Raw genomic sequence first — 137,159 nt, forward strand, 5'->3', positions numbered from 1 at the left:
CGAAGGCTGCGGCAAAGAAGGGTCCCCAGTTGTCCTGGTTTTCCATGCCACTGGACTCTGGCCTGCTCGTAGCCAAGGACCATGTGGTGGCTGGCCCTGCATCAGTCTGCCCACATTAAAAGTGTGAGTGGATTAGCTGCTACTGGACGCCTTTGCGATAGCATACAAGAAGCTTGGTCTGGCCCTTAACATTAAAAAGACTCAGATCCTCTACCAGCCTCCTCTCAGCACAACTACCCCTGTTTTACTTACAGATACCTCCATTGGCGCTACCAGACTTGAAAATGTGGACCACTTCACCTACATCGGAAGCCTTCTGTCTCCCATGCAATCAGTGATGAGGAAGTACACAACTGCCTCAGCTCTTCCAATGGGGCTTTCTCAAGATTGAGAAAAAGGATCTTTGAAAAGCATGACCTCCAAACCAGAACAAAGTCTCTGGTTTATAAAGCAGAAGCGCTGCCCACTCTAGTGTATGGCTCCAACTCAGACACTGCAAGTCCTATACTCCCAGTTCCTTACAGGACAGTGTACCCCGGGCTGACAAAAGAAAAGGTTTAAGGACAACATCAAAACAAAACTCAAAAAGTGCCACATAGTCCCTAAGTCCTGGGAGGCCACAATAACCCACAGGGTGGCCTGGAGACAACTTGTCTGAGATGGAGCTGAACAATATGATGACAACCTCCACAGTGCTGCAGAAAGGAGAGCGTTTCCACCAAGAATATTCCACTTAGACCCACAACCCTCACTACCCATTATTGCCCACGCAGGTCTGGGGTCGTGGTTAATTGGAAGAAAGATGAGTGAACCAAAATTCCTCAATAGTGCTGAAAAAGACTCATTATAAGTTATCACAAACACTCAATTGCAGTTACTGTTAAAGGTGACCCAACCAGTTTTAGTTTCAGTGTTCCCTTAATACTGAAAAACTTAATTTAAAAACTGCATTTTGTGTTTACTTGGGTTAACTTTGTTTAATAATTAAAGTTGATGAGCTGAAACATTTGCGGGGAAAAAAAACATGTTAAAAAAAATTTGAAATCAGGAAAGGAGCCAACACTTTTTCACACCACTGCATATGCCATCTAATTATTATTATATGTGTAAAATGTTTAAATGAATTGTTTTAAACTGGTTCAAATTAGTAGTTCTTTTGTACAGAGTTCAAGAACTATACCAGATTGCTTTAGAGTCTCCACAGTACTCAATCTATCCACTACGGAGAGCCACTGAGGCACAGGGGAAGTGGCAATGATGTCCACTGTGAGTCAACTTTCATTTGGTGTTTTTGTTGGTTGCCCTATATATAAAATTGTTATACATAGCCCACTGTCAGAAGACTACACGCAACTCTGCAGAAGACATTTGTCTTCGGTACAGCATGCAACGCTTGGAAATTGCTGTATGTATAACAGCATCTTAGCACTTCCTCTGGACTTTACTACTTTTTCTATTTTCATTTTACTTTGGCATTTTACCTCACAAATTTGTATGTTTTCTGAAACTGAAATATGGCAGGTAACAACTCAGTGGTTGTTTTCGCGCAGCGGCAGGTACACGACAGGGTTATTATTGTGCAGATCCTGGTGTTGTTTTTTCTTTGCACCAACCTGTTGCTCATTGTGATCTTTTTTAAAAAGGAGTGCTTCTACACAACTGCACGCTACATCTTATTTGCTGTTACATTGCTGTCGGATAGCCTGTTGTTACTCGTGGCTGACATCCTGCTGATCTTTGTCTATTTTCAATATTCAATACAAGTATGGTTATGTATTATTATAACAATTCCTCTGATTCTATACAGTACAGTCACACCTGTCACTCTGACAGCAATGACTCTGGAACGATATGTGGCTATTTGTATGCCGCTGCGTCATGCAGAGCTGTGCTCCACACGCAGCACTATGAACTGTATTCTCATCATTCACTGCATCAGCTTTGTGCCCTGCATTATTTCTCTCTCCTTGTTCTTTGCATCTGCTTCTCGCAGCTTCTACAAACAACAAATAGTATGCTCCGTGGAGGTGTTTATTCTTCACATAGGGCAGGAACACGTCCGGTCAGCTATCAGACAGTTTTACTTCTTGATCATGTGCAGCACCATCATTTTCTCCTATATTAAAATAATGAAAGTTGCCAAAGCTGCATCAGGAGAGAATAGAAAATCAACACAGAAAGGGCTTAAAACAGTGGTTCTTCATGGTTTCCAGCTGCTGCTCTGTCTCATCCAGCTGTGGTGTCCATTCATAGAATCTGCTGTACTTAAGATTGATTTCACATTATTTTTAAATGTCAGATACTTTAACTACATTGTGTTTTATATTGCTCCAAGATGTATGAGTCCTCTAATTTATGGCCTCAGAGATGAAACCTTTTTTCTAGCTTTTATTAGCTTGTTTAAAAGAAACCGTGTTTGATCAGTAATGAACTGTTGATGACTCTCAGGAGGAGAAATTCAGGTGGACACAGTCACATTAGTACAGTAATGTTCATACAAACATGTGATTAGGAAATAACAAGAATGATAAAAAGAAGAATAATCTGTGTATACACCTGGGATATTCATGCAAGGATCTGTATGTATCTGTGCATGCATCTTTAAATCACAACCATATGCAATCTGTTTACAATTAATATGTAGCATTTAAGGTAAAAAGACATACTTGTGATACTACTACTTTAATTACATTAGTGTCCAAGATGTGTGAGTCTTCTGATTTATGTAAAAATGTAACTTACGCCTATGTACTATATACTTTTTGCCTCAGTCAGATATCATAAAAACATAGCGGAAATGACTGTATGCATGTGTAAGAATAACTTGTATTTATAGTTATGTTACTAATAACATCACATAGTCTGGTCAGACAAGTAGTAACAAACATAGTAGCACAATGGCAATAATAACAAGTGGTTTTGTTACCAACATTAACCTGTATACCTGGTTTTATTTGTGTACATCAAATTACAACCATATGCAATCTGTATACAATAAACATGTGGTATCTATGGTAATAAAACAAAATTTCTCCACCTATTTTTTTTTTTAATTTAAAATTAAGTGAATTGACTTCAAGTCATCTCCAACTGACAGGATCTCCAAGTGCAAAAGGCCTCTCATTTTATACTGTAATATGTGTTCATTGTTGACTGTGAAGGAAGAAATACAAATGAAATTAACGTGTGGCATCTTTTTAAATTATTACAGGACACTCTATATATTTCAGACCATAATTTGTGATGCAGAGAAGGAAATATAATTGTTTTGTGTTCTATTTATGACTTTGCTTCGTGTTGTTTACTACGGGAATATAGCGAAACACTTCAGTCTGTTATCAAAAAACCATGGATTACATGATGTCACCCAAAGTTATCTGATCATCCCTTTGAGTAAAAACTAAATGCATCATGCTTGTGGTTAGGAAATAGGAGCTGAGCAGCTCACGTTGGAGTCGGAGTTGATAAATATTAAGCGGTCGCTTTTACTGAAATCAATGCAATATGGACGAGAGAGAAGACGCCTGAATAAATGGTGTAGATGCAACACAGATCATTAAATCTGTTTTAAGCGTGAAAACACCACTTCTTGGCACAATTAAGCAAGCTAATATCTAATTAACACTATTACAGCCTTGGAGGGGCCTTTGGGGTCTGTTTGCTGTGTGCTGGTTGTGGGCGTGTCTTTCTTTCAGGTAGTGATTCGTAATCAGGTGCACCATAGTTCTGAGAATAATCCCATAGTCAGACAAACAGGTTGCTCTAAGTATTTATATGGCAGAGCTTTAACCCTTACCATTGTTGCCACACAGACGTCATAGTACAATACAAACTGGCACTAGTGATTACATCAGAGCCCTGTCGGTGCCCACACGCCTGCAACTGGCAAAAAACTGAAACGTAACTCTCAGAGTCAAAGGAGATATAAAAACAGTGGTAAAGACTTTGCAGCTATACACACAGTTGACATTTTACATCAGTACCATCAAGAAAATGCTGCAAAGGTTATCTCTTCATGTAATACAGCTTCAGAAACATGTGTAGCCACGGAAGGACTTGTTTGTGTTGTGTGTATGTGCACACAGGGCGTGTGATGTGTCTAGTGCGTTAGTGTTGGAGTAGTGGTGCTTGTAGTTAACGCATGCTGCGTGCTGCTTCTGCCTGCCACTTCCTGCTATCAACTACAGGCTTGCCCTCTGTTTCTGAGGGCGAGAAGAGGGCAGTAGTGCTTAAGTTTCCTCAGTCAGGTACACAGCCTCTCCACTGCCAAGACTGCCATACACCTCATCGTGGTCCCACATGGAAATTGGCATCTTGTGTTTCCAAGCCAAGCTGTACGGGATCTTGGAGCAGCAGGCTGCCCCACAGACGTGGCATGCAGTCCTACCGGTGTGTGGACAGACCCTGCTGCCCGTCACTCTCTGCCCCAGCTATGAGTGAATAACCCCAGCTATTGGCAAATAGGGAAGACCTTAACGGTGAACTTGGCGGAAGATGGCAGCAGTGAGAAGCACCACAACTAGGAAGGCAGATGAAGGCTGCAGCAAAGACGAGTCTCCAGTTGTCCTGGTTTTCCATGCCAGTGAACTCTGGCCTGCTCATTGCCAAGGAAAATGTGGTGGCTGGCCATGCATCAGTCTCCCCACATTAAAAGATTCCACGTACAAGCGTCCTCCTGAATGGATTAGCTACTACTGGACGCCTTTGCCAAAGCATACAAGCAGCTTGGTCTGGCCCTTAACATTAAAAAGACTCTACCAGCCTCCTCTCAGCATAACTATGTAAGTAAGTTTTACTTACTTCCTACATCGGGAGCCTTCTGTCCTCCATGCAACCAGTGATGAGGAAGTACACCACTGCCTCAGCTCTTCCAATGGGGCTTTTTCAAGATTGAGAAAAAGGATCTTTGAAAAGCATGACCTCCAAACCAGAACAAAGACTCTGGTTTACAAAGCAGAAGCGCTGCCCACTCTAGTGTATGGCTCCAACTCAGACACTGCGAGTCCTTTACTCCCAGTTCCTTACAGGACAGTGTACCCCGGGCGGACAAAAGAAAAGGTTTAAGGACAACATCAAAACAAAACTCAGAAATTGCCAGATTGACCCTAAGACCTGGGAGGCCACAGTAACCCACAGGGGGCCTGGAGATAACTTGTCTGAGATGGAGCTGAACAATATGATGACAACCTCCACAGTGCTGCAGAAAGGAGAGCGTTTCCACCAAGAATATTCCACTTAGACCCACAACACTCACTACATATTCTTGCGCAAGCTGCACCAAAATTCGCAGGTCTGGGATTGGCTTCTTCACCCAATTTGAAGACACACAAGGACCTGGAAGGAGGGCAGGCAAACTGTCATGACGATGGTCTATACCCTTCATACACAGCTGACAGGCTAGCAACAGTAACTATGGAGAGTGGGCTTTTGCGAAAGGTCCTCTGTGTATGTATGATTGGATTGTTGCGAATGGTCAGTAATGGAGAAGTTTTAAAAAAAAAAAAAACAAAACATGAAAATGAGAGTGTTGCCAATCCCCCGACAAAGGCCAAACTTACATGCAAGTACAACCTTTGGGTTTTGTTAATGGAAATAGCGAGGAGGAGCCAAGAGCCCAGTGCTCTGTGTGGGTTAACGCTACCGAACGAAGCACTGAAGCCGTCAAAGTTGAGGGGGCATCTTGAAACGAAACATCCTAATAAAAGCAGCCTCTTGTCTTCTAAATGCAACTGAAAGTGAAGATGCTCTTACATTACACAGGTCCCGGCACATTTTAAGTTTCAGACTGACATTGTGTTTGACCAGTGTGTCGTGTTTTAGTTGTGTAGTGCCGGTATTATCAGCAAATTTTGTGTTCTCTGCATGTTCAACAGCAGACTTTGCAGTTCATTGAATTCGTCTCTCTGAAGTACCCCAGCCAGGTGAACCCGCGGAGCCACTCCTGCCCTTTTTTGCCACGGCCATTTACTCACAATTTGGGTCGGATTCATTATCAGGAACTGTCTCATCTGTCACTCTGGTACCCCTTTCACATCGAAAATCCCGACTTGGGTTGACTCGCTTTTGGTGCACGTTCACATCGCCAGAGGTCCCGCATTGGACCTCCCACTGTGAAAGCTGCGTGCCTATTTTTTCTTCTCTCATACGTCATCGCGTGCATTGCAGGTAAACAATGGACAGCATGGGTGTATTTTTTTTAAGGCTTTCAGTGTGTTGTTGTTCATGCTATTATCAAAATAAATCACTGTGTCCTGCACAGGGCCTGATATATGTCTGATATCTGCTACCAAATCTCCTCAGATGTGGCTCGCAGATTTCTAGTTGCCATAGTCATTGAAAAGTTTGCGATAAATACTCTATATAAACAACACTCGCACATGCATTCCCCAATTGGTGCAATTTCCCAAACATGAAGTAGGACCTATGCGCTTCCAATAACAACTGTGTAACAACACATTTGATTTTTTTGATTGAAAAAAACGGACAAAAATCTCTGCCCTCCAGAGATAAGTCTTTGTGGGAGTAGACCAAAACTTGTTTATGAGCTGAAGCTTCTACAATGATACAGTCTGTCAGGCAGTCGAGTGACAAAATCAGAATGTAATAGACACACATCGAAGCTGACAAAATCCCGGTCCGACTGCCATGACATCAATGTGAAAGGGGCTTAGGTTTGCTGGGGAGAAAGTAAGTAGCGATAGTCCTCTTCGCCATTGTTTACAAGATGTGAAACCTGTGGATTTGCATGATAACCCCATGACCTCACACATATTGGCCCGTTTCCTCCTATTGGATTTAATGGTGGTTCACTTGGTGCCTTACTGCCAACTACTGGGCTGAAGTGCAGAACAGAATTTTGTCGGCATCAAAAAATATTTAATAATTTTTAAGAAATCTGCAAATTTTACCAGTCACACATGCTCGGGTAGATGGAAAAGTTACTCATACTTTCTTAAATCATATTGGCAAAATGAGACCATTTAGGGGCAGTCTGAAGCCCTGTATTTACAGTTCATTTATATAATGTGAAACTTTTATTATTTTGAATGTGTCTATTTATTTCCACAAATGTTTATCAAAAATTCTCTTCTGTTTTTTTTTTACTTGAGCCCTGATCCTTTATGTTTGTTCTTAATTTGTTAGAATTGCTAGCCTTAGTGTTGTATGTGTAGGTTTACATAGACAGTGTAAATGAATGTCTTTGAGATAATAACAGTGTATTCCATCATTTATTTCATAAGGTTTTAACTGTTAAACCATAAGAGGATTTGATTTAGATATTGATTACGAATCAAGACTCAGATCAATTAAAATGAAAGTGTTAATGTTTGAATGGGCCCCGGGCCACTTTGTACTGGGAAAATTGGGTCCAGCAGGCAAAAAGGAATGAGAAACCCTGCCACATACGACCCAGTGGAACGTTAGAACCCCTCCTACTACCTGGATATAGCAAGCACTGATGTTCCCATCCAGGATATCATCAACACAGCTTTGAACTTGAGGAGGCTGGCTGTCTCTACATCACTTGTAAAATGTAAGGGAAGAAAATCCAAACCTGTATGGCACTGTGTAAAAATATGTGTGCCCCTCCTGTTAAAACATAACTTAAATGTGGTTTATCACACCTGAGTTCAATTCCTCTAGCCACACCCAGGCCTGATTACTGTCACACCTGTTCTCAATCAAGAAATCACTTAAATAGGACCTGCCTGACAAAGCGAAGACATAAACATCCTCAAAGACACCATGCCAAGATCCAAAGAAATTCAGGAACAAATGAGAAAGAAAATAATTGAGATCTATCAGTCTGGAGAAGTTATAAAGCCATTTCTAAAAACTTTGAGACTCCAGTGAACCACAGTGAGAGCCATTATCCACAAATAGTGAAAACATGACATCATGATGAACCTTCCTAGGAATGGCTTACCGACCAAAATTACCCCAACGAAGTGACAGCTCATTCAAGAGGTCACAAAAGACCCCACAACAACATCCAAAGAACTGGAGGCCTCACTTGGCTCAGTTAAGGTCAGTGTTCATGACTCATAAGAAAGAGACTGGGCAAAAATGGCCTCATGGTAGAGTTCAAGACAAAAAACCCCAAGACCTTTGGGAAAATACTGTGGACTGACGAGACAAAAGTTGAACTTTTTGGAAGGTGTGTGTCCCATTGTTTTGCTGCTCCAGGACCTGGAAGACTTGCTGTGATAAATGGAACCATGAATTCTGAGCTGAAACATTTGCCAAAAAAAAAATATTATTATATGTGTAAAATGTTTAAATGAATTGTTTTAAACTGGTTCAAATTAGTAGTTCTTTTGGACGGAGTTCAAGAACTATACCAGATTGCTTTCGAGCCTGCACAGTACTCAATCTATCCACTACGGAGAGCCGCTGAGACACAGGGGAAGTGGCAATGATGTCCACTGTGAGTCAACTTTCATTTGGTGTTTTTGTTGGTTGCCCTATATATAAAATTGTTGTACATAGACCACTGCCAGAAGACTGCACACAACTCTGCAGAAGACACTTGTCTTCGGTACAGCATGCAACGCTTGGAAATTGCTGTATGTATAACAGCATCTTAGCACTTCCTCTGGACTTTACTACTTTTTCTATTTTCATTTTACTTTGGCATTTTACCTCACAAATTTGTGTGTTTTCTGAAACTGAAATATGGCAGGTAACAACTCAGTAGTTGTTTTTACGCAGCGGCAGGTACACGACAGGGTTATTATTGTGCAGATCCTGTTGGTGTTTTTTCTTTGTATCAACCTGTTGCTCATTGTGATCTTTTTTAAAAAGGAGTGCTTCTACACAACTACACGCTACATCTTATTTGCTGTTACATTGCTGTCGGATAGCCTGTTGTTAGTCGTGGCTGACATCCTGCTGATCTTTATCTATTTTCAATATTCAATACAAGTATGGTTATGTATTATTATAACCATTCCTCTGATTCTGTATATTACAGTCACACCTGTCACTCTGACAGCAATGACTCTGGAACGATATGTGGCCATTTGTATGCCACTGCGTCATGCAGAGCTGTGCTCCACACGCAGCACTATGAACTGTATTCTCATCATTCACTGCATCAGCTTTGTGCCCTGCATTATTGTCTCCTTGTTCTTTGCATCTCTTTCTCGTAGCGTCTACAAACAACAAATAGTTTGCTCCGCGGAAGTGTTTATGCTTAACATATGGCAGGAACACGTCCGGTCAGCCATCGATCAGTTTTACTTCTTGATCATGTGCAGCACTATCATTTTCTCCTATATAAAAATAATGAAAGTGGCCAAAGCTGCATCAGGAGAGAATAGAAAGTCAACACAGAAAGGGCTCAAAACTGTGATTCTTCATGGTTTCCAGCTGCTGCTCTGTCTCATCCAGCTGTGGTGTCCATTCATAGAATCTGCTGTACTTAAGATTGATTTCACGCTATTTTACAATGTCAGATACTTTAACTACATTGTGTTTTATATTGCTCCAAGATGTCTGAGTCCTCTAATTTATGGCCTCAGAGATGAAACCTTTTTTATGGCTTTTATTAGCTTGTTTAAAAGAAACCCTGTTTGATCAATAATGAGCTGTTGATGACTCTCAGGAGGAGAAATTCAGGTGGACACAGTCACATTAGAGAAGACAGTAAGAAAGTACAGTAATGTGCATACATACATGTGCTTAGGAAATAACAATTTTCTCCAATTTCTTCTTAAAATTAAGCGCGTTGACTTTAAGTCATCTCCAACTGACTGAATCTCCAAGTGCAAAAGGCCTCTCATTTTATACTCTAATATGTGTTCATTGAGTTGATTGTGAAGGAAGAAATACAAATGAAATGTGTTGCATCTATTTTAATCATAAATAGGGCACTTTGTATATTTCAGACCATAATTTGTGATGCAGTGAAGGAAATATTATAATTGTTTTGGGTTCTATTTATGACTTTGCGCCGTGTTGTTTACTACGGGAATATAGTGAAACACCTCTGTTATGAAAGAACCATGGATTACATAATGTAACCCAAAGTTATGTCATCATCCCTTTCATTAAAAAATAAATGCTTTGAGCTTGTGGTTAGAAAATGGGAGCTGAGCAGATCACTGCAACATGGACAGGAGACAAGACGCCTGAATATATGGCTTGTAGGAGGTAGAGCGAGGAGGTAGATACATGTCAGGGTCGTGGTGTAGATGCAACACAGATCATTAAATCTTATTAAACACCACTTCTTGGCACATTAAGCAAGCTCACATCTAAGTAACACTATTACAGCCTTGGAGGGGCCTTTGGGGTCTGTTTGCTGTGTGCTGGTTGTGTGTGTGTCTTTCTTTCAGGTACTTGGTGATCAGGTGCACCTGCTCAGTGCGCAGGCTATTTAGGCCCACCTACCCTGACACCGGCCTCCTTCTCCGTTGGCCCCCACCAGAGCAGCCACTTTTTCCTTTTTGTTGTCGTTTGTGTTTTGTTTTTCACAGATAACTTGCACCACATCCACGACCCATCGCAGCCACACATTTACACACACCACTGATACTGACACTCACACTCCATATCCTTGACACTTGCTTTAATAAAACAGTTTTGTTAGCACTGACCCGACTGTTGGCATCTCCCTTTTTGTTGTGGCCTACAACGAAACGAAACGTAACGAAGACAAAGATAGACATAGTCAGACATACTTAATAGTTGGGTATGAAAGATATAAATTAATATTTATAATTGTTGCTGGAGGTGTCAAAGGGATGTAGGTACTTCCCTTCATTTACTGTGGGATTGTTCATATGTTTCTACTTCATGGAATCAAACTGCACAAACCACTGCCAGAATCTCCCTGGCTGTTTTTGCTAGGAGATTGCACTGGCAGGATTTATCGATGCTTCGAGTACTGAATGGTTAAAGTTGATGACGGACATTACCTATTTCAAATCATTGATAGCAAGAACTAATAACAATGTCAGTTTTTTGTAAGTGCCAAGTTATGATGTTTGTTTGAACTAATATTCAGAACCATAACTCAACCTCCATCATTGTCCATATATTGAGTTCCTGATAACACATTGCACCCTCATGTCAGCAGGAGTCCTTGTCCTTGTTGGTAGTCTGTTTATGTGTGGCCTGTCCCTGTCTGGACTTGGGTCCTCTTGAACTGAACTCTAAGAAAAAGTTTTAACACATTTCTTGTACATAAAGTTAACTTAAATTTTTTTTCAAAAATATCCTTTCTAGTCTTCATTGACTTTCTGAATGTAGTCCAACTGTATTCCCTCTTTCATGGATACGAAGGACAAGGGTCTTGGGACGTTTTGAATACACGTCAAATTTTTATTTGAGACTTTTGGTTGAAGGCTGCAGCCAATTTCTGAACTGCTTTGTGTTCGTGTATCTGAATGCTAGTCTCGCCTTCTCTAAGGGCATGTTCACACCAGGAAAGTCCGATAGTTCACTGGCTTTGGTCCAGAAGAGAAAAAAAAAAAAGGTGGTTTCAAAGGCGAGGTCAGTTTTTTTCGTAAGATATTAATTACATTAAAAGGTAGACTACTGTTGTCCTGAAAAGATCCCCCTTGTGTTTATGGTGAATTGATACAAACGGAAGACCGTTTAATCCAAAAAGGCGCTCAGATATTGCATTTGGTTCGGAAAAGGTTTCAATTGCATTCACAGGACAAATGCTTCGTTTGTCCTGTGAATGCAATCTGGAGGGCTTGTTTACGGACTCTGGTGCAGACCAAACAAGTAAACTGAGTCCCAGCTGCAGAGGTGATCTGAGTTCACTTGTTTGGTCCGCACCAGAGTCCGCTGATGTGTATTCACACCTACCCAAAAGCTCTGCACTAGAGAAAAGGTCGATTTCAAGCGAACTAAACGAGCCGGGTGTGAATACAACCCAAGATCAAACATGAGCAACAGGACACAACCTAAACTAAACTGTGTCATTTATGTAAGAAATTTGGACTGCAATGCATGTGTTTAGGCAAATACAAATAGATTTATTTTATTATTTGCACGGAAATAATTTTACATATATATATATATAAAAAAACGTACGACATACTTGTGATCCAGCGAGGTGGATAAGAACAATATATAGCAATGCACAGGATATCTATGATTTTTCTGACATTCACCAATCAAATAAATAGTTTTAAATAATGATTTAGTCAAAAGTAAATCTAAATTCTTATTCGATTCTTTACTGTTTGGTTTAAATACAAACGTGATCATCTCATAAAAGAAGCCATTCTAGGAAATCAAACACTGTAGAACGTTTTCAAAGGGGAATCCATGTCATTGTAAAATCAGTATCACACTGACAAGCATTTTTTTTTTGTTTTGAGTTTTCCAGTGTCTCTCTTTGTCTTAGTCCTCTCGTAGATAAGCCTCGTGCACCTCATGCTCTTCGCTGTCCTCCAGAAAGGACGTATACTCCGCCATTCTCTGGATCTCTTCTACTTTAGTCTCGGCCAGCTTCTTGTCTGCGCCTGCCGACAGTTTGCGCGCCTCTTCCACCTGCGACTGGGCCACTTGGAGGTTTGCTGTCACTGAGATGGACGCCTGCTCGGCTCCTGGAAAAACACAGATGCAAACGAATTTATGTCAAGTTCAGATGTGAAGAAAGAAAGCTCTCCTAAGTCCCTGCAAGCAGCATCTGATCTGCAAACTTTGCCGCGTATTTTACACACCTGAAGCGCAAGCTGCCTCGGCTGCCATTTTACACAGGTTGACAGCGTTGATCCAGGTCGATTCGCAACGTTTGCATTCATCCAGTCTCTCGCTGGCCTGTTGGGACAACGAGATTGTTTAATAAATGCACATTTTTGAAAATAGTAAAAGAAAGAGTAAATGCTGAGTTTGGTTTTCAGCAGGTTTTTTTTCCCACCCAAAGACTGACCTCTGCACGCCAGCTCTTGATAGCCTGCTGCAGTGACTCCTCTTCAGAGGGGCTCACTTTCCCCAGCGTGAGGAGATATTGTCTTTGGAAAGCAATGCGTGAGTGCACAGCCTGTTAGCAAACAAAGAGGACAGATAGTCAGGGACAGCACAGGGACACAATCTTTAAAACAAGAACTTTACGATGGGTTTAATCTGACCTGATGAACTGTTCTTGATAAACATTAGAACACATTTTGTTTTGGTTTTCTCCAATATTTGTGCATGTGAAATCATCTTATCTCTTATCGGTGGACTCTGAATTGTGTATCTGCCTCTCGCACTGCCGTGGAACGTGTTGTGATATTTGTTTCTTTCTAGTAATGTATTAACCCAAATTTGTAACCCTAGTCCTGTGAGTGATAAAAAATGTTTTGCATGGGATGAAAACATACCTTTGAGTAGTCAGTAAGAGCATCTATGAGAGCCAAGGTGGTCTGGGAGAGGAAGGTACTTGAACTGTCTGTGACCACGGTGGCGGCTCTTTTGATCAGGGAGCCATGAGAAAGATTTTCCACTTGCTGTAAACAATGAGAAGAACATGTTTTAATTCTTTCCTTAAATTTCCCAACGTGCAAAATATCCAGGAGAATTAGCATGCACTGAGCAAATGAATCACCCACCTGTGAAAAGGGGACAACACAGAGCCTATGGGCAACACTCAAAGATGCCATGCTCATGTGTGCAGCGTTCGTCCTCTCCCCCAACTTCTGCACTCCAGGCCTGCTGCTCTCAGAACCACTGCAGAAAAATTAGGACAGGACATGAGCAGGTTTTCCACAGAATGAATAATGATATTTCAGGTTGTGGTGAAGCGGATCATGACCTACCTCAGGAAGCGAGTGCATGCTGCTCCTCTCCTGAGCACGCTCTTGTTGGTCCGCAGCAGAGAAATGTCTTTCAGAAGTCCTCCAGCAGCGCGGCTGGCGCACACTGAACACTGACGTACGACTTGCATTTTTGCAGATTAATTCCTCTGCTGAACTTACAGTATCTATTTAATAAAATCTGCAAAAAATACCTTCTGACTGCAGGTTTTCTAAAAAGCAAACTTCTCAGCTGTCTACTCAATCCTTTCTTTTTGAAATCTGAGCAATAGTCTTGTTTGCTGCTAGAGAGCTTTCAATCTGCTCAATGAGTACCAGCTATCGGGTGCTGGGAGTATTTGTAAGGCCCCGGCACCACTTTGTTACGTAAAAGGTATTGATCTGTTGACTCTGCCTGTAAATGTACGTATTTGGTCTTATCTGCAAATCTGCACAGATACGTTAGAGAAGCTGATGTGTTTGAACAACACTTTCTTTATCTCCTCCTTTATTGTGAGGGAGAAATGGGGCAATTGTGGCTCAAGACAAAGCCAACCCTTCAGAGGAATTAAGAAAAATTTAGGGTTAAACACTTTTTCAATCGCTTTTTTTTAACTCAAACACTTCGTTTATGATAATAATAGTTTAAATCATGTAGGAATTGTTGATCCTTTTATGCCCATGCTGAAATTTTAGTAAATTTAACAATGCAAAATAAACGTAAATGGCCATGTTTGTTTGTCAGAGCTATCGCTGCCTGTACGAAGTCTACGGCCTGTAAACACCAGCAGACGCTTGTTATCTTCCCCGGTGTTGCTGTGCCAGACGTGCACTGCAGCTGCTTTCACCTGTTGCTTGTTTTGTTTGATCGTGGTTGTCATTGTGGTCTGGTATTGGCCGGTTGGTTGGTTTAGACAGAAACAGGACAAGATGTCTAGAGTTATGCACAATGTCAAATCAAATCAAATCAAATTTATAGGGCACTTGTGCTTTACATTAAAAACAAACACTCCTAACACCCCTACCCCAGACCCCCATTCAAGCACACAGATACAGTACACACACGCACATCCTTATGTAATTTCCCCCTGGGATCAATAAAGTAATTCTGATTCTGATCCTTGTACTACTGTTTTAGTGAGGACACTCATTGGCATAATGCATTCCCTAGCCCCTTACCCTTACCCTACCATCTCAACTAAATGGCTAACCATAACCATAACCTAATTGTAACCTTTATTTTAAAACTGCGTTTTTACCTTCAAAACTGCCAAAAGGTGAGGCCAGAAAAATGAGGACCTGCCAAAATGTCCTCACTTTCCAAAAACTCACACTGGCTCTCAATACGTAGCAAGTACAAGAACACACTGACTAATACATGCACTCGACACACAGCGTACTACACACATGCATACTCCCCGAGATAAAATACAGTATGGCTGAGTACCGAGGGACCAAGCGAGAAAACATCATTCTTTAGGAGCCGTCCACACCGAGAGGTGCCACCACAGAGACCACCCTGACCCAGACAAACAGGGGCCCACACCACGGCCTTAAAACCATGGAGTAGGTAACCCTCCAGGCCAAGACAACTCCAAAAACGACAGAGAAAAATATGAATAATACTAAAAGGAATGAAAAAAAAAAAATTTCAGAGCAATTAAAAACAGTAAAACTGTGAAATCAGCACACATAAAAGCGTACATGAATAGACAGAAAAATAACAAAAGCATAAATAAGTAATAATAAAAAGGTGTAGTGAATTATACCTAAAGCAGAGGACAGTGCTCAAGGAGTCATTAGGGGGCCTTAGATGAAGGCACAAACTTCCCTGTGCAGAAGTCCAGACAACATTAAGCCAACAATGAAAATTTCTCATGCAGTTCTCCATAGCACTGATGCATCAATACAATGAATGACAACATTCAATGTGCACATCTGCAGAAATATAACTAAGAGCCACAAAAACGCAGACTACAGGAGTTGTGGCAGGTCCGCTTGGTAGTGGCATATTACTACTCAAGTATTTCCAGCTGCTTCTCCATCTCCGCAATTTTCAAATCGATTGTTTTGGATAAAGATGGAACACACTGAGGAAAGGTTAACTGTATTTGGTAGAGGCGTTTTTACAGAGCGAGCCAGACTGACAAGTGGATAAGTATAAATGAATGAGAATGAGAAGTTTATTTTGAATATGTACATAAGGGAAATAAACGTTCACCAAGAAATAATAGAAAATGCAAATATATCAAAATTTAAATAAGACTATTATACAAGCACAGTTGAAGCAAATAATCAGGAAAATGCGAAAGAAATATTCTAACAATTTGTAATTTAATTTACAGTGTAGGTGTGCGTAGGTTACGGCATCTAGTGCCCTAAATGAGCCTTAACGGTTGATCAGCATTTATTAGCTCCAACTTTAAAATGAGCTGCAAACTCCCAATGATCATTGTATGAAGCTGCGCAAAAAACTAGCATTGTTACTCAGAGAGGGAAGAGTTATACAAATATTCACCTCATGCACAGTTTGCATGATTGAGGAAATTAGCTACTGGGGCCTAAACTGTGTTTTGTACCTTGTAAACGTCTATATTTCTACTGTTAGACATTTTAAGGTGGAAGTCACTAATAACTGACTCCCTTTTAGAGTCAGCCTCAAGTGGCCATTTGAGGAACTGCAGTTTTTAGCATTTCCATATTGGCCTCATTTTTCAGCCATCAATGTAGGTGTGTGGTTTGATCGCGGTGAAAGGCCGCAATGGTGAAATTCCCTTTACATACAGTCATTGACTCACTTTACTTTAATGTTTTCGAACACTTAGAAGAAATGTAAACCCATTTAAAATTTAACTTATTACTTTCTACAAAAGTATTTTCTTTTGGAGAATCATACATTCAAGTCAGTTCCGTACTGTGCTGTAAAAGAAACAAACTTTTTGTGTTAAATCTCAATTGTAATTTTGTCAAAGCCAACTTTTATTTTTGAATTTGATTGAAAACGGCACATTTGTCACGTCTCTCCATCAATTAATATTTCACTAAAAATCTTTTTTTGCCAAAAGTTTAGCAATGCCATTTATTCTGCCTGCCGTTGCTGACGTCCACCAGATTGCAGAAGGGTAGAGTTTGTTTTGGACACAGATTTTGGTGCAATCTCCCGCGGGCCCTGATCACTGACGCAGAATCTACGTAAAGAGCTGACGAGCCCCTATGAGCCGCTCTCCGCAGAGTCAACTTGTTTGCCAAACAAATGAAAACTTCAGGTTGCACAATTGGACTCGGGAGCTTTATGTTAATGATCAGCTAGCCTGTTAATTACTAAGCAGGGGAGATGGAACCCAGAGTCTTACTGTGCCCTGGAGATATCGCAGCTCTTCACTGCAGAAAACTAATTTAAACTGGAGAAACATCTCTTAATGGATTTCATCATGTTGTCTAAAAACAACTATGATGTTACACCTGCAACTCCCCATTGTGAAATTAAACTTTGGCGATGTTGCACAAGAGTGTGATGCAGGAACATGACCAAAACAGATAAGCCAGAACCACAAAAAATACCATCTGTTTTGTGTGAATTCAGCATTTATTAAGGTATCATTAGAGACATGGCCGCCATTATCATCCTGGTATTTGTCCAAAGCACGAACCAGTCATCCCAAATTAAACATAACAATATCAAGGCAGATTAAAACCTCTGGTTATTTTAATAAAGTAGAGAGGCTGCATTAGTTGATGGCCCAGTGCTCCAAGTAAACAGTATAAATTAATGGGTCCAGTACAGAAAATAGTTTCCCCATTTCATATTAGTACTGTATTAAAATAAAATAGATAGACACGTTGCTCTTGTTTATTTGACATTTCACATCATTTGCCGCCATGGCAATATATTTCTTTTTAATGCTTGTCGTCTTTGTCTCCTCTGGCCATTTGTCTTTTATCATTCACTGACTTTATTGAGTTGTTGTTCCACAATCTATCAATAGCTAACGGGCATGCACTTTCTGTGTTATAAATCATGTTTTTTTACACTCAGACATTTTGTACCTAGTGGCTGCCAGAAATACAACCTAAAAGCTTGGCTAATAGGAAATTAAACCCACATAGTGGCATAACTCTATAGGCATTATATTTTGCAACAAACATTTATTTTATATTGATGCATTACAGCAAAGAAAAGCAGAAGTTCTTTAATTAAGCACCTGCAGCTTCACTGTCTTTACTTAAACTCTCTCCACTTTGACTTCTACAATCCCATCAGATATGAAACTAAAGCAAAGACCACTTGAGAGCCGCTGCCAAATCACATTGCCCCACAGTTTACAATCTGCATCGTGCAAGATAGGGCTGGCCTGCTTGAGAGTGTCCACTCAGCAGAATCAGCACAGTGCCAACAATCAATAAAAGAGCTTCGCTTCCAGCTGAAAGGGGCCCAGTGAAGTGGCTGCATCAGCAGAACGCACAATTTAAAGGGAGTGTTTGTGGTTGTCTGGTCGGCGCTGGAGCCGTTTCTAGCGTCCCTGAAATTATAACCACTTCAGTGGTCTCCATTTTCACAGATGTTCTGTCTGGTGCACCATGTAGACGCGTGCTTTATCATTTGTACACGTAAGGTTTTCAGTGCAGCCAGATTAAACAGCTCTCCACCAAATATTGTGGGATGGAACTATTGGGCAAAAAATTACTGCACTGGTTTATGCTCATGTTTGTAATATTAAAGCATTTATCCTAACTTTAGATTTTAGAAAGAAGAAACACATTTTTTGGGGTTGCTACTTTTTTAAACAGCGGTAGATTCAGTATTTTTTATGCCATATCGTGTCAAATTGTATGATGTGGTATTGTTATGGAAAAATTTGTCCATTTGCTTTTGCTTTTCCCTACTATATTTCTGCTATCAGAAGACCTGGTTATAATTTTCTGGTTGCACACATTAGATTATGATATCAATAGTTTGTTTTTTTTACATTGTGAACTTATTTGTTCAACTTACTCCCATTAATGTGTAATAAAAGTTCTTCTCCCCACTGAAATCTGTTGCTAATGAATGGTGATGCTAAATGACGTTGCGTGCAATGAATTTACCTCTGGAGGAATGAAGGACATATGAACACATGAACACATCAGATAAGAGGAAGAACATCTCTGAGATGTTGCTCCCTGACGACAATGTTTTATAATGAATGGATAAATCTGAATTCTTCTGACAGATGAAGACATCTGTAGGTGAGTGGAGCTCTGTTTTATTTTGAAATGTATATTTAGTTTAAAGAGAGGGATTCACTGTTTGTCAAGTGTTTATGGATTACATTGTACAGTATTCTGGTCTTAAATTGTACTACATGGTGTGTTTTCTGATTCTTTAACAGGTGTGCTCCAGTCTACAGCTGCAAAATGCAGAATCTAACTGAATTTTCTCTCAATGCAACTTCCCTAAAAACCCTCTCTATAATCATCAAGGTGTGTGTGGTCATCCCCTCCTTCTTTTTCTTTCTCTGCTGTATTGTTGTCATGCTGCACATCTTTGCGTCGCATAGACAGTTCCTGGACACCTCACGTTACATCCTGTTTGCCTACATGCTTATCAACGACACCCTGCAGATTGTGTCCTCTGTGCTGCTCTTCCTCTTTGTTATGGGTAAGGTGAAATTTGCCATTGTCTACTGTATGCCTCTGCTCTTCATATCCACTGCCACGTTCCACAATACACCTTTAATCCTGGCCACAATGTCACTGGAGCGTTACGTGGCCATCTTCTACCCCCTACAGCGCCCGGCTGCCTGGCACTCGAACCGTATCTGGATCATTATTCTGTTTGTGTGGTTCATCAGCTGCATCCTCCCCGTTATTGAGTACAGCATCGGGGAAAGAGATCCCACAGTGGATGCCCTTTCCACTCCTGTGATTTGTAAAAATTCGGAGGTCAACCCATCCCCAATCCAGACCTTTTTCAAAGCTGTTGTAAGTGTGCTATTCTTTGCAGTAGTGGCTGTTATAATCATCTTCACCTATGTGAGAATCCTGCTGGAGACCAGGAAGATGAGGCAGGACAGGGTGTCTGTGAACAAAGCCATGCACACAGTGCTGCTGCACGGTTTTCAGCTGCTGCTCTGCATGTTGGCCTTCACTCACCCCATCACTGAAACTTTAGTACTGAACAGCAGCTGGTCTGCAGAAGACGTGGCCTTTTTCAATTACTTCTGTTTCATGCTGATCCCGCGCTTTCTCAGTCCGCTCATCTACGGCTTCAGAGATCAGAGTCTCAGGGGCTACATTGGAAAAGCATTCCTCTGCTGCTCGAACAAAGTCAAACCCCGTCTGCCTCTTTAAAAAGCTGATTTAGTTGTGACATACACAGTGCTCTAAAATCTAAATATCTTTTATGGTCAAATAGAGCAGTGGTCCCCAAACCCCAGGCCGCGGACTCGTACCGGTCTGTGGGTCAATTGGTACCGGGCCACACAGAAAGAATACATAATTTACATTATAAACGTTTTATTTAGTATCTGATGCTGAACAATGTGAACAGGAATTCCGCGTTGACCCGGGGTTTTTTCGCTCTGACGCTGATGTTAAATTCTGACTTGACGGCCTGCCAGACTATTATTGTAGAAGCTTCAGCTCATAAACAAGTTTTGGTCTACTCCCATAAAGACTTATCTCTGAAGGGCAGAGATTTTTTTTTTTTTTTTCCAATCAAACAAATCAAATGTGTTGTTCCACGATCAGAAATGCATAGGTGAACGGCGACTGTGTTTATATACAGTTTGTATAGCGATATCCCACTTTTTTTTTTAACGATCATGGCAACACTCTGTATCCGAGGAAAAGGGGAGATTTGGCAGTAGATATCGGCCACTGTGCAGGACATAGTGATTTATTCTAATATTAGCAGCCTTTTGAAGGAGCGGGAATTTGACCGATCCATTCTTCAGGTTATCAACAAACTGCAACATTATCTGCAATCTACGCGATGATGTATGAGGGAGGAAAAAACAGGCACGCAACTCTCACAGCGGGAGGGCCGACCAGGGACTCCTGCCGATGTCAAAGCACCTACGGCGAGTCTACGAGGGTCGTGAAAGCGTTAAAAAATAAGCATTGTCTCTGCTGACTCCGTTGAGTGCACACACACACACCGCATGTCGGGGCCGCGGATGAGTTTCCCTTGATCAATGAAGTCGGCGGTGATCAGAGTAATTTGTGGTTATTATCGGTACAGGCAGCGCGAATCACAACTTAAACGAGAGCGGTTCAGTTTGACATTATTGTCAGTCTGTATGATAAACACTGAATTTCATTAAAAGCGAAAATTAATATTTAGAGCCTGTGGGCTATAAAAAAAAAAAAAATTATTAAAGTAGCCGACTGCACTTAATTGTGTAGTGGGCTATATGGTCGTCAGCCGGCCCATGTGGAAAGCCCTGTATCGATCCGCCTCACCTTAAAGGCCGGACCGTGAAAATATTGTCTGACATAAAACCGGTCCGTGGCGCAAAAAAGGTTGGGGACCGCTGAAATAGAGCATCTGCAGGTCTCTGAGGAGGTTATTGTTTTGTGAAAGGTTGATGATTTACTTGCAAATGTTAACATTAATTGATGTAATTTTATTAGTGCTGTTTATTCATATTTTATTCATATTGGGTTTAGGGTCAACTTTAAGTTTTTATTTTAAGATATATTACACCATTTAAAACCCATCAAGGAACATTTTAGTGGCCAGTTTGAGCCAGAGGAATGAATTCAACAAGTACAGACAGTTTTAGTGTTTTTATGGACACCTAACTGATCATTAAAATGTCTGACTTTGCAGCAGAAATACAGATATTTACAAGGTCCAGAAAACTGTTTAGGTCCCAGTAGCTGATCTCCTCAACCATGACAACTGTGTATGAGGTGAATTTTTACATAATTCCCCTCTTCTCTTCTCTGAGTAACAATGCTAATTGGCAGTCATTCATGCAATGATCAGTGAGAGTGAGCAGCTCATTTTAAAGTTGGAGCTAATAGATGCAGATCAACCATTAAGGCCCACTTAGGGCACTAGCTTCATTTTCACAGATGTTCCATCCGGTGCATCATGTCCACGCATACTTTATCATTCGTGAATTTAAGGTTTTCAGTGCAGCCAGATTAAACAGCTCTCCACCAAATATTGTGGGATGGAACTGTTGGTCAGAAAATTACTGCACTGGTTTATGTTCATGTTTATGATATTAAAGTCTTTATCCTCAGTGTTAGATTATGAAGAAACACATTTTTGGAGGAGATTCATTAGATTCACCATTTCTATTTTATGTTTACTCTGTTCATTAAAGTGGCATTTATTCAAATTGTATGCTGTGGTATTGTTATGGAGAAATTTGTCCATTTGCTTTTGCTTTTCCCTACTATATTTCTGCTATCAAAAGGCCTGGATTTAATTTCTTGGTGGCATTAGATGATGATATCAACAAAGGCTTTATCTTTTTTTCATATTGTAAATTTATTTGTTCAACTTACTCCCATTAATCTTTAATAAAAGTTCTTCTCCCCACTGAAATCTGTTGCTAATGAATGGCGATGCTAAATGACGTTGCATGAAATGAATTTACCTCTGGAGGAATCGGGAACATATGAACACATGAACACAAGAACACATCAGATAAGAGGAAGAATATCTCTGAGATGTTGCTTCCTTACGACATGTTGTATAATGAGAAGATAAGTCTGAACTCTTCTGACAGATGAAGACATCTGTAGGTGAGTGGAGCTCTGTTTTGTTGTGAAATAAAAAAATTTAGTTAAACACATAGTTTAAAGAGATGAACTCACTCATGTTTGTCAAGCGTTTATAGATTACATTGTACAGTATTCTGGTCTTAAATTGTGCTACATGGTGTGTTTTCTGATTCTTTAACAGGTGTGCTCCAGTCTACAGCTGCAAAATGCAGAATGTAACTGAATTTCCTCTCAATGCAACTTCCCTAAAATCCCTCTCTATAATCATCAAGGTGTGTGTGGTCATCCCCTCCTTCTTTTTCTTTCTCTTCTGTGTTGTTGTCATGCTGCACATCTTTGCATCGCACAGACAGTTCCTGGACACCTCACGTTACATCCTGTTTGCTTACATGCTTGTCAACGACACCCTGCAGATTGTGTCCTCTGTGCTGCTCTTCCTCTTTGTTATGGGTAAGGTGAAATTTGCCATTGTCTACTGTATGCCTCTGCTCTTTTTATCCACTGCCACGTTCCACAATACACCTTTAATCTTGGCCATAATGTCACTGGAGCGTTACGTGGCCATCTTCTACCCCCTACAGCGCCCGGCTGCCTGGCACTCAAACCGTATCTGGATCAATATTCTGTTTGTGTGGTTCATCAGCTGCATCCTCCCCGTTATTGAGTACAGCCTTGGGGAAAGAGATCCCACAGTGGATGCCCTTTCCACTCCTGTGATTTGTAAACCTGATGTCAACTCATCCCCAATCCAGATTTTGTTCAATGCTGTTGTGAGTGTGCTATTCTTTGCAGTAGTGGCTGTTATAATCATCTTCACCTATGTGAGAATCCTGCTGGAGACCAGGAAGATGAGGCAGGACAGGGTGTCTGTGAACAAAGCCATGCACACGGTGCTGCTGCACGGCTTTCAGCTGCTGCTCTGCATGTTGGCCTTCACTCACCCCATCACTGAAACTTTAATACTGCACAGCAGCTTATCTGCAGAAGACTTGGCCTTTTTCAATTACTTCTGTTTCATGCTGATCCCGCGCTTTCTCAGCCCGCTCATCTACGGCTTCAGAGATCAGAGTTTCAGGGGCTACATTGGAAAAGCATTCCTCTGCTGCTCGAACAAAGTCAAACCCCGTCTGCCTCTTTAAAAAGCTGATTTAGTTTTGACATAAACACAATGTTCTAATGCCCAAGTATCTTTTATGGTCAAATAGAGCATCTGCAGGTCTCTGAGGAGGTTATTGTTTTGTAAAAGGTTGATGATTTACTTGCAAATGTTAACATTAAATATTGTAATTTTATTAGTGCTGTTTATTCATATTTTATTCATATTAGCTTTAGATCAACTTTAAGTTTTTATTTTAAGATATATTACACCATTTAACACCAAGCAAGAAATATTTCATTTGTCAGTTCAACCTGAGGAATGAGTTCAAAAAGGACAGACAGTTTTAGTGTTTTTATGGACACCTAATATTCACTGAAATGTCTGACTTTGCAGCAGAAATACAGATATTTACAAGGTCAAAAAAACTGTTTAGGTCCCAGTAGCTGATCTCCTCAAGCATGACAACTGTGTATGAGGTGAATTTTTACATAATTCCCTTCTTCTCTTCTCTGAGTAACAATGCTAACAATGCTAGTTGGCAGTCATTCATGCAATGATCAGTGAGAGTGAGCAGCTCATTTTAAAGTTGGAGCTAATAGATGCAGATCAACCATTAAGGCCCACTTAGGGCACTAGCTTCATTTTCACAGATGTTCCATCCGGTGCATCATGTCCACGCATACTTTATCATTCGTGAATTTAAGGTTTTCAGTGCAGCCAGATTAAACAGCTCTCCACCAAATATTGTGGGATGGAACTGTTGGTCAGAAAATGACTGCACTGGTTTATGTTCATGTTTATGATATTAAAGTGTTTATCCTCAGTGTTAGATTATGAAGAAACACATTTTTGGGGACGACTATTTTTAAAGGCGGTTAGATTCACTATTTCTATTTTATGTCTATTCTTTTCATTAAAGTGGCATTTATTTAAATTGTATGCTGTGGTATTGTTATGGAGAAATTTTGTCCATTTGCTTTTGCTTTTCCCTACTATATTTCTGCTCTCAAAAGGCCTGGATTTAATTTCTTGGTGGCATAGGATTATGATATCAATAAAGGCTTTATCTTTTTTTATACTGTGAATTTATTTGTTCAACTTACTCCCATTAATATGTAATAAAAGTTCTTCTCCCCACTGAAATCTGTTGCTAATGAATGGTGATGTTAAATGACGTTGCATGCAATGAATTTACCTCTGGAGGACTGAAGGACATATGAACACATGAACACATCAGATAAGAGGAAGAACATCTCTGAGATGTTGCTCCCTGACGACATGTTTTATAATAAGAGGACAAATTTGAACTCTTCTGACAGATGAAGACATCTGTAGGTGAGTGGAGCTCTGTTTTATTGTGAAATCTATATTCAGTTAAACAGTTTAAAGAGATGGACTCACTTATGTTTGTCAAGCGTTTATAGATTACATTGTACAGTATTCTGGTCTTAAACTGTACTACATGGTGTGTTTTCTGATTCTTTAACAGGTGTGCTCCAGTCTACAGCTGCAAAATGCAGAATGTAACTGAATTTCCTCTCAATGCAACTTCCCTAAAACCCTCTCTATAATCATCAAGGTGTGTGTGGTCATCCCCTCCTTCTTTTTCTTTCTCTGCTGTGTTGTTGTCATGCTGCACATCTTTGCGTCGCACAGACAGTTCCTGGACACCTCACGTTACATCCTGTTTGCTTACATGCTTGTCAACGACACCCTGCAGATTGTGTTGTCTGTGCTGCTCTTCCTCTTTGTTATGGGTAAGGTGAAATTTGCCATTGTCTACTGTATGCCTCTGCTCTTTTTATCCACTGCCACGTTCCACAATACACCTTTAATCCTGGCCACAATGTCACTGGAGCGTTACGTGGCCATCTTCTACCCCCTACAGCGCCCGGCTGCCTGGCACTCAAACCGTATCTGGATCATTATTCTGTTTGTGTGGTTCATCAGCTGCATCCTCCCCGTTATTGAGTACAGCCTTGGGGAAAGAGATCCCACAGTGGATGCCCTTTCCACTCCTGTGATGTGTAAATTCTGAGTCAACCCATCCCCAATCCAGACTTTTTTCAATGCTGTTGTAGTGTGCTATTCTTTGCAGTAGTGGCTGTTATAATCATCTTCACCTATGTGAGAATCCTGCTGGAGACCAGGAAGATGAGGCAGGACAGGGTGTCTGTGAACAAAGCCATGCACACGGTGCTGCTGCACGGCTTTCAGCTGCTGCTCTGCATGTTGGCCTTCACTCACCCCATCACTGAAACTTTAGTACTGAACAGCAGCTGTCTGCAGAAGACGTTGGCCTTTTTCAATTACTTCTGTTTCATGCTGATCCCGCGCTTTCTCAGCTCCGCTCATCTAGGCTTCAGAGATCAGAGTTTCAGGGGCTACATTGGAAAAGCATTCCTCTGCTGCTCGAACAAAGTCAAACCCCGTCTGCCTCTTTAAAAAGCTGATTTAGTTTGACATAAACACAATGTTCTAATGCCCAAGTATCTTTTATGGTCAAATAGAGCATCTGCAGGTCTCTGAGGAGGTTATTGTTTTGTAAAAGGTTGATGATTTACTTGCAAATGTTAACATTAAATATTGTAATTTTATTAGTGCTGTTTATTCATATTTTATTCATATTAGCTTTAGATCAACTTTAAGTTTTTATTTTAAGATATATTACACCATTTAACACCAAGCAAGAAATATTTCATTTGTCAGTTCAACCTGAGGAATGAGTTCAAAAAGGACAGACAGTTTTAGTGTTTTTATGGACACCTAACTATTCACTGAAATGTCTGACTTTGCAGCAGAAATACAGATATTTACAAGGTACAAAAAACTGTTTAGGTCCCAGTAGCTGATCTCCTCAAGCATGACAACTGTGTATGAGGTGAATTTTTACATAATTCCCTTCTTCTCTTCTCTGAGTAACAATGCTAACAATGCTAGTTGGCAGTCATTCATGCAATGATCAGTGAGAGTGAGCAGCTCATTTTAAAGTTGGAGCTAATAGATGCAGATCAACCATTAAGGCCCACTTAGGGCACTAGCTTCATTTTCACAGATGTTCCATCCGGTGCATCATGTCCACGCATACTTTATCATTCGTGAATTTAAGGTTTTCAGTGCAGCCAGATTAAACAGCTCTCCACCAAATATTGTGGGATGGAACTGTTGGTCAGAAAATGACTGCACTGGTTTATGTTCATGTTTATGATATTAAAGTGTTTATCCTCAGTGTTAGATTATGAAGAAACACATTTTTGGGGGACGACTAGTTTTTTAAAAGGCGGTAGATTCACTATTTCTATTTTATGTCTATTCTTTTCATTAAAGTGGCATTTATTTAAATTGTATGCTGTGGTATTGTTATGGAGAAATTTTGTCCATTTGCTTTTGCTTTTCCCTACTATATTTCTGCTATCAAAAGGCCTGGATTTAATTTCTTGGTGGCATAGGATTATGATATCAATAAAGGCTTTATCTTTTTTTATACTGTGAATTTATTTGTTCAACTTACTCCCATTAATATGTAATAAAAGTTCTTCTCCCCACTGAAATCTGTTGCTAATGAATGGTGATGTTAAATGACGTTGCATGCAATGAATTTACCTCTGGAGGACTGAAGGACATATGAACACATGAACACATCAGATAAGAGGAAGAACATCTCTGAGATGTTGCTCCCTGACGACAATGTTTTATAATGAATGGATAAATCTGAATTCTTCTGACAGATGAAGACATCTGTAGGTGAGTGGAGCTCTGTTTTATTGTGAAATCTATATTCAGTTAAACAGTTTAAAGAGATGGACTCACTTATGTTTGTCAAGCGTTTATAGATTACATTGTACAGTATTCTGGTCTTAAATTGTACTACATGGTGTGTTTTCTGATTCTTTAACAGGTGTGCTCCAGTCTACAGCTGCAAAATGCAGAATGTAACTGAATTTCCTCTCAATGCAACTTCCCTAAAAACCCTCTCTATAATCATCAAGGTGTGTGTGGTCATCCCCTCCTTCTTTTTCTTTCTCTGCTGTATTGTTGTCATGCTGCACATCTTTGCGTCGCACAGACAGTTCCTGGACACCTCACGTTACATCCTGTTTGCTTACATGCTTGTCAACGACACCCTGCAGATTGTGTTGTCTGTGCTGCTCTTCCTCTTTGTTATGGGTAAGGTGAAATTTGCCATTGTCTACTGTATGCCTCTGCTCTTTTTATCCACTGCCACGTTCCACAATACACCTTTAATCCTGGCCACAATGTCACTGGAGCGTTACGTGGCCATCTTCTACCCCCTACAGTGCCCGGCTGCCTGGCACTCAAACCGTATCTGGATCATTATTCTGTTTGTGTGGTTCATCAGCTGCATCCTCCCCGTTATTGAGTACAGCCTTGGGGAAAGAGATCCCACAGTGGATGCCCTTTCCACTCCTGTGATGTGTATATATTCTAAGGTCAACCCATCCCCAATCCAGACTTTTTTCAAAGCTGTTGTAAGTGTGCTATTCTTTGCAGTAGTGGCTGTTATAATCATCTTCACCTATGTGAGAATCCTGCTGGAGACCAGGAAGATGAGGCAGGACAGGGTGTCTGTGAACAAAGCCATGCACACGGTTCTGCTGCACGGCTTTCAGCTGCTGCTCTGCATGTTGGCCTTCACTCACCCCATCACTGAAACTTTAGTACTGAACAGCAGCTGGTCTGCAGAAGACGTGGCCTTTTTCAATTTCTTCTGTTTCATGCTGATCCCGCGCTTTCTCAGTCCGCTCATCTATGGCTTCAGAGATCAGAGTTTCAGGGGCTACATTAGAAAAGCATTCCTCTGCTGCTCGAACAAAGTCAAACCCCGTCTGCCTCTTTAAAAAGCTGATTTAGTTGTGACATTAACACAATGTTCTAATGCCCAAGTATCTTTTATGGTCAAATAGAGCATCTGCAGGTCTCTGAGGAGGTTATTGTTTTGTAAAAGGTTGATGATTGATGTTTTACAGTACATGCAAATGGTAACATTCATATTAGCTTTAGATCAACTTTAAGTTTTTATTTTAAGATATATTACACCACTTAAAACTGAACAAGGAATATTTTATTGGCCAGTTTGAGCCAGAGGAATGAATTCAATTTTCTTAATTTTCATGGACACCTAACTAATTATTAAAATGTCTGACTGTTCAGCAGAAATACAGATATTTACAAGGTCCAAAAAACTGTTTAGGTATCAGTAGCTGATCTCCTCAAGCATGATAACTGTGTATGAGGTGAATTTTTACATAATTCCCCTCTTCTCTCCTCTCCTCTCCTCTCCTTCTCCTCTCCTCTCCTCTCCTCTCCTCTCCTCTCCTCTTCTCTGAGTAACAATGCTAGTTGGCAGTCATTCATGCAATGATCAGTGAGAGTGAGCAGCTCATTTTAAAGTTGGAGCTAATAGATGCAGATCAACCATTAAGGCCCACTTAGGGCACTAGCTTCATTTTCACAGATGTTCCATCCGGTGCATCATGTCCACGCATACTTTATCATTCGTGAATTTAAGGTTTTCAGTGCAGCCAGATTAAACAGCTCTCCACCAAATATTGTGGGATGGAACTGTTGGTCAGAAAATGACTGCACTGGTTTATGTTCATGCTTATGATATTAAAGTGTTTATCCTCAATTTTAGATTAAGAAGAAACAAATTTTCGGCAGACTACTAATTTTTTAAAAGGTGGTAGATTCACTATTTCTATTTTAAGTTTACTCTGTTCATTTAAGTGGCATTTATTCAAATTGTATGCTGTGGTATTGTTATGGAGAAATTTGTCCATTTGCTTATGTTTTTCCCTACTATGTTTCTGCTATCAAAAGGCCTGGATTTAATTTCTCAGTGGCTTTTTAGATTATGATATCAATAAAGGCTTTATCTTTTTTTTATATTGTGAATTTATTTGTTCAACTTACTAATACTTATTAATCTATAATAAAAGTTCTTCTCCCCACTGAAATTTGTTGCTAATGAATGAAAATGATAAATGACATTGCATGAAATGAATTTACCTCTGGAGGAATGAAGAACATATTTGAACACATTAGATAATAGGGAGAACGTCTCTGAGATGTTGCTCCCTGACAACATGTTTCATAATAAGAGGATAAATCTGAACTCTTCTGACCAGGCCTGGAATTTCGTCATTTTAGGGGCAAGGCCACTTAGCCTTTTGTATTGTCAATTTTTTGAGGGCACCATGGCCATAAAATAAAACAATGATTTTAAGTTCACGTCTATAACGAATTTAATTTAAGAACTAATGACACTTCTGAGGAAGATTGGAGTCTCAGTTGAAACTAGCAAGCAGGTCAAGAAACATCTCCTACACTATGATGTCTGAAAATAAAATATTGAACATATCTAACCTTATATCCTCCCATAATTTTAGTTCAATTGATGCTGAATGCGCAAGAGCATCTTCAGACTGTACTACTACACAGATTTTTAATTAATCAAAATTGAGCCTGGAGTGCATCAAAATGTTTGACTCTAAACGGAACATACACTTGCATGCAGGCTACTGATTAACCCACAGAGCCCAGACTGATTTCTAAATCAAGGAAAATTATTGAGGAAGTAAAATGAACTAAATAGACGACAAAGAAAACATTTTCAGACCTTTTATTTCAAGATCTCAAGATCTGAAATATTAAATTACAAGCAAATTTGCAGAACAATGCAACACTGTCAGTAATAAAACAGTGCCAAATGCATATATTAAAAAAGTGGCTATGAACAGCCAGTGGCAGGAACAAGCAGTAGTAACATCCATGACCTTACGCTTAAAGCCTGACAAAGGAAAAACTTGACAGCAAGCTAATTAGCGTTTGTTACAGGCTACAGTCGGTACTCGGCACGTTAAAAGTGAGTCAACGTTGTAACGAGATAAAGATACTGTACAAGCAATTCTTATTTAGCAGTAACAAACTTAGGCCCTATATGTTGAAATTCCTATCTTATACTGCTTTCACATTGAAAATCTCGGGTCGACCTGCCTTTGGTGATTTCACATCGGCACAAGTCCCAGGTCAGACCTCCTGCTCTGAGAGCTGTGTATCTTTTTTTTTCTTCCCTCATACATCATCGTATACATTACAGATGATGTTGTAGTTTATTGATGACCTGAAGAATGGACCGGTCAAATCCCCACTCCAACAAAAGACTGCTGATATTTGATTAAATCACTGTGTCCCGCTCAGAGCCCAACATTTGCCGCCAAATCTCTTCTTCTCCTTGGATGCAACAAATGAAAAACAAATTGCAAAATTTGCAAAACAAATGAAGAAAAATCTCTGCCCTTCAGAGTCTGGTCTTTATGGGACCAGTCCAAAACTTGTTGTTGAGCTGAAGCTTCTACAATGATACAGTCCGTCAGGCCGTTGAGTGACAAAATCACCAACATCAGAGCGAAAAACCCGGGTGGCAGAGTCAGACATTTTTCAGTGGGGTGGCCAGGGTCAGACCATTACTCACATCAGGGTGGCAATAAGTAGATAGGCTAGCCAGACAACTGGCTAGGTTATCTAGCCATTTGTCTTAGATAACTGTTTTCATTCTTATAACTGTTACTGTAGTTGTTTTTGTTTATTGTTATAGTGTGACCTTATAACAAGTAGGCATATCACCATTCTTAAGAATTGAACTGTTAACAGAAAATCTCCACAAATGTAAATATTAATAAACCTGAACCTGAATGCAATGAAGAACGCGGCATTCTGTCGGAAGCCGCATCAAGCTTTCACATCTCTTCATTCGTTCGTTAAGTTATCACACAGTCTTACCTCAATGAACTTTTTCTCTGTCTCGTCAATGAAAATTGAAAAACGTCACAGACGCAGACACAAGTGGGTGGGGGGGGGTGCGTTTAATTAAGTCTCCTGGTTGGCTGGTGATAGATTGGTGTTAAACTGTTATTATAGCTCGTTCGAGCAGTTCACGCCAGGCTCGAATCAGATCCACCACTGATGAGTTGCCCAATAAGAATCCAGAATGTCATCAAAAGACGTATTTTTTTTCTCAGTAGACGCTGGGGTGTTAAAGCCGTGTTGACAGGCAAGAGGCAGACCACAAAACCGCAGGGCATCAAGGCCACTTTGGCCTTACGGCAGATATTTTTTTTCAAGGGAACAAGGCCGAATTGAGAGAAAATCCTGCTTCTGACAGAGTGAGTGGAGCTCTTTTATTTTGAAATATACATTTAGTTAAACACAAATAATTTAAAGAGATGGACTCACTCATGTTTGTCAAGCGTTTATGGATTACATTGTGCCATATTCTGGTCTTAAATTGTACTACATGGTATGTTTTCTGACTCTTTAACAGGTGTGCTCCAGTCTACAGCTGCAAAATGCAGAATCTAACTGAATTTTCTCTCAATGCAACTTCCCTAAAAACCCTCTCTATAATCATCAAGGTGTGTGTGGTCATCCCCTCCTTCTTTTTCTTTCTCTGCTGTGTTGTTGTCATGCTGCACATCTTTGCGTCGCACAGACAGTTCCTGGACACCTCACGTTACATCCTGTTTGCCTACATGCTTGTCAGCGACACCCTGCAGATTGTGTCCTCTGTGCTGCTCTTCCTCTTTGTTATGGGTAAGGTGAAATTTGCCATTGTCTACTGTATGCCTCTGCTCTTCATATCCACTGCCACGTTCCACAATACACCTTTAATCCTGGCCACAATGTCACTGGAGCGTTACGTGGCCATCTTCTACCCCCTACAGCGCCCGGCTGCCTGGCACTCAAACCGTATCTGGATTATTATTCTGTTTGTGTGGTTCATCAGCTGCATCTTCCCCATTATTGAGTACAGCATCGGGGAAAGAGATCCCACAGTGGATGCCCTTTCCACTCCTGTGATTTGTAAACCTGCTGTCAACTCATCCCCAATCCAGATTTTGTTCAAAGCTGCTATAAGTGTGCTATTCTTTGCAGTAGTGGCTGTTATAATCATCTTCACCTATGTGAGAATCCTGCTGGAGACCAGGAAGATGAGGCAGGACAGGGTGTCTGTGAACAAAGCCATGCACACGGTGCTGCTGCACGGCTTTCAGCTGCTGCTCTGCATGTTGGCCTTCACTCACCCCATCACTGAAACTTTAATACTGCACAGCAGCTTGTCTGCAGAAGACGTGGCCTTTTTCAATTACTTCTGTTTCATGCTGATCCCGCGCTTTCTCAGCCCTCTCATCTATGGCTTCAGAGATCAGAGTCTCAGGGGCTACATTGGAAAAGCATTCCTCTGCTGCTCGAACAAAGTCAAACCTCATCTGCCTCTTTAAAAAGCTGATTTATATAAGATAGATTAGATAGATAAACATAATGCTCTAATGCCCAAGTATCTTTTATGGTCAAATAGAGCATCTGCAGGTCTCTGAGGAGGTTATTGTTTTGTAAAAGGTTGATGATTTACTTGCAACTGTTAACATTAAATATTGTAATTTTATTACTGCTGTTTATTCATATTTTATTCATATTAGTTTTAGATCAACTTTAAGTTATTACATGACGTAAAAGCCTGCAAGGAATATTTGAATGGTCAGTTTGAGCCAGAAGAAACACTCAACTATTGATTTGGCACATTTAAAATGTCTTATTTGCAATTAACACAAGTCTTAAATGTTGTCTTGTGCGTGCCATAAATAGTTATATAACTGATTTTTATGTTTTTGTGTGTCTATATGAAGATGTATAGACAAATCATTCACAATAGTCAAATCGAACCCCTTGTACCCTCATTGGAAGCAATTGTGACGGATAAAATATTTCCTGAGACAAGATCAACAGGTTTATAGATCTGGCGCCGTTAAACATAAACCAGACAGACGCTGCAGATCTGGGCCAGAAGCTTCAGCAAAGTTTACTCAACTGAGTGGGTGCCTTTAAGGTAAATTAGGTCTGGCACCAGATCTGGGTCTCATCCTTGTCCTAGACTTTTATTTCAGATATTTTGTTGACACATTACAAAGCATTTTTTGCCGAATATATTTTGGATGCAGAAATCAGTATGTGCAAAAGTATGTTTCTTTTGATGGACACAAAAGATTTTAGTTTTATTTCTATTTTTTATTTTCTATCGTTCAACTGAGATATTTATGTGGAAAAAGGACTTTCTACCAAAATGCTGCTGTGAGTTTAAACCTCCTTTCTCTCTTTACTTATTTAAATGTCTCTTAAATGTTGCATAAAAATATAAGTTATATAAAATATCTATATGTTTTATATTAAATGAACAAGGTGTTGTACAGTTAGTAGAAAGGGCACCATAACACAAAATAAAACTGACTCTCTTCTGCCAACGAGTCCCAGCAGAAAGGGAATTATAAGTCTAACAATACCTAAATTTATTCTTTGAAAACAGAGATAGACAGATTTTTCTTGCCCTCATTGTAACTATTCAAATACTAACACTAAATATATATATAATATATATAAAATATATATATATATATATATATATTATATATATATATATATATTTATGTATAAAGAACTAGGTGCTGCTCTCTCCTTGGATCTCTAAATGATGTAAATGTATATTTGTAATGTATATACTCTCTGTATATGAGATAATAAGGAGCTTAAGCATGCACATAAAACACGCTTAAATCCAATCACTTTATACTTAGATTTTTTACCTATAACACAGAAACATAATGCAGAGGTGCCTTTTCCTTTATTGCATCGTGAATCTCAACAATATTCATTTAATTAAATCATTTAAAAATTAAAAAAAAAAGCTTCTTGCAGACTGATTATTTTTCTCGTTTTATTTGTTCTCGCACATCACAATGGAAAGTTTAATATAAAAACTCTTTACTGCAGCCCGATTGCTGTGATGACCTTTGACCAGCAGATGTCGCTCTGATTCCAAACTTATTTTTATTTATTTATTTATTTTATTCAATCCTACATTCAATTTATTTCTTTGTGAAAGCAAACGATTAACATTTATTCATACATTTTAAAAAGAGTTTATTCTGCCATTAAAAGGTAAAATAAAGCTGATAGATTAAACTGTGATGTATTTGCATCGCGGACTGAACAGCTCGTCTCATCTCAAACATCGAAAAAAAAACTTAAATTTCCTGTTATAAAAAAGAAGAAGAAAAAATGAGTAAAAACTAATTATCTTGAATGACTTCAGGCTGCAGGTCTGACTCATGAAAAGCTGGTAAAAGCTGATCTCGGATCAGATAAGACAGCCTGCAGCTCGTCCCGGAGATCCTCAGCGCAGTTCAGGAAAACTGAGAGGAACAATTAAAACCAGAGAAGCTGCGGCTGCAGCAGAGGAAGAAGAAGAAGAAGAAGTAGAAGGAGAAGGAAAAGTTTATTCTCAGAGCCGGAGATGAAGCATCCTGCACGGGTTTACTTTCTCCTGGTTGTCGGCGCCGCTTTGCTTCCAGGGGCTTCAGGAGAAATGTACACGTCGCTGCTGAACGTAAAACAGGCGATCAGCGTTGAACGGAAACTGATCGATTACTTGAGGACTTACATTGACCGCGAGCTGGAGTGGCTGGAGGACATCAGACGGTCAGTGATGAATGGACCCTTATAAGAGCTCTTTACTTTTAGGAAATGATATGAATTAGCCTACTGATGGATCTCCTCGAAGTTTTAATGGTGTTTGAATTAAGGGTTATAGAGTATCAGCCCATACATTTACAGCTCTGTTTTAATGTTTGTTTATTCTCTGGTGACATAATCCTGGATCTGCTCCACAGAAAGTACAGAAAGTAAATAATAATAATACTAACGAGACAAGCAGTTGGACGTGATGAAGAGAGGCGCACATGCCTTGATTTTACAAGGATTCGGTCACATTATCAGATCCACAGCAGCACGAAATTATAGGAAGAAAAAGGATTAATTGTGCATCTTCAACAAAGAAACAGGAAATTAAAGGGGAAAAAAAATATATTATATTTATTTTCTTACAGGTTTCAGTAAGAAATCTTTAAACCAGACTATTACTCCCATTTTCCCTGTGGGACTGCCTCTAATTTTGTGGCCACACAATTTCAAACAGGAGCTTTATTGTGGTGTATTTTAGTGGTGTGTCATAAGGCTTCGACTTTATGATAATTAGATGCAAGTTTCCATGAGTCAGTGTGAAACAATCAAGAGGATTTTGAATGAAAATACTTCATCGTGTTTTCACCCTCTACGAGCACTTTTTTTTTTTTCTTTTATGAACCACACTCAATCTCCCACACAGATTTTATGCCAAAGTGTCTGAGCTGCATACAGAACTCTACAAAGGCCCGGCGGCTACGATGGGGAACCCTCTGGTGGCTTTCACTCTCATCAAGCGTCTTCAGTCAGAGTGGCTGAACGTCGTCTACAGCAACGAAGCCCAGGAGAACGCCCAAGGTTGGTCCCCTACACGGACACATCTGGCGCTGATGACTAAACACACAACTCCCCCTCCTCCCTGCTGTCAACACCACACACGGCCCCCCCTCCCGGTTCACCTCTTGACCCCTCTGCTGTCCAGCCCTCAGGTCCAGTTACGAGGAGGAAGAGGCCGATCTTCCCAAGCTGGAAGACCTCCAGGGGGCCGCCAGGGGGCTGATGAGGCTGCAGGATGTGTACGCGCTCCAGGTGTCCAGTCTAGTGAGGGGTCGTTTTCAGAGAGTCACAAATGGGGAGCCCGTTGATGTCTGCATGCCTGCGGTGTCCATCCCACTGTCTGGTGACGACTGCTTCCTGGTTGGGAAGGTACATAGTCTATTGCCTTCATCTGCTGTTTCTTCTAATTGATTTTTTTTTTTTTTAAAAATATTAATAGTTGGTTTCTATGAGTGATTATTAGACTTTGATACATCTGTATGTAAAAATGTCTTTGCAGAGTCACGTGATAAGTCTTGCTGCACACATGTGCTTTACATTTAAATTTCACATTTACTTTTGCTCAAGTGGCTAAGGCGTTAATCCTCGGAGGCTCCAGCTGAACTATTTACATGGATGACAGCAGCTATCTGTGTTTACATTCCAAAAACACCAGTCACAAAACAACTTTTTTTTGTGAAAGTTGAGCCCTGTAATAACTGGTAGTAGAAGAAAATATGAGAAACTTTACTGACAACACTAAGTTCATCATATAAATTCAGGCTTCAAACACTTGGTTGAAGAACTTGCTAAAACATAGCAAAGGAAATGTGTTGAGACATGCTCAGAAGACGTGTCTGTAAAAATATCCTTCCCCGATTAATCATATATCTTGTGGCAAACAAGAGCAGAGCAGATCAAGTATTTGTAAGGTTATTAGACACTAACATTTTCCTATTGAACCACACCACCCCTCTAAATCTGAAATCTGAACACCTGGGAGTGTTTAAAAAAAAGAAAAGTGAATTAAATCAAATAAAAGTAGACGACTAAAATACTGTAAAGCAGATATATACAATTCCATAAAACAGAAACAAGTACCTCTGTATTTAAGTGCAGTACTTGAGTAAATGTAAATGCATTAAAAGATGTGGCTGTGAAACTCTCCCTCCCTGATTAACGTCTGGACCTTTCAATCACTGTGTGGTGGGAATCCAGACCGTCAGCCTGGAAAAAGTGGGATTCCTCCCATTGCGTCTGGGGAGTTGTTTTCATGTGAAGATGAGTATGCTTTTCTTCGAGGGGAAAGAAAAAAAAAAGCTTTCCGCTGTACAGTGGTGAAGTGTGAGGGAAGGGTTCTCTGTGGGAGAGTCATGCTCATGTATGGAAAATGCATTATGTGAGATAATGCGCTTTCAGCAGAAGTTAGGGGCGAGGAGCAGAGTTTCCCTTCACTTCAATCTCCACGCAGAGATGCTGAGTTTTGGTTCTGTGAAGGAGTTGCCTGCTTTTTATGTGTCTGTTAAACTGCTTTTTTTAAACCAGCAGCATTTTACTGACAGACGTTTGTTGCTTGTAACTTTCATTAGAGAGAATTTTAAATCCGTTTTAGAGACTGAAAACCTGCAAATTAAAGGGTGTAATGTTGTGAACTGGGTGTGAACCTGAGGTCTGATTGGCTGATTAGTTGGTGAGTTTCTGTGGGGGTGTGTGTGTGTGTGTGTGTGTGTGTGTGTGTGTGTGTGTGTGTGTGTGTGTGTGTGTGTGTGTGTGTGTGTGTTGGTACACAGGGATGTTTGTTAGGGTGACGTCTGGAGGGGGTTTGTGGACACAATCTGTGACGGGAGGAGCCACATCCAACCCTGTCTCTGTGTGGGTGTTGTCAGGCCTTTAGTCAGCACCTACTTAATCAAGTCAAGTCAGCTCCCAGACAGGTTTGAGACCAGATAAAGAAGACTGCAGCCAGTGTTTGTGATTTTGTAAACATAGAAATATTGCTTAAGGTGCTCTGACCTTCGGGCGTGAAACACTAACGCGTAGATTGGAGTTTTTTGAAGAGCTGCTTGAGGTTGACTCCAGAAACGAGTCAGATTACCTTCATGTTAAATCGTTACTGCAGAAATAAACATGTTTGGTTTTAGTCTCTGCAGCTAATTTCCTTAGTACATGAGTACAAGAGCATAAAAAGATGCAGTGACTGTGTGAACAGAGAACTTCACCATTGGAGCCTTATGATGCGTTGCATTTACACTCAGCGCTAGGAATGATGGACGATCCAGTTACAGAAGTCGGTAAACTAGATGGCTGCATCCACGAAAGGTCTTGGCTTGTCCGAATATAACTTGGTGGAAACTTGGTGTGTTCAATATTTCAATTTTTTGAGTGCAGAATTAAAGTTTTTAAATAATGCTTGATATGAACTAATATTATTGCTATAATGTTAAACTACATTTAGGCTATTTAAGTCACTCAAATTGTAAATCAAGCTTGAACCAACTCATGACCACATGAGGCAGAAATATATATAAAAAAATATTCAAAAGTTTTAATTGTTTAATTTAGACTTGTAGTTCCTATACAACACATGAACAACTTAAATTACATTCTAACAGTATTACAACACATGTATGTCAAAAAATACTGTCTGTACGACCGATTTAATGCAGCAAAAATATTCAGAAGTGCTAATTAACGGAATGTTACAGGAGTGTCTAATTACTCTTTACGCATGGGGTGGCCATCTTGGTAACTCAACTTGAGGGTACTGAGGCTTCAGTGACTTTTTGAGTATTACAACATGATCAAACCAGGCACAAATTCATGAATGAAAAATTAAGCCAATGCCCAAGTGTCAAAAACTGCAGTTCCTCAATTGGTCACTTGAGGCTGATTTCAAACGTGAGTCAATCCACGCAGACCACTGTGTTAAAAATGCCTAACTTTACAGCACAAATATACATGTTTACAGTCTGGTACATGCATAAGTTTGGTTGCTAATTTACTCAATTTTATATAAATTATGTCAGCTGCTTTGAGAGAGACATGTAGGTACCATTACAAGGTGTCTCCCACTCAACTACCATCTGGAAGTTGTGATCATGAACTTTTGGTAGTGACTGAAAAAATGACAAAGCCTCCTGGGTACCTCCAAAACCTAGGGGGCATCTGGAAGGAGAACCTGGGTTAGACCAACAATTCGCTGAGACATACAGTAGATCTCGACTAGCTTATAAAAAGTTTGGATTCATCATGAGGAACTATAATGGGCTTCTGGGAAGAGGGACATCTAAGATACTATCCCAGCCTGACTCCTCCACCACAACCCGACTTCGGATGAGCAAATATTAATGGATGGATGGCTGATAAAAGGTCCAAAAGGGCCTGATTGAACACGTTAAACTCATCCACGTGAAGTATTCTCAAGTGTTTAAGTCGGTCTGGTGCTGCAGATCCTGTTAGTCTCTGTTCTGATCCTGTCTGGTACGTCAAAGCTCCAGTCTTCCTCCAAATCCCCAGATATTACCGGTGTTGATTTTCTGCTATATTTCACTTCACATTTCTGTATTCCTCTCACATGCCAACGGTAGCAAATACAGCTTTCCTCTCATTCAGTTCCATATTAGTTCAGCCAACCACCACACTGCATTTAAAATACTGAGCCAGGTCAATGGATCCTGGCTGCTGATGTTGGCTCAAACCTGGGCCGCCGGCTGTTTACGTGATTCACACTAAAATGATCTCAGCAATCCCAAAACCTCACAAACTCTGGCAGACTCGCATTCAACTTTCTAAATCGTATTTAAACAAAGTGTTGTTGTAACAGGTGGCTTATGATCTAGAGGACTATTATCACTCAGTGCAGTGGATGGAGGAGTCGGTGCGTCTCTTCAAGGGAGCAAGAGGAGAGTGGAGCCCTGAGAATGAAGGGACTTTGGAGGACGCTTTGGATCATCTGGCGTTTTCTCACTTTAAGGTAGATTCACTGACATTTGGGAATTTTGGAGACTGTCCTTCCCTAAATTCCTCTCATTGTTTCAGACAGGAAACGTCTCCTACGCTCTGAGTTTATCTCAGGAGCTGCTGCATCACGGTAAATCTTTTCCCCTAACTGCCGTCACTTTCTCTTAACTTTCTTTTTTATTTTCATCCCAGAGTGACTCTTCCCTGCTCACGTGCATGTGTTTCCCCTCAGATCCAATGAATGGAAGAGTTTTGCAGAACGTTGAGAAATATGAGAAGCTGCTGGTTGCTGCAGGTCCACCCAGAGGCGACAGGCTGAGGAGACCCACCTCCTCTTATTTAAAGACCAGGGACACCTATGAGAGACTCTGTCAGACGCAAGGCTCCCAGGTATTCATCGCTGCACATTTGAGTCAATTTGAGTTATTTACCAAGTATTGGGTACTGTTTTTCCATTGGAGCATTTGCGTGACTTCCTGTAAAAGGGAGAATATGTTTTCCAGCTATGCTCAACTGAAGTGCTTGACTAATTGTCACTATTGTAGATGGTCCATGTGTCTGTAATTATGCTCCAATCAGCTTAGAAGTATGATGGTCTGGTGGTTTTAATGTGACTGACATCATTCTCATTTTTAGATCACCAGTGAGCTAGCGATTTAGACATTCTTGTGAAATGTAATGGACCATTAACATGTGAATTCACCGGCCATACTTTCTACAGTGTGGGAACTAGTCAATGAGATGGGAACTAATAATTCTGCTGCTTTGAAAGAAAAATCATAATGAGTAATTGAAGTTGCTTTAAAATCTAACAGAGGAAATTTCTCTGAAAAAAAGATCTCAAATTTCAGCTGCCAGCGTTCACAAAATTAAGTTTTTAATAAGGGGACTACGATTAGTTTTATATAAATTTCATTTAGACTGTTCCAAGTAGTTTGTCAAAAATTAAGTACCTCGTAACTTTAAACTGTTTCCTTGGCCATAAAAGCACCACAATTAGTCATATTTGCTTTGAAGCTAATGTGGGAAGAGAAAAACACTTAGGATGCGAGTAATGGCCTGTGGAAGAATAATCCATCCTTGTTCTGATCTTGTAATGGACCTCAGATGCTCGTTTCTCCAAACAGCCCATGCATTTTGAAAACCCCAAACTTTATTGCGACTACTTCACCAACGACAACCCTGCGCTGCGGCTGCTGCCCGTGAGACGGGAGGTGCTGAGTCTGCAGCCGTACGTTGTCCTTTTCCACGACTTCATCACCGACACAGAGGCTGAAGACATCAAGAGGACGGCCCAGCCCGGAGTAAGTGACACAGCCCAACATGTCTGCTCTTTATTCATGTGCATTTGTTTGCGTGTAATGTTTTGTAGAGTTGTGATAACAAATGGACGAGGTCGTCCTCATGGGTCTCACAAAGTGTTTTCTTGGCAACAGCAGGACTTCGAGTTGAAGTCTGTTTGGGTTTGTTCAATTGAACAAATACATGAACTGTGGAGAAAAATCTGTTGCTATTTTCATGTGAACTCCATGTTCCTCAATAAAATTACATTTAGGGTTTTTTGACCCTCATTCAGAAGAATTTAACAAATCGACCAAACCAATTGTGTTGTTTTTCACTCGTGAAGAATATAATGCGTCTTTGCTGCTTCCCACCAGGAAATTATTAGAATTCACTCGACTGATTGGACAAATTATAATTATTTAGGATTCCTTCTCTCTCCCTGGACATTTTCTCTTAGCTTTGCACAAAGTAGTCATTTATACACATTATTATTAGTATGATCATGTGCAATTAAAGGTATTGGTAAGGACTCTACACCGGATTCATGGCCCTGAGATGAGACCAGTAACTCTCAGTTACCATGTTTCAATACCGATGATCCATCGAATCGACATCCCCACTACTGTGTCTCAGGTTTTATTGCCCTTTGACTCTCAACGATCGATAACAAAGCTATGCATTTATGAGTTTGACTCAACTCTAGCACTAAGAGTTTATTCCCATTAGCATCTTAAATAAACATCAAAAGACACTCTCTGGGTTTGTTTACTCAAGTGCTATAATAAGAGTTTAACAGCTTCTTCTTATTGTCAGGCTTTAAAACACGTCTCTCAGCGCATTTTGCTGATTGTACTTTGAGGGGCCTGAAAAGGAAAACACAACATTGTGCTTAAACCCAGACTGACATAATTCATAGCATAAGAAATAGTGGTATGCTGAAAAGAATAAATATATTACTTGGGATTCTCTTTTCCTACGGGGATGATCCTGAAGCGTCGGTATGGAGGAAGAGTTGGTCAACTTCCAGACATTTCGCGAGGCTTAAAGGAATGAGGGATACATTACTATGAAAACTTGGCTGAGCGCCGCAGTCTGTCCAAATAACTCTGCCGGGCTCCAACGGCAAATATCCAGTCCGCGATCTATCTAAAGATGAAACTGAAATGCTCTGCTGAAGTCTGCTGAATCCGTCTCTTTAAGGAATATTTGGTGGGCTCGCTGAATCAGTGTCCTATAGCTTCTGTGAGGTTTTGGCTTTGTTCTGTGAGTTTTCCACGCTTTGCTTTGCTCTGATGGAAACCCCAGTACTTATTTCATCATTATGTCAGCTTGTGGGCTGATTGAAAACAGGCCCATGGTGCGGCATTAGTTTGGAGCAGCGAGCAGCGTTCATTAGAGTACTGTTTGCTCTTTGAAACGAGGCTCGGGGAAAACACAAGTGAATTAAACTGATGTCATAGGTTTTAATCAGGATTAAATTAACTGATTTCTGAAATACTTGGTGAAGTTTTGTCTCTTGGAAGTTTCATATGCAAAAACCAGTCGGAAATATTAATGATGCATCGCTAGTTGCCTGCATAGTTTATGTACCTGAAATGTGCAGAATTCAGTGTGATGATTCAAATAAATCCCAGATGCTTTAAGAAGGGCCAACTCAGTCCCAAACATCTGGACTTCTACAGAGATCCTGGTATCTACTGGGTAGACTCTCCTGTCTGCAGTTAAGAATAATTATGTTTTTACTCTTTCCAAAGCAAGAATGAAAAGATTAACATAAGTCTGTTCTGATGACTGTCTCTTATCTGCTCCCGGTTTTATTTATTTTAGCCATGTCTTTGAACCTGGACATCAAAGTTTAATGATGTTGTTGATGTTTTATGTCATTGCTAACCAGTTGAGGAGATCTGTGGTGGCGGACGGAGAGAAACAAGCAACAGCAGACTATCGCATCAGCAAGAGGTTCAAGTCTGATTATCGCTTCATTCATGAAAACATCTGTGGACGTTATGTTGATCATTATAACGTCTCATTTGCAGTGCATGGTTAAAGGACTCCGCACACTCCATCGTTGAGAAGCTGGACCGGAGGATCTCGATGCTCACGGGTCTGAACGTGATGCACCCATTTGCAGAATACCTCCAAGTAGTGAATTATGGAATTGGAGGCCATTATGAGCCTCATTTTGACCATGCGACGGTGAGTTGATCGCTTGCTGGTTAGTTTTAGTGTTTTAACTGTGCGTACATTTACTATGATTTATCAGTTATCACATTCTCGTGTCCGTTTCCATAAACACAGTCATCTTCGAGTCCTGTATACAAGCTGAAAACTGGGAATCGCGTGGCAACCTTCATGATATATGTGAGTGTTCTGACCCTGCCTGACCCTGATGGCAGCCAGAGGTTCTTGGGCAGGTTCCTGTTGGCGGATTCAAAGTCTAAAATTAAAAACAAAATAAATCTGGCCTTTGCCACAAGTGCTGTAAGACTTTGGAACAGCTGGCCTGAGAGACTCTGACTGGATCTGACCTCACTGGCTACATTAAAATTTTATTGCCGTTGTGTCAAAGTCAGTTTTTTTTCTCTCACTTCCGTTTGTACCTTCTATATGACTCTGAAAAAAAGAGCGATGAATTAAAACAGTGCAGCAGACAGAGTGGCTTTTCATAAACACAAGACACAGCTCTGAAGGAATGTCCTTTTCCACAGCTCAGCTCCGTGGAGGCAGGTGGGTCCACGGCCTTCATCTACGCCAACTTCAGCGTCCCTGTCGTGGAGGTAAACACACTCTGAGCGTCCCGGAGCAGCTAAAAGCAGCCGCTCTCCGTCTGCGTTTCATATCTGCCTCAGGCCACATTAATTACACCTCATTCACACTCTCCGGTTACGCTGTCAAAATGCTGAAAGGTCAGATCATAGCAGCACTATAGGCCAAGATTTTCATCATAATGCTACTTTTGTGTCATCAGTGGAGAGTTTTCTCTGTCTTGTTGGTTGATGAATGAGCTGCAGACAGTTTAACAGACAGACCCCGGGGCTTAACCCTTCACCTTTTTTATTAACGTCTCACATCCTGGATGTTTATACAGAAAACAAATGAACTCCATAAATCACAGATAAAGTAATAACTGCAACAAGAAGCTCTCTTTTTTGCAGCATACAGTATGAACGGACCAATTATAAAATTGAAAGAAAATAATTGTGAACTAATTCATAATTGAGTCTTTTTACTATATTTTCCGTCTTTTGAAGAAAGAAACTGCATATAGTCGGATATTTTAGTTCAAATAATTGTAGAGATCTGTAGATTCATTAATAAAATAAATAATGAAAGTAAATGTTAGCTAAAGTGATGTTGTTTGTTCCTTTTGTCACAGAAAGCTGCTATATTCTGGTGGAACCTGCACAGAAATGGTCAAGGAGACATGGACACGCTGCACGCCGGCTGTCCTGTACTTATTGGAGACAAGTGGGGTAAGAGAGAGAGAGAGCAAAAAAAAAAACACAACGTGTTGATTCATTGTCACTCTCTGTTTCTCACCACACGTATCCAGCATCCAGCTGATTTCCAGGAGTTAAGCGCATCTGTGCTACATTATGCGTTTAGAGATGTTACAGAGTGCAGCTCAGACACTTGAGAGCTCTTCTTGGAAGCTAAACATCTGCTGCCGGTTGGCCCAGAGCATCAAATGTGTGACGGGGACCCAGTTAAAATAACGGGAGGAAATTAATCATCACAAAGCAGCTGCACAGGCATTGGCTGGAGGTGTCATTTTTATCAACCATAGATAGAACCAGAAATTAACATCTGCGCTGCACAATTATTCAAAGATGAAAAATATGCAAAGGCAAGAACGCTTTGTGATTTATTTATTTATTTATTTTTTCATTTGTCAATTAGTTTGGATCTGTCTGTGTGTTTCAGTGGCAAACAAATGGATCCACGAGCACGGACAAGAGTTCCAACATCGCTGCAGCCTGAATCCCGAAGAGTGAGAGGGGCGGAGCGATCCCTGGGCCCCTCGGAGTACAAGCCTTTACAATTGTGAGGCACGCTTGCAGGCGGTGAGAAGGAGGCAGCCAGAAAGTGAGCACACAAGCAGAGGGGAGGTGGGGTGGGGTGCGGGGGGGGCGAGAGCTGTGAAGGGGAAGCGTGCATCTGTGATTGGAGCCCCGGGCCCCAGAGAGCACTGCTGCAGTGGACATGGAGGTGGAAGTGGAGAGGAGGAGCGGGGTAGTTGGCAATCAGTGCCCCAGAGGCCTAATGCTCCTTCTGGCCAGTTCCTACAGATGGAGAGAGGCCTCTGTGCTGGTTCAGTAAACTGCGCGAGGCTGTTTACCTCCTGCATGCTTGAAAACTGAAATCTTATACGACTCTTTTCTGCCGGGCTCTCTCAGGGGTCTGTCAGTACGAATCAACAACAGATCTCTCAACATTTCATAACTTCAAAAGATGGATTATATAGAGACTCATTGTGCCAGGAAAAAAAATCAGAAGACATATGTCTGTGTCGAGAAAACTAAATGTCTCTTCTAGTAACGTGCTCCTCAAGGTAGAGGACACTGTCTTGTTTCGTGACATTAAAATCTAAGTCATGGGTTTGTGATGTTCTCAGGCGGATTCAGTTCAGTCTGGTTAAATGAGTCAAAGGAACCAGTCATTGTGAGCGTGCTCGTTGTTTATTCCGAGCTGACTGAACGATGTGATCATCACTGTCTCTGGGAGACTCTGTCGGTGTAATGGAACAAATGAACCAGAACGTCTGCCTCTTATTGAGCCTCTGATGCTGTAAAACGTTCGCCATATTTGTCTGCGTGCCAAGTGATAGGAAACCTGTCTGGACTCACACCAACCAACCCTGCCTGCATATCTCAGATATCTGCGTCTAAGTAGGTCATCAGTCTTTTTGAAACAGGCTGTTGGGGGGGTGGGGGGGGATACGCATTATTAAAATCTGCAGCCTGAGTTGGATTGGACTTTCTGGTAACGTCCTGCTGCTTGAGTGACACGGATCTCTCAGTCATACATTTACTTGCACACAAAGGCGCATGTTTTCCTTTCCAGCTCTGCAAACACTCACTGACACAGAGGAAATACATGAACACGGCAGGTAGTGGATGTCTACTGCACATTCCTGCATGCACACTAAACAGCAGGACTCTCTTTTTCCACAGAGTAGGTGGATAGATAGATTGATCCTGTTGCATCTGTTTCATAGATTAATGAGATATATTTATAGTACTACAGACTAAAGGTCTGAGAATATTTATTTAATTTAAATACTGACTCTACACTAATATAAAATAACGGTTTACAACTGCTGTGACTATACTGATGGAAAAAAACATAGCCGCTAGTGGTTTTATGGATTCAAATGATAAATTTGACCTTTTGTATAGTTTATTTTTAAAAGCTTCCTTGAATTCAAACTCCTCTATTCTGCAATCTTCCCCTCCCATTTCAATGGCACTCACTGTAACCACAACAAACATGGCTGCAGAGGGATATGTTGCTATGTAAAAGCACAGTCCAGGCTACCTAAAGCACACATGACCAGATCATAGGTCGTCCTCAGCACATTGTCAAAAGCATACAGGATGTCTGCACACTTGACTTTTAAAACCTTAACTTGTTGCCAGTTGTCAACTTCTCACAGAGTCAAAAAACTTGAATATATTATTGTCTGATGTATAGTCTGCAGCAGAACACATTAAAGCTGAGAGACAAATGAGATTTTAATCTCAGGCAAAAAAAAAGAAAAGAAAAGAAAAAGAAAAAACAAATGAAGTGTCAGTGAGCAGCTTTGAAACAGAGATCAGTGCTTCCCTCTGCTGGTGATATAATATACAAATAAATGGAGTTTGTGCAATGTTAAGTTTTTAAAAAAAATGTTTTAACTTTGTTAAAATGTGTGTGCTGTGTTATTGTAAAGTAACTGAAGCATTATTTTAATTTAATGTTTTTTATTTATTTTTGTAAATATAACAGAATTTCTCAGACACAATGCTGTGTCTGGTGTTGTTCTTATTTTTACCAGGTCAATAAAAGTCTTTGAGCAAAAGAAAAAACAGTGACGGTGTTTCAGGGGTTAAGATGAAAAACATAAAAATAAAATAAAGAAAGCTATATTATGTTATACTGATTCATGCAACATACAGTATGCAATGACAAAGTTCCTCTTCTTCTCATTCTTCTTTTATTTAAATAAAGGTATATTAAACAATATAAATATCCCCATCTTGATACATGAAATAACCGAGTGTATACAATGGTAACTATGCCCACAGTGGTTATTTCCTATTAACTGTGTAATTTTATATTTAATTATGAAAGTTTGGATTTGTGAAGCGCATCAACCTGTATAAACTCAACTTCCCAGAATGCCTCTCTGCGTAAAAACAGCGGCAGCGGAAGCGGGACAAAAGTTGTAGTTCTAATCGGACTTTGTTGCCCGGCGACAGTTTTCCGCGCAACCGTTTGTGTGAGTGGGTGTATTTAGTGTATTTGGTTCGTGTGCTGCAGCGGCTCACACTCAGCTCTGGTAAAAGGAGCGATAGTAATCATGCCTCCTCACGGTTTGGACCAGGTTGTCGTTCACAGTCTTCATTTATTGAGGTGAAGGGATGAAAACCAGAAGACCGAGGTCCGTCAGATCTGGAAGCAGCAAGAGGAAAGGTAAACTTAGCTTAGCTAGCTGTTAGCAGCACTAACGCTAATGTCAAGTAACTGTCAACCTCACATTTACGAGCTAATTTATGTGTTAAGTTAACGTGCTCCTACTTTCTTTGTCTTTTTTTCTGTTGTTGTAGTTTTGTCAGTAGTCATTGGGATGTTGATGTGCGTCAATAATAAACATTTATTACACTTATTAACTTGTAACTCCACCGTAAACGTTTTGGACGCATTATTGTTTTGCTAGAAGATGCTAAAGCTAAAAGCAGAGTATAGCATCCTGTTTTCGGATTAAAGTCTATATCCGTTACTTTTCTAATGTGAAGCTGCCACATATTGTCTATTAGTTCCTACTGCTCCAAATGTTACCTGGGAAAAAGACTAAAGATTACTTAAAGCTTTTCTGGTTTTATGATAGGTTTTAGTTGTTAGGGTTTATCCCCTGTAGTAGTATGCTTCAAAGGGTTAGGCAGCAAAAGACGGATTTACCCAATATTAGGCAGTATGTAATGTTATTATGGACGATTGGATTATGTTAGAATATGTTTATACTTTAAAATTATTAAAGATAATCGTAAATTGTAATTATAATAACAGCCAATATAGAGTTAAAACCAGCCGCAAATATTATTGTATTTGTTAGTAACTAATCCAAACTAACCTTTGCAGTCCCCAGTGATGTGTCCCCCTCTACCAGCCTCCCTCCTCTGGTCGAGGGTCAGCTGAGGTGCTTCCTGCGGGTGACGATAAGCCGGGTGTTATGGACGGTTCACAAGCCGCCATCGCCAACGTTCATCAGGCTGCGCTGGTGGGGAGAGTCCTCCAACGGGACACACTTCTTTCCCAGAGATGGATCTCAGTTGTCACAGAAAATCATCAAGACAACCGCTCGCTTCCCGATCCGCTGTGGTCCGAAGCAGTTCACCTCATATCTTACAGGTAACTAAGAGGACGTTGATGTGTTTGAGTTTGCTAAGCTGCCATTTTTACATCTAAAACTCACCTGTCACTAACAGATATGGGCTCTTTGGTGCTGGAAGTCCTGACGAAACCAGATCATTTGCCCGTCGCTCGGGCTCAGGTCGCCGGCATCTCCTGTCTGTCCCTGTCACACCCAGTTAGTGGATTTTACACTCTTGTATCTCCGACATCTGAAAAGCTGGGAGAGATACAGGTGAGTAGAGGGATGATGTTGCATTTAATTACCTGCTTTTACATTACAGCAACTGTAAGTAATGTTTGGACTGACATCTAGCAATATATTCTGAATTCATGGCTACTGCATAGATTAGTACCTTTTGGCCTTACGGTGCGGGGGCAAAATAGTGGTACAAGTAATATGTGAATACTCGAAACAGTTCGTAAACGGTTTGTCAGCGATTATTTATTTGACATTTTTCTCTTCTCCTCCTTAGGTTTCTCTTAGTTTAGAGCCTCTCACAGAAGCCTACGACAGCAGCAGTTCAGGTCCCACCACAGATATCGGCGCTGAAGGACAGCGAGCCACCACACTGATGGTTCCCTCGCAGCACAAATCAGCTGGCAGTGGGAGGGAGTCAACTGGGAGCAGTGGTGGAAACACACCAAGGTTAGATACAGCCTTTAAAAGTCCAGTGGGAAGTTTAAGTCTGAACACGGTAATCTGACTGTTTGTGTTGCTCCAATGTTTTCAGAGGGAAAGACCACTTGTATTTCAAAAATGCAGAGAAAGACAAACAAGAGACGCTTGAGAATCAGATGCCTCTTACAAACAAACCTCAGGAAAGTCAGACTGCTGTGAATCCTTCAAGTCTGGACTCAGGGCAAACAAGCAATGATATCCTCTCAGGTCAGCTGCAGTATTACTTCACATCCACATAATCACATATTCACCACATATTTAAGTGTCTCAGATTAAATAAATAACATTTTCTTTTTGATCTCAGTTATTCTAGAGCGTGGAAACAAGCTTAGAAACGCCATGGTGGTCTCTGCTTTGAAATGTGATATGGATTGTGCTTCGGCTCTGAAAGACACTCCTCTGCCTCTCCCAAAAGACAACATCCAACCTCCATCCAGGTCAGTGTTTTAGACTGTTTTCTGTCACCTTTATACATAGAGCTTTTTAAAGTTTATTCTCTTTTTGTTTCAAACAGGCTGTTTCCCTCTTCCTCTGGGACGTTTCTAGAAAATATCCTTCAAGCTGGTTCAACTCTCAAACACTCTGATGACGTTGCTGTTGTCTCCGACACCTTGGACTGTCCGGCTGACATGGACAACAGAGCCGTTGAGCTGCTCCTTGGCAGGTACTTGAGTGTGCATTCACATCTAAGTTTGACAGAAAACGGAAGCAGCATCTACTCAGCTTTTCTTTTTTCTTTTTAGCTCAGTCACATCTCCTCTTCCTCTCTGGGATGGCTCGCCGCCTGAATCTCTGTCTGGCCATAGCAGCGTGTGTGAAGACAGTGAGCTCAATGATCCACAGTATGATCAGAGCTTACTGGAAAATTTGTTCTACAAAACTCCTGTAAGTAGTTGAATTTCACATTATTTTTTTTGTCAGATTTGTTTGTCACTTTATTTTCTCACAGCGAATTCATGGAAATCATTCTTTAGGTCTTAGATAGCAGACCAGACGACACTGAGGAGGAACTTCAACCGTCAGCCTCCTTGAGGAAAAATCAGCCAAAACAGCTGACGCAGTCTGGACCTAAGATCATTGAAGGGTAAGGGATTTTACTGACTCCTTCAACTGCTCCGCCTAATCAATAAACAATTAAAAACCTCCTTTCAGAAGCTCATACGGTCTAGCAGTAACCTAGATGTAGGCCTGTACCACACATTGGACAGTTATTAATGTCATTTTTATTGTGTCTAGTCTAAATTCACAGCCACAGCGTCCTGGAGATGCTGGTGGTATTTCTCCTCCCCTGAGTGTGGAGCAGTTGGCTTTGCTCCGTTCGATCCGGCTGGCGAGAGTGACCATCGACTCTCTGACTGTAGCTGCAGGCGGCTCAGCCACAACACCCAGAAAAGGCTTGAATAAAGGAAAACCTCCTCGACCACTAACCAGCAAGAAGTGGTAGGTAAAACATCTAATAATTACATTTGATCTTGTTAAAAAAATCTATTTGTTGAGGTTGATGCATGCGATGACATCTCTGTTTGGTCAGTACATATTTCGTGGAGTACGTGTTCCCGGTGACTTCAGCTTCAAGTCGTCACGATCGCAGTAAGAGTGGAGACGGGGAGGTGATCAGAGCCGCTTCCAGTAAAGTCACAGGAGGAGGTGAGACCTGTTTAAATTTGTTTTTATGAAACCTGCTTCGGTTGTTTTTGTTGTTTGAGACCGATGTATGTGTTTTTTTTTTAGCTGTGAGGTTCCAGCAACTCTCAGTGTTTCCCGTCCACTTCAGCACAGCTACAGTTCAACAGTGGTTGGGAACTGATCTGATTTTCAAGATTTACTCACGAAGAAGCGACCAAAAGAAAGTAGGTAGCTTCAAACTATACATTACTGACATGATTGGTTAAAATGTTGGTGTACACTTTACCTTTGAGTCATTTTTTTAATTTATTGGTTGTAGTTTTTGGATAATATTACAACATCTTTAACATACTCTTTAACCAAAACAAGTATTTTGCTTTTTCTCATCGTTATATGTAACTTATATATGAAGAGGGAAGTGGTTCTAATGACATTATCTTCTCATCTTGTAGCCTGTTGCCATCGGTAAGGCAGTCCATCCACTCCACTGTTTGCTGGAAAGCGATCAGCTGAGTCAGTCTGTCGTCCTGCCAGTAGAGAGCTTGCAAAGTAGCAGAGCAACTCAGGAGGTCGGACCTCTGAAGGTCAGGATATACTGTTTGTTTTTACCCAAGAAATAATTTTTGGAAGTGACCCAAATACCCATAGAAGTAATATTAATATTTCTACAGGTGTTACTAGAACTTGGAACGGGCAGTAAAGCTGAAAAAGGTAAAAGGAAGTTGACTTGGAGAGATACATCCCACATTTCACTCAGTCCGGGGAGAGAAACTAGATCCAGATCTCAACATGCCAACGCTGACAGGGAAGAGTTACCAGCTCGTCCTTTAGAAGACTCCCGGCAGAATGTTTGGAGTCCTCAGAAACCCTCAAAAGAACCCTCTCCTCATCCCGTCCTCCACACATCGCCTCCTAAATCGTGGCAGCAGGTGGAGGAGGAACCAGAGGTCCTGCTGCATGCCTTACTCATGGTACCTGATGGGAAGAACTTCAGCTGTGGGCCGCTGCAGGCTCCAAACGTGTACTTGAACTGTAAACTGTTTTGGTGTGATGAGACGGCGAGATCTGTCGTCAGCTGGGGTCAGACAAACCCTACGTTCAACTTTGTTCAGGTAAGTTGAGGAGATCCAGTTATTTAACTCTGTTGGACAAACAAAAATCCAGAGTTGGCTCAACATATCACTTTATTAAACATTGTTGTCTTTCTATTTCCTTCCAAATAGCAGACAGACAGAAATAGTTTAAAGGTCTCTCATGCCAGCTGCTTGAAATGTTTTTCGTTTTTTTAGAAGATTTTTTTTATTATTTTTCTAATTTCAAACCTTCACACATTGTCACCTGAAATGAGTATTGTTTCGTTTGCTCTAACCTTACCTGGTAAAATGAATGTTGAAATAAATTTAAATTACGGCTGCAGCTAACATTTATGTTTTCAATTCATGAATCTGTTGATTAATCGATTGATCCTTTGGTTAGCTGCTAAGTTATTAGGAGATCTTCCCTTGTTAAACTTTTATTAAAACATTTTCTCATAGTAACACTTTTTTATTAGTAATGCTATAAATGCAGAACCTATTTGAATCTTTAAGTTTCACCTGATGGATATTGTTCAACAAAAGTTTAGATTTTTTTTGTATTGATCTAATTTGGAAATGTGTGTTTAATTTCTTAATTCTAATTAACAATATTCAATGACTTGTCCTGGTTTTATTTTTTTTGTAAGCATTGCTTCCACCCACACAAATTGTAACATTAATAGAAAAAACGAATTAATTTAATTTTATAGGTCGATATGTTCAGAAACAAACCCCTTACCATTTGCATCATGTTGAAATCTTATGAATTGAGATACAGACTGTTTTCTTTCTCATCGTGTCTTAGGTGACACCTGTGGCTTTAACTAATAAGCTGCTGGAGCGGATGAAGAATAATATGATGGTGATTGAAGTTTGGCAGAAAACAGGAAGCTCGGGTCAAGATCGACTCCTCGGTCTCGTTAAATTACCTCTTCATCAGTTCTACATGTCGTTTAGGTGAGTCACTGTTAGAGCCGTTAGGTTATAGTGGACACTTTCTTCAGTTTTCCAAGGTGTTATTTTCCAAATTACTTAATTAATTACACATTAACAGACAATGATAATATTGGGTTAGATTACCTCAACCCTTTTGTGAACTTAATTAAAACAATAGGTAAACTCAAACATCTCAGATTTTTACCTACCTTGTCCTCTGGGAGGTGCTGTTGTACACAGAATATGTTGTTATGGTATTTTTTATCCCACATCCAATTAATCACATATTACACAAAACTGATTTATGTCCGTGGCCTTGCAGGGATCCCAGGATCTCACACCTCCTCCTCCAGGCGCAGTACCCTGTTTTAGGGGTGGACTGCTACATGCCTGTCGTTGACGTGTTCTCAGGTACTTGTAAAGGAAACCTCAGGGTCGTTCTGGCCATGGGTCAGTCAGAGCAAATAGTTTCCCTGCAGCGCACGAGGGATGAAGAATACGAACCTTTGTCTCATCCAGTGCGACCTGTTCACCTGCTGGATCACCAGCCACGTCCACAAACAAAGGTCAGTGTTAAATGCTTGCAGCATTTCTTTGTGTGTGTGTGTGTGTGTGTGTGTGTGTGTGTGTGTGTGTGTGTGTGTGTATTTTTACTTGTCAAATAGATTTGTGCCGTTAATAATAAAAAAAAGACAATAGTACTCAAAAATGTTTGCTTTTGCACAATGAAGGTTAAAGGTCTAAAGAATTCCATTTGCACAGTTTAAACAATAAACTAATGAGTTAGTGTGCAAACATGTAACATTGCATACTTATATTTAGATAGTTAAAACAGACTTGGAGTGTTTGTGAAATTAAGTTCCACTGCTAGGCAATGAATGAAGCATTTGCAATCAAAATATTACGACAGAGTGCATTTTTTAATTTTTTTTTCCAACAATAAAGTTACAGTGCTGAGCAGAAGCGTGAGAGATGAACAACAACATAAGAACAGCATCCCTTAAATAAACAGTCAGGCTGATGTCAGGCTGAATGGTCCTAGCTGGTCCAGAGAGTAAAACTGTTTTCTCAATAATACATGATCAAAATATTTGCATCTCAGTGGTTTAGCACCATAACAAATCCTGGTTTCTTGACTGTGTGAATGAGTACCATGTTTTCCCCTTATATAAAAGTCCTAACACTGACGTGCCCCTTCCACTGCTGCCTGCTTTGACATCTGGGTGACACTTAAAAATGGGACAGCTAAACTCTCTTAATTGTGGTTTTGGGGCTAGGTTGGAGGCCATTTACCTGAATGCCTTAGTTTCTGGTTCTTCCACATGCTTATTGTGTGCACATCTGTACCAGCGAGGTAACATGACTTGAATGCTTTTATTGGTATGTTTGGTATTTTTCAAATCTCCTAAAAGCAAAAAATGAAATTATGGGAATTAATTGTATATTCATGACCTTGCTCTGTTTCACACTCATGTCATGTCAAAGGTCTCAGGGCTTCTTCTTCTTCCTTATACTCACATGCATGCGTTTGTGTAAACGAGAGTACACATTAACTGCTCTGACAAGATGAACAACTCTCTTCTTAAGACTTTTTCCATCATGTTTCTCCCTCAGGTGATTGCAGCTGTGATGGAAACTATGAGAGAACATGTGTTTGTGATCAGAGTGGAAAAGGTCAGTGGGCTCACACCTCTACAGTCCACAGTGTGGGGTGAGGCCGACTGCTACGTCCAGTATAGTTTCCCATGTCAGGACGGTGACACAAAGGAAGACCAAGACCTCATTGAGAGTAGTAAGAACATTAAAGCGTATTAATCCCTCAAATCATTTGTGTTCTCTCTGAATCACTCTAACCCTATATTTCTCTCTAATAGGCGTAAACCTGAAGCCGTTTCGTACTACCACCACTCTCTGTGTCCCTGACCCCATGTTTGGTCACACTGAGACTCATGTGCTTCTGGCTCCTGAAGGAGTTCCTGTTCAGAGGCTGCTGCTCAGCTCTCTTTCAAGTCAAGGCCTGAGCAGCGGAGGAGGCGTCCAGTTCGAAGTGTGGTGCAGGTTTGTGGGGTCTGCTTTTTGGTGCATTGAAGTAAAACAACGTAATATCAGTTATGCCTTTACGTCTTTATTGTGGCTTTATTAGGAAGGTGTTTTTATTCCAGGGCTGCTTTGTGGTTTTCATTTCATTAGGAAGAGATTATTTGGAGGAAAATAGTGATTTATTGTAGATTTATTGTGAGAATAAATGATTTGGCATGAAGGTGGTAATAATTTATATTCTTCATATGGGACACCACTCAATGAAAAGAGCTCCAGATTAGGTAGCGGTGATGCAGATAGGCTGATGGAGACTTTGATTGAGATTCATGATAACCAGTCTGGAAGGCACAGTGGCAGAATTGCACTGAACTGAAAGAACAGGAGCTTGTGATTCAAGCTGATCCAAGGCTACAATAGTGAGAGCAAACAGATTAATGGTCTGTTCAGAAACACCAGTACTTTGCTTTTGAATGGACAGTTCACATACCAGTTCTATTTCAATGATTAATATTCTATATTTCTGCAGGTATTATTACCCTAATGTCAGAGATCAGCTTGTGGCCAGAGGAATGCTTCCACTGTCCAAACTGTGTGCCATGGTCACCATGCAGAGACAGCATCCCAACGAGGCTCAAATGTTCTCCCTGCCGCTGATTCCCAGGACAGACAGCGCCACAGGACCCCAGCCTCATCCCTCAGGTACACACTAACATATAATACTATAAGGACACATATTTAATGTTTGAATGTTGTGACTGATCTGTTTTGTTTCTCAGGCCTGCTAGATGTGTGCGTCAGATACAAGCACAGACCTGTGAGACCTGAAGGACAGACTGGAAGAGGAGCTGCCTCTCGAGTTGTGACGCTCGTGGTTCAAGTGCACAGAGCATCTGGTCTGCAGGCAGCAGCGAGGTACATCACTGCCACCAACCTCTGGACCGATTTGTTTCTTACTGTAGTTTGGTTGCCAGTATGTCAGATGTTTAATTTTTCACTAATGACTTTTCTTCTTTTTCAGGGTGTTATCAGAACAAGATGAAAGGTTCGACTACTTTGTCGGAGTGGGTGTTAACACTTACGTCACGGTTCAGCTTTCCTTCTTGCCTGAGAGTGAGAGGAGATGTACCCGCACTGCAGCTCGGACCTTCTGCCCCGAGTTCGACCACCACATGGAGGTGTCCTGTGATCTGCTGGTTCAGAGGAGCACGGGAGAAACCTGCAGCCTGGCTGAGCAGCTGGAACAGGCCACTGCTGTCTTTACTGTCTGGAACAGAGACAATCGCAAAGGTTTGGGAGATCTTATTACAAGCCATTTGAATTTATTCTGTCATTCAACCATTTATTCTGTCATTCAACCAAAAATTAATGCCAATAAATTAGTTTATTGTAGTTTTAGCCTCTAAAGCTTTGTTTATAGTTCTCGGTAGTCAACTCTAACAGTTTTTAGTTCCTAAAGGTTTTCATTAGTGATGTTTGTCAGTAATGATTTGTGCCATTTTTATTGTAGCCGTGAACGTTTTCAAACCTAAAGACGTGATGTTGGGCACAGTGAGAGTACCGCTGGCTGATCTCATCCATAAAAGAACAGGTAAGTTGTCCTTTTAAGGACCTCTTGTTCATGAAGCTGTTTTCATTTGCGAGCACTCATTGTGTTATTGTGTACTTTTTCCCCAACGTGAAGGTATTTCTGGCTGGTTCGGCGTTTACATGACTCTGGAAACAAGTTCTTCTCAACACCACAGCGTTTTGGTCGGAGGCCTCGAGATCTCCGTCAGCTTCGCTCACCACTCAGACAGAGAGCGAGTCATCAAAGCTGCTCAAGGTCTGGGCTGGGAAACGGTTCACAGTGACAATGCAACGCAGGACGAGGAAGAACTGTGGGAAGGAAGCGCAAAGAAACTCTCTCTAACATTATCAATGCCTAGAGTGTGGATGCCCGTCCACTGTTTGCTTCTACCCGGCCACGATGAGCTTCAGCGCTCCACCTACTGCTACTTCAGGTACAAGTTCTACGAGCAGGACGCCTTCTGCTCTCAGATGAGACACCCCCATGTTGAGGAGGGTGGGGTGGAAGGCCAGGCCACTGCCAGCTTTGAAGGAAGTAGAACTGTGGAGCTGAGGAGCACCCAGCCGCTGATGTGGTACCTGCGAGAGGAAAGGCTGGAGGTGCAGGTGTGGGTCGCCTTCAAGAAAGATAAAACCAGAAGGCCCAGTGACACAGACCGACTGGTGGGCTCAGCGTTTGTCGATCTGTCCTCTCTTGCCAAGACGCACAAGCAGAAGCTGGCTCTCAGTGGTATGAATAAATAATAACCTTTAATTGCTTTAGTATAATTGTGTCAGGATGTAATCAGGTTTGCTGTTTTGCAGGAGTGTACCCGCTGTTCATGCGCTCAGCAGCAGATCTACAAGGAGCAGCTCTCAGGGTCCACATCACCCTAACAGTCGGTCCTGATCCCGCTGGAGCTGACACCCTGGAGGACTTCCATAGTCAGGAGGAGCTCTTATCAGAGGAGGAGGTGGAGGAGGAGGAGGAGGAGGCAGCACATCGAGCACCCTCTCCCCATACGCCCAGAAAATCATATACCCCAAGCAGACAATTGAATAAGTCCTCCAGAGCCACTCCAGACATCACATCTGTGTCCCACAGAGAAACAAGCAGGGAGGAGTCTTTCTCTGTGACTATTGCTGTGGACCGGGCTATGCACCTGAATCTGAAAGGTGAGCAGTGGTGGGAAATGTTCACCCTATTTCTTTGTTTTGGTTTGTTTGTCAGAATCAGAATCAGAATCTGAATTACTTGATTGATCCCAGGGGGAAATTACTTTTCGTTACAGCAGCTTCTACTCAAAGTGTACCAGTGTTAAGAACAAAGAGCAATTTAGGCAATAAGAGTAAGAAGACAATTATAGTAGAAATACAGGCATCAATGTAAAAAATATAAGAAATATATATAACAATATGTACAAGCATAAGTGAACCTGTGTTCTGAGTTGTTGCTCTATAATATCAATGAATATGGGGTATTGCACAGCAGGAAATTATTGCACATGGTGAGTCCAGAGTCCAATAATGTATAAGGAAACATGTATAAGTAAATTAAAATTAAGTGAACATGAGTTATTGTACATTATCAGTATAAATATGGTTATAAATATGGGTCATGCACACTTGGAGTGAGGAGTTGTACATGTTGATGGCACACATCATGGTGTGATCAGTCTGGTGTAAAAGAACCAGCACGTCATGGAGAGGGGCCGACTCATTGTCCAAGATGGCTTTCACTTTGTGAAGCATTCTCCTGTCTGACACCACAATCAGAGGGTCCAGCTTCACTCCGACAATGTCGGTGCCTTTACGTATCAGTCTGTTCAGTCCGTTGCTGTCCGCTACCCTGAGCCTGGGATCATGGCCCAAGGGATTCTAACATCTTAACCTGTGTAATAATGAATAATTAAGTGTTTATTTGGCAGGTTGTCCTCTAGCAGAGCGCAGCGAAGGGACGCCATGCTGCTGTGTTTCATATGTCACCGCTGACTCTGCCGAGCCGATGTCCACCGCCGTCGTAGCCAACACTGACTGTCCTGTGTGGGACCATCAGCACGAGTGCAGGTCGAGTCACATGCCTCAACTTCAATCTTCTATTTTAACTTAGTGTTTCATTTATCAATATTCAGCTCACGTGTATGTTTTGAATTTCCAGGCTCTCGAAGCAGCTGCTGGTTGATCCACAACAATCTCTCGTTTTCAAAGTCTGGCACAAAGGAGGTACAGGAAGGAGGAAGAAGGGTCACATCATGATTTTCTTTCACTTTGATGTATTAACTCACACTTTTGCTTCCACAGAAATCGAAAGGGTGATTGGATTTGCATCTGTGGACCTGTCTCCTTTGCTCTGTGGGTTCCCGTCAGTGTGTGGTTGGTATAACATCACAGACTTCAGCGGACAGTGTCACGGGCAGCTTAAGGTCTCCATCACTCCTCTGAAGGGGGTCCAGGACCTGCGTGGAGAGAGGAAATCGGTGAATGAAGAAGCGGCCAAAAATTCATCTGTGAGAACACTATAGTCGCACAGATTTTATCTTTTCACTTTTTGAACATTAAAACCAACCAGAATGTGTTTCGTTAGCAGGCTTTGCTCCAGTCCGTTCCTCTCAGCTACCAAACCACAGCCACGTACAGCAGCTTTCCCTCTCACATCAGCAGATACCCCGAGCAGAAGATCTCCTCACCCGACCTCACAGAGAGGCTGTTCTCTGAAAGGTTGGTGTTCACACAGTTTTACACCCTGACATCTACAATCTACATCTGTATTTATGTGTTATTGTGTCTTTTGTCTCAGGCCCAGTGAGAGCGAGCGCCATTACGAGCACATGGACAAAGTTCGTCTTTACCACCAGAGTCTACAGGAACAATCACCGTCTCACTCTGTTTATGATGTCAATCCCTCCAGCTCGATCCTGTTTTCAGCACTGAGGTATTCCTCTTTACATTAACAGTCTCCTGTCACTGTGTTTTTATCGCATTGTAAACACCAAGCTTTGTTTTAACAGAAAGAAGCTGAGTGAACTTGACAACATTCAGAGATACTTCAGCCGTAAGCTTTCTACTCCTACGTTTCCATGCATGGTTGAGCAAGATGTTCACAGCAAACACGAGGAGGAACAGAGGGACTCGGAAATCAACTCGTCTCAGCTACTCAGCAAGTCCAACCAGTTGGTTGGAGAAGTCAATGACATCATAAGTGGTGAGCTCCTTTTCCCCCAATCAAGAGTTTCTATTTAACATCTGAGGCTCTGACACCATCAGGCAACATGTAAAAATGATTTTGTGTTAATCTTAGAGAGGCCAAACCATTTCATGTCTCAGTTGGTACATCACATGTAAAAGTTTTTTCTTGGCAGCTGCATTTTTGGCAGCTGACTGAGAGTTTTAATGTGGACACAGTCTACTGTTTATCTTAACCATAAAAGGAGGCAACTAATGGCGTTAAGTCTTTCTGCTGCTGCCTCCACTATTTATATAAAGTCCTTATACAGTTAAACATTCATTGTTGTACATTTTGGACGCAGATAACAGGTGTGTTAGACTTTAATGATCCTCAGGGGAAAATCACAGTAGCTTAGTTGCACATAAAAAACACTCTAACCAGAAGTAAAAAGAAATGTAAAATAAAATTAGATTAAAATATAAGTGTTATTTAGTAAAGTAAAATAGAAAATTGTCTAAGCAAAATCTTTACAGAATTTCTATCCTAGTGGCAAAACGGTGTCGAAGGTGATCCGGTTGTTTGGACTGTTGCTTGGCAACAGTGGTGTGGATCGACACTCATGCTGTTGCCTTGTCCACTGAGGGCACAGATGCACTGTGGTCCGGGAAGTCCACATGCAGCCAGGTCTCCGTCAGACACCAAACACTTCTCTCCCTCTGGTCCCAGCGAACGCACACGGTTCGTCCCATCTTCCTGCCAAAGACCTCACGTTCCCCATGAGGGCAGATGGTATCGCTGGCCTGAACCTCCTCGCTTCGGACATCACAGGGGACAGCACGGACAATGCTAACAGTTCCTCTCTTGAATGCACCAACGGATGGTCACTCCACCGAACGCCACAGTCAAACACAGTCAAAAAAATCTAAAAGCACCATAAAAACAGCTAAAAATTATGGCGATTGGATACCAGACAAAAAAAAAACAAAACGAAACACGGACACACTAAGAATAATCTGAAAAAGTAGACATCTCAGAGCTACTGGTGACATGCTGCCAAAAAAGAAAAGCGGGATCAAGTCAAAGATGCAGGTTAGCTTAGCTTAGCACAAAGACAAACACATTTTTATTTATCATCATTTTACCACTGATTTAACAAGCACCAGATTTTAGTTTGTGAACTTTATATGTGCTGTTCAACTGGGAATAAATGAATCTAGTAAGATTTTTTTTTTCATGCTTATTCTCTTCCTCCAGGTCTACGAGGACAGCACTTGGAGACAATTCCATCCAACCCAGAGAGCAGCTCAACATCTTCCCCCGCTGGAGACGGCATCCTTCAAACTGTCCCTCAAACTCTCCCTGAGAACATCTCCAGTCCTTGGAGAGTTTCAGATTTTTCCCACAAAGTTTTGTCTCCCCTTCCGTCGCCGCCTCCAGAGATGTCCGGGGACCACACAGACTCTGAGATGGAGGACGAAAAGGACGGAGGAAGCTACAAGGTTGTTGTGTCTGAGGATGAAAATGAACAAGAGACGAGTTTCAGACAGGACGAGGAAGCTGACGACGATGATGAAGATGAAGACTACGAGGAGGTCGTGGTGAAGCCGCGGCCTCTAAACGAAGTGACCTCGTTAACGGACAGAACCAGTCCTTGGACCAGCATCATGTCAGACCCCGACCTGGTTTCTCTGGAGAGCCTGGAGGCACCAGAGGAGCCTCACGTGACTGAGGACGAGGACGACAAGAGGAGGATGGTTCATGTGGAAACTCGTGACTCCAGCACCAGACAAGAGGAAAACCAACACCATCACAGTTTTAGCGATGCCTCGGACACGGAGGCAGACGAAGAAAGGACGCTACAAACTTTAGATGAGGGACGAGCAAAGACCCACAACATTCCCACTGAGGAGGCAGATGATTCAGATTTATCACCAACCACAGACGGCGCCACAGATTCCCACATCGCTTCAGGCTTCCACAACAACCTTGACGCACAACTACAACCGTATCCTTGATCTGCATCCGTCCAGATTTATATCTGGCTGTCGTATTTGTTTTGTTTTTCCGTCTGGTTAGAGATATTCAAACTACACAAAAAGCCCAGTGGTTACCTATCACTGATCACAGATCTGACAAAATAAAAGTTTAAAAGTGACCATTAGTTGCCGCAGTCCATCTTTAACATCTTAAAAATGTTATAGACACAACAACACAGATATTTGTGTATTTTTTTGGTGCTAAAATCACATAGAATGTTCTTAAACATTTTACTTTTATGCATATTTAATGTGAGATCAATGTGAGAGAGGCTATCTGGGTTAAATTACACCAATTTATCTTTAAATAATCTTAAATGTCCTCAAACCTGCTTCCATCTTGCTCCGTCTATACACTGCGTCCTCTTTTGTTTAACATTATGCATTAAGCTCCGTCGCCGTGGAGGTTCCTAATTTCTTCCTGCCCTCTCACCAACTGGAGGCGTCGATGAGAGCCATTCGTTTAGCTCCGTCTTTCTCCCACATGCCCAGAGACACGGTGAGTGTTTACCACCAGCTCTGCTTTCTTCTCTTCTTCTACTTTTCACTCTCTTCTCCTGGACTGCTGGTTAAACACACGATCAGCCATAACATTACGACCATTGACAGGTGAAGTTAGTAACATTTATTATGTGGTTGTCATGTCGCGTGACAATGTAATTTAATCTATATTAGGTAAAATTTACATTATATAATTAGAATTAAAGATGTCTTATTATTATTATTATTATTATTATTATTATTATTATTATTATAAGACAAATGTAAAATGGGCATGTCACAGATGAGTGTTAACTAGATTAACTGAGTTCTTTGTTTGTGTCATAAGTATTTAATACAACAACAACAGAACTGCATGATTTAAACTGATTTAAATCTCTCAAACTTTTCGGAGCTAGGGACCCCTTACAAGGGAGAAAACTTTGGAGGACCCCCCCCCCCCCCCCCCCCCCCCACCATAATCCTCAAGGCTTTGGGCTTAGCAACACTAGAAGTTGATGTACTGAAATATTTGTCCATTGTCACATGCAAGAAATGCTAAGCGGTACAGGAGCCGTGCGGCAAGTGCCTCATGAGTAAAGCGACAGATACAGGGGAGTGACTGGTGACAGATTTAGGTGGTGTCACAATCATATCAGACTTTTTATTGACCCAAAGCTAATGTAGGAGGAAATAGTTGGTTTAATATGTTTGTTTTATTGGCGGAACGGTCCCCACATGTGATTATGCGCTTTTTAATTATATATTTATTACAAATTATTTTGTATAGCCCCAAGTTATGTCTTGAGGTTTGAAAACCGTTTTGTTAAACAGTCAACCACATACACAGTTGTGTTAGTAGTCAGTATTCAATATTGACATGCCGACGACACAGACATGACAAACACACGTGTATACAGGGAAGTTCCTCAAACACACCTCACTTAACCGCAGAAAAGTGGCACTCCCATATCTGAGCGGAACAGCCGGAGCTTGTCCCTCGCTGCTGATCTAAAGATTGCACGTCCTGTTCTGCACACGGACACATGAAAATCCTGTTTGACCGTCGATCCAGTAACATGAAACCAAAGAAAGGCTTGTTATGTTTGACTGGTGACTCACATGTCAAAGTTCAAACATATGTTCACACTCATTGTTTGATCTTTTCTTTGTCACACCTTATAGTCACTCACATTCTGCAGTTGTAACCTCGTAGTTGTTTTTACATATTATTTGTTGTGTCCGTTCCAGACCAGGAGCGCCCCCCCTGGCAGAGGTCCTCGACAGCGTCCCGACATGTCGCCGTCGTCCATGAAGAAAGAGACGGACAGAATAGCCAAAATATTTGCAGCTCACTTTGATGAGACGCGTTAGTAGTAGTGGCGGCGCCTTTGGACCAGAAACAATCATGTAAATTTAATGTAATATTTTGTATTTTTATAAATAAATATGGACTCTTTCCACCACTGGGATGTTGTATTTGTAGTTCATTGACACTGAATGTGTGAAGGACTGTTTGAGCTTGTACAGGTTCAGCAGGTGCACTGCTGACAAAGACAACGCTCTGTGTTAATTTAATTTCTATCAGTTTGTGGTTATGTTTGTAGCCAAGAAGAAGTCCTGTAAATAATAATAATAATTAAACATAATGGAACATTCACTTTCCAGTTCATTAGATATACTAGTAAGAATGAATGCTCTCTGATGTAACTGCTGCTGCTGTTATTACATATTGAATTAAATAGAAAAGTGTTTCTGTTATTGAGCCTAGCCTTCTGATTAAAATTAGGTCGTCAAAATAACAAACAACACAACACAGTGAGAGCAGTTACATCAATATCTGTTTCTGTTATAAACAAATACCTTATAATTAAGATCCAATAAACTGAAAAGTGAGAGTATATGAATAATTATAAAATGGTAAATATGGACTCTGCTTTTCTTAAAGTTTGGGTTCAGTGTGAAGTAGAATATCCTGACTCGGGACACTTTTCATATAAAGTGTCAATAACGATCCAAATTATCTCAAGAGCTCACAGCCTGGATCCTCTCCAGCAAACACCAAGGTGGTGATGATAGTGGCAAGTGAAGAAACTTTGACGCTGACCGAGTAGAGAGACAGAATAAAGAAGGAGAAAGGACAGAGGATAAACATGATAGAAAGTAGGTCATATGACATTTGGGACACTGATAATAGGTATAAAGAAAGCATGTCTGTAATAAACTAACAAATAATGACTTTATTTCCTGCATCATCCAGTTTAACTTGAAGTGATGATTGATGAATTGTCGTCTCAGCACTGGATGAAAGTGTTTCAAAGCAGGTGTGAAACCAAAAAAAACAATGGAATTTTGTGCAGTGACATGTGCAGGTTGAATGTCTGATTTTCCGGGCAGGGAGGAGCCGCCGCAGCAGCTTGAAAGTCAACAACTGTGACGGCTTTAAAAGCTGCCTGCAAGTCTCTGCAGCCAGGTGTGCGCGTCGTCATGTAACGACACCACCTGCGTTTTTTCATATTTTTTTTAGTTTTAGTTTTTTCTTTAATGTTTCTCCAGTTTGCGCAGTGTTATGAGAGTTTGGAGTGTTTGGAGCGTTTTTGTGCGTAATGGCGCAGCGAGAGGACTCTCCCTCGAAGAGACAAACTTCTCTTTACCTGAGACTTGACGTCAGCTGCTGCGGTGCTTGTGGAGGATGGCGGTTCACGAAGACTAAAAGGATATAAGTTTTCAGTGCGGACGCGAACAACGTCGTCTCGATTTATGGGCCGCGCTCGCGCCAGGTTTTTGTGTTCGGTGAGACTTTGTTGATCCTCGGGTACTGATCATGGTTGGAGGAAGAACAGCTGATGTGGAACCTACGGCTGTCGTCAAGGTGTTTTCAGCTGGAACAGCTGGCTGCGTGGCCGACCTGGTCACCTTCCCCCTGGACACCGCTAAAGTTCGACTGCAGGTGAGGGGGGGAAAAAAACTCCATAGTCAAGTCAAGTCAAAGTTTATTCCTGAAGCGCAAATTAAAAACAACCTCGGTTGAACCAACGTGCTGCACAGAGGTAAAAGTGATGATACATGCACTGAATAAAACAGTAATGGAGTAAAATTAGCACAACTTTAAACGCAAAAATTAAAGAATAAAGGAGGAGAAAAGCAATAAAAGATAAAGAATTAAAAGGAAAAAAAGACTTGTTGTGTTTTATGTAAGTGTTCACAAAAAATTTAATTCACAATCAGAAAATACTTTGTTTATTTGTTTTTTATACAAGGAATTTGCCTTGGTGTCTGTTGCATAAAAAATATAAAATCCATCATCAATGCCATCTTCATACCAGAATAAACTTGTATCAGGAACACAGAGCGCATGGAGTGCTGCTTGGGTGTAGCCAAAAAACGTATCCCCCAGGGTGCTTTTCAGTCAGGGAGATCCGGGAAAAGCTTGGAAACAGAGAGAGAATAAACTTGTCTTTAATCTGTAATTATAGAAGGCAAATGCCTCTCACATTCACAGAGTCACAGTCTCCTGGGGTATCTCATGTTAATAACCAATAATGGCTCTTTCTTTAGATTCAGGGTGAGTCCAGGTCCTTGCTGGAGGGCCACCGGGCGAAGTACAGAGGAGTGTTTGGCACCATCTTCACCATGGTGCAGACCGAGGGTCCGAGGAGTCTGTACAGTGGGCTGGTGGCCGGGCTGCAGAGACAGATGAGCTTCGCCTCGGTCCGCATCGGCCTCTACGACACCATGAAGCAGCTGTACACGCGTGGGTCAGACAGTAAGTACCTGAACATACGTGTTAATACAGAGGATGTGAGTGAAGGCGGCACATCTGTCTGTCATCTGGTCACTGATCTGAACTGTGTCTGTGGCTCATTTTGTATCTTCAATATAGTAAAAAGAATAATAATAATAATCTGCTTAAAATCTAAATATGAAAATTAAGTAGAAATGTTGATTAGCTGGATCCAATGACACTTAATTTCAGAGCTCACCTCAAAACAAAGTAACTTGGAAGGCGTTTAAAATAAAATCTGACATGTAAATTTGGTGATTCTCAGACAGGGAGTTTCACAGCTGACCTTCATGTCAGGCATCAATCAGGCTCATGATTTAGTAAATATGATACGTAAACGCCTAAAAAACAAGCAATAAAATGAACTTGTAAAACTGTGAAGGGTAGATGTAAAGTTCTCTTATGTTAAAAGCCTGGCGTCAGCCTTTTTGTTTTTTTTTTGTTTTTTAATTATCAACTGTGTATTTGAAAGGAGAACAAGTGAATGGATAAAATCAGTGATGACATTTTCTGCGTCTGCAGAGGACAGGACGAACCTGATTGTGGTTATCTGCCTCAGCCAAGCAAAGCAACGCATTCACCAAGACAAACACTGCCTCCAAACGGAAAACAGAAATTGAATACTCAATCTTCAGAAAATATAAAAAAGAATATACTGATCAGACTCGTGTCATTCCTAGAAAGCCTGGCTTTTGTGATGAGAACACAAAGTGCTGCAATCTCCTGAGGTCGTGTGACAGAAAACGCCTGATGAGGATGAGGTAGATTCCTCTTCCAGGGAGCAGATGTGTATTTACGCCTGGGGTCCAGTCTACTTCTGTCAAGTCAAGTAAATTATGTTTTTTAGCCGGAGAGACTCAACATCTGGTCCGACCTGTTTGAAGCTTGCGCGTCGATGCGTGCTGCAGCATCACACCACCGAGTTTTTGCATATTCAAATATTTTAAATGAAGCTTCAGAATTCAGGGACACGTAGCATTAATGCTTTAGAGGGTTTTAATGATATTAAAACAGACTTTGCGACAGTAATTCTGCAGCCAAGTTTCAATATGATCATTGTCAACATTAAACTCCAATTACTGTGTCAACTTGGCAGCAAAGCGTCATCAATCATTTCTCTCACAGATCCTGGAATCGGGACTCGGTTGCTGGCAGGATGCACCACGGGAGCGATGGCGGTGGCTTTCGCTCAGCCCACCGACGTGGTCAAGGTCCGGTTCCAGGCCCAGGTCTGTCTGCCCGAGAGCGGCTCCGTGAAGAGATACAGCAGCACCATTGAAGCCTACAAGACGATCGCCAGGGACGAGGGCGTTAGAGGCCTCTGGAAAGGTAGTTTCACTGTGCTGTAGGAGGCATCACTGCACCCGTCTTACACAACAGAGTGTTTGCACAGACATTCAAAAAAACAAAAAAAAACAAACGTTTGAGAAAAGGAATGAGCTGTAGGCTGCCAGCATTAACACCTGACCCCGTGGCCAAACTGTCAGCAGGAGGAGTTGCATTGTGGGTAATGCAGGCTTAAGGTCTTATATCTGATTCTGCAGCTGCTTCAGTTTTAAAGTACAAAACTATTTAATCAACGAGTAAACAAAGCGAGTTTTAATTTTAGCAAACATTTTCCATCGATATTGAAGGAACTGCTGATGTTTTTCAAGCATTAATATTCCCATCAGCCTGTCTTACTGTTATTACAACAACCCAATATAATTTTCCAGGATATTCAAAAACTATACAGCATCTCTTTTGTCTTTTATCTGGCATGGTCTCCCTTTAGATGAAGTGTCTCCTTATCAGCTGTGTGCTTGGACAGGAAGTGGTATATATATATATATGTATATATATATATATATTAGACTTGATGTACTCAAGTAAATGTACATTCGCTTGTTCTTGTTTAGGGAGCCAGGTATTTTTCCTACTCAATCATGTCACCTTTGTGCAATATTTGATTTCAAATCAAATCAAACTTTATTTATATAGCAAACAAAATTCATCGCAAAGTGCTTCACTCAAAATGAAAACATGGAACATTACAACAAAAAATAAAACCACACACACGTTCGCCTCCATTTAACACTAATCACTTAACTTTGATTGGTTTCTCAATTTGCTACTTAATCTTGATACAGTGAGTCAAGCTTCTTGTGCCCTTCATATATAAACCATTTCCTCTCTTTTCTTTCACCTTTTTTATTTTTATGTAACTCGTATTGTTTTTGTGCTGTCTTGCTTTAACAACACTTAACAACTAAACTTCCCCTTGGGGATCAGTAAAGTTTCATCTTGTCTTGCTGATTTCCCAGACTGCATGTACAGCCCAGAATCAAATCATGCGTCCATGTGTCAAATCCCTTAAAAGGAATGTGCGCTAATACATTTTTGTTGTTACTTATTATCTCAAGCCTTAGTTTAGTTAGGAAGTGTTGTTGTTCGGCGTTCTGTTTGTTGGTCATACTTCCCTTATAATTAATATTTCATTAACCTCTTGAGACCCTGCGTCCTCATATGAGGACATTGAGTTTTATGTTTTTTAGCAGCTTATTCTGCTCCATTTTAACTTTTATACTCTTAACTAGATACTAGTTGGTGTAAAAACATGACAGCGGACGTTACAGTGGATACATTCTGCCGCCGATCACGTAACAAAAGTGCAAAAATATGCAAAACCTCATCAAAGTTTACAATATTAATTTCTTTATTTATGCTTATTAAGTTTTCTAGTTTAATTATTACAGGCAAATTCTATCCATAGTAACAAGCTATAACCTCAGTAATTAGCAAGTACTCAACTGAGGACAGTTTCTGTTTTGCACAGCCATGTTCAGACATGACATGTTCTGTTACATGTCAGTGACTTCATTATATTATTGATTGAAATAATCTGCGTGTCCACACATGAGGACATAATTCTTTCCAAAAACGGACTTCGTGTCAGAGACAATGCTTTGTTTTTATAGTTGTTAGGTTCTGTTAATCCCAAATAAAGACAAAAAAAAACTAAAAACCTAAAAACTAAAGCTCAGGTCTAGGGAGGTTTTACCTAAACGAGATGTGATAGTGTGTTGCTGTGGGATGTTTTGTTGTCACTTAATTAAAGCTGGTTTGAATTTTCCATCTCCTCCACGTATCCCTCCTTATTCTTATGAGCGGTGAAACTCTTTAAAACAATTAATTAATTCTTCAGGTCAGTTTTTTTTTTGTTGTTTTAATGATCATGCATTTTCAGGTTGTCTGCCAAACATAACTCGTAATGCCATCGTGAACTGCTGCGAGCTGGTGACCTATGACGTGATCAAGGAGTTCATCCTGAAGCACAAGCTGATGACGGGTACGTGCACCGCACCCGTATTCTTATTCCAGCCCGCGTGGCCTTCATTGACCGAAAACGAACTCTGTATTTTCTTCAGACAACATGCCGTGTCACTTCACCGCTGCCTTCGGCGCCGGCTTCTGCACCACGGTCGTGGCGTCTCCGGTGGACGTGGTGAAAACGCGCTGCATGAACTCGGTGCCGGGGCAGTACAGCGGGGCCATTAACTGCGCCCTAACCATGCTGAGGAAAGAGGGACCCACATCTTTCTATAAGGGGTAAGTGGCGTCCTCACAGAAACCCACCGTGACAGAATCCCTGCTCCCCAGAAAAGATCTTGACTTGTCTGGATCCCTTTCGTAGCTTCATGCCTTCGTTTCTCCGCCTGGGATCCTGGAACATCGTGATGTTTGTGAGCTTCGAGCAGATCAAGAGAGCGGTGATGAGATTGCAGCAGTCGTGGTCGCTCGGACCTGTCTGACAGCGGGTTTTGGCGCTCAGCGGATCAACAGCGCCGTCATAACCTGTTTTGCCCTCGGGATAAAAAGTGTATCTCATAAAAGAAACCACACTCCACTGGAGACACATTGGCATTGTCATCGTTCTCTGGGACATTTGACGTGAATGAATGTTTTCTGCAAAGGCAAGTCAAAATATTTACCGTGAGAAAAGCCTGGCGTGGACAGATATCTGCGTTTGTTTTGTTCACTCACTCAAAGAATTTGACTACGGTCTGATGACAGACAATGATATCTGAAACAAAGAGTTTTTAGTTGTGAAGAGGTGATGGTTGTACCTCAGGGAAAGCAAAAGTTTGTAAGAGAGCAGGGAGCACAGGTGTAAACATGATATTTTTTTATTATAAATTAAATAAGAAACGCAGTCCTTTAGGAATAAGAGTTGCAGCTAACATATATTTTAACCTTTAACCATTAGTTGATTAATTATATTCACAGAATTTTATTTATAAAATGTCGATAGTAATCGAGGCTGCTTTAAAGAACTGAAACTCTCAGAGGAACACTGGAAACTTGTTTCTTCTTCCTTTATCAGGAGGAAACCTTGAGCGGCTCATATATCAGAAGGAAACTGGGTTGTTAAAATGACAAAGTTGATGTGTCACAGTCTTCTGAAATACTCTTAGGTGGGGAAAATAAAGCAAGAAGCTTGAACGGGGGAATATTTGTATACATTTTTTTAATAGTTTGTGATTATTTTTCGGCCAGTCGACTGGTTGATTAATGGATCAGACGATTCAGCTCGATTAGATAGATATAGATAGATTACTTTATCCATCCCCGAAGGGAAAGTAGGTCGTCATAGCAGTCCAGTATTTGAATACAATAAAATACAATACAATAAAATACTGAGGTAATGAGAATGAGGCCGGTTGATAAATAAATAACTAGATGATTGAATGTATTTTCACATTCATAAAAACACTTTCTAACAGAAAGAAGCATTGAGTGAATCATATGGTTGGATTCATCTGCCTGAGGCCGGCCGAACAGATCGGCCTCAAGCAGGTTAGATTCTTTAATTAACAAAATATTTTGATGAAATAAATAAATACCTTCAGGTGAGGAAAATAAAACACAAAGATGGGAGAATATTTAGGCCAGCTGGATAAAACCTTTTCACATTAAATGCCAAAAAACACATTAAATGTATTAGTTTCTGTTACTTCTTTTAATAATCTTTAGATGTTGTGTATGTCTGAATATAAAGACACTCTCATGTCCCTTCTGTGGTTCTGTCCAGTTTATCGTTCTGTTGATTCTTAAATTCAGCAAATTTTGCACAGAGGCTGCTAAAGCACATATTTTAATATCTGTAATCCATCTTAAAATGGACGGGGGGGATGTCTGTGGCTACAGCCACATGAATAAAATCTGAATGTATTAAAAATAAAAAAAACAATGTATACTGTGTTATTGTCTGAAGAGATTTAAAAAAAAAAGGCCAAACATTGACCTACATTTCTGCACAGTGAGCAGGTGTCACTCCATACCTGCTCCACTACCGGATGCTGTTACAGATAATCTCCCTTATATGGGACCTCTCAGGAAAACAAAGATAAAATGCTTAAACTGCACTTTTTTTTTATTTTGAAGAGTGGTCAGAATCAGATATTTATTAATAGTCACTGCACACGCTCTTTAAAAGTCTCCACATCTTTCCATTAAAGAACCCCTTGTGCAGCAAACGTCACGGATGTGAATGAGGTGAAAAGCACAAAACGATCAGCTGACAGACAAGAAAATTGCCCCGTTCGAGTCTTGTGGGACAAAAGCAGCCGCTGACAAAGATGTAACTGAAGTCTGTGGCGCAACAAAAGCCCGTGAACGTGGCTCCACCTTGCTAATCATCTCCTGTGGTGCCAGAGAGGTTTCTCCATGGTTGAGCTGTTGTGCGGCTGGAAGCTGCACCGGGGCCACATGGCACCCTGGCTAACCCCCCCCACGACGGGGAACCAAAACACAAAGATACCGAAACAGGTGACGGATTTGCCAAGATCGCCGCTGGCTTTTTATCAAAAGACTTGGTAGTAGATGTGAGGACGGACGCGTTTAGAGCGAAGGAGGAGTTTTCTCTGCTCCTTCCATGACCTTGGCAGGAGTCTCTGCGCCCTAACGACCAGAGATATCAAGTGTCGGTGAGCAGTTCAAGTTCACCGCAGAGGAAACGCTGATGTGTTCTGATCAGACGCAGCAGCTGAAATAAATACTAATCCCCTGGGTTTGGTTCGGGTGAGTACATTTTTGTTTGTAACCTCAAAAACAAAACACAACTCGGGGACAAACAGGGTTGAACCACAAAGGTGAGTCTTTGAGTCCTGGTAGACAACAGAGCCTATATGAAAATTTCCACAAAAACTTAAAACAAAAGGTTAAAACTTCTTCCATGGATGGAAAAAAAAGAGAAAAATCTATGAAATCTTTTAATATTTTCTCTTAAGTTTAACTGCTGAAGTCATGAAATGTCAATTTACACACCAATAAGAAAAACACACATAATAATCCTGCTGTGTCTTTCCTGTCAATTACAAAAAAATAGGATATTTAAATTTAAGCTTTAAGACGCTACAATGAGCTCAGATATAACAGATCACATTACATCGAGAAACATTTAATGTCTAAATTTGGTCAGAGTGCCTTCTCATTATTTTAATTAAGATAATAATGAGAACTAAAGAACATCTCAACCTTCCACTCATTCAACTTTTCTTTTTTTTTTTTTTTTTAAATCTGTTTGTCTTTGTGTTTATTCATGATGTCTTTTAAACTTTCCCCCCTGAGTGACATCAGCCTCCATGTTGCTGGCGTCTCCTCTGCTGCAGCTCCACAGAGGCTGAAGACGGACGGGCCTCGCCGGCCACCTGGGGCCTCCTCGCCGTCGCCCCCCCGGGAACTCCTCGGGGCCGAGCGTCGGCGGGCGCCGGAGGACGAGCGAGCGATGGGCGGGGAGCGGCAGCAGGAGAGGACGAGGGTGGCAGCAGGAGGCGAAGACGACCGCCGCGGTCAGGCCGCACAGCTGGTGGATGTGGTCGGGGGAGCTCGCAGGGAAACGCAGAGCGTCCTGCTCGTCTCCCAGTGTCTCCTGGAGCTTCTTCACCAGGACCAGCCTGATGTGGTGGAGCTTGAGAGAGCTGAGGAAGGAGGATAAGAAGTCTGGCAGGGTCGCCTTTCCTTCCGCAAACATCTGGAACAGCAGCTGGAGAGGAAAGACATGTTTAGTTTCATCATGAGAGCTCTCTCAGTGTTGCTGTCTGTATTATTATTATATATTATATTATTACTCCTCAAGGTTCAACACTTCTACTCTGTACTGTGTACAACTTCTATTCTTATTTATCTTTTATACAGTTTCACTCTTTACTCTTGTTATTCTTCTGCGCCCATGTTTGCTGTTGCATACCAACTGCTATTGCCCCATTGCAGGACAAATAAAGGTTTTCTAATTACCCACATCTTAATATGATATTTGATGACATATTTCATAAAAGAAAACCTTTCTCACCTCACACTCTTCCTCTGCCTGGTCGACCTTTTTCAGGAGGCCCCACTGAGCGTAATGAACGCTGCGTTTCTCTGCTGCAGAAGGAAATAAAAATGTTGATAACTAAACAGATCAAATGAAACAGAGTCTTCTTCAAAACTCACCGAGTTGTTCTTGTTTGGCCTGAATGAGGCTCCTAAGTTTGTCCAGCTCCTTGTATTTCACAGACAGCAGCAACTTTGCGTCTCTGAACTTAGGTTTTAGAGAGAGGCTGACCGTGGCCATCTTTTGATTTGAATCCCGTATCTTCTCTGCGGCTCGCTGCAGCCTCTGGACCTGGAAATGACCACATATAGGTTCACAAGAACACGCAGAGAGTTTTATTTGCCTTTGTGGAGAATGAAAACTTGTCCAGGTGCCGTCTGGCCGTTATATTAGTGACGGATGAAATCTGAGTTCTTTTATCAGGTTCAAATGTGAAGTGTTTCCACTTTGAGTCTGTAACTGTGGAACAATATTACCTCGCAAATTAAGATTTCTGCCTGGAAACACACGAGGAGCTCATTAAATATGATGCATTGCAATTAATGAAAGTCATCAGTGAACACAAGCAGAGCTCAGACGATTACTGACTCATTTTATTTTGTATTTTATATCTAACTGACTGATTTATTTTGCTACCCCATCCTCAAATATGAAGGTTTTCTTATTTTGTACACACATTTTTTTTCTCAAAATTAGTCTATAAATTAGTTAAACTACACTCACTTCCATTATAATAATACGTATTTGGAAATAAAGAAAATATGAAAAGCAGATTAATCCGTAATGAAACTAATCATTAGCTTCAGCTCTACAGGAAACAACCCATAAAAGAATAGATAGTGATAAGTTAGAGGTATTTTTATAATATTTTCTACCTTTATTAAGACCTTTACAAAACTTTTACTGAAATTACATTTTCAATTAAGGCCTTTTATTAATTTCTTCATTACTTATAACACATACTTTTACCTAATTTCCTCCACCACGGGTTTTTATTTAAAGAGTGAATCATCTCTGACCTTCTCGCTGCGTCTGACGATGTGATTCATTTTGTTTTCATCTTCCAGCAGATCTCGGAGATCTCTGGTCCTCCAGGCCCCGAGCTTCTCCGGCCGAGACATGTTCATGTCCCCCCTGATGTCCCCCCTCCCTCTCTCTCTCTCTCTCTCTGGATCCTCCTCAGGTCTAGAGCCGCTGATGATGCATTCATCGGCCGTCGGAAACGCCGCTACAGAGACTGTGACACAGACGAAAAGATCACTTGTGGTTGGATACGAGACTCCTGTTGTCGGGGTTTGACATTATTAAGCAAAAGTTTAAATTATTTATAAACAGGTTTTATTTTGGGTCTACAAGGTCGCAACTCAAACTTTTTCCTGGCTGTGAATTATGGAAATTTCGAGGCAACGTGAATCGCTCATCTCTATGTTGTGTTAAACTAAATGTTATAAATGCTTCTTAAAGATAATTTCTGAATAAATTTACTATTAAAAAAAATACTTAAAATGTAGTTTGAAACTTTTAAAATACAAATTCGTATTAAAATTAAATTGAAGTATAGATTTAGGTCAAAGTAGGGCAAAATAATAATAATGTATTCATCTTAATATTTTGTTATGTAAAGATAAATACATAAGTCACTGGAAATATACAGATAAATTAAATGAAATGTATATTTTTATTTATTTACAATGCATTTTATTTGCCTTTATGATATTTGTTTCTTTAAAAAGCAAGAAGAAAATCCCATAAACACATATTCCCTGTTACACTGTGATTTCTTTATTCAGAGTGTGTGAGTGATGTCCTGTCCCGTCCACTGAGGGGTGTCCCTGACGCCCAGTTTTGTCACGTGAGTCTTCACCCTGCGTTAACCGGCCCGTCGGTGTGAGCAGTAGACCGCCCTCAGAATAACTCAGCCTCAGCTATATGTGGCCTCGGTTAATCCTTAAAGACGAGCGCTGCTGATGTCCCCGGCTACTCATCATCAGTGAAAGTCCTGCACTGAGAGGAACATGCAGATCCTGAACACACACCTGACGCCTCCACCGTGTGAGTAAAAGTCATTCATGTCGTTGTTTTATCTGTAGTTCATTCCCGTGATATTCTGAAGAAGAATCTGATTAACATTTTTTTTTTCTTTAATTATTCTCAGTAGTTTTAATGCTGCCATCGCCAATAAAAGCCAGACGTTTTATGGCTTTACATGTTACAGTTTGATGGATTTTAAATGTGTTAAGGCCACGTTGTGTGGTAGATGTGTCTAGCTGGTAAATATGGTTTAATTAAAAGCCTGTTAAAGCTTTCCACTCTGTTACATAACAAGCTTTTCACTCCTCTGTGTTGTATTTTAGGCCTTTAGAGCCTTGCTAATGAGGAGTTGATTGTCTGTTGACAGAGGACAGGACTTCTTGTTTTTCTGTCTTTAACACATTTTTACAGAAGGTATTTGACACAAGAAGTGTTTTTTTGTTCTCGTCTTTAGGAGTTTACAGGACCATCATATTGTATTCTTGTTAGTTTCCCCTGCTTTTCCTGCAGCAACAAGTAAGAACGATGTGCTGCACTATTCTAAACCCACTGGTGCATTCATGCTCTTTATTATTATAAATGAATGTGGGGGATTACTACTGTATTTAATGTATTTCTGAGGTCAGTTTTCTCTAATTAATGGTTTTTGTTCCACATGTTGGTGCAGGACTGTCTGAAGAATTTGTAATGCAATTAATTGATGCCAAAATAACACAAACCATTCAGTTCCATTAGTCAGAGGGAAAACACCTGAGTGGGTGTTCAGGGCTTGATTATGTTAAAGGAATAATACCACTAGTTGTCTCTCATGATTTGCATCTTAAACTCTAATTTTTTTATTTATTGCTGCTGCACCGCTGCTAATTTCTCCACTATGGGATAAATAACGGATTATTTACCTTACAGGAGATTTACACTCCTCTAATATTGTTGCGTTCTTTGCCGAAACCCGGTGCCTACATTACCCACAATTCAACTCCAGTTGCCAGCAACTGGCTGCCTTCAAATGGAGCTTTTGTGAGGAGAGGTTATGCACTCGACTCGTGACCTCTGACCTTTCTACTCAGGAGGTCGTGAATACAGCAGAAGGGGGTCGTTCAAAGGAAGTTTTTACAAATTATCACTGAGACATAAATAAAAAATGGATTCTAATACTCACTGCTGCTGGAAGAAAAGAAACTATTTAAAAGTGACTCACAGAACACTTTATTAGGAACAGCTCTATTCTACTTTGCGGTTCAAGTGGACGGTGGTGTTCTGGGCTGCAGCATAATGGAAAATATCCTGCCCCTATAAGGTGGTGTAATTCTAACGTACAATGTTTTACTATTCGTATTATGTGTGGACTAATCAGCTGTTTTCCATATCAATGAATTTGCTGTTGGGTTTTTCAGTTATAATCTATAATTAGACTGATAAAATGTGGAAAATAAAATCCAGTTCTCTGAAGAAAATAAAAGCATCAAATAATATTTCAGTGGTGAGAATAAGAAAGATGTATATATTTTACTCAGGCAAGAAACAGAGACCTATTAACCATATATATATATATATATATTTTTTTTTTTTATAAAATAATGACGACAGATTCAATATAAAGCACCCAGCATATCAGTTCAAATAAATAATCATATAATCTGCCATCAAGGACTTAAATGTGATTATAAATCTGTCAGTTTCCCTTCACTTCGTAGTGTACGGTAGAGCGAGGCCCTTTAGTGCATCCTTATCCAATCCACTCATAATCTAATTCAAGTAATTAAGTAATATTTTTCAGGGCTAAGCCTCCCCTGTCCTTAAAGCCTAGTGACGCCCTGATTAGTAGTTTCTATTATGTCTCAACTTCTTAAGACAGTATGTATCCGAGGAACCTCACTCTTTTATTAATCTTCATTAAGGTCTCTCTGGATCACATGTAGTACTCACCATGACCTGTAAATAAACTCTGTAAAATTATTTTCATATTGACTTCATATCTTCACACTGCAACCTGAGGAAACCCAGAAGACAATAATAAAATATAAAACATATAAAATTAGTTTCTTGTTTCATCTTTTGTCTCAAACCACTGACAGAAAGACGTCTTCAATCCTCTGCAGACTCTCCGTGATGCGTCCACTAAAGCTCCACCTCTTCACCAGTGAGTGAGCCAGAACCCGAACACCATGAGCCTTGACACCGGCCTCAGGGCCGAGCCGGACTCGGAGCACCACGGCGAGCTAGAGGACAGGGTGGCGGCCATGAACGTTGCCTCCAACCGCCTGACGCCGCCTAACGGCTACAGGACGGGCCCTCCGAGGTCCACGGCCGCCCAGAGAGGCCGACTCTCGGACAGGAAGATGTCTCTGCAGGAGAGGGGAAGCCGCATAGCCCGGCAGCCGACCATCGAGACCAAACGCGTGTCCATCACAGACGCTGAGGTGAGGAATCTTCACCTGATTGATTTTATCATTTAATAAGTCTGTTGACAGACGATTGAGTTCTCCCTCTAATCTCTGTAGGACTGTGTCCAGCTCAACCAGTACAAACTCAAGAACGAGATCGGGAAGGTGATTAATTAGTGTGACAGTTACTGGCAGGTGGTGAAATATGATTTATAAAGCTGCTTTGTTATTTCTACACCTCAGGGTTCATACGGAGTGGTAAAATTAGCCTATGATGAGGACTCTGAGCAGTACTACGTAAGTTGAAGCATTTAAAACACATTGAAGTTGTTTGTGAGCCAGTTTGTCTTCATCGTTTTCTTTATGTTCATTATTTAGGCCATGAAAGTAGTTTCAAAGAAGAGGCTGATGAAGCAGGGCGGATTTTTGCGTGAGTCCAATAACATTTAAAACATCCGAATGTTGTTGTTGTTGTTGTTGTTGTTGTTGTTGCTGCTGCCGCTGGCAGTGATAATATTATATGTTTATTTGAATCCAGGCCGCCTGACTCCCTCAGGATCAAACTCGGATCCGTTCCCTAAAGCCATGCTGCCTCTGGAGAGAGTCTACAAGGAGATCGCCATCCTGAAGAAACTGGACCATCCCAATGTTGTTAAACTGGTGGAGGTGGGTGACACGACAACATTACAACCAGTTTAATGTGATTAGAATAAAACTGTTAGACACAAGCAGAGAAACACTCACTGCAGGGTCTCTACCAGCAGCAAGGATACACTGAACTAATAAATAACACAAAAAACATATGTGACAGATGTATTAACGTGTTTTACAGGTGCTGGATGATCCTCAGGAAGATGGACTTCACATGGGTAAGGAACCGCTCCTCCTCCATCTGCAGTTAATGTTATGATTTCAATACAAAAGGACGAGGCGTCATTAAAATCTAATTATTTGTCCTCAAGCTTTCGAACTGGTGCCTAAAGGGTATGTGTTTGCGCACACATCAAGCCCTGAGTGGAGATAGATTGACTATTTGGAGAGCTGGTGATGCCAATATAAGATATAATGTGAATATTTACCAACTTTCATGCACGTCTCACGTTGGTCAGGCCCGTGATGGAGGTGCCTTCAGACGAGCCTTTCGCAGAGGAGCGGGCTCGCTTTTACTTCAGAGACATCATCCTGGGAATAGAGTACTGTAAGTTACACGTGGTTTTACACATGGCTGCTTACATCGTACGTCTGAACCGGTGTCTGCTACTTGTTAAGCTGACAGATGAAACCATTTTTAAGAAGATAATGAATATTGGCTTTAAGTGAACACAGCTTTAATTTTGAAGGTATTGACATGCAGGACCTCAAATACAGTTTAGTTGCATGGACAGGTGTGGTGTATTCCTTTATTATTCATCAGTTAAGCAGGTCTGGAGTGTAACATTTGCAATTTGGAATCTGTTGCAGGTCGTCCTTAATCAAAACATTCACTCCACAGGAAGAAGGGATGTGATTAACCAGGTCTACTATAAAGAAAGGAACCTGAGAGTCTGAACTTTAAATCCATATTCATTGTAACCTGAATATATTTTGCCTGCACATTTATAAATGACCAGTATTTTGCACATGTTTACAAGAGGGTGATTCACGGAACAACTTCATCCTAGTGTCCAAAACCTTGTTCTTCTAATATTACAATATTTTTTTGGCTGATAAACAGTAACTCATTAAGTTCTTATTTTTGTTTTTTGTTTTTTTGTCTAGTGCACTACCATAAGATCATCCACAGAGACATCAAACCATCCAACCTGCTGCTGGGGGACGATGGCCACGTCAAGATCGCAGACTTCGGAGTGAGCAACGAGTTTGAGGGGACGGACGCCCTCCTGTCCGGCTCGGCGGGGACGCCGGCCTTCATGGCCCCTGAGACGATGACCGAACACGAGCAGAGCTTCAGTGGAAAGGTGGCGAAAAAGCACGTGTTTTAGATGTGACTCATCATGTCAGACCGTGTTTAATTGTGAGAAACTACCAAGAAATAGTGGCCAGGACGCCTACAGAGAGACTTTCTGTGATGACACATCCCGATAATTAGTGTGTTTGTTTACCAGGCATTAGACGTGTGGGCGATGGGAGTCACACTCTACTGTTTTGTCTTTGGGATGGTGAGCACGTTTCCGCCGTAATGCATGTACACAAAGAATTTAATCCAATATTTAATTTGTATCAGCGTTTAAATCATTTTTATCTCATTTGTCCTGCTCCAGTGTCCTTTTTATGATGAGTACATCGTTTCACTGCACAACAAGATCAAGAACAAAGCTGTGGAGTTTCCAGAGAAGTAAGCAAAGACCGAGAAACGTTTAGACAGGATGGTCACATTTGACTTTTAAGGTCTGTGTAGGATATGTACAGCAATTACAGCAAAAAACAAAAATTAAAAAATTAGTTTGAGGTGTTGACTTGGCTTCCAAATTCCCCTGATCTGAATCCAGCCAAGCATCTTTAGGATGTGTTGGAGATACAAGTCCAATCTATGGATAACAACTTGCAAAATTTTAAGAATCTGCTGCTGGCATGTTGGAGTCAGAGGAGTCCACAACTGGCAAAGCTGGATCTACACAATATTAAGAAGGCGTTTTAAATGATATGGTCATTCTGTGTAACGCCTGAAGAATGTATGAGCATCTGTTCAAACCATAGTCAATCCAAAACCTCTCTAGAAAGAAAGCAGCTTTTCTTTTGATGCAAACAACATTACATGAATATGAATGTGTAGGAGGTAGGAGGAGAACAACTATATCAGCTATACAGGTTTTCTTCCTACGCAGAAAAAAAATATATAATGTACAACCAGCTTTTTTATTTATTTATTTATTCATCAACTATTAAGAAACTGACTATTTGATTTATAATGCAATCATCTTGTATATACATAGGCTCATTTTAAAGAAGAAATATTCCTATCATGTGCTAATACAGCCAAGTTTAAATCATATTTCCTGTCCTTGTCTTTGCTTCTTTTATCAGGCCGTCGATAAGTAACGAACTGAAGGAGCTCATTGAAATGATGCTGGATAAAAGCCCTGAAACCAGAATCACCATCCCTGAAATTAAGGTAACAAAGAGAATATGCTTCATCCGATTAGACCACAAACATACGGCCCGTGGGCCAAAAGTGTCCTGCCAGAGGGTCTAATGTGGCCAGCAGCATGGATTTGTGTGAAATTGCGAAAATAACATAAAAGACAGCAATGAAAACAACTACTAGTCCTAATCTGGCACCGGATTAAAGACACAGGGTTAAACAGCAGACAGCAATATGCCCAAATTGCATTTATTTTTTTATTTTCTTATTTGCAATAAAACAAATGGAAAAGGTCTGGGGTTGTCGTAACTTCTGTCTTATTATTGTAATCTATCTAATCTATCTAATCTGTCATTTGAAAGTCACATGGTGGCGTGGTGGCTGCATTGAATGGGGGTGACTCCAGGACGCTGGAGCTAGTACCTCCTGCTGTGGACGAGGCTATGTAGCTGGTGCCTGGTTGTATCTTATTTCTGATCTTGGCAAAAGGGAGAGATGTTTGGTTGAAGTGTAGTCACATGTCCCATCATCTCTATGCTGGCCGGTTCTCCAGTTTGACTGGGCTTCTAAAGGAGTTTGCCTCAGATCAGGGCACAAGGGATTGTAACATCTCGTCCTGTGTATTAATGAATATTCTGTTACCTTACTGGTCCAGCCCAGTTGAGATCAAATTGGACTGAATGTGGCCCCCAAACTAAAAGGAGTTTGACAGCCCTGTATTATACCATATAAAGACAAACTACATGTTTGTTATTGTTGTTGTTGTTGAAGTTCCATCCGTGGGTGACGGAGAACGGCTCAAATCCTCTCCCACTGGAGGAGGAGCACTGCACAGCGGTGGAGGTCACTGAGGAGGAGGTGAAGAACAGCGTCAAACTCATCCCGAGCCTTTCTGCTGTGGTGAGTCTCATATCAGCCCTGATTTTTACGTTCGCTTCTTTACAGCAGCTTCTTCAGCTCTACATGTCTAGTGACGGGTTTAGGTTTCTATTGGGAACCTGTGTAATTTGTGTCCGTCTTAAACTCACATGTCTAAAGGCTTAAACAACCAAATACTCAAATACGATCAGAGGATAATCAGATTGACCTGTTTTTTCTCAATTAATGGTTCTCTAACATCCCATTAATGACCGGAAACAGCCTCGATGACTGACAAGCTTTAGCAAAGTCTCAACGACCACTTTCTAACTCTTGTACTTGAACCTTGAGGTATAGATGCATGTAGCAATGAAAAATATGCATTATATTGCCTTAAATATATAAAATAAAAATACAAAAAGGCAATTTTCTGATTTTGTTGCATTTGCAACTGTGGATTTGTAGTGTTTATAGGAGATGGATGACTATACAATCCTTGATAGTATTAAAAACTATGAAGATTACATTCAACGCTCTACTTCAAAGGGAACATATTTAAACACACAAATCTCACATTTAAAGTGTTTATTTTCTTAAAAAATGTTTTCACTGAGACTCTCTTTGCAGATTCTGGTAAAGTCCATGCTGAGGAAGCGATCTTTCAGTAATCCCTTTGAGGGTCATACCCGACGGGCGGAGAGGTCCATGTCTGCCCCTGGAGGTCTTCTTACGTAAGTAGCCTACTCTGCAAATCCCGCCTGCTCTGCTCTGCCAAACTGCCAGCTCTGCGATTAGGCCTGCAACGAAACAAAGCGAGCAGATGCTTGGATAAAAATAGATCGGTTCCATACTGCGTATATGTAGTTTTTCCTTCTATCATCAAATGATCTATCATCACATCTAGATTATTGATCTCTGAAAATGGACTGGCTCTTATGTAACGTGTTGGTCTTTAAACTCGGGCAGATAAAAGCTAAATGAAAGCTTTGCTGCAGCAGTAATGGCAGCGCTGCTTTTGTTTTCCATTATCAAGCCGCTCCTGTCTGTGGGGGCCTCGGCTAATTACACCTCCATGTAAAGCGACGTGGAGCTGCAGCTACATCCACCTCCACACTTGCCACAACCACCAGCTCTACAGCACACAACGCTGCAGTAAAATATATGGAGTCCATCAGGGCCGTGCTGCATGATGAGGGAAATCCTCAAAAAAACAGCTTGTGGGAATTTGACGAAACTTTAGAAATACACTTACTTGCTAAATCACTACTAGAATAGGCCGTGCCTTTGAAATGCACCGTTGTGAAAAGAAAAAATGGAAAATATTCTGAATTGTAAAATTTCCAGCCATTATACATTTTACTTCATCTAGTTTCCTTCATGACATCTTTTTTTTTATTATTTAATTTTCATTCACTAACAAACTATAATATCCAAGTAGAAACATTGACTCACGTGAACTTAAACAATAATGTAAACAGTACTGACAAATATTAGACTAATTGACACATTGGAAGTTGTAGCTAGCGGCAGGCTAGCTTTGCTTAGCTTAACATAAACAGAGACAAAACAGAGAACGAGCTGGACTTAGTCTGTCCAAAAACTCCCATATTAACATATAATTTGTTTAATTTTCTGCAATGACTATGACACCCTGTACACCCACAAACTGTTAGCTTTTGTGGAGACTATACAACTGAGATGTATCCTAAAAGTGAGGCTAGTGATGAGCCCACATTTCCAGTTGTATTTTTGCTAAGCTAGCTGGATGCTGGTTTTTGGTTCATACAATATATACACGTACAAACTATACAGTGGTATTGGTTTTCTCTCTAAACTCTCAAACATATGTCCATATAATCCTATTTATCGTACATGTTTAACCTGCTAGTGTATTTCTGTCATCATCTTAACCTGTGCTACAAGCTAACAGCCTAAACCCTGGCCTCTTTTATCACGTCTCCTTCTTGCAGTGGTGCTTGGGGCTTATTGGGGTCTTCACCTCTGCTTCATCCTTCCTTGAGGTAAATTTTTGAAGAAGCCTTTAGGCTGAGCTCATACGCTGCATACATAGCACAGCTCATCAGTTGTTTGTTCAACCTTAAGAGGATTTAGGAGGGACAAGACAACACAGTGATCTCAACAACAAGCTGTACCTAAAATAAACGGCTGGGTTGTTGTTTTGTGCTGGCTTTCTCTTCTCTTGTGTCCTCTTGAGGTTGATGAAGGACTCCATGACATTTATAGTCTAGTGTTGCTCCCTCCCTCCTCCTCTTCATGCTCATGTGCAATCATCTCACTTGGTACCTTCAACATCATGATGGAGTGTTTGTCGCCTGCAGGAAAATCAGCAAAGATGGAAGCAGAGACGGAGAGTTGGAGGACTTGTATGAAGATGATGCATTTGCAGAGTATACAGATTAAAACACACTATGCAGACAGATTTTAAAAAATGCAGACCCTTTTGCAGAAAATGACTGTATGTTTTTGTATCTTGTGTCTTTTTCCTGTCCTAATTTTGCTTTTTCTTCATGCATGTTGTGCTCACTTTAGTGCAGGATTGTCAGGACAATTATGTGATATTAGACATTAAAAATATTGATTTATAGTCCATCAAATACATCAATTGATCATCACAGGTCATATTATAATTTATTCTGTCCACTGTACTTTATTTAATCGGCATGATTGACGGGAAGCATTGTTAATGAATAATATGATTTATTTACTTAAAAATGTAAATATGCTCCATAAAAAAGATATTTTTGCATTTTCCTACAGCTGTTGAAGATAATAAAAGTTATGTTTTAAAAAAAAAAGTATTTTTTTGTTGGGCTGAAATCTGAATCTGAATCTGAAAACTCATCTGTCAGCTCTTTATTTTCCCTATTATAATTTTTATTTGGTAAGTCTGTTTGTTTTCTATGAAATTAGTTATATTTTACCATCAGTGGTATTTAAATAGTCTCAAATTCTTTATCCCTACATTTGTTTCAAAGCAGTTTTTGAAAGACTGAAACCTGATTGTACTGCAGCCTCCACACCAATAGGGGGAAGCATTGTGTTGCAAGTGCTAAATGCAATAGTCCTCTCTGCTGAAGTGCCTTCAAGTACGACAACACATACTTGTAATGTCATTTCGCAGAGGAAATTAAATAGGTGGTATTATACAACATTAGTGAAATTACAAAATGTTACCCCAACTAATTTCAATCCATTGAAAAGGTATTTTATTCAACGTATCCCGACTTTCCTTTAATCATAGGCTCACTACAGAAATAGCAGTTCCACTATTGATGAGGAGGAGGCATGATGCTGGAAAATCTAAAAATCCCCAAGTAAGAGTGCAGTCACCATCACAGAATCACAGTGTAGTGTCCAGATCAGCACAAATTTCAGGTTTATCACATTAAGTACATTTTAGAGAGAATTACTGAAGTAGATTAAGCTGAAGGTTTGCCTGGAGGTGCGTGGGATAGGTTTGTACAGTTTCTCTGATTGTCTGAAACAGAATAATAAAACATGGAAGATGAAGACAAATTACACAACACCAAAGTTTACCTGCAGAAACAGAGGCAAGAAAGTAAAGAAAGAAAATTGTGATTGTGTATGTCAAAAGAATTGAGTTTTTATACCACAGGGGGAAAAAATGCTATATCTTAAATCATTATGGAGAAAAGAACTCCACATAACTACTGCAACCCAATGCTAAACAGGCTGGCTAGCAGGTCGTGTTCACCCTTGCCAGCTCAACCACTAGCAGTAATGACCATCTCTAGAATTACCTTAACCCAATTTCACAACTTTTATTAACTGAAGAATATTATTTAATTTGTAAAACACATAAAAACTATAGGTCTTAAACAGCATAAATGAGCGTAAATCATAAAACACCAAAAATGCTAACTAGCCCTGCTAGCTAGACCATGCAGCATTTGTTAAAAACAACTTACCTAAAATTCTTGCAATAGCAACAAGTATGATATAAAATCTCAGTAACTGAATTTTATACCACAATAATTAAATCATATGTCTAATTTCAGTAATACAGCTAAATGCTAACTACAAGCAGAGTAACCCCATAGCTAATTGGCCTTAGCTAGAGAAGCTATTTCTTTTACTAGCTAAGGCTAGTAGTTTACCAACTCAGTTTATTTAAATAATTAGATTGCTCTGAAATCCTCACAAAATAGGTTGTGGGTTTTAAACAAGATTTAACACGGCTAAGTTTAAACAGGAAAAAAAAAAGCAAAACAGAAAGCAGACAAAGTAGCCTCACTAAATGCTATCTAGCTTATCTAGCCTCCCTAGCTCATAGATTATCACTAATTGCTGCCCCTTCATCAGTTTTAGTAGTGAAAATTGTACAATGTATGTGCTTAAGTTAACATTTAAATAGCAAATAATTCAATGAATGGATTCATTAAGCATTTGGTTAAATGAGCACAAGAGCTTTTATTAAAAGTGAGACATTATTTTATTTAAGGCCAGAATAAAATACACACAGTTACATATGTCTTATACATTGATTAAGAGCAAATAAAATGAAAAAATCAAAAACAAAAACACAACTCTTAGCCCCTGCAAGCTAAAATGGTTCATTTGTATTCCTGCAGCCAGCCCATTTTTCAGCTTGCTGCAGTTATGTGAAGACCAGGAGTGTTTCTGAGCAAAGATTTCTGTGGAAACTGTTGCCATGCAACAGCACAATACTGCGTTCATACAGAGTAGTAACTTCACTGTATTGCTGCTCTTTTTTCTCAGCTCCCACTGCTCGAGTGATGCAACATCTTTTTCTATTCTATTCTATTCTATTCTATTCTATTCTATTCTATTCTATTCTATTCTATTCTAATAATAATCATAGAGAGTTTACATTATGGCTCTAACTATGGTGTGATTGTTTGAGCTCTAGTCAAGGGAAACTTTGCTCCAGCGTCTACCCCCACGCCCCGATTCCCTTCAGTTTTCCGCATTCAGAGCCAGCTCCAGTTCAGCCTCAGATACTTAGCTAAACACAAGTCCTCAGCGCTCCCTGTTAACCCCTGCTGCTGCTGTCACCGCGCCACGTTTCACCTCTCAGCCGGCTCCACGTCACCGGCCCCCTCTCCGTCTGTTATTCACCATGACCCCACTGGTCTGCGATTTACTGAACTGTACATCCCCTTCGGGCTGAAAAGTGGGGCAAGGTTTTCCTTTTTTTTTTTTTTTCTTTCCCTCCCTTACATGTTCTTCCTTACACTGTGGGGAATCCCCTGTGCCCACATACATAATGAGTCACCAGCGCAGCCATCACACAGACCCACAAACACTGCAAGGTATGATTTGTCAAGCTCGTTGCACACTAATGAGCTAATTGTAAAACAAGGCATGATTGGCTTGAGGTAAAGGGATGCACAGACACCTTACAGTTGCAGTGTTTATGGCCTCATATAATCACCTTAGGACTGACCGGCTCAAATGCAAAACATTAGTTGCTAAAAGCTGCACTTTTTTCCATGAACAGATGAGCTGACAACATCAAAAGGTGCCATGTTACTTTTCAATCAATAACAGTTAATTATCACATCGAGCCTCCCTCGGTGTTGGGAGTTGAGGCTTCCAAAATAGATGCCACACAAAAAAAAAAGTGCAGATTCACACCACAGCTTGCATGACAGGTGACGTCATTCTCACTCTCCCCCTTTTTTTTTCCTGACAAGCAAAACTCTGACCAACATCCCAAGAGGAAAAAAAAAATCACTTTATCATGCAGACGCGGCTAAATTTAGCTCAACATTAGGCGTCATCTGTTTCATTGTGTGTGGCCTCCTCCTCCTCCTCCTCCTCCTCCTCCTCCTCGCTCCAGACACCCGCCCGGTTGGAGGAGGTCACAAAAATAGGTCAGATAGGTCACTTCCTCTGACAGCGAGCTGGTTGTGGAGGATCCTATTCATAGAGGAAACTAAATCTTTAATAATAATGGAAAGAAAGGCACCAGGTATCCCTCTAAATGCTAACTAGCCTGGCTAATTTGCAGTCACTGCTCTAGCTCTAGTCTTAACTAAAACTAAATTCTTATTAGAATATGAGTAACAGGAAGCAGAAAGCAAGAAAGCTCAGAGACTGACTCACGAGTAATTAAAACTTGAGGCGGTCCCAGCAGAAGAAGAACACAGGATGGAAGATTAATGGATCTGTGAGACGTGGCAGTTCATAACCAATCGGATGTTAGAAATAAAACCTCGGATTAATGCTGAATTGAAAAATGAGAAGCAACTGCTGGCAGCCAATTAGCTTATATTAAAATAAAGACTGGAAACACGTCTGGGGCCAGTTAGCTCTGTCCAACAGTAAGAAAACCCACCTTATTACTAGCCTGGTGTAACCAGAGTCATTTCTCATCAGAATATTAGTCTGGGAACACACCATTTGGATTTCATTATGTTTCAATCTATACAGAGGCAATGTGTTGATATTATGTTTTAGTACAATTTGTCGTCCATGTTAGTTTTGCTGTTTTATTTTTTAATCAAGTTTCTCTTTGAATTAGTTTTACATTTTTTCCCCCGCTCCTGTGATTACACTCACCTGCCTGAGTGATCCTCCTCTCATTAGTCTTTGGCCTTGTCTTTTGCTTTCCGTGAATCTGTGTAACTTTGTTTTTGCTACACAAGTGCTTGTTCCTCCATATTTTAAACTGTGTGTGTCTCACACTTGGGTCCTATTTCCCTGCTACACACTGTGACAGGAAATAAACATGCCGAATGAAGTAGCACAGTGCTCCAACCAATCAACACTATCGTGATATAAACAAATTCAAGTAAATGGTGCTCAGATGTCATATACAGCTACTTCACTGGAACTCTTCTGTTTATCACTGCAAAATTCTCACGCAAATTATGTGACTGAACCATTACAATCTCACTGGGAATGGTGGATTCATTCAGAATGGAGCAACTCAAGACTCAAATTCTTCCATAAGTCCTGCATGTTCTCCACCTTCTTCTGTTACGGTGTGGTCCAGTTCTGCTGTTAATGTTCCCATTGTAGGTACTTTCATCAACATGTAACCTCAGCCTGACTGGTCACTTACTTTGGTCCACAGAAAGGTCCACCAGATTGGCCAGAACTCCCCCCTTGTCTCGGGAACAGAAGTTTAAATAATAACTTTGACGTAAGTGATGTAATTTCAATGACTGTGATTTTCCTGACATTTAACAAACATGCGGTGTGACGCAACCATGACAAAGGGGTGAGAATTTAATTTTAGGCTCTTTTTTAAATAAACTTTTATAAACTTCTGTTAATCACTTAAGTGTTCGTAGTCATGAATAATCACTCACCAGTAATGAAAAATGACACAATAAAGTAGAGAGAGGCCTGTAACCAAATAATAAAATGAAAATACTGCAGTGTTATGAGCTGCAGCCGCATAAAGGGAAGCACAACGTAGCATGTTTTGAGACTCCTTAAAATAGTCTCTTAAAACCTTCAGCTGGCAATTTTTGATAAATAATACAAATTCTAAATGTTAGCCTGAATAATTCATTTTTGCAGCACTCATGCATAACGGCTTGTCTTTGTGCTGGAGAGAGCCGGCAGCCTTTCCTGTCTTATCGTACCTTTTAATGCTGCAAGAAGAAATAATGAGTGGAATGAACTTCAGTGAACAGAAGATAAAAAACAAGTGTAATTTAGTGTAATCTCACATGTTTGCTCAGTTGGACATGAAACTGATGTATCAGGCTCCTTTGACCAACTCTCAGCATCCTTACAGGGGCAGAGATTCTCTATAGTGGAGAGGCTGTCACGTCGATGTCTCTGGTCTACTCACTGTCTACTCTCGGGCTGCAGGGAAGCCTATTTATAGATCTGTCTCTGTTCCCGGTCCCCTCTTTCTTTCCATCTCTCTTTTCTCCCTCCTTCCTTACCTCTAATGGGCTGGTATTTCTGGAACTGTGCAGCTATTATCTTCGTTGCATCTTTGAGGTGCAGATTGTGTTGAGTCTGATCAAAAACATGTTCTCATTGTGTCTGGTGTGAAGTACGTCCCATACGAATTTGGGAGAATTAACATTTTAGCCTAGCTTAGCATAAGGGTTGGAGAAATGATGAAAACAGATAAACTAAATCTGTTTTCTAATAGCCAAAGGGCATTGGTTTGTGGTTTAATCGTCCATAAATCAGTTTATTACTTTTAGTTAGAAATAATTATGAAGCAGTTTAGACATAAGTATCAAATTAACACAGAAGCTACAGCAACAGTAGCATACGCAGATGCTAACATCGTAGCTGGCGTGCACCTCCCCAGAAATATAACTATGCGCCATGGTGACGCAGACCACGAGAGTTGTGATTGGTCCGCTTGTTTCAGCTTTAGTATTTCCAGCTGCTTCTCCATTTCTACAGCTTTCAGATTGATTGTTTTGGGTCAATGAAGATGGAACACATTGAGGAAAGGTTAAATGAGGAGGTTCGGAGATACAAACATTTATACTACAACTTGAAAGTTTCAGTTGCCACTGTTGAAAGCGAAACAGGAAGTAGAGACAATTGAACCCCATTGGCAAAAAAAACACAGCGCTGACTAGTGTCCGGGTGGTGTTTTTCCAGAGTGAGACAGACTAATGTGGGTTACGTAAATTCTGGCATCTATGTCCTGAAGTACTCCGAGAGCATTTGGTCTGGGAGTCACACCAAACGTCTTCTGCCCACATCACAGGAAAATAGAGGGTACGCATTGACGTCAGTGGCGCCCGGGGCCACGCCGCCCTGGGTGGCAAAAACATGGTGAAATGTATCAGTAAATACAGAGAGACTGGGAAAAATGCGGATTATCAGATCAAATTAAGGACAATTGGACTCGACAATGATCCATATGAACTAGTATAAATTTGGAAAAGTGGATTAGCTTCAGTTTCAGTTAGTTCAAGTTAGTTTTAGGTCATTTCAGTTATGATACATGTGGCTAAATAAAAGATGCTAACGCTAAGAGCTTTACTGAGTAAACACTATAGCGTCCGACTGGACGTTAAAAGGATGACGAGGAGTAATCGCAAATATTCTGTTCATTGTTTTACTTTTAATTATTGTTGGAACGTAAATAGTGTCGGCCTTAACTGCGCCAAAACAGCAACATCCACAAACTTATCTGACAGCCCTCCAGAACATAGCTTAAGAATTTAAAATATGACCTCATCTACAAAAAATATACAGCATACAAATTTATATTACCTGACACTAAATGTGAACCACAACACCAGGTTTCTGTGCCTTGATTCCAGTTGTTTCTTCGTAATGCACCGATTCATTTACTTCTCTTTACTTTGGTTCAGACACTATTAAAGCCTATGAGTCAAACTAATTTCTATTGCTGTTGTCAGACTCATTCTGATATGAATTGAATATGGCTACGTCAGGCAACAGCTGAGTGGCTAGGTACATGCCTGGCTGGTTTATTAAATTCAGTGTTAATCCCAGGTTTAGCTTCTAGCATTTCAGCGTCTGATGGGTCACGAGCTGCCATGTTTCACACAACCATCAGTCTTGATTCATCATGTGTGTTTTTCAAGGACCGTCTCAAGTTTTAATTACTTATGAGTCAGTCTCTAAGATGTTTGTTTGCTTCCTGCTGTCGGTCCAGCTGCCACTTTTGCCCCAGACTCGTAAAACTAGACGTGACAGCCTTGTGGTTCGGTCGATGATCAATTGTTCAACAACGACCGTGCTGCGTAAGGTCAAACGCCTTTTAGTGCAGGAATTTAGTGCAGACAATGACAAAATCTGCATTCAGTGTGAGGTTAGGACGGACAATCAATAGTTGAAGCATGGACTCTGACCTTTTGGAAAAAGACAGTGATGTGTTAAAATATGAAGTCAAGCTTCTAAAATAATTAAGAATAAAGAAAAAGTCCATATAGTAAACACTCAAGAGGTTTATGTTTCATCTTTTGGAGACTACAAATATCTGTAATTATTTTAATTGATAGTTCAGATGAGCAGAGGCAGTAAACTGAATCACATCCATTCAGCCACACTAGCTAGCATGGCTAAAAACAGGTACACTACCTCTTGCCTAATGTCAGGCTTCTGTCACAACTCTGTAAGGATAAGCATTAATATTGTAGATAATGGATGGATATGTCTGTAATGCTGAACTTGATCTAAAACGAGGATGGATGTGTATCTAACTACCTCTCTGCAAACTTAAAAAAAGCTTATGAACCTCAAGGGACAAAAATAACCCTCTTTAATATGCTCCTGCAATTTATTTTTAATCCGTCATCAAAGATATACGTATTTTTTTTTATCCTCACCAAGAGCTTTTCAACGAGACTCCGTCTAACGTGGCTGACGCTAACGAAGGATTCAGTCCAGTGATGTGTGGGGCTTTTTTCCTCTTAGTGACGCGATTATGGCTCGATGAGAGTGCATTGTCATCCCAGCCTCGCTTCAGGCAAATAACGGTCCGTGTGATGAAAGTGATCGGACAGAGACGTTGCCATAAAGTGGAAGTAAAACACGGCTGAACAATTTTCTGTTTCCTGTACGTGTGACCTTTTATAACGTTATATGATGTCTGATGTAGTAGAAAATATGTGCCCTGTATGTTCAAACGGCGTGAATTAGCCTGTGTGAAGAACATATAGCTTTAGTTTGAGAGAAACTAAACCATGAAAAGTGGTAAATTGAATTTCTCAGCTGCTGTTGATTCAATTACGTGTCCATCAGCGGGCCCCATTGTGCTCTGGGATGTATAATGTCTGAGCATTTACCATCAACAGTGATGTCCCTGAAAATGTAGCAGTGCATTAAAACACCAGCTTGAAGATAGGTTGGTGCTGAATCTTAATGTCTCCTGTGTGCTTTTTTTTTTTTTTTTTCTTTTTTAACAGGATGCAATAGGTGTCTGAGCAGTGCAGCAAGGAGCGGGGCTGATTGTGGGATACTTATTATAGCCCTAGCAACAGGGACGGGATTGGTGGCTGCGCAGACTGAGCCTGTCAGCTATTGGCTGGTGAGGAGGACCTTTCAAAGCACAGAATTTCGTCTCGTGAAAGGCTCAGTGCAGCAAGCTGCAGCAAGAGGCTGCAGTCTGAGGGCGGGCGATCCAGCAGCTTCAGCCACTTCAGCTCATCAATCAGCGCCAGGGCTCGAGTCCTCAGTTCGACACACACACAGATATGCGCAGTTATTCAGATAAACCCGACCTTTGCGAGCAGGCAGCTGAATTTAAATGCTTGAGAAATGCTGATTCTCCATCCACTGTCCACAGTGAGATGCAGGATTTTATTTTATTGCATCGCTCCTCTGCTCCAACCATAAAACCTGAATTATTCTTTGATCTATGGCCTAATTTAGTTAATTATTAGCAATGCGGCCTTATAAAAAGAAAGAGGGAGAGAGAGAAAAAAGCCTTGCATACTGTAGTATCTATCTGAGCTGGCATTGTCTCTGCACTGCAGCTAATACAGACTCCATCTCACACTCTCAACACATGCAACCTACAGCACACCAACCAGATATGGATGCAAACACGCAACCACACACACACACCGGTTATATGTGACCCACAGAGGGTTACATAAGGTCGCATTGATTCCATGTGGTGTCACTGTGTAGGTTTTTAACTTTTAACATAATGAAAAAGGAATGACTGTTTCGTGGATGACTGTCAATGGCTATAATACAGACAAGAAATGAAAATGTAGAATAATAACGATCAACAAATAACTTTAATGGGCAACAGATGGCAACCAAAAACTCCTCAGAGCATACAAGTTTCTATCCCATAGTCGGCTATCAACCCCACCCCTCATTCATCTCCAGCAGGTCAGCTCTTTCTTCTTTTGTTTCTTAAATCAAATTCTAATCTCTATTTTTTTTTTCATGTCACAGAAACAAGAAGATCCACATCCAAAATAATGAAAACTTTAAAATAAAAACACAAAGCACAGAGAAATGTATGTATTCTTGGCAATGAGTGAAAGTCACCTGACATGATTTTTCAGAAAAAAAACAAAAAAACAAACAACAACATTCAAGCAAAAAGAAAAACTTCCACTCATCTAAAGTCACAGAACGTAAAAAAAAAAAAAAATCAAAATCAAAGCGAAGGGCTTGTAATATTCATGAACTGTGTGAGGATTTCATGCTATTTAATCTGCCGAGCCTTCACGACAACTTTATACGACGTTAAAAATAAATCAAAGCAGCTGTGACATACAGTGTGAGCGCATGGAGGCTGACTCATGGTGGTGACATAATTGGCATACAAGGTTGTGTGACTGACCTTAAGGCTTTTGGTTTATTTTCTCTTAAGCCAACACATCTGAAATAAAAAAGCAAATCCTTCCCTTCAAAAAAAAAAAACAATAATTGCCATCTATTAGGAAAAAATAACCCCTCATCTGTATGAATATATTAATAATCTATAGAACTAGCAGCATTATGACGATTATTCCATTCAGCAGTTTCCCGTGGTTTTAAGCAGCTTCCTATATGTGACTAAAGTTTGTTCCGAAGGTGTTATTTGCTTATCAATAACCTTCTGAAACGCCTCCCCTGTGACACGATTGGTGTGCGTCGGTGTTGATTATTCATATCTATGTGCTGTACACACAGCGGACACGTGTAACAGTGAGGAAAAACATGACATCTTGCACACATGCTCGCAGGAACTTAAAATACTGGCAGATAAATTCTTGGTTTCTTTTAAAGGTCGACTTGCAAACGAGGCATATCAAATAAAACGGGCACGAAAAAGAAAGCACGCACTGTACTCGGGGCACAAAAAAACAAAGCGTTCCTTCAGTGAAATGGTTCTCCTTAGAAACAAATTTACTTATGGGTGACGATAACAACAATACACTAGACCACCACGGAAATGGCGCATGTGTAATTTAGTCATATTCTTTTTTATTATCATAGCTATTATTTCGGTTCTTGTGCAACTGCTACATAATGACTCACATTCAAGATATTTTGTCACTCAGGAACAGCTATAAGGTATAAAAACAAACCAAAAAAAATAAAATTAAATTAAAATGTATACTGTCAGAAATAAAATATGGTCCATGTTTGTGAATTCATAACAGAAACATTGAGCCTGGAAACTTCACCATTATTAAAACTGGATAGCATGACAGAAAAAGGTACTTAAATACTGTTCAAAGAACAAAATAGATCATAATCATACTTCAATGTGACAAACACCAGTTGGTAAGATTAAGTGATCACTGGTGGTGGTTATTTTTTTTTTTTGTTGTTTTTTGTTTTTTTTAATCTTCCATTTTTTTTTCCTTTAACAAATTAAATACACATATTGCATGTCACTATAGCAACGCCCATTACAGGTCAATTTCTACGATCACCATTTTGGTATAGCAAATAAAAAAAGGAGAAAAAAAAACATAACAAAATGAAATAAATTATAAATCAGCATCAGACAAAGCCTGTTTTTTCTCAATCATATGAATACTTAACACCCACAGTATAAGTTAATAAAGTCAAGCTACTGTATATAAATACATCACCAGCATGCACAATATTGAATATTATTGTTGTCATCATCTTACACTGAAGAAACAGTATAGTAGGCAAGTGCATTTAATAAAACAAACACAGAAGTAAACCACAAACTCTGAAGCTGCTTTTTATTTTTTTGTCCTTTTTTTTTTGTTGTTGTTTTTGTTTTATATATCGTTAAGTCTCTGCCTTTAATAATCTTCACCTCCAAAAGAATCAATGGTTCCAGTGACATAACGGACCAAACTGCGAGATGCCAAATTCACATTAAACAGAAGACGGGGAGTTAATTTTATGTACTGAGTCTTTATTTTTCACTCCTGTGTAAATTTATCGTCATTTTTATTATTATTATTATTAATTTAGAGGGGGGTCTATTTTTTTTTTTTACCAGTTGGAAACTCTAGCGCCAATTGGCTTTTGAGGCCCTTTCTTGTATTTAAACTACTGGAACCAATGCAAACTAGTTTTGTGAGGCATTCCCATTCAAGCATTTTCTCTCTCAAGTGACTCAAATGCATCTCTTATCACGCAAAAACCTAACTAAGCAGCTTATCTTGACAGAACAAGACCAGTTCCTATGCCAGTGTGAGGCTGCCATTTCAATCCAACAACAACCACTTCAGGCTGATTGACTGACATATCAGTGGTTTTGGCAAATGTCAAAGAGAAAATCAAGAAGACGGAGGCCCCTTTCAACTGTATATATATTTCTATATATATTTAAACTAAGATTTAACCTCCACTCTCACCTCTCTTTTGATTCTTTTAACACATGGAAAAATAAAGAACTGCTGCTGCGGTAGTATCATCGGCAAAAGCGGCTGCCAAAGTCCACCGGCCCTTCATATTTTTTTTTTTAATCGAAGTGTGGCTTCTCTTTAATTGTTGCCCTCCCCTCCCTCGTCATCCTGCTGGTCACTTGTCCACAGTGTCAAGTTGTCTCGGAGCAGCTGCATGATGAGAGTGGAGTCTTTGTAGGAGTCCTCGTTCAGGGTGTCTAGCTCGGCGATGGCGTCGTCGAAGGCGGTCTTGGCCAGATGACAGGCCTGCTCTGGGGCGTTCTGGATCTCGTAGTAAAACACCGAGTAGTTGAGAGCCAAGCCCAGGCGGATGGGGTGGGTGGGCTGCATGTGCTCCTTGCTGATCTCGTGAGCCTCGTTATAGGCCTTCTCCGATGACTCCACCACCGTGGCCCTCTTCTCCCCTGTGGCCACTTCGGCCAGGTACCGGTAGTAGTCGCCCTTCATCTTCAGGTAGAACACTTTGCTCTCGTGCTGCGTCTCGCTGCAGTTCTTGATCAGGAAGTTGTCCAGGAGGTTGAGCACGTCCTGGCACACGGCCTCCAGCTCCTTCTCAATCTTCTCCCGGTAGGCCCGCACCATCTCAATCTTCTTCTCATTGCCGTCGGCCGAGGTCTTCTGCTCAATGCTGGAGATGACCCTCCAGGAGGAGCGGCGGGCGCCCACCACATTCTTGTAGGCCACAGACAGGAGGTTCCTCTCCTCATTGGACAGGGCCTCATTCAGCTCTGTTACCTGAAAGAGCAGAGAAGATGGACTATTTAATCACCAATGCAAGGCTACAGTCGCACAAATTAAAGCTTGACCCGTGTGTACTGTCTAATTATTTCTTGGTAAAAACATTTTAGGTAACGGCTTCTCAGAGTTGTTTTTCTGTTTTGCATCACCATGATTTACACTCTAACGATCACTTAGAGTGATCAGAAACTGCAGCATCCTTTGATTTAATTTCCTCCTTTCCTCATTTCCTGCCATTTCTCCAGAGACTAGAATCGTTACATAATCAAAAAGATGAGGCATAATTGTTAGCTGCAATCCTAATAATCGCAAAACACCGTCCAGCATGAAATAATCTGAACTGACAGACGGGTCCACAGCAAAGGAGATGAGCAATATTTCACTTGTCATGTGCAATCCCCCAGTTTCCATGGCAATCCATTCATTTGGTGCACCAGTAGGTCCAGCTGCCACGTGGACAGCTAATGCTAGTTAGTGTGAAATGATATTCAAGATAGCTGGCGATAGTAGAGGGGTGGGGTTGGGGAAACGCAAGGAGAGCTTGAGATGGGTTAAAATGTTCCCACGAGAACACGAGGGGGGGGGGGCGGTGGGGGCAGCTGCACTGTAAGTGAAAACCATCACTGCACTGGCGTTTCACGTGTCCCAGTGACCTTCTCTCCGGCAGAAACTGACCTTTTTACCTGTCTAAAACGCCACACCGTGACATCACTCTGAGTTAGAGGGTTAAATTTAGACTCTGATGGATCGGGGCTTAAGTTGGGTAGTCGTCGAAGAGACTGTGTGTATGTGAAGAGGTTACATTTGACTGGGAAAAAATGTTTATTTAAAAGAGTGTTGGGTTGCGTCCAAAAAGCTCCTCCTTGATGAGCTCACATTTTGACAATGTCTGCTCGGGCATCGGAGCAGAAAGATGGCGCCGGCTCGCCGACGTCATAGCGAGAGGATCGAGACAAGAGATCGTCCTACTGAGACAGAGTGTCCTTTATTGTGCCTGTACAAAACTGCCACACAAACCCGAAGATCAACTGAAATTAAATTTTGAAATGGTTCATCACTTTAATTATAATCTTTGAAGTTATATATTAGCACTCACATTCAACCAACAAACTACCAGTATCTTGATTTGAAGCTTTTAATTAGTCATTTTAAAGCTGCTTGATGAACAATCCTTCATTTGGTTCAGGATCGCTGAGCAGAAGATCCTTAGATGGACTGCCCCATACATATTTCATGAGGAACCCAAAAGTGATGCCTGTCATTTCTGGCTGCAACGGGAAGGGATTCCCTTCTGATTAAAGGAGCACACACCCCTGCAAGAGGGCCCAGTTTAGACCGCACTGACACGGCAGATTGTTTAAAGGGAAAGGAATCCCTCCCTCTGCCTGCACATCATCCCATCATCCCACCTCCTTGCAACCAGAAACCCTTGATGACAAACGAGCCACGGAGGGCTATGGCTCGCTCCTTCTCTTCTGAGGAACAGAAGGCAAAATGTTCCTCGCTTTAAGTGTTTTTTTTCCTTCGCTATGGCTCCCAAGATGCTGCTGGTTCCTGTATGAGTAAACTGTGACACAGCAGTTTCTTTCTTTCTTTCTTTCTTTTCTTTTTTTTAACCCACTGATGAATCCACTTCCCATAATTTCTTAAGGGGCCAGAGACACTCAAAAAAAGAAGAAGGAGAAGAAGGAAGTGCAGACAAAGGCTCTGTCCTCAGCGCCAACCAATAAGAGCTGAGAAAGCTATTGTGAGGCAGGCCAGCCATGTCATCCTCTTCACATCAAATATCACACCACTTAATCAGCCTCATTAGCACAAAAATGACTCTAAATTGCAGCGACACACACACAGACACACACACACACAGTGAGATGTGAAGATACTAAAGTGAAGAACAACACCGGTAATCAAATCTGAGCACATTGACTCACTGCAATATGACAAAGAATATTCTAGAGAGAGTCTACTGCCTCCTACGTTACTTTAGAGGAAAGAGCAGCTCACGTTGGAGCATTTTTCTGCACCAATCATGCTCAAAGAAGCCTCTCCTACCAATACTAAAAGAGTTAATTGTTTTAATTTATGTGACAAAGAAGAGGAGGAGGAGGAGGAGGTAGTGGAGGGGGCAGAAGATGATAGGCTTTTTTCCAGCAACCTCACATGGCTCCCAGCAGCAGAGGCTCTTATAAATTCAGCATAATGGATGAAGAGGAGGAGGTGGGGTGTTAAAGGGTAAAATATATATATAAAAAATTAAAAAAATAAAAAGCAGCAAATGCAAAAAAAAAGTAGAGTTATTATATGACACTCCTATTAGCCCCAGAGATGGAGCATAAGGCCTGCTTGGATTTCATTGTAATAGCAATCCCTTCATTGAACGGCACGGCCGGCAGAAAGGCACCGCCCAAGGAGCACAGGATCAGGACTCAGGAAAAAGGAACAAGAAAAAAGAAAACCCTGCTCTGAGCTGTCGATGAGCTGGTGGTCATTTAATAAACACATTTAATGTAACCTGTATCTAATTTATATAGTTGTAGAGATGTCTAGGCAATGAAAGCGCACATTTACAGGCAACATCAGATTGCTGGACGCGCCTTTTACGCAAATGGAGCAACAACATTATCCACAAACACAGCATCACCATTGTCTTAATTTTTCTTATTTTTGAGTGGACTTACCGATTTCATAGCAGCTGCCATATCATCATATCTCTCAGCCTGCTCAGCCAGCCTGGCTTTCTGCACCAGCTGCTCGCGATCAACCATGTTTTAAATGATATTGGGCCGCTTGGTCGAGCTGCTCCACTCGGGTTTTGGGGGATGAAATGATTGATATTTGAAATCGCAATGCAGTGAAATCCTAAGCGAACCTAATGCTGCAGCTGTTCCCTGCTGTCTGTCTGAGCTCCGTGCAGACGGGACACCCTCTCTCCTCTCTCCTCCCTCCCTGCCTGCCTTCCTCCCCCCTCCTCCTCCTCTTTTTCCTCCTCCCTCCTCCTCACACACTCTCCCTGGTCTGCGTAATCACTCGGAAAGGTGGGTGTCTGAGCCAATGATGTAACACTCCATATATGGGAGCCAGCGGGCGTGTGCGAAAGGCCTCGTGGGAAATGAAGTCTTATTCAAATTAACTTATTATAACTATATTATTGAAATATATAATTACACCCAGTCAAATGCTGTTTCCAGATGCAACCTGTAAACATGGTTACAATATGGAAAGTAGTAGACCCTTACATAACTGAGATTCAAATAGTAACATCATGACTGCGGCACACAGGCTAACAGTTAGCAAGCTTTATTTATTTATTTTAATAATAAAATGAAATAAACTGAAAAATTACAACAATGCAAATGCAGTGGTCACGATGAAATACAGTTACAAAACTGATTACATGCATTTTGTATAAGCTTATTTTTTCATTTTGCGACAAATGAAATATGCTCAACATTTACTTTCAATGAGCAATCAACTTTAGAATTTAAAAAAACTATTAAGGTCAATGTAAAACAAACACCAGGAAAGGCAGGAAATGGAAAAAGACAGGCCGAAGTAGTGAGCAATATCAATACTGGAGGTGTATAATAAATGGACGTATAATAATTTATCCATGTGTTGAAATCTCTCTGATGAAATGTAAAATGCATTTGCTGCTAGCATCACAGACGATGCAAGCTAAATGCCAGCAGTTGCCCAGTAGCGGTAAGTCACCAGGAGACTGCTGCTAGGTAACTGTTGCTAAAGACTGAAAATTAAAGGATGCAACTGTCGGGAATGCCAGTGTGGTACACGTACACATTACAAACTACAAATTCCCCTTTATGCAGCTAAATTTCAATATATAAACTTAAAGAGATATTTTCTGTGAGCCTTTTCTAAAGCCTTATGTTGCCAATTTCACAAATGGAGGTTTTGTGGATGCTTAGGCAATATTAAAATGAAACAATAAATTTTTTACTGTGTATTTAGCTGGCTAACTGTTAGCCTCTTAGCAATGTTGTTCTCCTCACACCTTACAGATGTTATTGCTTGAATGCCAAACATTTTGTTAGACAGCTTTTCACGTCATCACCACAAGCTCATGATTTCCATTTGAAGATAATTCTTGGAAACACTGCCACTGCTGCTAAGAAACTCTCTTCATGCTAAGAATCTCTTCATGTGTAGAAACCATAGATAGTTTGGTGACGTTATGTAGGAAATGCAAAGGTAACGTGCCGTTGAAATTATTGAAGGTAAATTCACCATCTAGTTCCTGCTTTATCTCATGTTGCTTTGCACATCTATTAATTATTTGTTCTTTTGCTATATGCTGCACCACTAACTGAAGTAACAACTACAGGGACATACTCTGGTACTGAAGAAAACCCTCGTGATTGTCACACTATAAATTGAGCATCGTTTTTAGCCAAATTTTCTCCACATTTTAAATAATTAAGTACATCATTAGACATAAATTCATTTGTCCTCTAATTCATAGAGGACAAATAGTACAACATCTTTGTATTTCATTGCTCAGTGAAGAATTTTGTTGTTTTCAGCTCTGCTAAAATCTGAATTTAAATCTCATTTAGGTCATTGTATTCAGTGTCCTAGTTGCTGTTGTATGTGGGGGGCGTGTTAAATTAGATCAAATGTGGTCCCGTTTAAAAACAATTTAAGAAAATGTGCTTCTGGCTAACTTAATTGGTTTTCCTCTTTCTTTCCCAGCCTTGTTTAATGTTTGATGATGAGGGCAGATTTTAAAAGTTCACTCATCCCTGCATGGCTCTCATGAAGGTCACGGTCTAATAAAGTTATACCATATACAGTAGATTGCTACAAGTGTTGATTCCTGACCTTTTATTCATCACTGCATCCCGGTATTTGACTTCTAGTGTATTTTATCATGACATTGTCATTTGTTTCAAGGCGGCCCTGAACCGTAATTTGAGCTCACAGTGTTTCCCCTCTCTCCTCTGTCACTACAGTGAGCGACTGAAGGACAAACGGTGCTGATGAGGCTGAATTGGTGCCGCTTCATTATGAGAGCAGGACATGTATCAAAGGCACCGCTGGAAGGTCAGTATTCACCCGTTCACCCATGTAGTATGATTTAGAGAGAACATTTATTTAGAGGAAAAGACAAGGTAAAAGGACTTGTCTGATTATGACGAAAAATACAGTATTATGTGCAAAAAAAGTGCCAAACATTAAAGTTTTTCTGTGTATTAAATTAATATAAACATATATTTGAACAATTAAACAAAAACAAGACATTGCTTTATCATCATTGTATTATTCTGATGGACATTTCTTATTATTTTGTGGGTTTTTTTCTTTATAAACTAAAGGAAAAATATTAAAATAATGAAAATCGACTCCATCTGATATGCTCACATGAGGATTAAGTGGGTGAAATATATACACACACACATATATATATATTCAGAAGAGTAGCTTCTTTTATTTAGTGAGTATATTTACCTAAAATTACTTGAAAGTTTTTTGTTTTAACATTTTATTGTAAATGCAGGAATTTGACTGTGTCACGGAGAATTTGTTTTAACAGCTCCCTCTTGTGGCCAAATGTGAAAGTGAAGAGTGAAGCGAGACCATCGGGTGACGCGTATTTTCCGCTGTTTTAAAACCTGGATGAATTAATGAAGCTCTCATCAGTTTATTACAGCCTATGGGTTGGAGACAATCCAATTAAACCTGTAAAGATATTGTTATACGACCGCTTGCCACCGAAAGACAAGAAACGATTGAGCAACCACACTTCAGTCAATCAAGACACAAAGAATAAATCATATTTTATAATATATGTGGAGTTGATTCATCATAAATGCATATTAAACATGTCGTATGTAGTGATGTATAATTTTATACAACATGGCGGCCGGCACTGTGCGTTTCCGTAGTGTAGTGGTTATCACGTTCGCCTAACACGCGAAAGGTCCCCGGTTCGAAACCGGGCGGAAACATTGTTTTCTGCAATTTCCCTATTGTGGGACAAGGTTTTCTGATATAAATGCTTTGTCTCTGAAGAGTGTCAATCATGCAGTGTATCTGAAAAACAAAAACATTTGCAGAGTTTCACCACCCGTCCAGGTGTGTTCCTCAGCTCTAACTCACTTGTGTGGAGTTTAGGTTTTCATTAGGAGCATCTTTCAGTCGTGCTGTTTTTTATTAACATGGATGGTGACTTGGTTAAGAAACTCTAGTCTCTAACTCCTCTTCTAAGTTATTTGTCCCTTCTGGCTAAATGTTGTGGTCCTCCAAAGAGTGTCCCTTGTCCTTCAGGTGCAAATGGACAGTTGAGTCCAGTGTTGAGCCATGCATCTGTGAATTCCTCTGAACTACATAAACTACACAACTTAACATAACTTTTTTTTTGAACACATTTCTGTCTCAGTGTGTAAAGTGTTTAGGGATGTAATGTTTCTCTGGTCCTCACCCAAATAAATTAATAATAATATTTCAAGACAACAAGGAAGTAAACAACATCACTGACAGATTCATTTCACAGAAAATGTCTCCACGCATGTGTCCACTCCCTCCCGCAGTTGCGTCATTCTCTTTACGTCTCAAACACAGAAGACTGTTAAACCCTTCCTCTCTTTTTTTTCCTCCTTCTGCACGAGCAGATTGTCACCTGATGACCTGAGCAGAGGTCGACACAGGAAGTGATGACACTTGCTGACACGTAAACTAGGTCAGGTCATATTAGGAGGAAGAGGAGGAGGAGTCAGGCAGACATATAAAGCTTTTTCCTCACATTTAATGAGACCTGTTTATATATAATACAAACACTGTTTAAATTACAGAATGAAACAGACTTTTGATTTTTGATTTAAGTCAAAGCATAAGTGAGGCCTTTGAGACCAAAGTCAATGCAAAAAAAATAATATTTCTAATGTGGTGTCACAGTTTTTATTTTTTTATTTCTAATGAAAAATAATTGGTCAACTTTAAGAAAATCTAAGTTTTATCTCTACATTTATAGTTAAATGTTGTGAATAAGGCTGATTACGTTACGGAAAATCCCTATTTCTATTACAGAACATTTGACAAACACTTCCTGGATCTTGCACAAATTAATTGTTGCTTTCGGAGTAAAACAATGCCCTTAAAAATAAAAAAAACTCTTATTACAAAGTGTATTCCTGCAGTGCTCAGGCCGTGCCGAACTAATGAATCCATCCACTTGCTTCAAAGAGGATTACTTCTCCCTTCTGCTTAGCTTAGTTACCTCAAATTAGGATGAGGGTAAGGACAGGTCTGCCGCCTACAGCAGCCATCTGTCTACCAGGTGGACAGAGGAGCGGTCACTCTGCTGTAAATGGAGACGAGGCTAGAGTTGGATGTTTTGATTTACCCGGACGAAGTGAGGTCCGTTACGCCGGAGGACCTCAGAGACTGGGAGTTGGAGACAGCGAGCCAGATATCATTACCCACCGTCAGACTCTTTGTGGCTCTCTACCCGTACAACCCGGCCGCAATGTCGCCCAACTACGAGACGGCTGCAGAGGAGCTTCCCTTTGTGCCAGGCCAGATTATCAAGGTAAAAACTGACACACTTTATGGACTTGGGTGCTTCACTGTAACCTGTGTGTTAGTCACTCAAAAACCCATCTGAGTGAACATGATTTCCTGTTTGTGCTACATTCAGGCCACCTGTACGCGTACAAAGATACGAACTTTATTTCCTGTCACCGTTTCCAACTGATTGATGTGATTTTACCGCCCTTTTTTTTTTTCACAGAATGAGTGTGCCGGTGCTGCCGCTGCTTCTGCTGCAACATGCAAATACACGCGCGCACACACATGCTATTCGTCCCCTCAAACCTGAAATGAATCAATGAAATGAACCCTCCGTTGCGTTTGTCTTCTAGGTGGTTGGGGACAAAGACCACGACGGTTTCTATCACGGCGAGTCCGGTGGTCTCTCTGGTTATGTGCCAAGTAACATGGTGGCTGAAATCCCAGTGGATGATGAGTACCTGAAGCACCTCCTCATGCAGCAGGGATTCCTCCCCGTCGACCACGCAGGTACAACAACAATATGCAGGAGATAAACATAGAAGAACTACAAAAAGGACAAGTTGCTCAGAAGCTACCATTTATAAGAGGCTGTTAGTACCAAGTTCTTTGCAGGAATTTATGAGAATAAATATAAGTAAAATCACCAAAAAAAAAATAAATAAATAAAACATGCAAATAAACTTTCTCTGTCTTTATTTCTGAAGGATTTTGATTTTGACGTTGTGCTAAAGGTGTGTTTGACCCTTTTCACCCACAGGTACGTCTTTAACGCCCGACCTGAGCGAAGCAGCCAGCATCCCCGACGACGTGATTGTTCGACGAATGGTGGCCTTGTTCGACTACGACCCGTGGGAGAGCTCACCCAACATGGACAGTGAAGTGAGCACTGCCACAATCACAATCACAATCACAATCATGTCGACTTCTCGCAAGTAGCCCGCTGTTTATAGAAGTAAAGTGACTCAATGGTCACTTCTCTTGCAGCTCGAACTCGGCTTCCGATCAGGGGACATCATCTATGTGCTGGGTGACATGGACCAAGACGGGTTTTACTATGTGAGCGCCGTCTCTGCACTCACAACCCTCATGACTGATTCTGAGATATTACGCTGACATTTGCACACGTGCTTAACGTTTATCTCGATTTTAGGGAGATCTGCACGGACGACGGGGTTTGGTGCCGTCGAACTTCCTGCAGCCGTTGCCCTGGGAGTAGAAGAAAACGCTACGACGTTTGTTTCAAATGCCAAGACTCGGTCAGACTGAGAAGCAGTTTTTATAAAAAATATATTTAAAAATGACATCATACGTGTCAAAAGAAAAACATTTTTTATTTTTATATTAAAGTATGGCGTCTTCTTTAGATTGCACTGAATAAACGAGTAATGATAGATGAAGGGAGCTCTCAGTTTATCAGATATTTCCTTTATTGAAAGAATGAAACAGAAATTACACTTTTATGTAAAAACTTTTATGTAAAAACAAAAAGACAGAAAAGAAGAGATCGTATTTATATTAAAGTCAAATGTATTCATGCACACAAAACAGCAGGACACTTCACAAAATTAAACATCTGCTTGAAATGGATTTATTATCGTAGCCTTAATCATACATTTTTATTTTAAGAGTGTTGCAGACCAGAGCGGATTAACATAGTACGTCCATTTTTTGCCTTACATCCTGTTTATATGTTTTTTTTTTTAAAACTGTTGTTTCATATGTAGCAATGAGAAATACTCGCTTAAGTCCCTGCAGCTTTTTTTTTTTTTTGTCAGAAACTGAAAATAAACACTTCAATTAAAACAATACTTACCTGTTTTATTTCAACTACACATTACATTTGTCAAATATTAAACAAAATCTTGTATAAATTTGAAATTAATGAACACAAAGATTACATGACATTAGTGGGTTTTCACACGGTCCGGCCGGTTTCTTCTGTTACATTCCTCTGCAGCCAACAGTATACTCATCCATAAAGTAGGAAACACTACACTGTGTAATGAAGTTTAGTAGTGCTTTCTACTTTATGGGTGACAACACTGTACATCAGTAGATTCTGTTTGCTCCACCGCAACGGCTGAGGAATGGCGGGTTAAGTAAAGGCAGGTTTTCACAGATTAAACAGAAACAAACAATCATTTTATAACTGATCAATAAAAAACATTTGACAGAAATCAGAGTAATTCATCAGAGCATTTGTGTATCGTAAAAGTGTGACTTGGTTAAGTAGAGAGTAGTCACTTGCTGTCAGGGGTTCTTACCAGTGTTTGGACTCCAAAGAAGAAAGAAAACCCAGAAGTGAGCGTGATCTTTTATTAACCCTGTCTGAGCCACGTGGTTAACACAGGAAACAGTGTAACAGTCACACACACACACACACACACACACACACACACACACACACACACAAATCATGCAAGCAAGCAAGTGCACAGGGTGATACGCCCATGCACACACACGCACACACTTGTGGGAACATACATCTTTTTTTTTAGTTGAAGAATATGAGTTATTTGTTGTAAAATTCTGTTGTAATTTTTTTAATAAAGCTGTAGCTGCTGTAGGTCCAGCTCTGTCATTTACACTGAAATGTAATTTACCAAGAACTACCCAGAGTATTGTGATTTTTTTTTAAAGCACAGATGTATCAGATAAATATAGTTTCACAACTAAGAAGTGCCTCAGAATTTAACTTTTTTATTTTTTTTAGGAAGTGTACTTAGTTATTTTCCACATTTGCACACGTACATGCAAATTCATAGCCTACACCCATTAAGCAGACCTCACCACCACAGCCAAGGTTGACTTCATCCCCTTTTAAGGACATGCACTTATGAGATGGCACCTGCTTCTGTAACGCCTCTGAAGAAGACACTGATCGCAATTATGTTTTTATGTGCAGTAATTATCTCAATCTAATCGGGGGAGATGAGAGCGGATCAAAGATTCTCAACAGACTTATCGATCGAGTGATGTCACCGCAGACGGCTCTTAAATTGTTAACAAAGTGTGTGCGGCGTCCTTCAACATGACGGCTGTCCTCGTCTCGTGTACAGATGACAGGAAGGGCTTCTCGTTATATTTCTGAGAACTAATTTACACCTGCATGTCTTTTTTTTTTTTTTTGTTGTTGTTGTGTTTTCTCTTTGAGGGTGGTGTGTGTGAGTGGGGGGTGGGGGTGATTCCTATCCCGGAGCAAACGTGCAATATGCTTGCAACAACAGAAACTTTTCAAATAGAAGTAGAGGCAGGACTGTGTCCTCCGTTGTCACGACAACCCAAAACCTCAGAGTCACACCAAGACAAATAAGAGGAAGTGGGGGATGGTCGGCGAACGCAAACCGAGAAAAGATGTCCTTGTTAGAAGAAACTCCGAGCAGGCTGTAAGCAGGAGATAATCAAAGACACCGAGTTTCATTTTTTGCACTTACAGATACTTACACACATCTGTTTTTTTTTTTTCACGGCAGTCAGTGTGGTGTCAGTCCAACAACTCAGCAAATGAACCTTGTGATGCAGCAGGCCAGCATGACGGTGCACACAGCGCATTATCTTAACAATGTTGCACCACAGGCTGCATCTATTCCTGTGCAGCATGGGATTATATCCAGTGAGCTCCTCCACTACTTAGAGTGATATAGATAGCAGCGAGTTGCCAGAAATGAGCTAATGACACCAGTGGGTATTACCCTCCCAGGTCACTGATTGAATTATGTTTGATGACTGATCTCAGGCGGACAATTAATCCAATGAATGCGAATGTAGGCTGCTGTGAGTCTCTTTCATTAAAAATCATATATAAATCATTAAGATAATTAAAAATGAAGCGTCTTGAAAACTGAAACTACAAGTTGTTGCTCTTTATCTCCATTCCTGTTTCTCTCCAGTGAAGTTTCTTTATTATATCACACCTGTGGGTTTGTTGTTGAGTCACAAAATGAGCCTAAACTTCCCCATAACTCTTAAAGACAGAAAGAAAGCATTTCATTCAGTCACTTTACAACACTCCATGCACAGTAAGAAGCTGCTGTCAGCCATGTGAAGAGACTTGAACAGTGCTGCCACGTAGTGGATGAAAGTGAAGGTGACGCTGATAAAAATCCAACTGTAGTGTGGAAAAGAAGTAATGTTACTCAATAAAATGACTTTTTAAAGGTTCTTAATTTCATCTGGCTTTCAGCTAGTGGTTTCCCAAACAAACGAATTAAAATCAGATCAACGAGGAGCTCTGTAGAAATCAGCTCTGAGTTACTGTAACTATGAGAGTAATTATTTATCATCAGTGGCGTCTTTGCATTAGGGGCCAGTGGGTCACAGCCCCACCAGAGGGCGCTGCTGTGCAGACAAGGATGATCGGATTTTATAATTTTCCTGTGTCAAAACTGTTGTTGCAATGAACTTTGTCTCCAATGAAGTGTCTGCTTTCTGCTTTCTGGATTGCATTATGAGATTTTCCTGCATGGCCCCGCCAGAATTTCCAAGTCAAAATCACCACCGTATGTTATTCCTCTTATTTTCACTTCAGTTTTATTTACGGAGAGGCAATAATAATAATCAAAATTGTCTGAAGACACTTCCAAGAATCAATGACAGAAAAAGTGACAGGAAAAATCCTAGATGGGACACATCTGCTTGAGATGGATCGGCTAGGGAGACAGAAGAAAAGAGAGAGGAAGAAGAAAGAAGCATAAGGAGACAAATTCATGCATACATCTGGATAACTCTCCTGCAGCAAACACGCTGTAACATTATGACTGACTTGTCATAATCACTGTTGATATCACTGATAATCTGGCTGAACCTGCCAGATGCACACACTTGTGTGGGCAGACTTTCTGTCATGAACTTGAACAAGTCAAGACAAATGACTGTCGACCAACGCTCTCGGATCACACCTGCCGGTGTACTGAGATCTACGTGTCAGTTTCACTCTTCTCATTAATGTCACACAGAGTTATATTTTACAGAGTTTCTGTATGTTTCTGCTGTATTTCATTTAACGTGTGTGCCCTCATTGTCTGTTGCATATAAATGAATATATACATATATATAAATGTTGTTTTTATTATTATAATTGTTGTCGGGGACTGACAATATTAAGCCTGTTCCTGTGACTTTGCAAATGGATTTGTTTTGCCGTTTGGGTAATTCTGATTTCGTCGTTTCATTTGTCACCTAAAACAGAGCAGCTACCCTGAACGCAGCACAGTGACGTATGTTGACGTTCGCAAAAACACCTCTGACGTGCTGCGTTCATGGGCTAAACTGGCAATCGGGACTCGGCGGGGTAACTCTGCGTGGTTCTCCCTGGGCTCTCGTAGTAACTGTGGTGGGTCCGTGCTTGAATCCGGTTGCCGGTGTCCCGCAGTAATGGACCGCTGGAAGGGCAGAGTAGCGCTAGTGACCGGGGCCTCGGTGGGGATCGGGGCGGCCATAGCCAGGGAGCTGGTCCGGTGCGGCATGAAGGTGGTGGGCTGCGCCAGGGACGTAGAGAAAATACAGGTTTGAAATCAAGTGAAAACTTATCTGTCAGCACTTTCCATAGAGTCACCGTCCACAGCTATCAGGAAGTACGGGGTTGCACTTCAATTACTTCTATTTATCCTATTTTATTCATTACTTTTAGCTTTATTAAAGAAATGACTTAACTCTTATTTTGTGCCTCTCAGTAACTTTATTAAAATTTGCTTAAGGATGCAAATGCACTAATATGTCTCTGTAACAACCAGTTATATATATATATATTTATATATATATTACATACACACAGTATAATGGTGAGCTGTGTCATGTTTACGTAAGCTTTGAGAAGATGTTGGTCATTTATTTACATGAGTGAGCATGTGACACGTTTGCTTGCAGTCACGTGACTTTCATTCAACGGATGTTTAACCACAATCGCCACAATAAAACGCTTGTAGCGTTGAAAATCAACTTTAGTAATGTTTCTAAAAACTGTGTTTAATAAAATATTAAGTTTGTAGTTTAAAGACAGGGAGTTATAAGCTATATATATATATAAGCTATGTATTTATGATGGCAGCACACAATGTTTCTGCTGTGAACTGAACATAATGCTGCATGGCACTTGTGCATCAACCAGTCATATGCATTTTTTTTATTTTATTTTTTTAATTTTTTAAATGCAAACCCTAACGTCAGTTAGCATCAAGAAGCATCAAGAAGCCTTTGAGGGCATTCGTTAGCAAACTATCTAACTTAATATAGGAAATGTAACACTTGTGAGTATTTGTGCAGACTCATATTTTGTTTTAGTGGACAGGGTTTTATAATAATGGCAGCTTCACTACTAAAGACCGCCTTCACTACCGTCATAAGAGTTTTATGAAGTAAAACATTAAAGAGGAAGCATTAAAGTAAAACATTGAAGAAGACACACACTGGGACTAAATTAATTACATGGTGAATCATTTTCAGAAAAATCTGCTGATGATTTTTTGGTAATTTTGTAAATATGAAAATCCAGCATTTAAATGCCAAATTCATAACTGTACTTAAAGACACCTTGTGATTTTCAGAAACTGGCAGCCGAGTGTCAGAGCGCCGGCCATCCTGGTGTTCTGGTGCCTTTCAAGTGTGACTTGACCATAGAGGAGGACATTCAGACGATGTTCTCGGCCATCAAGGCGCAGCACAAAGGCGTGGACGTGTGCATCAACAACGCTGGCTTGGCGCATCCGGAGCCGCTGCTGAGCGGGAAAACCAGCGGCTGGAAGAACATGCTGGATGTAAGAGCTCAATGTTCATCTAAATCTGATTTTTGGATTAAAATATGTGAGAAAGTTGTGTTTTGATACCACATACATTTCTTTTCTGTTTGCAGCTGAACGTTCTTGCCTTGTCTGTTTGCACACGTGAAGCGTATCAGTCGATAAAAGAAAGAAACGTCGACGATGGCCACATCATAAACATAAACAGGTGTGCATTGATAATCAAGGTTGTGGTTCTGTTGAGTTAATATTTAATTATCAGATAAACTTATTGTTAAGTAGTAAGGTCATCTTTCAGATTCTCTCGACGACCTTGTTCACACCTGGTATCTTTATTACAGCGCAGCGGTGAACTTATTGTGTGTTTTATTTTTAATCTGGGCATCGTGCCTCACGCCCCTAAAATACCTTACGGCAGGTAAATAAATAACTTAACGTCACAGCCTGTTCCACATTATACAACATTTCCCCAAATCATGACACACGTACAACAAACAACTGTTCAAGGTCCTGAAACAACAGTAGAGATCCGTTAGAGAAACAAGCTGTTAAAATATTCAACTGCTCCCCAAATGAGTTTATTTGCATATAGAACACGAACTAAGACCAGATGCATGTGGAGACACATTTAATTCAAGGTTCAAGTAAAAAAAAAAGCAGTGAAATTATTATTTCTAACAACACCTAATATAAAAAAAAAAAACAAGGTGCGAGAGAAATCTGTTAGATTAACAACTGGCTTAATCCCAAAGGTTTCAAATGCATCCTAAATGAGTCTTGGGTATGTTCACACCTGTTCTTGGAGCTAGCCATTTGTGAAAACGTTTGACTCGGGTTGAGAGGTTTTGCTTAAAAATGACTTAAATTAATTATAAAAATGAATTCTGCTGATACATCTGGATGCTAATACAATAAATATGGTTTTCATAGAGCTGCTGACACCTAATTAATTCAGAATCTTACCAGTGCTTTGTCCTGAGCTCATAAATCTTCTTCTGTTGCAGCATGAGTGGACATCGTGTAGTTCCCAACTCCGAAATACATTTCTACACCGCCACCAAGTACGCAGTGACGGCCCTGACCGAGGGTCTGAGGCAGGAGCTGCGTGAGGCCAACACTCATATCCGAGCCACGGTAAAGCTTCAACACATTCAGACTCCAGCTATTCAACCATCACTATCGGATGTCTAAGTTTACCCCTCGTCCCCTCTGTCTGCAGTGCATTTCTCCTGGTGTAGTGGAGACTGAATTTGCTCCACGTCTTTACAGCCACAATCCAGATAAAGCGGCTGCTTCATACACTAAATTTAAGGTAAAATGTTATTCCTTCATTCATTGAGAACTGGAAATCCCTAGAAGGATAAAAAAGGTATTTAAGCACCTGTTTTTCTCTCACAGGCTCTGGAGGCGATTGATGTTGCAAATGCTGTTCTCTACGTTCTCAGTGCTCCTCCACATGTGCAGGTAATTTATTTCTCTCTTATTTTCACACTGTTTTTGAACTTTTCTCTGTGAATAGTGGTGGTTTTACCAGTAATGAGACAACTTTTCTTTCAGATTGGAGACGTTCAGATGCGCCCAGTGGAGCAGGTGTTTTAAAGATGCACAATGTGTCGACTGAATTTCCATACTGACAAACCCTTCATGAGATTCGTTTACTGCAAAATCACACAAAGCAGACGCTTTATCTGAATAACTTTTTGTACAAACATTTGTACTGTAATTTTGCAACAAAGCTTTGAATTAAATCTAATGATTAGATTTGTTGCATTTCATCTTTGCTGTTCCATGATTGCATGAAATCTTACATTTGGTAACTTCATTGTTGCATATAAATGGAAAAAAAATACATATATATATATAATATATATATTTAAAAAAAAAACAGAATATTTGTGCGTTTCTGTTTGTTCTTTGCTGTTGTCAGGGACTGCTGGCCCTCGGACAGTTTCACATTATTAAATCTGGCCCTCCTTACAAAAAGGTTGGACATCCCTGGGTTATATGAACAGCAAGCAAACATATGGGGAAAACATGGCACCAGGATGTACTATGGGAGGAAACGAGTTGGTGGAAGAAGTGTGATGTTTTGTTTTCTGCTGGGACACCTTGGGTTCTGCTATTCATGTGGATGCTACTTTCACACATACCACCTACATAAGCTGCAGAACATGTTTCATGGAAATGAAAGCGTGTACTGTACCCGCTTTCAGGATAATACACGTTGCTGTAAAGTAAAAACAAACAAACAAAAAATGGGTCATGAATAGTTTGAGGAACACAACAACAAGTTCAAGGTGTTGCCTACAAATTCACTAGATCTTAATCCAGTCTGTGGGATGTGTAGGACAAAAAAATGAGATCTGTGACGGCTCCACATTCCAACTTGTAACGATCTGCTAACTTCTTGGTGGCAGATACCATAGCACGTCATACCTAGATGAATCAGGACAAGTTTAGAGTACGCAATACTAGGCAGGTGGTCACAATGTGAAGGCTGTTCCTATAGCTTTTATATTATATTTTGTATGGGCAATGAAGCCAGAAATTAATTTGTTTTGCCGTTTGGCTAATTCTGACTTTGTAGTTTCATTTATCTCCTAAAACAGAACTGAATAACTATTTTCCTACAGTTGTCATCTATGGAGTCAGAACAGTGACTTTAATATTTGTCAATGAAGACAGAATATTTGGCATTGTAACAAAAGTTTTCTGTCTTCATGATGTCTGTTTTTTCAGTCCGATTGGTTTTCAGTTTTGATTTACTCCATAGAAAATGTTTGTTTGTGTTTATGTATTGGAAGTGCATTAAGTGTTCACCAAAGTCACTGTCTTTCAACTTCTTGAGGTTTCATTCCAAGTTGTTTTTCTAATTATAACCAGTACAAACCAGTGAAGTAAAACCTTGTTTAACTTTCAGTTTTAAATGATTGAATTTTAAGATCCGTTTGACAAAACATTTCTAAAAAGGTTGAATATTGACATGCTTGTTAGGTTGGATTAACTTTTTGACCATTTCTTGATGAGTGTTGATGTTTCATGTTCGTTCCATGAGAGACTGGCGACCTGTCTACAGTGTAACCTTAGACTTAGACTAAGACAGACTTTAATGATCCACATGGGAAATTGTTACATTGTTAATTATTACAAAAATGAGCTGTTATACAGCTGGATAGAGTTTGGAATAAAAGAAGTTGTGTAGCGTTCACTATAGCAGCAGAGCTGAATCAGTCCCCTGGAGAATGAGCTCTTCTGTCCCTTTAGTGTTTGGTGAAGTGGATGGGATGGATTGTCCATAATGGAGAGCAGTTTATCCAGTGCCCCCCTGTTCCTCACTGAGACAAATGTAGCCCTGCAGCCTAATGACAGCTTGGATGAGCTCCAGCCCCCGGCAACCCTCTAAAGAAGAGGTACCTAATACGTTAATCGCAGGTAGATCAATCAGTCTTTATTTCAGGCTTGGATCGGTCCATATGAAAAAAAAAAATGGTGTTATATCTTTATTGCAACATGCCCACACATCCACAGTCATGCACAATATCACCATATCAAGACAGTGCAATAATTTTTCTTCTTAGAATATTAAAAACAAAGATGGATAGAGCTTTAAACACTGTAACAACAATTAATATTTTCAAGACGCAATCCAAGTTTGATTGAGGGCAACGAGGACAACAACCGCCATGGACTAAACAAGTAGTCCTCTGACTACAGTGGACATGATTCACCCCACCGTGAATTCTTTCTTCAAATGGATTGAACCCAATCGGTGATTGAGGATTTGGAGTATTTACTAAAAAAAAAAAAAAAAAAAAAATTGACAAAAGTTCCTCTACAGGTTCTGATTCCGTTTTTCAATTAACACTATTTTTATCACTATCAAATCTGCACTGTGCATTAAGTTGTGGTCGTGCATTTGAGTCGTCGGTTGAGTAAATAAGTCATGTCAATAAGACAATATATGTGTGCGTGTATGAATGAAGAAAATGCCTGTGTGAGTGTTCAAAGTGTCAGTTAGATAACAAGCATGCATAAGTCCCAGTAAAAGGAAACTGGATGCTCTAATAGCTCATTCCATTACATGAAATAGCGACATATTGCAACATACTCTTTTATGTCCCCCACTCCCTAAAAAGTGTATAGATCACAGTTTTTGTCTCACTTGGCTTCCTCAAAAAATCTCCATGCCACACTAGTAGGTTGAGGATCTCCAGGCGAAATGGTTCCATCCATGTCATGTTTCGGTAGCGACAGGCAGCAACAACCTATTTTATAACCTGAAGGTGCGTTCATGCGTCCCTAAGCCACTCCCACTTAAACCCTCCCCTACACTCCAAAATCCTGCCAGTAAGTTGAAACTGAAACACAAAATATTGAAACTGAAAAAAAAAAATTAAAAAAAAAAATAATTAAAAATAAAAATCTAAAATTGAGAAACAGTGAGACGGGAAAAAAAGAAAGCTAACTTTCGTTACAAAGCCACATATTATTTCCAATGCCAAATTCTTTTTTCAGCGCCAAAGATTCTATTTTCAATGCCAAAGAATAAAGTCAGTGTTATGGCACCATATACAGGTACCCTGGACGCAGTTCAGTGACGTATGTTGACGTTCGCAAAAACACCTCTGACGTGCTGCGTTCAGGGGCTAAATTGACAGTCGGGACTCGGAGGTGTGACTCAGCGTGGTTCTCCCTGTTGTAATAACTGTGGGGAGTCCGTGTTTCAATCCGATTACAGGTATCCCGCAGTGATGCACCGCTGGAGGGGCAGAGTGGCGCTGGTGACCGGGGCCTCGGCGGGGATGGGGGCGGCCATAGCCAGGCAGCTGGTCCGGTGCGGCATGAAGGTGATGGGCTGCTCCAAGGATGTAGAGAACATACAGGTATGAAATGAAGTGAAAGTTTATCTGTCACAACTTTTCACAGTGTTACCGTCCACAGTTATCACGAAGTACAGGGTTGCACTTATATTATTTCTCTTCATCCTATTTTATTCATTAGTTAAAGTATAAAGCTTTAAATAAGCTGTGTTTTGTAAAGTATTAAGTTTGTAGTTTGAAGACATGGATTTTTCTTTTCTCCAACTTAACTCTGCTGTGATGCATTTTTCTGAAAAGGGAATATATACATATTTATTTTATTATTATAAAAAAATGCATAAACTATGTATTATTTATGATTGCACTTATCACTACTTGACGCCACACATGTCAAATCGTAGCTGCCCTCCAATGCTCCAACCAGTCCTATGCATTTGTATCACCAGATAACTTTAAACAGTCACCAACTAGGATCTAAAAATATATTTTTTGATCCAGCTTGATCTTGATTTGAAAGATTAGATACTGATTCATAACATACTTGAATGGATGTTTTTAAATACATTTTTGTATTGCATATATGCATTGTGTAATTTTTAAAAAAAAAACATTTTTATTCGATTTTCGGTTCAGATACAACAATGCTTGACACATTCAATGTATCCAGATAAACTAGAAATGTATATGTATTAGGAAGTTTGTCTTACAGTGTATGTTGAGAATAACAATTAACTTAACCGCCAGAACTAATGGTAAAAAAAAAGTAAAGTAGGACATATAATTAAAAAAAAAAAAAAAAAAAGAAAAGAAAAAAAGAAATACATGGATAAATAAATAAAATTTAAAGAACGGTGACCTTTATTGAAGTTACAAATAAAAAAGAAAAAAAACAAGAAAACAAGCAAATATTCTATAAATAGCTACAAGGTTTTGTTGAAAATTTTACCAGGATGCGCAAGTGAGATCTAACCTTCTCAAGTAAAACAGTTACAAGACTGGAATGTTTCTAAACAAATTGATAATGAATCGAGACCTTGACCCTGACCTTTAATCGTGACTTGAAATAAAATCTGTTGAACTGCACTTCAACAGCATCCGTTAGCATCAAGAAGCCTTTGGCGTTATTAGTTTGCTAACTTCCTAGCTCAATATAGGAAACGTAACACTTTGAAATTGAAATCTGAATTGAAATTTAGCTTTATGGATAGAGTTTTACAATAATGGCAGCTAAACACAAAGACCGCCTTCACAGCCATCATAAGAGTTTTATCAAGTGAAACATTAAAGAAGAAGCATTAAAGTAAAACATTAAAGAAGATGGTGACTGAATAGATCACATGGTGAATAATTTTCTTTTCAAGTTTCCATGAAATCAGCAGCTGAAAATGACTCCACTTAACTTTTTTAAGAAAATCCAGCATTTAAATACCAAATTCATAACTATACTTAAAGACACAGTTGATTGTGGGGTTGAGCTCTTTCCTTGTGATTTTCAGAAACTGGCAGCCGAGTGTCAGAGCGCCGGCCATCCTGGTGTTCTGGCATCTTTCAAGTGTGACTTGACCATAGAGGAGGACATTCAGAAGATGTTCTCGGCCATCAAGGCGCAGCACAAAGGTGTGGACGTGTGCATCAACAACGCTGGCTTGGCGCATCCGGAGGCGCTGCTGAGCGGGAAAACCAGCGGCTGGAAGGACATGCTGGATGTAAGAGGTCAATGTTCATCTTTGGAGTAAATATATGTCAAAACAACGCTTTGATACCACATACATTTCTTTACTGTTTGCAGCTGAACGTTCTTGCCTTGTCTATTTGCACACGTGAAGCGTATCAGTCGATGAAAGAAAGAAACGTCGATGATGGCCACATCATAAACATAAACAGGTGCGAGTTTGTTTACTCATGCTGTACATTGATAGTCAAACTTAAGGATCTGCTGAGTTAATATTTAATTATCAGATAAACTTATTGTTAAGTAGTAAGGTCATCTTTCAGATTCTCTCGACGACCTCGTTCACACCTGGTATCTTTATTACAGGAGAGTTGTCTGCCACTGCTTCAAACAGTGCAGCGGTGAACTCGTTGTGTATTTTATTTTTAATCTGGGCATCGTGCCTCACGCCCCTAAAATACCTTACGGCAGGTAAATAAATAACTTAGCGTAAGAGAGTCATGACGCACATACAACAAACAGCTGTTCAATGTCCTGAAACAACAGCAGAGATCCATTAGAGCGGTGGCTCTCAATCTTTTTTGGGTCGTGACCCCATTTTGCTGTCACATACAAACAATCTCTCATATAATCATGAGCAGCATCTTTAACTTGATACAGTGAAGATTTGAAAGAATTTAAGTGCTTCTGTTTCAGCTTTAGTTTGACATGTCTTATATGTATTAATAATGTGTCTCTGAACTAAATAATGAAATAGTTATCACCTACTGTCAATCACGTCATGGTCATGTCACCGTTACGTTTTGCACATTGCATACTTAACAGCAGTGATGTTCGATAAATACACCCTAATGTGTCTGGTTAATCAAAGGAAAGTAGTGTATTTTCAAATCACAGCTTCATAAAGAATACAAGACATCCGAGCCATTTATTTATTTTAAACTCTGAAGTATATTTATATTTAATGATACAAATTTGTGAAACAGTTTGAAACACTAAAAAATTAAATGAGTAAAATACTAAGACCATTTGTTAATCACTTTTATACCATATAACCCTAAGAACCACACCGAAGGTTTCAGAAGCGGAACTCAAGTCACGGTGCGGTCACTGATCGCGGCCATGATTCAAGATTCAAGATCTGTGCCAGCTCAGATGTTTTATATGCTGCATTTTATTTGAACTACTTTCACTTTCACTGGCTCCTCCAGTGAGCAAACATATTCAATACCAGTATTTATCATTGTTTCCTGTTTTTTAATCTAATCTTATTTTATTTTATCTTATGTTTTTTTTTTTTTATATAGTGTTTACTTTTTTGTGTTTAACAAAGCTACTGTGACAAAGTAAATTCCTTTGTGGATCATTAAAATCTGTCTTGTCTTGTCTTGTCTTGGTCAACAACAACGCTCACCACTAATTAATGTTTGTGTATTATTTCATTAGTAAATGAAGTGAAACCTTTAAATTACTGGCATTGGTGAACCAGAAGATAAGTTTTGCTTAAAAATCACTTAAATGGATTATAAAAATGGATTCTTCTGATACATCTGGATGCTAATACAGTAAATATGGTTTTCATAGAGCTGCTGACACCTAATTAATTCAGAATCTTACTCGTGTTTTGGCCTGAGCTCTTACATCTTCTTCTGTTGCAGTATGTGTGGACATCGTGTAGCTCCCAACTCTGACATGCATTTCTACACCGCCTCCAAGTACGCAGTGACGGCCCTGACCGAGGGTCTGAGGCAGGAGCTGCGTGAGGCCAAAACTCATATCCGAGCCACAGTAAGGCTTCGACACTGTCTGTCTGCATTAAAAAGTACTTTCCCCTCCACACATTCAGACTGCATTGTGTTTTGATACTAAAAACACCACATCACCATGTATTCAACCATCATTATCTGATGTCTGACCTCATCCCCTCTGTCTGCAGAGTATTTCTCCTGGTTTAGTGGAGACTGACTTTACTCCGCAACTTTACAGACACAATCCAGATAAAGCTACTGCTTTATACAATAACTTTAAGGTAAAATGTTATTCCTTCATTTCTTCAGAACTGGAAATCCTTAGAAGGATAAAAAAGGTATTTAAGCACCTGTTTTTCTCTCACAGCCTCTGGAAGCGATAGACATTGTAAGTGCTGTTCTATACATTCTCAGTGCTCCTCCACATGTGCAGGTAATTGATTTGTCTCTTATTTTCACGCCGCTGTGTCACATGTTTTTGAACTTTCCTCTGTGAATAGTGGTGGTTTTACCAGTGATGAGACAACTTTTCTTTCAGATTGGAGACGTTCAGATGCGCCCAGTGGAGCAGCCGCTTTAAAGCTACACCATGTGTCGACTGAATTTCCATACTGACAAATCCTTCTTGTGATTCATTTACTGCAAAATCACACAAAGCAGACACTTTATCTGAATAATGTTTTGCACAAACATTTGTACTGTAATTTTGCAATGAAGCTTTGAATTAAATCTAATGATTAGATTTGTTGCATTTCCTTACTGCTTTTTAATTTTCTGAAATGTTTTTATCTATGTTATTATTATTATAGTATAGTCTTTCATCTGTACAATAAGAAATTACCCAATAAAACAACTCTGAAAGATTATTTAGAAAATATTTGATCAAAAATATAGATTAAAAAACTTACAAAATCTGTAAAATAAATTAGTAAAATAAATGGTTGTTTTACTAAGTAACATTATAGTGTACAAAAAAACACATTGAAATTACTTGAAAGCAATAAAAACTATTCCGAATTGGCCAAATCTCAAAAGTATTTGGGGAAAAAAGTGAAATATTCAAAGAGGTAAAACAACCTAGAGGTATTTGGTTATTTCAATGTCTGAATTTTATTAAATTGATTAAATAAAAAAAAATATATAGAGAGAGAGATTTCCACTGATCCGTTCTTGACCACTAGAGGTCACAAGCACAGTGCTACATGTTTCTGGGATATAATAGTACATTCTCATATTTTTACCTCACATTCAGACTTTTCAGACAAAGAAACAACAGCTGAAAATGGAATAAAGACAATTTTACAGCAGTATTGAATACAATAATGCAAGTATTTTTTGCAAAGAAATCAAACATGCTCAAAGAAAAACAGTTTTGTGAATTTCTATTTGAGCCATGTTATAGCAGCATAATTCAGAAATATTTGTAGTGACCTTTGGTTTTATTGCCTTCAAGTTTTCCATCATTTGCATGTTTACCAGTAATGTGGCCATATAGGTCAGGCTAACTTTACATACTCATCAGTTTTCTTTAAAATGAATTAAGCCCTAATACATTCTATATAAAAGCTGTCATTATCAACTATCTATCGAGATAGATTTGCCAACATAGTTTGTCAGGGTTCAATCTGGTACGTTTAGGGTTAGGGGGAAAACGTTAGTTACATACAGTCCTCTTTGGGTTTGCCTAATCTTAACAAATTACAGGTTAAAGCAGCCGATCGCTTTGTTGTGAGCCAGTTAAGGTGGTTGTTAACAATACAAATACATTAAACATAAATGACAAAAGAGATGTAAATCATTACAATGATCACAAAGACACAAAATAAACATAAAGAGATTCAAAACTCCTCAAATTGACAACAGGGAGATACAATGCATCAAAGGCATGCAAAATAACTAGAAAGAGACAGACAATCACCTCAACATGATCATCAGCCAACAAAATGTCCACAAAAAGAGACACAATAATTAAAGAAAAGCAGAAAATTACCTCAAAATGAATATTAGGACACAGCATGTCCACAAAGTGAGATACAATAACTACAGAATGAAAGACAAACTGCAAGGAAAAATTGTTAGTCTATTTTGGTGCCACGTTGCTTCTTTTTTTTTTCAGAAACCAGAGTTTCTGTAAGCAGAAACACACAACCTCCACCAACAACCAGTTTAACCTCTGCAGGTCAGCTCCTCTGAATCAATACACTCTCCTCTGTGTTGCTGGACATAATGGATTATTGGATTCTTCACCTAATAGGATGCCACAGAGCGTGATGTCCTCTCATTACCACGTCCCCCACTTTACCACAGATTGTGTATTCCTTTGTGTGTTTTTCTGCCTGACCAGAGCAGTCAGCACCAACTCGGATGTTCAAAGCTGTTTCCGCAGAAACGGGCCGGGGTCCGACCTTTAACCCGACGCCTGTACAGTGGGCGTTAAGCCAAGTCACCGGGGACTCTCTCATATGCTACCTGCTCAGCACCAAACAACAGGCGGTTACTGCTAGCAAGTAGTCGGTGAAACTTAGCTTAGCATTTGGCAGCAGAAATGTCATCACACTGGCAAAATGTCAGAAGACAAAGATGTTTTGTGGGGTAAAAATATGCTTTTTCTTGTTCTTGACCTTTTTAATCTTCCCACTAACCTTTAAATTTTTCTCATGACCCCTCTGGAAGGTCCCACATGGTCCAAACAAACAAGAAATATCTTTCTGTCTAATTTATGAACAATAAGTTAGTTTTAATAATAAATATTAATTGTGTTGTGTGTGTTTACTTGTTTGAAAAACTGTTACTGGACCTCTAACTATGAAGCTAAGCTTAGCTTAGGAAGCTTAGCTTAACCTAGCCTCCTATAGAAACAGATTTCCTCCTTGCAGGACGACCAAACATAACATGTCTGATTTTAACAACTGGTCTTATTTGATTAAATATTTCCAATTCAACACTATTTAAAAAGGATTATTTAGAATTTCTGCTTACTAGAGACAGCTAACAGCTAACTAACTAGCTAAATAGCTAGCTAACTAGCTAGCTAACTAGCGCTCAGGCTCTGTTCATGATATGGGTATTATTTATCCAAATCTAGAAGATAAATTACACAGTTACATCGTTAACCTCTTACTGAATAAACAAGAAACATTTGGACATTTGTCTTTGCTGTTTCTAAGTTGTTAATGTGTAAAACTTGGGGAATATATATATATATTTTTTACATATTTTGGTGGAGCGTCATAGTCAGTGTTAGAAGAAACAACCTGTAATGTTTATCTGTGTGCAGACAATGAGTATATGAACTTAAATGCAGAAGCATGAACGCAAAATGTATTTTCAAAGGGTCATAAACTGTGGAATGAAATGGGAAATTGCTGGCACTTTTTCTTCACCCACTGTGGGAAATGTTTTTATCACACGCCCAACTGTATTAGTTGGCCTGCCTCTTCAGCTAATTATGGCGTCTGAAAGCCAAGCTTCTTTGAATGTTTGGGTGTCTTCCAAAAATCCTGAGGTGTGCCATGAAAGTCTGCATTGTTCACTGTTTTTTTCTTTCCAAGAATTACACATGTGGTGCAGTTTATCTGAAAATCTTCCGCAACATGCCAAAGTGCTTTTTAGTTATGTCAGACGTGATAGACGTCTTATTGGGACATATTCAACTCACCGACTCATCCAGATGAAGTCCACTCATGCAACCATGTGACGGTCAGCTGACCTTGAGGATTTGAACCTCTGCACCGGGTGTTACAACCCTCATTGGTAGAAGGTGAAAGTAGTAAGAACCTAATCGGTATGGAGAATGTGACCCCGTCTTAAACCACACACAGGGGAGGCAGCTATGAGACCAAAGTCCTCAGTCCCATTGAACAAAAGAGCACAGTACGTGAACTCAACCTTTTCTTGGCACGCTTTCTTTGGCTGCAGGATGGAAAAAAATAAATAAATAAAAATGAATCAGGTTAAGCAGCAGGTTAGCTTTAAGCCTCTGAGTCTTAGATTTCCACTTCTTATAGTTTGATGAAATATTTTAAACTAATATAATGTGTTCACAAAATTATTGTGGAGATTTTGTAATGATATTGTGTAAAGAATTTAGTTTTTCATCTGCTGGTTTGAACAAATTAGACTTTCTCTACTTTTAATATTGATGCGATTTAGCCATTTATATATTTTCCGATATCTACATCGAGTGAAAGATTAGTTTGAACACTTTCTTGTCAATAGAAATGAGGATAGCTATAGTTTGTTGCCATAATTCCCATTAGTGTCTTATTTACCCCTTGTTTAGTGTTTATTTTAAAACATTAGCATTCTACCACTTTAAATATGAAACTTAAGTTAGCTAGTTAGCTAGCTAGCTAACTGACTCTTTCTTCGCTCATGCCATCAACATTGTTTATACAAATTTATTTAAACTTATTTAGTTTGTCACATTTACTTTCTTGCCAAGAGATAAGCGAGTGAGAAGATCGCTTACACTTTAAATATGAAGCTATTGTTAGAAGCCAGGTAGCTTAATGGAAACAGCTAGCTAGCTGTCGCTTTCTCCTCATGACATGAAACTGTTTTATCCAAATTTATATACTTTTAGGTGTCTACTAAATTTGTAGCAACAGCTTGGCATTGCTGGATGTGCACATGGGCTTTCTGCTAAACATTTTTTGAGATGATAGCTACCATTCTGCTTCTCTGATATGACACTGATGTTGGCACAAGTTAGCTTGACCTAGCTTATTAAAGACAGGAAAAGCTTCGCATTGTCAGATCTTCCAAGGAAAGAGAGCCAACGTGTTTTCGTCACCAGAAAATGTTAAAATATTCTTTATATTTAAATATAATGATATTACCTTGTGTTCACTTTGTGAACGGAAATGGAAACACTGTTGCAGACCTTCATAATCAATAAGAAACTTTATTACCGACATGCAAGATAAAGTCACAAACATGATTCTCACATTACAAGCATGATTTTGTTGATTTTGTGATTTTGCGCTGAACCCGAAAAGACTAAACTTTAAATATTTTGTGTAATATCATGAAGGAGCTAGACTAGCCAACTAAGACTGCGGTTTGTAAATCTTAATTCTACGCCTGCAATATGTGGCTTATGGTTGTCTGTTAGACAGTGCTGCTTTCCGTCTCTTCTTCCTGGAGAATTGTGCTCTCGCTCTTTCAATCGATAACCGAAGTGGACTCATGACAGGTGCTGCTGAGGTGGTCAACTGGGCCTTTTCAGATCTGAGCATTACAGAAGTGGCAAGGTTCGCTGGGGAGGTTGTAAATGTCACTTGTTTAGTTTGTTTGGGGAAAGGAATTGCGTCACTCAGGGCAACAGCTTTCTTTCTTGGTTTTCTGTGCTGTCTGGCCGTCTGCAGGTGGCGTTTAGTGCTGACAGTAGGGGCGACTGTGGTAAGAAGCTTCCATTCACTGTGGGTTTCTGGTACTTGGGTAACCCAGCTTGCAGGGTGGTTTAGGGCAGTGTCTGGAGTTGTCAGGACTGAGATCATGTTTTCAGTACTGTTATAAGAAAATAATGTGTTTTCACTTGAATGAGGAACAACAGCCTTCCTCCTTTTGTTTCTCAGTCTTCTCACCTTTGACCTTTGCAACACACTAAAGGAAGAGTTCAGAGCTGTAATTTGGACCTTCTCTCTGAAAATGTCAGAGAGCTGCGGCTCTGTGGTTGGGACTAATGTTATGGTGGAAGTCCCAGTTGCAGGGATGACTTTCAGATCGTCCACAGAGGAATTTTGTTGGTCAACAGGCACAAAGGACGGAGGGGAGCTGGCTTTCCTCCTTTTCTTCCTCCCCACTCTGCCTCCTCTCTCCTTTGACCTGCTCCTTTTGTCTTTGGGGATTACAAAGGGGGTAGCGGCAATGCTGGCGTCAGGTCGATTTTCAGCGTCATTCCCGCGTCTTTGTTGCTTGGGCTCTGCCATTGGGGTTATGATAATGATGGCGGGGACAGAATCAGCTTCTAAATCATCTGTTGTGTTTGCTGCAACCTCCTCAAAAGAAAGAAGATGAGTTTTCTTGTTCTTCCGTTTCCTTTCTTTTCTTTGCCCTTTTTGTTTCTTTTTTGTTTTATGTGGAGTCGTTGTGCTCGTTGACAGAGCAGTTTCTCTTGGTAGCACATCAGCATCTGCTGGCCTCTTCTGGACTGTGGTAGGTGACGTAACTGAAACCACGTCCTTATCCATCACTGGTTCATCTTTCATGACTTCATTGGAGGGCTCATCTTTTCCCCCAAGCTCGTATTCTCTGTCACCGCCTCTGTTGGTGTTTCTGCTTGGCTGGTCATGTTTGTGTGACTCGTTGATGAAGTTACTGAGAGCCAGGACTGCTTTGCTGCCAGACGGTGAAACCACAGCTCCCTCCTCTACTCCTCTAACACCTGCCTCGGCTTTCTGCTTTCTCTTACTCCCCTTTCCTTTTCCTTTTTGCTTTTTGTTGGTTTTCTTCTTCTTTTTCTTATCTGCGTTCTTCCGCTTCTTCTTCTCGGAGCTTTGTGCCTCGTCTTTATCAGAGTCGGCGGTGGAGCTTTGAGACGTGGAGACGGTGGCGAGGACCTTGATGAAGTCCTCAGCAGCAGTGACAACGTTCCTGAGCGAAGGCTCTTCAGGGCTGGACACCGTGGACTTCGTTGGACTCTCTGGCTTCTCTTCTTCACTGCTTTTCTTGGAGTCTTTCGACTTGGGAGGAGCCCACGTCAGCTTATCAATGACGTCAATTCCTCCGTAGTCGTATGGCACCGCTTCTTGCAACACGGCAACGGGGAACTTCTCATATCGCTTACACCTACAAAGGAAAGAACAAAGGGGAGGTGGTGAATTCAGTGAGCAGTGCTCCTCGTTATGTTGAAAATCTGCTTAAGAGTTTAACCCTGATACTCACATGCCATACCAGTGCCGCTCTGCACACTGTTCTTCGTAGGCAAACTCAAAGCAAGGAACCCCGATGACATTGAAAAATGCCTGACCAACAACCCTGGAGGACGTGTCGTTTACTTTCCTCAGGCAATCTTTCAACCTGCAGAGAGAACAAGAAATCGCAAAAAGAAAAAATAGTTTGATCTGTAGCAAAATAATATGTTACATTGTAACAATATTTTGCTGTTGGATTTAAATGGTGAACAGATGGATGTTTACCCTGTGAAATAATGCGTTGGTATTGCTAAGCTGTCTTTATATGTTAACCAGTGGAGGTGATTTTCAGGAATTCAGTAATATTTATGTGACCTTTTAAACACACATCTGCCTTAAATCTGAACAAAAAACTGTAGTTCTCTGTCTTAAATGCTATTAATTGAGCAGTCCACTTTGCAGCAAGATCTCTAATAGAGATTTCACTAGCTTTGTTACATATGATAATATATACATTAATTTCAAAGACATTAGTGGCATTACTTTTGAGGAGAATAATGTACATGGGATGTTTAAGCTGCTGATAATTGATCTTAATGTCTGATACTTATTAATGTGGTAGTTCTTAAAAAGACTGATGTGCAGTCTAGCATAATTTACGTCAGCTGTTTTCACCCAGTTTTGTTCTACACATTGATTTTTCATTCCTCCCACTTGTGTTCCCATCTGTTTAGCTCAAATAAAAACGCCCAACAATAAAAGCAGCTGCCTTTTTATCTCTTTCCTGTGGTTTAAATAGAAATTCAATTAATTGTAATTTGAGAATGGTGTAACCAGAAACCATTTGTCTTTATACAAGAGGTTTACTATGACAAAGAATTGATTCAGTCGGGCTTTACTCACGCATTATCACAGTCACAATGACAGATGGGGTACCACTTGAAATTGGTGTAGCCATAGTTTGAGGAGAAGGCGTGGATGACATGAGCGCAGTGGTCATGAGTGCGGCAGCAGCTGTCAGTGTCCGGAAACTCTCCTGCAAAGAGGAGGTAATTGTCATCAAACCAGAGTACGGCACACACTCACGGAGCATTTAATTCACCTTAAAATATTTAAACTTACCGAGCTGGTCGTAGTTATCGGCCATGTTACCGGCTCCACACCACAGTGTCCCAGGATAAGTGAAGCCTCTCTTGGATCTTTTCAGAACCTTTTCCTCCCTGACATCATTGTTCACCATGTCGTTTCGCTCAGACCTCTCTTTAAACTCCCGGCACATTAGCTTGGCTTCATCCATGCGCGCAAAATGTGTCTCCAGCTGTCCACCCGAGGCTCTCTGGTCTTTCAGCCCCAGCCTGCACTCCTGCATGAAGGATTTCACCTGCATCTGGTTCACTATGATGGAGCAGTTCACCAGCTTCCCGGTGGGACTGACGACTGAGCGCACCACCTCAGCTCCGTCCGACACCTGGTAGAGGAAATTCTCACCCACGATGGACATTTTCGCACAGAAGGTGCCATTGAGCATGGAGAACATCTCCTTGCTTTCCTTCTCTGCGTCCAAAGCGGGATTCAGAAAGTCGCCTTTGACAAAGTTTCTGTCCAGATAAGACAGAAAGACGAAGAAGACCGACCACATGATGCGGCAAGTGGTACTTTCAGCACCACGCGTAACAGAGACAGCTCCCCGCGGTTTTCCGGCGCTTTTGAGCAGCCCTCCCACTTTTAAGGCGAAGCTCAAGTGGTGTGATTATTAATACGATGAATGGCCAGGCTGGGAGGAGTCAGCCACATTATCCTCTTTATCTTGGGCATCGTTTCATTATCTATTCCACGAAGTGCGTGCAGGTATTCCAACGCGTTCTTATCTTATAACCAAGAAGGAGAGTAGAGGGTTAATCTGTTAGCGTGCAGAGTTTGAGCCTCCATCACCTTCTCACTGCGCAGAGAGATGACCGCAAGTTACCTCCCTGCCCCCTTCAGCTAACCCCCCAGAAAGATGAGATTTACTTTTGGGAACAAGCATGGAGGAGGTTCTAACTTGCCCCCGCGTCCCATGGTAACAGGCATGGGGTGATTGTGCCAACCCTGGAGATTGGACATCTTTCAAACGCCACAAAACAGGCGCTGAATTGGTGATGACCTAAATCACAATGTAGGGACAAAACTCTTTCACAGAGGAATGTGGAGAAAGGTTGGTGCTGTCACACGCAAACTCTCCCAGTGACTGAAGGGCCTCAGATTCCCGATGGGTGATTCGAGGGAAACTCATTGAAATGATTCAGGGATCAGCTGACAGTTTGGCCTCCAGGTATCCGGAGAAGATGATATGAGCTATTCCTTTCAGCCAAATTAGTCCAAATTGAGGGCTTCAAGTTGCTTTTAAGAGATGAAGCTATTATTTGTAATCGTTTTTTTGATTGAATATAATGTGTTTACAATGGATTTCATCATGATAAACTGTAAAATCTTTTCCAATTGTGATTTCCCACTAAAACGACAGAAATGTCAAAGTTGAATATATTAATATTAATCAAAAACTGACCTATCTAAACTAAATCCTATCAGATTAAAGGAGTGAAAAGAGTCCTGTTTTCTCTTGTATTGTACACACTGTAATGAATTAAATGATCCTGCAAATATCTTGCTAAACTCTTGCAATATGCAGGTGCACATGTTATGAAGCACAGATTCTTATTATTTATAGCAAATTTCAAATTAATCTCGTAATTTTGCTGTTACATTTTGTAGTAGCTTTAATAGCATGCACACTCATAGTATGCATGCAATGATCGGTGTTGCATTTTCTGAACTTTATTTAAACTCTTCACTCAGACTCAAACATTTAAATTATTGTATTGGTTTGCATATCATCTCTGAGTCATTTCACTAAAATGATTCCCAGCAAAGTTCTTTACATGTGTGAACAAGTGGCTTTTCCTCAGAGAAAGGAAAAAATCTCCTGTCAGGTTGGGTTTCTAATCAGCCCAGTGTTTTGTCACATGGCTTGTCTTACTCGACCCGGCCTTCTCGAGGCACTGAAATCGGATTTCTGGAAGGCGGGGAGAAATGATGTAAAATCACCAGAGGCAACATTCGACCAAACCTTCAAGGAGGAGGAGGAGGAGAAGGAGGAGGAGGAAGAATGAATTAAAAGTGGAGGGATGTGGGACAGCCGGACAATCGTGCTCGTTCACTATGTGTTCGTGTGGAGTCAGCTAACGGCCGCACCGCAGACCTGAAAGGTGACACTTGATGAAACATGTATTGTGCTGGTTCATGCTGAGTAAGGCTGCTTTTATTTGCTCTAACCCACAGACAGGTCAGCAGCAGAACGGCTCCCCCTGGATGAGCTGAGGAGTCAGTGACATCATCTAAAGTTCAGAGGTTACACATGATTCCTGAAAAACTTAAGAGACATCACCTCATGATTACAAATTCGACTTTTAGCAAAGGTTTATTTCTCTAGTATTCACTGAAGTCTTTTAAGTGTGTTCATAAGTTTCTACTCATCCTAATATAATTAAAGGGAGTAAATTGTCTTATATTTATAGTGTCTTTCTATTGGTACTCAAAGGGCATTCACACATCTGTACCAAGCATAACTCAGGGTTCAGTGTTTTGTTCAAGGACTCTTTACCATGTGGCCCACCGGGAATAAAATCACTAATCCTCTGGTTCGTGGACAATCTGCTCCACCTGCTGATCTACAGCCATCGTTGTTTTGACAGTGTTGACTACAGCAGTTAAAAAAATACTTGAATAAACTTCCTTTTATTGGATGCTACATGCACAAACAAACCAACATAGTCGTTTTCCATCAAATGGAAACTAGGAGCCCGTGGTTAAGACATGGGAAGCTTTGTGTGAAAAATGTTAGCATTAACAGTAAATCATGAGTACAAGCTGCTAGGCAACTGTTGCAGTCTAGAAACCACCAAGGCTAACAGTTAGCAAGCTAATGACGAGGTAACTTAGGGTAGGAAAGGCAAAGAAGAAAGAAAGAGATGAGGCTGTTGTTGTTGTCCTCAGGTATATATAAAATAGTTATATCATGAGTAAACTATTTGAATAAATTACAATATATTACATTTCTAAAAAAAAAAAAAGAAAAAAGTTCTACTTACAGGAGGCCTTTTTATGTGGATTTTTCTTGTATACACAATAAACACAACCTTATTTGAAAGCAGCAGAGTTTCATGCATGTCAGGATACTTTTAACGCCTGCTTCCCCCGAATCCTACTTGAGTATTTTTGAGCCCAAATCATGATATTAATCACAATCACAACCAATCATGTTCAAACACACGAGTCAGACTCAGCTGTGAAAGCTTAGCTGTGAAAACCAGGACAATGTGATATCAACATTATTTCATGGTTCAAGGAAAGCAACAAAATTAAGCAAATTCCTCCTGCGTAAACAGTAGAGTCATTTTTCAGCCTCTACCGCTACAATCTTTTTTTTATATTACATATCTGTGAAGCGCACTGTTGTCAATTTACTTTAAAATCTCACCATCCCATATTGAAGCTAGAAATATTTCATAAAGATGTAAATGACAAAATCTGAGCATATTTAAAAACATGGTATGTAAGATTACAACAGTAGTGTTATGCTAACAGCTTGCACTGTTGCACCACACAGATATGTAATATTGGCTCATTTTTCCGAATAAATAAATACACAAGAATAATATTTCTGCTTCATTTGTTTGATTGATTTCTCTTTGTCATCTTTCAGGACTTGTTTAAAGAATCTGATGTTTTGCGTCATTTTTATGCAGAAATTTAGAAAACTCTGCTTTTCAGCGTCTTTCATCTTTTTGTAAAGTGAACTAAATTGTTCTCAATGTTCTCATCAGCTTGTTTCGTGTCTTAGCATGTAGTTTTTATTCTATAAACCCGACACCCAAACAGCACACACACACAGCAGCTGGGGTGGCTCATTTTACACCAAGTTAAACAAGGAGTTAATTTTGGACTAAATGTAAATCTGCTCAGTGGAAAGAAACACATGTTGTAACGTAGCTCTGTATGATGTCTGCTAACAACTTAATGATAGTTCTTGTCTATAAGATCATCTGGTTGGAGACACACACAGAATCAAACTGTGGGAAAGTTTCGGCGCTGCTGGCCGGCACCGTTGGTCTCAGCTTGAATTCTGTTTCAAAAGCCGGGGATGAAATTTCAGAAATCGGTTTATTTAATACTAGTCTGAGAACCGGGTACTTCTCCCGCAGTGAACATGCATCCACCCTGAGCTTATTCAGACATAGAGCAGCATTTATGATAACAACCTGAGGCATGCATGAGGGAAGGATTAACATTTTTATAGGATCTTTAATCTCAATTTATTCAGCCGATTCTCAGTTACCGTCATGTGACTTCGGGGTTTGGTGAGAAATCCAGGGAGTAGTACTCTGTAAAAACATCCGTCAACATCAATTACATGTATGAAAATGTGTTAAAAATGCATCTATTCTCACTCCCCAAACCCCCCCAGTATGTATTATATTGGGCTAAGAGACGGAGCTTAGGACCGTATCCATGCATATGATTCCTTGAGCTCCCCTGACGCTACACAACCTTTCAGCATACTGCTCCAAGTGTACACAAGTGTACACAAACTGTGTAAAACAATAGATGTTTCAAATGCAGAATAATATTTTCCCCAGGTATGATTAATACAAAGGACTGTGACTTTGGTACAAGTATGTTGTGCCGTGTTTTTTGGATTACTAACACTACATTCCTCCCAAAGGTAATGCCAATTAAGTGAAGCACCAGCTAAATGTTATGAGTTTCTTCACATTGAGCAGGTATGCTGAATCAGTATGATGCTGCGTGGTTAGCACGACCTCACACAGTGTTTGCTGTAGATCGGGCTGTTGCACATCCAGCATCAGAGTCTCATGTCTGTTTAAAATTGTGATTTCTATCTTGAACAATTATGAGCTTTTCCTTGTCCTTAGTCTGTCTTGACTGTATTTTAATTGTCTCTAATCTAAAAATTTTAAACACACAAATATTTTTTACAACAACATGATCGTCCTGAATTAATTTTCTGTACACCTACTGATCAGCATGATTCATTGGAGCTAAGCTCTGTTGCGTCCCTGCCTTCCAGCTAAATTAATAGCAGCTCTTCCTGTTTCCCTCCAGACTACTGCCACCTGCTGGGATGAAGAGTAATTTCCTTTCACGTAGGAGCAGATGTGGCTGTACCTGTATGTGCCAGCTGTGCATTTCACTCTTTGTTCTGACTTCAGGTGAATCTTTTTGGCACAGTAACACAGGAGATATAAGGTAACATTACAGTCTGTCTTTATTAGTTTGTCTCACCTTAAACTTAGAGCTATTCCTCACTTAAACGTATTTCATGCATTCAAGTGGTGGCTGCGATATGAAAATATCCAAAGGTTCAATTATTAGTGAATTATTATTATTATTATTATTTTGGCAGCATTGGCGTTTGTTTGACACTTAAGTCCTGAAAGTTGAGTCTTTGCAAGTTCCTTTCTTTTATACCTTAGAGAAATTAACTGCAGCAACATGAGAGTAATACAAGGAATTAAACCAACTTTTCCACAGCTTGAAAAAACAGGAAAAGTAATAATAATTTGGTTGCTGAGTGGTTCTGAGACAGGCCATATAAATGATTAGCTGTCGTTTGAATAAAGAAATCCTTCACAGACTCCAGAGAGAATCGGTGACTAAGTCCACTGGTATTAACAGCCCCCTCCCACCCTCCTTTTACCCCGCTGGAACCTGATATGGGCCGCTCTCTTTCTCATTCACTGTCCAGTGCATTCACTCCAGTTTGGCCCTCTCACAGTGTTTACGAGTGCTGCACTTCAAATGGACGTGTTGGCCGTTCCTGCAGACAGACCAAAAGGATGGTACCTTTCTCTGATGGCGCCCAACACCAAAGGGCCAGCGTTCGCTTGGCTCGACCCGTCCAGACTCTACTGCAACCCTCAGGTACGATGAGAGAAAAGCACTGATTTCTAGCTGCTGTCTTCCTTCTCACAGATCATGGTATAAATCTCATCCCTGAGTATATCTAAGTGTGTTTTTATCCAGTCAACGCTTCCCTTTTTGTGCATTTTGTCTCTCTGGACTGGCTCCAGGCTCTTGCGGACTGTGTCAAAGACCTTCTCGGTCCGTTCCACGGCGAACCCATTGACCTGGTTGCCGGGATAGATGCAATGGGATTCATACTTGGTAAGAAAACAAACCAGTTCGGCTTGAGAATGGAGAGAAAAGGGTGAGCTCAGAGTAATCACACTCCAAGCTAATTCTATATGAGAAGTTGTGAGTGTGGCTGAGGGGTCAGGAAACCCAACCCCCCAAGCAAAGATACTAAATTTAGATATTTGATGCCTCTAAAGTCACTGAGCTTGCAAATGTGGCTTGTGGACACCAGTAAATTTCTTTTCTGAGACATTGTTCTGTCTGTTCATTACGTTATTTTTCAGGCTCATCTGTCGCCACCAGTCTTGGTAAAGGTTTCCTGGCTGTCCGCAAAGCCGGTCACCTATGTGTCGCCACCCAATCCCAAAACTACACCGACTACAGCGGCAGAGAAAAGACTATGGAAGTAAGAACGGATGTGCTAAAACCAGGTTAATCTTCTTTCTACCATTAACTACAAACTCTAACATTAACTCCCATCTCTGTCCATGAGAGGAACGGTGTTTGGGAAAGATCACAGAGATCACATGTGATTTCCACTGGGAAGATATAAGTATATTTAGAGGGACAGAAATGCATCAAAACTTACATTAAATAGAAAATAGTTGAAATAATGTCATTTATATCGCATTTGGAGCTATTCTGTTTACTGCAAATTAAAAAAAAAGTGCCTAAAGCTTTTAATTTATTATCACACTTGTTGCTTGTTGCTCCACTAAATTAACACTGAATTAAACGCCCACATGATTTAAAGCAGCATCGTGTTTAACTTCATGCACATTTCTTCCTTTGGGACACAGCACCATCTACTGTTATCTTTAGCAAATTACATGTTTTCTGTTAGGATTCAGTATTTTTTTTATTACATCAGATTTAGCGGTAATAATAAACATGATTAATACTCCAAAATATTAGTTGCTTCAACTGTAAACTGTGCTTTATTGATTTTTAACATCACACCTTTAATTCTCTGTGAATTCATGTTCCTATGGAATTAAAGAGGCAGCTGATGTAGGGATTTATTTTTACTTGAGACTTTTACAAACTGTGAAAAAGAGTGATGTAAAATGCGATGTATGTGAGTTTCCCTGAAGGAGGGGGAGAGTGCAACGTTAACCTTGTGAGACCCGGTGTCCTCATATGAGGACATCACATTTTAGGTTTGTGGCAGCTCATTCTGCTCCATTTAGATCTGCCGTGTTTTGGTAGCCAAGGGTCAATACACTTGTTTATTTATGCTTGCTAATTTTTCTAGTTGCAAATTTTAAAAAATCCACAAATTGAGGACGTTGGGATTTCATTGTTTCCAATTCTGCTTTTGCTTTAAAGTAAACAGTTTTACATTTTGGCATACATTGATGACTTAATATGCAGTGAAATAATCCCTGTATCCACTTTTTTTTTTTTTTTTTTTCAAAAACTACTTCCACTTCAAAGACTTAGGTCCTGCTAATCCCAAATACCTAAAGATCTTAATCTTATATTAAAGAATTAAAGAAATTCCAAACAAATGCTTGGGTCTCAGGAGGTTAACAGCCACAATAACCATAAATAAATCAGGTTGAACTTATTACTTATTGTCATCATTGTTGTGTTGTTGTTTTTTTTATATATATATATATATAAAGGTAAGATGAAACACTAATGTGAGTGCCTTTGCTGCAGGTGTGAGGGTGTTAATTGTGGACCAGTGGATCGAGACTGGAGGCACAATGAAAGCCGCCATCCAGCTGCTAGAGAAGCTGGGGGCCACAGTCGTAGGTCAGTCCAAGCGGTAACATCACGACATAACAATTTAATGCAGTCCGACATGTTGGTGTTAAATCTGTTGCCCTCGTCTGCTGCAGGCGTTGCAGCTGTGGCCATCGAGAACACCGAAGGAGGGAAGTGGATTAAGGAAAAGTACAAATTCTCTCACTGCATCCCCGAAGAGCTGCAGAGCCAGATAGACAGGAAATATCTGGACTCCTTCAAAAACTTCAAGTGAACATTTTAAACATGATTCCTGAGAAAAATGTATTTTTTTTTTTTTAAAGAAAGTAATACTTTTATCTGCATAGACGCGTTGTACAGACAAATCATTATTTTTAAATGTGATTCTAATAACAGAAACACTTTGATACAATTTATTTTCTCTTTTTTTAATATATACATATAAATGCGTGACATGTAAAACACTAAATTACAATAAATGGTGAATATTCACTCACTGAGACACTACTAGAGTTTTCAGATTCAGTCACTGATTAGATTGTAAACATTAAAAAAGTACCGTGAAGCATCTACGTTACAAATGTGGTTCTCAATCTGTGGATCGGGGACCTCAGAAGGGTCACAAGATGGACAACAAGAGAGAAAAACAATTTAGAAGTAGATACAGCTTCGATCTAAGGGGTCAAAGGTCAAAAATGTTGAACTTCTGATCTACAGCATTAAGAAAAGATGCAAAGTACCATGTAAGTCAGTCATTTGATACAGAATATTATTGTGAAGAAAAAAATATATATAACTTGATTGTAAAACAAACTACAGCAGCAAAGATTTAATTCAAGCTCTAAGTAAAGAAAGCGTCATTCTTTGGCGTCTCGACAGCACCTGTCGCCCTGTAACTCCAGACAAGTTATACTGAGCAACACACATCCCAACAGAGAGAAAAGTCTTTCCAGGTCAGGAAAAACTGAATTCTAAGCAAAGTCAAGAAGTGACTCGTCAGCGTCGACCCACAGAAATCCTTCCCTCTCAGCTGGACGGGTATTTTCTGCTGAGGAATCCTTGTTTTTAGTCTTTTAAACTCCTGCTCCCATCCTCACTGGCAGCAGTTGGGCTGTTTCTTCTTGGAGGTGGTGTGCAGATTGTTTGAAGTGCTGTTAATTCCTGAAAGAGACATCCCCGTTAAAACATACACAACAAACGCAACGTGACTAGAGAGTGTTTGGATACTCACTGACGACGTCTCCGATTTGCCTCGTTCCACTTTTCTCCAGCTCGGCCAGGACGTTGACCTCAAACGCCAACGACGCAACTCGAAAGAAAAACTCTCTCACGTTTTCACCTACAAGAAATATATTTCTGTTAGGGACTTTACGGGAAGTTGTGTTTTAAGAACTCAACTAACACCCATTTCCAATTTTTTCAAATATGTTTTAAATCCTGGCTGCGCTTGTTCTCATTGAATATTATTTAATGGTGCACTTCCACTCCTGACCACAGAATACCATTGTGATATATTGATGGTAGGGTGGCGCTATTGAGCTCCTGTCAGATCAAATCCTGTGAGATGAAGAAGACCAGCAGTGAATGAGAGGATGCAGATGGAGCGAGTTAGACAGTGGCACACAATAACAGACAGACAGTTTGGTAGTTGGAAAGTACCAAAGTACCAAGTTGGAAAACCGATTATCTTTTTACCGAGGTCGATTCCACCACAGTTTATGTTGTACGATGGAAGGCTGCGTGATTAATGGGAACATGTTTTGTCCCATGTTACTTTTCTTATTGCACTAAATGTCTTTGTATTTCAAGATATAGGCCCAAGACCCAGTAATGATCCATATCTGACTTCTTATTTAAAGAAGCCAGATAGATGTTCAGTAATTTTTAACATAAAAAATAAGCACAATAACCAGTGTCATTCATTTTTCAAAATTATATTGTGATAGTGTTTATTTTGCACATGCATACTATATAAAGGACCAACCAAAACTCCTCTACTGCT

At 40.3% G+C, this 137,159-nt stretch overlaps 19 protein-coding genes, 1 long non-coding RNA gene, 1 other non-coding gene and 1 pseudogene across 26 annotated transcripts in view; 16 read left to right on the forward strand and 6 right to left on the reverse strand.

Moving 5' to 3' along the window:
- The first annotated feature begins 1,450 nt into the window (after positions 1-1,450).
- On the forward strand, positions 1,451-4,440 carry LOC125013820 (odorant receptor 131-2-like). The gene is made up of 3 exons (XM_047594722.1): positions 1,451-2,389; positions 2,535-2,579; positions 4,272-4,440. Exons 1-3 carry the CDS (start codon positions 1,515-1,517, stop codon positions 4,438-4,440), a joined length of 1,089 nt encoding a protein of 362 aa, XP_047450678.1. The 5' UTR covers positions 1,451-1,514.
- Positions 4,441-8,676: 4,236 nt separating this feature from the next.
- LOC125013822 (odorant receptor 131-2-like) lies at positions 8,677-9,579 on the forward strand. Its single transcript, XM_047594724.1, has one exon. The coding sequence runs from the start codon at positions 8,677-8,679 to the stop codon at positions 9,577-9,579; it is 903 nt and encodes a 300-aa protein (XP_047450680.1).
- A 2,393-nt stretch (positions 9,580-11,972) lies between these two features.
- Positions 11,973-14,067, reverse strand: LOC125013603 (diablo IAP-binding mitochondrial protein-like). Its single transcript, XM_047594403.1, has 6 exons — positions 13,764-14,067; positions 13,557-13,674; positions 13,329-13,454; positions 12,896-13,006; positions 12,687-12,783; positions 11,973-12,569 (listed from the first exon to the last, which is right to left on the reverse strand). The coding sequence occupies exons 1-6, from the start codon at positions 13,889-13,891 to the stop codon at positions 12,364-12,366; spliced, it is 786 nt and encodes a 261-aa protein (XP_047450359.1). The 5' UTR covers positions 13,892-14,067; the 3' UTR covers positions 11,973-12,363.
- A 5,066-nt stretch (positions 14,068-19,133) lies between these two features.
- Positions 19,134-20,069, forward strand: LOC125013823 (odorant receptor 131-2-like). Its single transcript, XM_047594725.1, has one exon. The coding sequence runs from the start codon at positions 19,134-19,136 to the stop codon at positions 20,067-20,069; it is 936 nt and encodes a 311-aa protein (XP_047450681.1).
- Positions 20,070-22,666: 2,597 nt separating this feature from the next.
- LOC125013824 (odorant receptor 131-2-like) lies at positions 22,667-23,599 on the forward strand. The gene has a single exon (XM_047594726.1). The coding sequence runs from the start codon at positions 22,667-22,669 to the stop codon at positions 23,597-23,599; it is 933 nt and encodes a 310-aa protein (XP_047450682.1).
- A 1,474-nt stretch (positions 23,600-25,073) lies between these two features.
- LOC125013825 lies at positions 25,074-26,004 on the forward strand (annotated as a pseudogene).
- Positions 26,005-27,482: 1,478 nt separating this feature from the next.
- LOC125013826 (odorant receptor 131-2-like) lies at positions 27,483-28,418 on the forward strand. The gene has a single exon (XM_047594728.1). It carries the CDS (start codon positions 27,483-27,485, stop codon positions 28,416-28,418), a length of 936 nt encoding a protein of 311 aa, XP_047450684.1.
- Positions 28,419-31,928: 3,510 nt separating this feature from the next.
- Positions 31,929-32,861, forward strand: LOC125013828 (odorant receptor 131-2-like). Its single transcript, XM_047594729.1, has one exon. The coding sequence runs from the start codon at positions 31,929-31,931 to the stop codon at positions 32,859-32,861; it is 933 nt and encodes a 310-aa protein (XP_047450685.1).
- A 1,930-nt stretch (positions 32,862-34,791) lies between these two features.
- Positions 34,792-47,387, forward strand: p4ha3 (prolyl 4-hydroxylase, alpha polypeptide III). The gene is made up of 13 exons (XM_047593820.1): positions 34,792-35,112; positions 35,798-35,952; positions 36,077-36,300; positions 39,734-39,883; positions 39,949-40,000; positions 40,103-40,260; positions 40,998-41,174; positions 43,049-43,113; positions 43,191-43,350; positions 43,453-43,515; positions 43,863-43,931; positions 44,531-44,627; positions 45,079-47,387. Exons 1-13 carry the CDS (start codon positions 34,928-34,930, stop codon positions 45,147-45,149), a joined length of 1,626 nt encoding a protein of 541 aa, XP_047449776.1. The 5' UTR covers positions 34,792-34,927; the 3' UTR covers positions 45,150-47,387.
- Positions 47,388-47,525: 138 nt separating this feature from the next.
- Positions 47,526-63,818, forward strand: c2cd3 (C2 domain containing 3 centriole elongation regulator). 2 transcript variants are annotated; one of them, XM_047593818.1, is made up of 33 exons: positions 47,526-47,829; positions 48,496-48,765; positions 48,843-49,000; positions 49,242-49,414; positions 49,500-49,654; positions 49,752-49,884; positions 49,962-50,111; positions 50,191-50,332; positions 50,422-50,531; positions 50,684-50,887; positions 50,979-51,094; positions 51,179-51,297; positions 51,526-51,657; positions 51,745-52,185; positions 52,955-53,106; positions 53,408-53,651; positions 54,700-54,877; positions 54,960-55,143; positions 55,652-55,824; positions 55,902-56,037; positions 56,144-56,412; positions 56,633-56,713; positions 56,807-57,421; positions 57,496-57,846; positions 58,599-58,737; positions 58,829-58,893; positions 58,972-59,177; positions 59,255-59,388; positions 59,468-59,602; positions 59,679-59,872; positions 61,091-61,841; positions 62,263-62,371; positions 63,604-63,818. In XM_047593818.1, exons 1-33 carry the CDS (start codon positions 47,778-47,780, stop codon positions 63,724-63,726), a joined length of 6,594 nt encoding a protein of 2,197 aa, XP_047449774.1. In that variant the 5' UTR covers positions 47,526-47,777; the 3' UTR covers positions 63,727-63,818. The 2 variants fall into 2 exon arrangements, with proteins under 2 accessions (XP_047449774.1, XP_047449775.1); XM_047593819.1 differs by having other exon boundaries at positions 59,258-59,388.
- On the reverse strand, positions 59,888-63,609 carry LOC125013301. 3 transcript variants are annotated; one of them, XR_007113379.1, is made up of 3 exons: positions 63,292-63,609; positions 62,202-62,434; positions 59,888-60,758 (listed from the first exon to the last, which is right to left on the reverse strand). It is a non-coding gene; the product is annotated as an uncharacterized LOC125013301 (long non-coding RNA). The 3 variants fall into 3 exon arrangements; XR_007113377.1 differs by having other exon boundaries at positions 62,202-62,437; XR_007113378.1 differs by lacking the exon at positions 59,888-60,758 and adding an exon at positions 61,209-61,345 and having other exon boundaries at positions 62,202-62,437.
- A 990-nt stretch (positions 63,819-64,808) lies between the features above and the next one.
- LOC125013299 (mitochondrial uncoupling protein 2-like) lies at positions 64,809-71,188 on the forward strand. The gene is made up of 6 exons (XM_047593822.1): positions 64,809-65,302; positions 65,911-66,118; positions 67,262-67,465; positions 69,363-69,464; positions 69,544-69,724; positions 69,810-71,188. The coding sequence occupies exons 1-6, from the start codon at positions 65,177-65,179 to the stop codon at positions 69,925-69,927; spliced, it is 939 nt and encodes a 312-aa protein (XP_047449778.1). The 5' UTR covers positions 64,809-65,176; the 3' UTR covers positions 69,928-71,188.
- A 1,319-nt stretch (positions 71,189-72,507) lies between these two features.
- LOC125013300 (vacuolar protein sorting-associated protein 37D-like) lies at positions 72,508-74,627 on the reverse strand. The gene is made up of 4 exons (XM_047593823.1): positions 74,510-74,627; positions 73,610-73,781; positions 73,467-73,540; positions 72,508-73,160 (listed from the first exon to the last, which is right to left on the reverse strand). The coding sequence occupies exons 1-4, from the start codon at positions 74,615-74,617 to the stop codon at positions 72,711-72,713; spliced, it is 804 nt and encodes a 267-aa protein (XP_047449779.1). The 5' UTR covers positions 74,618-74,627; the 3' UTR covers positions 72,508-72,710.
- An 80-nt stretch (positions 74,628-74,707) lies between these two features.
- Positions 74,708-84,661, forward strand: camkk1b (calcium/calmodulin-dependent protein kinase kinase 1, alpha b). Of its 2 annotated transcripts, XM_047593296.1 has the most exons (18): positions 74,708-74,783; positions 75,281-75,542; positions 77,597-77,941; positions 78,023-78,070; positions 78,149-78,202; positions 78,284-78,335; positions 78,444-78,571; positions 78,738-78,774; positions 78,868-78,889; positions 79,015-79,103; positions 79,664-79,863; positions 80,011-80,064; positions 80,167-80,240; positions 80,930-81,017; positions 81,759-81,887; positions 82,473-82,576; positions 83,816-83,866; positions 84,185-84,661. In XM_047593296.1, exons 3-18 carry the CDS (start codon positions 77,687-77,689, stop codon positions 84,264-84,266), a joined length of 1,467 nt encoding a protein of 488 aa, XP_047449252.1. In that variant the 5' UTR covers positions 74,708-74,783; positions 75,281-75,542; positions 77,597-77,686; the 3' UTR covers positions 84,267-84,661. The 2 variants fall into 2 exon arrangements, with proteins under 2 accessions (XP_047449252.1, XP_047449253.1); XM_047593297.1 differs by lacking the exon at positions 74,708-74,783 and having other exon boundaries at positions 75,274-75,542.
- Positions 84,662-93,540: 8,879 nt separating this feature from the next.
- Positions 93,541-99,851, reverse strand: ywhag2 (3-monooxygenase/tryptophan 5-monooxygenase activation protein, gamma polypeptide 2). Its single transcript, XM_047593622.1, has 2 exons — positions 99,571-99,851; positions 93,541-96,889 (listed from the first exon to the last, which is right to left on the reverse strand). The coding sequence occupies exons 1-2, from the start codon at positions 99,655-99,657 to the stop codon at positions 96,233-96,235; spliced, it is 744 nt and encodes a 247-aa protein (XP_047449578.1). The 5' UTR covers positions 99,658-99,851; the 3' UTR covers positions 93,541-96,232.
- Positions 99,852-102,785: 2,934 nt separating this feature from the next.
- On the forward strand, positions 102,786-102,858 carry trnav-aac. The gene has a single exon. It is a non-coding gene; the product is annotated as a tRNA-Val (tRNA).
- A 1,279-nt stretch (positions 102,859-104,137) lies between these two features.
- On the forward strand, positions 104,138-106,197 carry si:ch211-105f12.2 (RIMS-binding protein 2-like). Its single transcript, XM_047594434.1, has 5 exons — positions 104,138-104,438; positions 104,770-104,926; positions 105,177-105,298; positions 105,404-105,475; positions 105,570-106,197. The coding sequence occupies exons 1-5, from the start codon at positions 104,217-104,219 to the stop codon at positions 105,633-105,635; spliced, it is 639 nt and encodes a 212-aa protein (XP_047450390.1). The 5' UTR covers positions 104,138-104,216; the 3' UTR covers positions 105,636-106,197.
- Positions 106,198-109,661: 3,464 nt separating this feature from the next.
- On the forward strand, positions 109,662-112,914 carry LOC125014138 (dehydrogenase/reductase SDR family member 11-like). Its single transcript, XM_047595201.1, has 7 exons — positions 109,662-109,924; positions 110,962-111,171; positions 111,267-111,361; positions 112,158-112,287; positions 112,373-112,465; positions 112,552-112,617; positions 112,711-112,914. Exons 1-7 carry the CDS (start codon positions 109,793-109,795, stop codon positions 112,750-112,752), a joined length of 768 nt encoding a protein of 255 aa, XP_047451157.1. The 5' UTR covers positions 109,662-109,792; the 3' UTR covers positions 112,753-112,914.
- Positions 112,915-115,784: 2,870 nt separating this feature from the next.
- On the forward strand, positions 115,785-120,122 carry LOC125014139 (dehydrogenase/reductase SDR family member 11-like). Its single transcript, XM_047595202.1, has 7 exons — positions 115,785-116,036; positions 117,470-117,679; positions 117,763-117,857; positions 119,304-119,433; positions 119,582-119,674; positions 119,761-119,826; positions 119,932-120,122. The coding sequence occupies exons 1-7, from the start codon at positions 115,905-115,907 to the stop codon at positions 119,971-119,973; spliced, it is 768 nt and encodes a 255-aa protein (XP_047451158.1). The 5' UTR covers positions 115,785-115,904; the 3' UTR covers positions 119,974-120,122.
- Positions 120,123-124,283: 4,161 nt separating this feature from the next.
- Positions 124,284-128,214, reverse strand: proca1 (protein interacting with cyclin A1). Its single transcript, XM_047595203.1, has 4 exons — positions 127,373-128,214; positions 127,154-127,286; positions 126,282-126,416; positions 124,284-126,185 (listed from the first exon to the last, which is right to left on the reverse strand). Exons 1-4 carry the CDS (start codon positions 127,887-127,889, stop codon positions 124,493-124,495), a joined length of 2,478 nt encoding a protein of 825 aa, XP_047451159.1. The 5' UTR covers positions 127,890-128,214; the 3' UTR covers positions 124,284-124,492.
- Positions 128,215-133,028: 4,814 nt separating this feature from the next.
- zgc:174895 (uncharacterized protein LOC100126024 homolog) lies at positions 133,029-135,664 on the forward strand. The gene is made up of 5 exons (XM_047595147.1): positions 133,029-133,231; positions 133,381-133,474; positions 133,729-133,875; positions 135,110-135,205; positions 135,292-135,664. The coding sequence occupies exons 1-5, from the start codon at positions 133,109-133,111 to the stop codon at positions 135,429-135,431; spliced, it is 600 nt and encodes a 199-aa protein (XP_047451103.1). The 5' UTR covers positions 133,029-133,108; the 3' UTR covers positions 135,432-135,664.
- rab34a (RAB34, member RAS oncogene family a) overlaps positions 135,570-137,159 on the reverse strand; it is a 6,823-nt gene continuing 5,233 nt past the window's right edge. For both annotated transcript variants that reach the window (XM_047595146.1, XM_047595145.1), the window contains exons 10-11: positions 136,389-136,496; positions 135,570-136,318 (exon numbers count right to left, since the gene is read on the reverse strand). In XM_047595146.1, the coding sequence (XP_047451102.1) occupies positions 136,251-136,318; positions 136,389-136,496 (176 nt within the window). In that variant the 3' untranslated portion in view covers positions 135,570-136,250. The remainder of the gene's footprint in view (positions 136,319-136,388; positions 136,497-137,159) is intronic.

This window comes from Mugil cephalus, chromosome 9 (assembly GCF_022458985.1).
Source record: "Mugil cephalus isolate CIBA_MC_2020 chromosome 9, CIBA_Mcephalus_1.1, whole genome shotgun sequence".
NCBI classification, from domain to species: domain Eukaryota; kingdom Metazoa; phylum Chordata; class Actinopteri; order Mugiliformes; family Mugilidae; genus Mugil; species Mugil cephalus.

Bases quoted from the DNA above. Each gene is read 5' to 3' on its own strand.
- camkk1b (XM_047593296.1), top strand. From the start codon at position 77,687: ATGAGCCTTGACACCGGCCTCAGGGCCGAGCCGGACTCGGAGCACCAC. The intron at 81,018-81,758 runs GTAACAAAGAGA...TTGTTGTTGAAG, and splicing joins TCACCATCCCTGAAATTAAG to TTCCATCCGTGGGTGACGGA. The intron at 83,867-84,184 runs GTAAATTTTTGA...TGTCGCCTGCAG, and splicing joins CTGCTTCATCCTTCCTTGAG to GAAAATCAGCAAAGATGGAA.
- proca1 (XM_047595203.1), bottom strand. From the start codon at position 127,889: ATGTGGTCGGTCTTCTTCGTCTTTCTGTCTTATCTGGACAGAAACTTT. The intron at 127,287-127,372 runs GTAAGTTTAAAT...TCCTCTTTGCAG, and splicing joins CGATAACTACGACCAGCTCG to GAGAGTTTCCGGACACTGAC. The intron at 126,417-127,153 runs GTGAGTAAAGCC...TTCTCTCTGCAG, and splicing joins CATTGTGACTGTGATAATGC to GTTGAAAGATTGCCTGAGGA.
- LOC125013603 (XM_047594403.1), bottom strand. From the start codon at position 13,891: ATGCAAGTCGTACGTCAGTGTTCAGTGTGCGCCAGCCGCGCTGCTGGA. The intron at 13,007-13,328 runs GTATGTTTTCAT...GTTTGCTAACAG, and splicing joins CTCTTACTGACTACTCAAAG to GCTGTGCACTCACGCATTGC. The intron at 12,570-12,686 runs GTGTGTAAAATA...GTGTTTTTCCAG, and splicing joins CGAGGCAGCTTGCGCTTCAG to GAGCCGAGCAGGCGTCCATC.
- si:ch211-105f12.2 (XM_047594434.1), top strand. From the start codon at position 104,217: ATGGAGACGAGGCTAGAGTTGGATGTTTTGATTTACCCGGACGAAGTG. The intron at 104,439-104,769 runs GTAAAAACTGAC...TTTGTCTTCTAG, and splicing joins TGCCAGGCCAGATTATCAAG to GTGGTTGGGGACAAAGACCA. The intron at 104,927-105,176 runs GTACAACAACAA...TTTCACCCACAG, and splicing joins CCTCCCCGTCGACCACGCAG to GTACGTCTTTAACGCCCGAC.
- p4ha3 (XM_047593820.1), top strand. From the start codon at position 34,928: ATGAAGCATCCTGCACGGGTTTACTTTCTCCTGGTTGTCGGCGCCGCT. The intron at 35,953-36,076 runs GTTGGTCCCCTA...TCTGCTGTCCAG, and splicing joins AGCCCAGGAGAACGCCCAAG to CCCTCAGGTCCAGTTACGAG. The intron at 40,261-40,997 runs GTATTCATCGCT...TTCTCCAAACAG, and splicing joins GTCAGACGCAAGGCTCCCAG to CCCATGCATTTTGAAAACCC.
- LOC125013300 (XM_047593823.1), bottom strand. From the start codon at position 74,617: ATGAACATGTCTCGGCCGGAGAAGCTCGGGGCCTGGAGGACCAGAGAT. The intron at 73,541-73,609 runs GTGAGTTTTGAA...TTCCTTCTGCAG, and splicing joins GGCCAAACAAGAACAACTCG to CAGAGAAACGCAGCGTTCAT. The intron at 73,161-73,466 runs GTGAGAAAGGTT...TTTCCTCTCCAG, and splicing joins AGGCAGAGGAAGAGTGTGAG to CTGCTGTTCCAGATGTTTGC.
- ywhag2 (XM_047593622.1), bottom strand. From the start codon at position 99,657: ATGGTTGATCGCGAGCAGCTGGTGCAGAAAGCCAGGCTGGCTGAGCAG. The intron at 96,890-99,570 runs GTAAGTCCACTC...CTGCTCTTTCAG, and splicing joins TGGCAGCTGCTATGAAATCG to GTAACAGAGCTGAATGAGGC.
- LOC125013822 (XM_047594724.1), top strand. From the start codon at position 8,677: ATGGCAGGTAACAACTCAGTAGTTGTTTTTACGCAGCGGCAGGTACAC.
- LOC125013826 (XM_047594728.1), top strand. From the start codon at position 27,483: ATGCAGAATGTAACTGAATTTCCTCTCAATGCAACTTCCCTAAAAACC.
- c2cd3 (XM_047593818.1), top strand. From the start codon at position 47,778: ATGAAAACCAGAAGACCGAGGTCCGTCAGATCTGGAAGCAGCAAGAGG. The intron at 56,714-56,806 runs GTAAGTTGTCCT...CCCAACGTGAAG, and splicing joins TCTCATCCATAAAAGAACAG to GTATTTCTGGCTGGTTCGGC. The intron at 59,603-59,678 runs GTATTCCTCTTT...TTGTTTTAACAG, and splicing joins ATCCTGTTTTCAGCACTGAG to AAAGAAGCTGAGTGAACTTG.
- LOC125013823 (XM_047594725.1), top strand. From the start codon at position 19,134: ATGCAGAATCTAACTGAATTTTCTCTCAATGCAACTTCCCTAAAAACC.
- LOC125014139 (XM_047595202.1), top strand. From the start codon at position 115,905: ATGCACCGCTGGAGGGGCAGAGTGGCGCTGGTGACCGGGGCCTCGGCG. The intron at 116,037-117,469 runs GTATGAAATGAA...TGTGATTTTCAG, and splicing joins AGGATGTAGAGAACATACAG to AAACTGGCAGCCGAGTGTCA. The intron at 119,434-119,581 runs GTAAGGCTTCGA...CTCTGTCTGCAG, and splicing joins AAACTCATATCCGAGCCACA to AGTATTTCTCCTGGTTTAGT.
- zgc:174895 (XM_047595147.1), top strand. From the start codon at position 133,109: ATGGACGTGTTGGCCGTTCCTGCAGACAGACCAAAAGGATGGTACCTT. The intron at 133,475-133,728 runs GTAAGAAAACAA...GTTATTTTTCAG, and splicing joins TGCAATGGGATTCATACTTG to GCTCATCTGTCGCCACCAGT. The intron at 133,876-135,109 runs GTTAATCTTCTT...CCTTTGCTGCAG, and splicing joins AACGGATGTGCTAAAACCAG to GTGTGAGGGTGTTAATTGTG.
- LOC125013824 (XM_047594726.1), top strand. From the start codon at position 22,667: ATGCAGAATGTAACTGAATTTCCTCTCAATGCAACTTCCCTAAAATCC.
- LOC125013828 (XM_047594729.1), top strand. From the start codon at position 31,929: ATGCAGAATCTAACTGAATTTTCTCTCAATGCAACTTCCCTAAAAACC.
- LOC125014138 (XM_047595201.1), top strand. From the start codon at position 109,793: ATGGACCGCTGGAAGGGCAGAGTAGCGCTAGTGACCGGGGCCTCGGTG. The intron at 111,172-111,266 runs GTAAGAGCTCAA...TTCTGTTTGCAG, and splicing joins GCTGGAAGAACATGCTGGAT to CTGAACGTTCTTGCCTTGTC. The intron at 111,362-112,157 runs GTGTGCATTGAT...CTTCTGTTGCAG, and splicing joins CACATCATAAACATAAACAG to CATGAGTGGACATCGTGTAG.
- LOC125013820 (XM_047594722.1), top strand. From the start codon at position 1,515: ATGGCAGGTAACAACTCAGTGGTTGTTTTCGCGCAGCGGCAGGTACAC. The intron at 2,390-2,534 runs TATTAGCTTGTT...GAATGATAAAAA, and splicing joins GAAACCTTTTTTCTAGCTTT to GAAGAATAATCTGTGTATAC. The intron at 2,580-4,271 runs GTATGTATCTGT...TCCACTGCCAAG, and splicing joins GGATATTCATGCAAGGATCT to ACTGCCATACACCTCATCGT.
- LOC125013299 (XM_047593822.1), top strand. From the start codon at position 65,177: ATGGTTGGAGGAAGAACAGCTGATGTGGAACCTACGGCTGTCGTCAAG. The intron at 65,303-65,910 runs GTGAGGGGGGGA...CTCTTTCTTTAG, and splicing joins CCGCTAAAGTTCGACTGCAG to ATTCAGGGTGAGTCCAGGTC. The intron at 67,466-69,362 runs GTAGTTTCACTG...ATGCATTTTCAG, and splicing joins CGTTAGAGGCCTCTGGAAAG to GTTGTCTGCCAAACATAACT.